The sequence below is a fragment of the Eulemur rufifrons genome, chromosome 8 (assembly GCF_041146395.1).
Source record: "Eulemur rufifrons isolate Redbay chromosome 8, OSU_ERuf_1, whole genome shotgun sequence".
NCBI classification, from domain to species: Eukaryota; Metazoa; Chordata; class Mammalia; order Primates; family Lemuridae; genus Eulemur; species Eulemur rufifrons.
The window spans coordinates 70,288,311-70,432,489 of NC_090990.1; the positions used below are offsets into that span (position 1 = coordinate 70,288,311).

The 144,179-nt window shown below is 38.8% G+C and overlaps 4 protein-coding genes across 7 annotated transcripts; 1 reads left to right on the forward strand and 3 right to left on the reverse strand.

Annotated features, from left to right (window-relative positions):
* Positions 1-16,170: 16,170 nt before the first annotated feature.
* LOC138390702 (guanylate-binding protein 2-like) lies at positions 16,171-36,109 on the reverse strand. Of its 2 annotated transcripts, XM_069480172.1 has the most exons (11): positions 35,895-36,109; positions 31,758-31,966; positions 31,120-31,247; positions 30,185-30,294; positions 25,973-26,172; positions 24,861-25,103; positions 22,564-22,844; positions 21,057-21,269; positions 18,846-18,948; positions 18,363-18,556; positions 16,171-17,215 (listed from the first exon to the last, which is right to left on the reverse strand). In XM_069480172.1, exons 2-11 carry the CDS (start codon positions 31,945-31,947, stop codon positions 17,099-17,101), a joined length of 1,779 nt encoding a protein of 592 aa, XP_069336273.1. In that variant the 5' UTR covers positions 31,948-31,966; positions 35,895-36,109; the 3' UTR covers positions 16,171-17,098. The 2 variants fall into 2 exon arrangements, with proteins under 2 accessions (XP_069336273.1, XP_069336274.1); XM_069480173.1 differs by lacking the exon at positions 35,895-36,109 and having other exon boundaries at positions 31,758-31,977.
* Positions 36,110-43,682: 7,573 nt separating this feature from the next.
* Positions 43,683-59,289, reverse strand: LOC138389670 (guanylate-binding protein 4-like). Of its 2 annotated transcripts, XM_069478183.1 has the most exons (11): positions 59,170-59,289; positions 55,599-55,794; positions 54,986-55,113; positions 53,631-53,740; positions 53,232-53,428; positions 51,596-51,841; positions 49,957-50,237; positions 48,531-48,743; positions 45,299-45,401; positions 44,756-44,949; positions 43,683-43,904 (listed from the first exon to the last, which is right to left on the reverse strand). In XM_069478183.1, exons 2-11 carry the CDS (start codon positions 55,786-55,788, stop codon positions 43,683-43,685), a joined length of 1,884 nt encoding a protein of 627 aa, XP_069334284.1. In that variant the 5' UTR covers positions 55,789-55,794; positions 59,170-59,289. The 2 variants fall into 2 exon arrangements, with proteins under 2 accessions (XP_069334284.1, XP_069334285.1); XM_069478184.1 differs by lacking the exon at positions 55,599-55,794.
* Positions 59,290-74,522: 15,233 nt separating this feature from the next.
* GBP5 (guanylate binding protein 5) lies at positions 74,523-93,747 on the reverse strand. Of its 2 annotated transcripts, XM_069478185.1 has the most exons (11): positions 93,703-93,747; positions 82,922-83,130; positions 82,292-82,419; positions 80,960-81,066; positions 80,502-80,698; positions 79,910-80,152; positions 78,572-78,852; positions 77,592-77,804; positions 76,605-76,707; positions 76,128-76,309; positions 74,523-74,717 (listed from the first exon to the last, which is right to left on the reverse strand). In XM_069478185.1, exons 2-11 carry the CDS (start codon positions 83,109-83,111, stop codon positions 74,601-74,603), a joined length of 1,761 nt encoding a protein of 586 aa, XP_069334286.1. In that variant the 5' UTR covers positions 83,112-83,130; positions 93,703-93,747; the 3' UTR covers positions 74,523-74,600. The 2 variants fall into 2 exon arrangements, with proteins under 2 accessions (XP_069334286.1, XP_069334287.1); XM_069478186.1 differs by lacking the exon at positions 93,703-93,747 and having other exon boundaries at positions 82,922-83,148.
* A 21,043-nt stretch (positions 93,748-114,790) lies between these two features.
* Positions 114,791-141,347, forward strand: LOC138390305 (guanylate-binding protein 7-like). The gene is given in 10 exon segments (XM_069479189.1): positions 114,791-114,929; positions 114,932-114,978; positions 117,228-117,361; positions 119,971-120,075; positions 120,294-120,490; positions 122,291-122,536; positions 123,285-123,565; positions 125,046-125,258; positions 130,772-130,782; positions 141,212-141,347. Coding segments are annotated over 10 exon segments (1,509 nt in total).
* Positions 141,348-144,179: the final 2,832 nt, after the last annotated feature.

Here is a 144,179-nt window from a genome sequence, read left to right on the forward strand (position 1 = left end):
TGCAGTGGCTCACGGCTGTAATCCTAGCACTCTGGGAGGCCGAGGTGGGCAGATCGTTTGAGCTCACGAGTTCGAGACCAGCCTGAGCAAGAGCGATACCCCATCTCTACTAAAAATAGAAAGAAATTATATGGACAGCTAAAAATATATATAGAAAAAAATAACCGGGCATGGTGGTGCATGCCTGTAGTCCCAGCTACTCGGGAGGCTGAGGCAGGAGGATCCCTTGAGCTCAGGAGTTTGAGGTTGCTGTGAGCTAGGCTGATGCCACGGCACTCACTCTAGCCTGGGCAACAGAGTGAGACTCTGTCAAAAAAAAAAAAACAAAAAACCCCAGAGCCACTTGTTTCTTCTCGTGTACAAACAGGTTAAAGTCTTTGGTGAGGTCCGGTAGCCCTGGTGCAGGAGCTTTTTTTAGTAAGTCTTTTATTTCCTGGAAAGCCCTTTCCTGACTCTCAGCCCATTCCAATTCTTTGCTTTCAGGCCCACGTAGGGCTTCGTACAGAGGCTTGGCCTTTAGGGAGAAACTTAGGATCCAGATGCAGCAGAATCTGGCCACTCCAAGGAATTTTCTGAGTTGTCTCCAACTGGTTGGACTGGGAATTGTACAGATGGTGTGCTTATGCTCATGTCCCAGTGTTCAGTGCCCCTGAGTGATGTGGAAACCGAGGTACTTTACCTGTTGCCTGCAGATCTGTGCCTTTTTCCAGGAGACTTTGTCTCCTTTGTCAGTGAGCAGTTGGGGCAGGCACCGGGTTCCCCGTTGACAGTCTTCCCTGGTTGGTCTTACTAGAAGGAAGTCATCCACATACTGTAGAAGTGTGTAGTGGGTTTCTTCTCACGGAAAGGAGAGGAGGTCAGTGGCTAGAGCCTCCCCGGATAGAGTTGGTAAATTTTTAAATCCCTGTGGTAGTCGTGTCCAGGTGAGCTGGGTTTTCCTTCTTGTCTGAGGATCCTCCCACTCGAAGGCAAACAGGGGCTGGCTCTTCAGAGCGAGCCGCATGCAGAAGAAGGCATCCTTTAAGTCCAGGCAGGAGAACCAGGCAACATCAGGAGGAATGAATCCCAGGAGGGTGTATGGATTTGGTACCACTGGGTGGAGAGTCACTGTAGCCTCATTAATCAGTCACAGATCTTGGACCGGCTGGTATCCACCTCCGTTGGGCTTTTGACTGGCAGGAGGGGAGTGTTCCATGGGGATTGGCAGTCCACCAAAATCCCCTCCCGCTTGAGCCTGTCGATGTGTTGCTGAATTCCCTCTCGAGCCTCCTTGTGGATGGGGTACTGTCATCTCCTGGTCGGTTGGGCTCCCAGTTTCATCCTGATCACCAGGTATGCATGTTGGTGTGCAAGACCAAGGGGGGGGGGTGTTGTCCTCCACCCATACCGATGGAAAATCCTGCCGGAAGTCAGGTGGATTCTGTTCCTCTTTGGCCTCATTGTATAGCTTCCATTCCAATTCCCAGGGCAGCAATCACCGTTATGAGAGTCCTTTCCAGGTGGAAGGTGATCTGGGCTTCCAGTTTGCTCAGGAGATCTCTACCTAGGAGGGGAACGGGACAGTCGGGTATGCATAGGAATTCATGTCTTATCTGATGGCCCCCCCATCTGGCATATTCAGAATTGGCAGAAGGGTTGAGCTACTCGAGTTTCAGTGGCTCTCACAGTGGTGGTTTCCTGCTTTGTAAGTGGAGCCACCAGGGTTATTACCACTGAGTGTTTTGCCCCAGTGTCCACCATGAACGTTATTGGTCACACCCCCCCCACACACTTACATTATGACCATAGGCTCTTGGGGGCCAAGAGTCAGGGAACCCAGTCGGTCCTATTCTGAGTTGACCCCAGTGAGACCGATGAGGTCCTGGGTCTCTGGCTTCTGCTGGAAGCCCCTGGGCAGGTTTCTGTTTGGTGGTGGGTGGTTTCTTTTGTTGGGGCATTCATGCTTCCAGTGACCAAACTTCCTACAATAGGTACATTGGTCAGGCTTCAGGGTCCCTCCTCTCCCGGGCCCTCCTTCAAGGGGCAGGCCAGGTCTCTTGGATGGATCATGTCTTCCAAAGGCAGCAGCCAGGACAGCGGCTTTGTGTTTCATTTTCTTGTCATTCTCCCTTTGGGCGGTCCGGTCTCAACTAACATAGACCTTCTGGGCCACTTCCATCAGCTGCATGATGTTCATTCCTGCAAACCTTTCAAGTTTCTGGAGTTTCCGTCGGATGTCAGTATAGGACTGCCCAACAAATGTGGCATCCACCATCTGCTGATTTTTGGCTGCCTCTAGGTTGAAGGGTGTGTGGACACAGTAGGCCTCACAAAGGCACTGGTAGAATTCGTTCAGTGATTCCACTGGCTTCTGCGTGATCAGAGCGACTTTGTTCATGTTGGTTGGTTTTCTGGTTCCCTCCTGGACCCCGTGGAGGAGAGCTTCCTAATATCTTCCGAGTGCCTCTTGTCTGCTCAGGGAGTTGAAATTCCAATCTGGGTTGGTCTCGGTTGCTGCTCTCTGTGCCCACTCCTCGACGTCCAAGTTCCCTGCTGGAGCCTGGTCCTGAAGCCACCTCTGGGTCCCAGCTACAATCTGGCGTCATTCTTCCATGTTAAAAAGGTCAGAAGGAGCTGGCAGTAGTCTTCCCAAGTGGGATGGTGGGTCTGAAAGATGGATTCCAGGAGGTTAACAGGGGCCTGAGGTTTTTCGGAGTATGGCGGGGTGTGGTGCTTCCAGTTCAGGTCAGTGGTGGAGAAGGCTTGTAGTACGGGACTGACTGCCCTGGCTGAATCATCCATAACCTGCATTGGACCTTGCACCTCAGGCAGGGGCATCTGGAAGGCTGAAGTTGGGGCCTGAGCTGACCATAGCCGACGGGTGATGGGACTGTCAGCACTTAGTTGGTCCAGAGCTGGCAGTGGGGAGACTGATGGTGGCAGGGTGTCTGGTGGACTTGGGGGTACTTCAGGAGGTGTCACGGCAGGGTTGTAAGGGGGCAGTGGTGGTGGATCCTCTTCAGGAGCTTCCTGATAGATGGGTTTGGAAAGTTTGGAGTCTCTAGTCCTTTGGGCCACAAAAATCCTGTTCTATCCCTTATTAGCACAGAACCGGACACAGGGGGGAATGGTCTGAGAAATCTCTAGCCATGGATCTATGTAAGGGAATTGGTCGGGGTGGCCAGGAGTCCTGGTCATGATTCTCCAAACTGCTTGCATGGTGGGGAGGTCTAAGGTTCCTGTTGTGGGCCAGTTGACCCCGAATTTGGGCCATTCGTGTTCACAGAGGGCCCTAAGTCTACTGGGACTCAGTGTGATGCCATAATTTCCTGTAAAACCCTTCTTAAAGTCCTTTAACATGCATTTAAGGACTGTAGGCTTAGATTGCATGCTACTCATCCTAGACCCTTGAACGGTGTCGCAGCTTGACAGACAAGGGCAGGGGGTGTTTCAGTTGTCCACCTGGCTGCGTCCCTCATGGGAACTTAGGCACATCTTGGCGAAGGTGTGCCCATATAAACCCCAGACCTGGTCACTCCCTTTAGGGGAGTGAATCACTGTTATGCCATACGGCGCTACTGCAGAATCGCAGGTGAGGACCCACTCAGGTTCCATAGCCATAACCGTGGAACCACAGTCACTCTTCACAAAAGGGGGTTTCTCTCAGGTGTCCACCTGGCTGTGTCCCTCTCGGGAACTTAGGCGCGTCTTGGCTAAGGTGTTCCCGTATAAACCCCAGGCCTGGTCGCTCCTTTTAGGGGAGTGAATCACCGTTATGCTGTACACCGCCGCCACAAAACCACAGGTGAAGACCCACTCAGAGTCCGTAGCCTTAGCCGTGGAACCACAAACAGTCACTCTTCACTCACTCACTCAGACAGGCAGGGGTTACACATTCCCACCCTGGGGATTCTCTGCACTCAGGAGGTGATCAAGCTCCTCTTCCGTCCTCTGACGGGCCTGACTTGGACGGGTCCGGGGACCTTACCTGGTCCATGTCTCCAGACTTGATTTGACTTGTCTGTCCCTCTTGTGTGTCCAGGTGAGTTCGGGACCCTGCGCTGGCGGGAGCTCCCGAGGATGGAAGATATTCCGCAAAATGGCCGTTGGCATCTGTTCTCTTCTGTCGCCAAGGTCCCTCTGGTCACTGTGGCTGTCCCCAAACCTGTGGCTTCAAGGGGCCAGTGCAGTCGGTTTTCCCAATCAGGGAACCAAAATATTATAGCAAGTGTTACAGTGAGTGGTTCCGAGGACAAACCAAGCGGCACATGGAGAGTTGGAGAATCAAGGTTTATTTGCCTGCGGACTCAGAGGGGTCTCGCCACCAAATTCTGAGTTGATTTTTCCCACTTTTATTAAGTTTGGGTGGTCCAAGGGGTGGGGTCTCAGGTGGCTAATGTGCCAGGTACTAAATGGGAGTTTTCCATATCATCAGGAGAAGGAGGACAGGATCTGAGGAGAGAGCTGTCAGGCAAGTGTTTGATGGGTGAAGGGAGTGCCAAGCCCCAGAATTCAGGAGATGAGTTACCAGAAGGCAGGATCACAGTGGCCTGAGGGCTCAGACAGGTCAAGGAAAGCGAAGATGTTACCTTTAGTGACGAGTTACAGTTAGAGCCTTGAAAGGCGCACTAAAAGTCCTGCATTATACAATTCAAACACTTCTACTCCCTTAATATATTGAAATAAAAATTAAAAAAAGAAAGAATGAGGAAGACTTTTGGTAAAGTAGCAGGTTGAAATTGTACTTTTGAGGGAATAAGGAGTGAGCCCTAAGAATTTGAATCTGGCGAATTTTGACTATTTCCAAAATAAGAAATTCACTTTGAAACAAAGTATAAGTGTATGAAAAAAATATGCCTTTTTTTTTAACCCTCCTCTTTCACTCTCCTTTCCTCCTTTGCTTTATCTTTAAACATTGTCAGTGGGCTTTTATGCTGCGTCTCACTTACTGTTTTTATCTTCTCATTAAAATAACATGTATAGTAGCCTTTTCAATTTCTTAGCTGTGATTGAAACAGTATTGAACAAGTTCCCTCAAAGACAATAGCATTTTTTTTCTAGACAGCCACAGAAGCTATGTGACAATAGCATTTTAACTGTGTCCCCAGTCAGCACAGTGGAGTACCAAGAAAAAGACAATCCTAATGCTTTCACACTCTCACTTTAGCCAGCAAACCCCTCCCCCCCCAATTTTATCTGAATTCCTGTTCTGCCTTAGGCTCAGCTGCAGTCTTTTGTCCTATTGTGATGTTGATCACTCTTTGTCTCTCTCTCTCTCTCTCTCTCTCTCTCTTTTTTTTTTTTTTAGAGATGTGGTTTTGCCATTGCTCAGGCTGGTCTCCAACTCTTGAGCTCAAGCAATCCTCCTGCCTTGGCCTCCCAGAGTGCTAGGATTACAGACAGTGCTGATCACTTTTAAGACAACTAACTGATCCTTATAAATCCTTTCCCACCCAGTCCCAATCTTATCCTACTTTCCCTGTCCCTAAGCAGAGAGGTCCTTCAGACACAGGGGTCCTCAACCTATGGTGAGTTGTAGAATTATTTAATTATATATTACAATGTTATAATAATAGAAATAAAATACACAATAAATGTAATGTGCTTGAATCATCCCAAAATCATCCCTTGCCTCCCTGGTCCATGGAAAAATTGTCTTTCATGAAAATGGGTCTCTGATGCCCAAAAGGTTGGGGATTGCTGCAGAGAGAAAACTACTTAGGGGAAAGTAGAATTCTTACTCGTTCTTCTCAGTTGAGGTGGAGTGATTTCTATTATTTCTCTATTTCCCACTGGATCACTGGACACTTATTTCTTTATGCCAATGTCCTGAAGCTTTCTAGACTTCCTTCAGAGATTGGAAAATCAGAAGGGAAAACAATAAACAACCTTTTTTATTGCATTAGATAAAATGAAACAGAAAGCACTGAGAGCAAGGCAGAAACTGACCACTATAAAAGGACTGCTAGGAATTGAACTAGTTAGTGGGAGAGTACATGACGTGATTTCTCAATCAGAATTTTCTAATTTTAATTTTGGAAGAAATCTTAGGAAACATTTGCTGTTAAAAAAAATATCAGCTGAGTCATTTGAAGTGTAATGATATTTATCTTAGATTTGGAGCCCAGTGTGAGATGCCCAGAAGGAGGAAGCACCATATTATTTTCAGTTCTAATTTCCTAAAATAAAGAACACACTCACAATTGACCTGGTTATTCTTTTAGAGTGAGGGAAAGAGCATGTGTTACACACTTGTGAATACCCAGCAACTAACTCAGCACCTGGCACTAAATGCTGAGTACACAGTCAGGAGGGGGCTCCATGTGTTGTGCACGTGTTCCAGCTTCAGTGCAGATGGCTTTATCCGGGTTACACAACTTATGTCTGCTAACCAAAATTTCCCCATCATTTTATAGAACGTGGGGCACAGAAAGACTTAATAACTTTCCAAAATCATTGCAGCATAAGAATCTGAACCCAAGCAGTCTTGATTCCACTTGTTGAACCATTTCACTATGCTGCCTCTCTATGTTTGTTGAATGTATAACAATACAAATAACAGCTTTTATTTATTGATAACTTTTTAAGAGCTAGATATGGTATATGCATAATTCAATCTTGACTACAATCATGCAAAATGAAAGGCATTGTCTCCATTTTACAGTGAAAGCAAGGAGGCAGAGGGAGAGTAAGTATATTCACTAAGCAAGTCACAGATGTGGGATGCAAATTCTAAACTCTGTTTAACTTTAAACTCTATGCTGTTTCTCCCCCTCCTCATTGCTTCTGTAAGAAAAGAAGGGAGAAGGAAGGGAGGAGAGATTTACAAAATTCTTTACTGATCCTACCAGCGTTTTGCTACACATGAGGCTTTGTGTGTGTCTCTCTCAGCTCCAGACCTAACAATCCATAGACTTTATTTCTATATGTAGTCTTTTGTAGTTTTATTAGTTTTTCAAAATATTTCAAAAATATTTATTTATTTATTTATAGAGATGAGGTGTCACTATATTGCCCAGCCTGGAGTGCAGTGGCAATTCACAGGTGTGATCATAGCTTACTGCACCCTCAAACTTCTGAGCTCAAGTGATCTTCCCACCTCAGCCTCCTGAGTAGCTGGGACGACAGGAGCATGCCATTGTGCCCAGATTACATGTAGTGTTTTAAAAAGATTTTCTATAAAACCGATTCATTAGGAATGGATTTCTTAAGTTCATCATCCAGCAAAATATCCCATGTCTGTGTGTCAAACTTGAGTTCTCCTCTGTGAGAAAATTTCCCTCACAATTGAAAACACACACCCCCACCCTACACATATAATTTTTAACATATGGCAACATTCCATGTTTCCAAATGTGCCCTCACACCCCCACTTAGTTGGAAGTTAATTTGTTGTGGAGGTAATGAAGTTTAAGTTTCAGAGCCTCTCTCTGCCTGGAAGGGACCCTAGTCACATGTTTTTATACAATTTGCAAGAATGTGTTATGTTGGTCCATCTTCCAGAGTGGTAGTTGTGAGGAGTTCTTGTGGAACTGCTTCCCAGAAAAATGAGCATAACTGGTAAAAATTGTTAAGAAAAGTGAAACTTCTAGAAATTGTTCTAAGAGCACACAGGTACTTCAAATAATGAAACATTTGTTATAGAAAGTCTTCTAAATCTTGCTAAGAACAGCAAGAGTCTGTGTCACTTGATTCATGACCTTCCCATCCCCCAGTTCAATTTGACAAAAGCTCCTCTCTGGGAGGTGTGGCCAAGACAGGGTTCCCTCTCTCCTCACCTCCCAAACAAAGGATATGATAATTTATTTACTGGAAGGGTGTAAAAGGAAAATCAAAATCTCAGGGCCACCCCCCAACTTCTCATGCAAAAGAGAAGGTAAGGACCTCCCGTACCTGTGAAGAACTGACCCCACAGATCATTCATAAAGGTAATTCCTTTCTAGTCTCCCATATACAAGGACATGCCAATTGTACCTATGTCCAGCACCTAAAACTAAAGCCTTTTTGGATTCACAAGAGTAATAAATTGCAAGTTTATCTTTACACATAACAGAACTGGAGACAAGACAGAATCAGACATTCTTTTACCTACCCAGTTATCTACATCATTGATGCTTCCTTCACTCCTTTTTTCCCTTCTAACATTCCACTTACTTTACATAAAATGTAGATTTTCTAGGCCTCACAGGAATATAACCACTTTGCCTCAGACCCCCCCCTTCCCTGCCCCTTCTGCCCCCAACCTTTTTCCTTCTCTCTGTATTCTTTTAAAATGCTGAAGGTTCCAACTTCCCCTTTGGAAAAACAGCCATTGCTTGTCTGCAGTTCCTGTTTTTTCTGGGGCTGTTTTCAAAAATCTTGGCTTACTAAACCTCATTTGAGTGTTGTCTCCTTTTCTGCCACTTATTATTTAACAAGGGACAGACCATCCATGTTTCTCATCCCCTCTGTTATGGGTTGAATTTTGTTTCCCTTTTCCCACTCCCAATAATTCATATGTTGAAATCCTAACCCTGAGACCTGAAAATGTAACCACATTTGGAGATAAGGTCTTTATTTTTTCCCAAGTGTTTTTATAATGTTATTTTAATAGATTTAGGGGGTACAAATGGTTTTTTGTTACATGAATGAATTGTATAGTGGTGAAGTCTAGGTTTTTGGTGTATCTGTCACCTGAATAGTGTGCATTGTACCTAGTGGGTAATTTTTCATTCCACACTCCCATCTCACCCTCCCTCTCTGAGTCTCCAGTGTCCATTATGCCACTTTGTATGGCCATGCACACCCATTGCTTAGCCCCCACTTATAAGTGAGAACATGCAGTATTTGATTTTTTGTTCCTGGGTTACTTCACTTAAGATAATGGCCTCCAGTTCCATTCAAGTTGCTGCAAAAGACATTATTTCATGCTTTTTCATGGCTGAGTAGTACTCCATGATATACATTCACCACATTTTCTTTATCCACTTACCAGATGATGGGCACTTAGGTTGGTTCTATATCTTTGCAATTGTGAATTATGCTGTGATAAACGTACAATTGCAGAGGCTTTTTTTAAATAAAATGACTTCTCTTCCTTTGGGTAGATCCCCAGTAGTGGGATTGCTGGATTCAATGGTAGATTTACTTTTTGTCCTTTGAGGAATCTCCATACTGTTTCCTATAGAGGTTGTACTAATTTACATTGCCACCAATAGTGCATAAGCGACCCAGCCCTGCATGGGGGGGGGGGCTTTTCCCCCCACCCATCTCAGTAGCAGAACATGTGAGAGGGACCCCCAGGAGTTCTGCATCCCTACCCATTGCCTGGGACATCTGAGTACTTTGCTTAGCCATATTTAGCATACTCTAGGATTGTAATAGTGGTGTGTAAAGCAATTTTAGCCCTAGTATGAGGCTTGAAAGACAAATTTATTAATAACAACTTTAACTAAAATAAATTATCAAGGGCTACATATTATAAAATTATGACATCAAAAACATCAAATGTGTGCATGTAGGGAGTAAAATTAGAGAGTTGTATGCAAAGTTAAGTTATTATCAGCTTGAAATTAACTGTTATAAGATGTTTTTTACTCATGGTAACCACAAAGCAAAAATCTATAGTAGATGCACACACAAAAAATAGAAAGGATTCAAAACATACCACCACATAAATTCATCAAAATGTAAATGAAGACAGCAAGAGAGGAAAAAACCAAAAACAACAACAACAACAGCAAATCCCCAAAAACAAAAAAACAAGGTATCTCCAGCAAGGATGAAGACCTTTATGATTATCACTTCCACTTAAGGAATAATGAATATATTTTTTCTTCCTTATGATTTTCTTAACAACATTTTCTTTTCTGTAGCTTAATTTTTAATAAGAATATAGTATATAATACATATGACATACAAAATACATATTAATCAACTGTGTAAATTATGGGTAAGACTTCTGGTCAACAGTAAACTATCAGTAGTAAAGTTTTGAGGAAGTCAAAAGTTATACATGGATTTTAACTGTGTCAGGGGGCTGGCATCTCTAACCCCTGCATTGTTCTAGGGTCAACTGTATATCCACCTAACATCAGAGCACCTAAATATATAAAACAAATATTGAAGGATCTAAAGGGATATAAAGCTTGCAATACAATAATAGCAGAAAACTTTGATGCTCCAGTTTCAACCATGAACAGATCATCCAGACAGAAAATTAGTAAGGAAACACTGGATTTGAACAATACTTTAGACCAAATTAACCTAATAGATATATAAGAACATTACATCCAATAGCAACATAATATACATTCTTCTCAAGTGCATATGGGCAATTCTCTAGAATAGATCATATATTAGGCCACAAAACATGTCTTAGCAAATTTAAGAAGTTTGAAATCATATCCAGTATCTTTTCTGACACAATGGTATAAAGCTAGAAATCAAAAACAGGAAGAATTTCAGAAAATTGTCAAATGCATGGAAGTGAAACAACATGTCTGTGAACAACCAATGGGTCAATAGAGAATTTAAAAGGGAAATTTACAACTATCTTGTGACAAACAAAAATGTAAACACAATATATAAAAACTTATGGGATACAGCAAAAGCAGTTCTAACAGAAAAGTTTATAGCAATAGACACCTATATTAAAAAAGGAAGATCTCAAATAAACAACTGAACTTTACTCCTCCAGAAAGTAGAAAATGCAGAAAAAACTAAGCCCAAAGTTAGCTGAAGGAAGGAAATAACAAAGATCAGGCAGAAATAAATGAAATGGAAAACAATACAAAAGATCAATGAAATGAAGAATTCATTCTTTGAAAAGATAAACAAAAATAAAAAAATCTTTATGTATACTAAGAAAAAAGAGAAGACTCAAATAAAATCAGAAATGAAAGAGGAGACATTGTAACTGATACAACAGAAATGCAAGGGATCATAAGAGATTATTATGAGTAATTATATGCCAAAAATTGGATAACCTAGGAGAAATGGAAAAATTTCTGGATACATATTACCTAATAAGACTCACTCATGAAGAAATAGAAAATATGAATTGCTGGGAAATAGGGCTAAGAGACATGAAAGGTTTCAGAAGTTTTGCATGGCTTCACCTTGAAGGACTCTGCAGGTGTGTTAGCTCACAGACCAGAAGCTGCTTAGCAACAAGGGGGACCTTTTCAGAAAACGTCTGCAAGGTGATGTGACTTTGAAGCTTGCAAGCCATCACCTGGAGCTTGTGCAAGGCAGAGCTCACCTTAGACCCAAAGCTAAGAAGCTGATCAAAATGACTGCCCAGCAGATAATCTGGAGCTGGAACTACCTTAAACTTCAAGGCTACTCCTGCTTCGCTCCTGACTGCATGTCTCTGTATTTAGAGAAATAGATTAGATTAGTATATGGACTCAGTGTTCTTGCTTTATACATTTTTATCTTTAATGGGTATGCTCAACTAGGTCTATTCTTAACTTAGGGCTTAAAATGTTTATTTTAGAAAAATTTTGTAACTGTCTCTTCTTGTAAATAGAATTAGGTAAGGGTCCCTTGAAACCTTTAGGGAGCCTTGAAACCTTAATGAATGAGCTGTACCCATAATTCTTTAACCAAGCATTTATTGCTGTAACAATAAATACTGATGTAAGATTTCACTCAGGGCCTCCTGGCTCACAGGAATGCTGGAGGACCCCTGACTCCCCCATCACTTTAAACTACACTTTGTCTCTGTCTCTATTATTTCCAAATCTCTTGTGACGATCCTGCCTGGGACCTGTTTTGCTGGCAGAGTAGCTAACTCCCGGCAATGAATAGACCAATAAACAAGTAAGGAAATTGAATCAGTAATAAAAGGTCTCCCATCAAAGAAAAGCTCAGGATGTAATGGCTTCATTGCTGAATTCTACCAAACATTTAAAGAATAACTAATACCAATCCTTTTCAAACTCCTCCAAAAAATTGAAGGAAGGGAACACTTTCAAACTCTTTTTACAAGGTCAGCATTACCCTAATACCAAATTTGGACAAGAACTATAGAAAATTATAGGCCAATGTCATTGATGGACATGCATGCAAAAGCTCTCAACAAAATATAAGCAAACCAATTCAACAACATGTTAAAAAAATCATTCAACATGATCAAGTGAGATTTATCCCTGGGCTGTAAAAATGGTTCAATATATGCAAGTCAATAAATGTGATGCATCACATTAACACAATGAAGGACAAATATCATACGATCATCTCATTAGATGCAAAAAAAATCATTTGACAAAATTCAAAATCCTTTCATGCTAAAACTCTCAACAACTTAGGTATAGAAAGGATACATCTCAATACAATAAAGACCATGTATCATAAACCCATAGCCACCATTGTATTCAATGGTGAAAAATTGAAAGTCTTTCATCTGAGATCTGGCACCAAACAAGGATGCCAATTCTCACCACTTGTATTCAACATAGTATTGGAAGTCTGTGCTAGAGCAACTAGGGCAGAGAAAGAAGTAAAAGACATCCAAATAGGAAAGGAAGAAGTGAAATTTTTGCTGTTTGCTAATGATTTCATTATACACACACCCCACATATATGTATACATATATATACACACACATATGTACTCTCTATATATGCATTTATAAAATCCCAAAAACTCCACCAAAAATCTATTAGAACTAATAAATGAATACAGTGAAGTTGCAGGATACAAAATCAACACCCCCAAAATCAGATAATATTTCTGTATGTTAGCGCTGAACTGTCTAAAACAGAAATCAAGAGAACAATCCCATTTACAATAGCTACAAAAATAAAATACAATAAAATAAAATAATAAAATAGGAATAAATTTAACCAAGGAGGTGAAAGACTTGTACACCGAAACTAAACAAAGGTTGATGCTCCTCAAAAAACTAAAAATAAAACTACCATATGATCCAGCAATCCCACTTTTGGGTATACATTTAAAGAAATTGACATCAGTATGTCAAAGAGATATCTACACTGTCATTCATTGCAGTACTTATTCACAGTAGCTAAAATATGGCATCAACCTAAGTGTCTATCAACAGATGAATGGATAAAGTAAATGTAGCATATATACACAACAGAATATTATTTCACCTTAAAAAAAGAGAAAATTCTGTCATTTGAGACAACACAGATGGAATTGGAAAACATTGTGCTAAGCAAAATAAGTCAGGCAAAGAAGGACAAATACCACATGTTTTCACCTACATGTGAAATCTAAAACAATTGAATTAACATAAGCAGAGAGTAGAATGGTGGTTACCACAGCCAGCAGGAATTGGAGCATAATGTTCAAAGCATTCAAAGTCTCATTTAGATTGGAGCAATAAGTTTATTTTTTTGAAACCTGTTGCACAGCATGGTGAATATAGTCGATAGCCTTGTATTGCACATTTCAAACTTGCTAAAAGAGTAAATTTCAAATGTTCTATACACAAAAAAAGACAAGTATTTGAAGTGATGATTATGTTAATTAGCTTAGTTCAAGTATTCCACAATGTATTCATAATCATAACATTGTTACAGGCTCCATAGCAAGAAAACATTTTTTTATAGTTTTTTTCCTTACAGCTCTCCTATGTTTCAAGTTCCCAGGCCAGTAAGATTTGCTGGCCAGAGCTTTGTAACTGTCTGTTGCACTGATGCATTCCCTTTCTGAGTTTCTTTCCCAGAAATGGTGGAACCTACTTGCAGTCACGCAATAACTACAAAGCCTCATACCTCCTGTTTGTCTGGAGAAGACAAGATAAGTGACACTCCACCATAGACTGTACCCAAGGACCCCCTGAGCCTGCTCACAGGGCTGAAAGAATGACCAGTATTAACCCCTAGCTCATTATAATACTAAAATCCCCACCCTGAGAGGGACTTATCCACCATTTTTTGATCATGAGACATATGTACTAGCATTATTTCTCACTGCTCTTGCGTGCCCTGCACTCCACCCCAAACATGTAATGATGCTCACTCCCCTCATGCATTATTCATTTCACCTCTAGGAAAACCTCTGACCCTGTTGATCGGGGAGGCAGATTTGAGGCAGTCCATACCTCCCCTTCCCAGTCGACGTGTCTCCTGCAATAAATCCTTTCTTCCTTGACAATCCTCCTTGTCTCAGTAATTGGCTTTCTGTCCAGCCAGCAACATTGAACCCCCTGTATGGGCTTGTTAACAACATCATTTTCTGCTTCATAAATGTATACAATTATACTTTGTCAATTTACAATACAATTTAAAATTTTAAAAAGGAACTAATTTTGATTGAATATTTTTTAATGGCTACACAGTTATTATTTATATTTAAATTTGTTTCTGGAAGATCCATTTAGTCCCATTGTCTGTTTATTCTTATTATACTCAATGCCACATTTTAAAATGATTATAATTTATATTTTGTTTTATTATCTCGTACTGAAATTTTTTCTAATACATTATTGTGGCTTCTCCTACCATTTGTGAATGAAAATTAGGATCACGTTGTGAAGTTCCTCCAAAATTTTTATTGGCATTGTATTAGATATAGAAAGCCAATATAAATTGATTTATGAATAATTAATATATTTATTTCTTAGCTTCCATTTTTGATCATGGTCTGTTGGTCTACTTATTCTAAACCCTTTTTAGTTTTATTATTTGGTAATTTTCTAGGTCTCTATTCAAATTCAAATTTTATGATCAGTTTATTGATGTATTTAAAAATTTTTAAATTTATATTATAATTGAATATTTCAAGTGCTTTTTTTGACCAGAGGCTGTTATTCTACAACAGAATTCCCCCAACTGTGATCCTAAGGCAGACTCTATCATAATGTTGAGTTTTATATGCACAGAGTGTTTTCAGTGGCTTAATTTGCATAATTTGTGACATCTCATGACCTTTCAATTCACTTTTCTATATTATTCTACAGCTAGCCCATTCTTCTAGTGTACTGGACTTTGTGGTCTGTAGGAATTTGTGATGGTGAGCTACTTCTATGTATGGAAAGCATATAATATTTATTTTTTAAAATAATCACTGTGCTGTGTAAATATTTTTATTGATTTCAAATAGCTTTTTAGTTAATTCTCTTGGTAGAATATTGTCCCCTACTGTTCAATATTTTCAGTAACTTAAGAAATTGCTCTCTCCATTTGTCTTTTTTACCTCCTCCCTAATCAGGGAAGTAGCAGAGCCATATGATTTAATTGTACCCTTACTAGAATATCCCATTTTTCAAGGGTAAATGAGGGAAATGATTAAAGGGAATTTTTGTCTGTGAAGCTGTAAATAAACTAGATACCATTCCCTATAAAAATGGCTTCCAGAGAAGTGGGGCACTTTGCTGATTTACAGCATATTTCCTTTCCATACATGAGTTAATGCTGTGTTGTTCTCCTGACACTTGTCTGTCCTAAAGAGAGGTCTTAGCCCTTGCTTTTACAAAGTTGGAGTTAAAGAAATATGTGGGAACACTGCTAAGAAAGTCTAACCCAGGCCACCAATACCCACATAGATCAGAAGTACTAGAACCTCTTGCTGTCTTTTCTAGAATGTTCTGGAGTCTTTGCCAATAGATGTCTTGACTATTCAGTTGAAAACATTCAAATAAACAGGCTCAAAGGAGCAGATGATTGTGTGAGGGCTCAAGAACCTCAGTAAGGAGGGCAAGATTAGGGACCAAGAAGGTCAAGGAAGGACCTTCATTTGAAAGGCATTTGCTGTTGGTCTTTGGTAGTCTAAAGAAAGATCACTTGTCAAGAACTTTATTTCTTCCTGTTCTACATGAAAAATGCTTTTTGAAATTATGCAGACCCTATACTAAAAAGATTTCTAATGGGTTTGTGTTTTTCAGACAGGGAAAAATGTTACAATAACAGAGTGAACTCTCCTAATCTGTCATTCCAGATGTTTTCTCTTGAGAGGCCTACACTGTATGGTGGCATTATTCTGGATGGAATAGCTGTAGAGTTTGACTCCTTTACCCTCCTAGAATATCTGTGTGCTACCTAATAGTCTTAAAAATTAAATTACTTTTTGCTTAAATTTCTGAGAAGATTCTGTTATTTGCCATAAAGAACCCTGAATAATACACCTCCTGAAACAATTGTGGTAGGTTAATGTTTTGTATTAATGAACTATTGTTGATTTTTCCTTTTGTCATCTATTCCTTCCTAGCAAAATATTTATCCTAAGTGGCTTTGAGGATATAATGTCATATCAGAGGGGCAGAGAGAAAGATGGAATCAAGTTTTAGGTTTTATAAAATTATAGCCATGGTCCTCAGAGAAATGGAAAGGGATTTAAGTTTGAGATACAGCATTCCTTTCTGTGATTGTGGACGTTATCCTCTAAACTCCAGAAAGGAGAAAAGACTAAGAAAGGGAGCTCAGATGAGAGTGAGATAGGTGGCCTGGGTTGGGGCAGTCATTACGTAGAGGGTTTACATAGACAGTGAAGGTGGGCCTCCACTCATACATGCCTTCTGCACAGAGGCGACCACTTCCTCTGCCAGTGTCCAGGAGTTTCATCAGTGCCCACAGACCATGCAGCCTCCACTCAAGTGAGAACTGTACACTATCTGCACCCTAAAGCCAAGTTAAGTATCCAGATTTCTCTCATTTGCAGCTGCGTGTGATCAAAAAACCACTTGACAGGAGTGATGCTCAACTGTGCCTCATGATTTTGTTCAGTCATATTAGATTTCGCCGTGTTCACAACATGCCAACCCTATGCTAGGACCAAAGTAAATCCTTGAGTGAAAGCATGGAACTGGTGAGGGGAAAAAAGTCTACCTTGAACAGAAAATGTATGATATCTCTCCATTATAAAATGCATCCCAATTTTACAATTTAATATCTCTCTTGAGTCCCTGTGAATGATTTCAAATATAGGATCCAGTTAAAGATCATATTAATAATTAGTACCATAAATAAGCATGAACTGAATTGCTCTGTGGGTGAAACATTGGCTTTATAATTAAACTTCACTTTGCAAATTTTATGGCTCAACAAAAATGCAAGCATAATGATTTCAAGTCAAGTTTAGTGGCTGTTGTTTGGCCTACTGAAGTTGCTCATTCATTTTGTTCCTTGGGGAGAGGAAGCTGGATAGGGAAATTGTGTTTCTTGAATTTTTAGAGTATGATACATGGTGGACCTGATGATGTGCTTGTTCTCTGGAGAGCCTGGATTTCCTTATGAAGTTTCTGGCTCTCATTCTGGAATCCCTCCTTGAGAAGTCGTTCCTGTTCCTGAAAGGGAAAGTGGAGACTAAATTCATATGGCTGGACACATTTCCAAATACATATTTGCCAAATTAGTTTCCATTTTGGTACTTATATCGATCCCTCAATAGCTTTTGACACTCTTTCTTAAAATCCTTTCTTCCCTTAACTTCCATTTTATCATTCTTTCCTGAGTCTCTTATACCTGCCATTAAATTTTCTGGTATTTCTTTAGCTTCAGAAATGTTGTTGTCTTATAGTTTATAAAATAGTGTTGACCCAGAATTTTATTCTTGGGTCTCTTCACCCACATGCAACACAGTCTTTCTGAAAAAAAAAAAACATTGCTTTCCTTTTTTTTTTGCTTCATCTCTGATCTATATATTAATAGTATGGACTCTCAAATATATATCTAGGAAGGTATGAAAGATGGGTGATTTTCAGCTGTAAGGTTACTGTATAATTCAGAATCAGGGCAGATGTTTAATCAGTGAATTTAGTACAAGTCTCTGTAATTTTGGTGGCAGGGATAACAAAAATAAGTTAAGGCGATCAGGGCCTGCAGTAACTCATAGGGAATTTCTGGGCCAACATCCAGATTCAACATAGATGCAGAGTAGAGCCTGGAGAGCAGGAAGGTACTAGAAACATGGGCACTTAACCAATGTGCTTAAGTTAGTAGATGATGAAGGAGTCTTTATGCTCATTTGGGTGCTTTCAGAGACAAGTCATATACCAGGTATGGCAGAAACAAAATCCCTATGAATCCCACTCAGAAAAGACAGGCTGGGTATGTCACCAGGCAGTCTGATGAACAAAAGTTACTTATTGCTCATGAAGTTATAATTTTCTCATTTGTCAAATGAGAAAATAATAGTTCCTATGCCGTTGGATAAAGGCTTGATCTTGGAATACCTATAAAACACTCCTGGAGTGCTTAGTAATGAATTGCTACTGTTTGTTGGTGATAGCATAATGAAAGACTCCATGGGATTTTATCCCGCAAGTAAACAGCCTTTAGTAACCAGATGGCCAGGGTAAAAGCAGTTAGGGAATGAAAAACATAGTAGAGTTTCTGGGTAAGAAAGTTTTTTGGGGAGGCATTAGGTTCTCACCCGTGTACTTTTTGATTTGGGACACTGGAAGAGAACATTGAGATGATGCACTTGAATACCTGAAGTTTAAGGCCTATTGTCTTCTCCTGCTCTGCCAGCAACTGGGCTCTGTCTCTCTCCATCTTCTCAGTCAATTGTCTCAGATGTTCCTGGTAGCTCTTCTCTTTCTGTTCCATCATCTGCTCATTCTTTTTTTGCATTTCCTGCAACATTTTGTTTGCAGCTTCTGCAGATTCTACCTTTATGCGTTCCACTGAGGAAGAAAAATAAGCAGAGAAATATGAATAATAAATCACATGTGTTCCTTTTGCCTTTCCCCCTTTTTTGTTTTATTCTCACGTCATTGAGAAAACTGGTTGTAATTTTTTCACTGAGTAACCAGAAGAGAGATGACCATATATACCAGTTAAGAAAAAACTACCACAGAACTAGGAATGATAGTTGCTATTCCGTCTCTACAATAATAATTCTAGGTGGACTGATATTGCTAACTAACATTTCTAGGACTTTCCAGCCATCGGAGTGCTTTCAGCTGTTCCTACCTTCAATCTCTTTTTCCTTTTCTGTGAGTGACTGATCAGTCTGTAGAAGTGCATCAGCAACATCCTCCTTGGACTCAAAGTATTTTTTCAGCATCTCTTCTGCCTAGTTACACAGGAAGTTAGAATGAGGAAATAAAGACTATTGGTTAAGGCAAAGCCCTGCAATATATATATTAATTCGACATATTAAATAATTTTACCACCCATATAACAATTCACTTTGTAATTCAAATAGCATTTCAAATTTAGTAGGTCTAAAACCCAACTCTGGATCCCCCTTCAAATCTGTTCTTTTCCAATCATCCCAATTTTAATAATTAGAAACTCTATTCATCTAACAAAATCCTTGATACTTTCTTTGTATCATACATCCCATATACAACCACCTGTTAATTGTGTTGGCTTTAGCTTCAAAATACAACCAGAACCCATCACATGTCACCTGCTCCACCCAAACACCCTAGTCCAAGCAGCACCACCTTTAGCCTGGACCGTTGCTACAGCATCAGAGTTGGTCTCTCTGCATCCATTCTTTCTTCCCTACAGTCTATTCTTCTCAGAGCAGCCAGAGTTTTGCTATATTATTTTAAGAAAAATCACACCACTCTCATACTCAAAACCCTCTATTAACTTTCCAACTCATCAAAATAAATTCCCATCTTCTTTCAGTGGACTTAAACACACTCCCTTATCTGGCCTCTGTGTTCTGACCACTCTTCTGACCCTATCACCTGCCAGCCTCTCCTTGGCTCACTGCCTGCTAGCATATTTGCTTTTTTGCTATTCCCAGGATATAAGTCAATTTATTCTTCTGAGCCATTTCTTAAATGCTTGAAATTTTCTTCCCCTAGAAGTCCACTGGCTCATTCCCTAACTGCTTTGAAGATTCTGTTAAAATTTTACTCATCTCAAGAGGCCTTTTCTAAGAACACATGCACAAAATTGTTCCACATTTCCTTCCTCTTCTATAACTGTATTCTGCTTTTTTATTCTTCAGAGCTTTTTTGTCACTTTGACAGGGACTGCTAGAGTCATCCTAAATATCTCTTCTCTTCTGTGTACTTATAACAGAACTCTGATTTTTTTCCTAGCTAGGCGCATGGCAGATCATGATAATATACTGTCTTTTCTACTCAACATTCCTTATAAGTGGGCTGCCCGTAAGATTAAATTCTGGCCAAAAACATGCAATCAGAAATGTTATATAGTACTTCTCAGAAATCTCTTGAAAGGAAGTTGACTCATAATCCTTTTACTCTTCTGTTTTTCCCTTTTCCTTTCCATCTATAATGTGGAACCAACAGCTGAAATTCTAAGTGCCATCTTAGAGCATAAATTGACCTAGAAGATGGAGGCCGTGTGCTAAGGGGCTGGAATGGAACAAAGGGAGGCGTCTGGGACCAAGATGAATATGGAGTCATCATAGCAGCACTGGGCTCCCTCTTCCTGACTTCTTGTGAACAAGAAAGAAACATTTGCATTTTTTAAGCCACTGGTTGTTTTTTTTTTTTTTTTCCATTTTAAATAATATATAGCCAAACCTAATTCTAACTGATATAACCTGAGTATATCAGCATTGAAGAACTGTTAAGAGCACAGATTCTGCTACCTGATCCTGCATTCAAGCTGTACTGCTCATTACCTGTGTGACAGAGGGTGAGTCTTTGTACTTCTCTGTGCCTCAATTATTTTTATAAAATTGGGATATTAAAAATACATACTTTGTAGGATTGTTGTGTATTAAATGAATTAAGCTCTTAGCCTAGCTCCTGGATCACAGTAAGTGCTATCTAGGTATTAACTGTTATTATTATTTGTCAGTAAGGTATAATTTGCTTATTGCCCGTAAGTACTTTGAGAGAACTTGGTCTTTGTTTTGTTTTTTGTTTTTTTTTTCTTAATTGCTCTATCCCCAGCAAGTCGACAAGTGCCTGGCATGCAATTAGGTCAAAATAAATAATGACTGAATGGATAAACAAATAAATGAGTAAAGTCCATAAACATTTTTTGAGGGTTCAATCTGGGCTTCCAATGAGGAACTTGGTATCTATCTCATGGTAGGCTCTCTTAGTGAATGAATCAATAAATGAATGAATCAAAGGCAGAGGTCCTACATACCAATCACAGTACCATTTTTTTTTTTTGTTCTTAGTGGAGTTGAAACAGTCTCCTTAGCAAGTCCCCAGAAATGGTACCCACTGTGTAGTTTACCTGTATTCCCTTTCTGGGTGCCTGATAGTACTTATTCTTCAGTTCCTGCTTCTTCTGAATAAAGAGATGGTAACCTCCTGGTTTAGAAAATGTCCCCTGCTTCACATCCTCTTCTAGAGGGCCAAAAATATCCTGAAGTAAAGCCATGCAACAATCTGATGATGCTTTCATATTCTGCTTACAAAAGTCATCTCGCTTTGCTTCCAACTGGGCCTGTGAAGTTACAAAATACACAGATGATACGGTAAAGCCACGAGGATGTTAACCACACATAGACTACTGGGAGGTACTTCTCCCACAGAGATTGTGGCATCTAAATAGGGCCACACTCCTCACCTTCCCTAAGACAAGTGCTAGTTGCAAAAATGTATCTGCTTCTTTGTGGTTTCCTGGAGCTGCTCTCCCTGTTTTCCTACTTCAGAGAATGATTCTCAAAGCACAGATACTGTTTCATGTGAAACTTTCATCTTTAAGTCTTTAATTTCTGGAATGGTTCAGAGCACCAACACTGAACTCAGGCAGGCCTGCGCTACCACATTGTGGCTTTGTGACATTCAACTTTTGTGAACTGAGGATTCTTTGTCTGTACAACAGGGGGATAAATAGCTATCCTAGATTTCCCGGCAGGATTATACAAAGTGATGTAAAATATTAAGCCCAGTGACTTTCCTAGAAGTGCTCGGTAAGGGGCAAATGATTATTTACTACATTCACTAATGTGAAAATATTTTTGTGTATTTTCTCAATATAGGGCTAATGAAAGTAATGAAGATTGTGCCACAAGTATTTTTCAGTATTTAGAAAGTCTAATAGAACAGCATATTTACCTACATTAACTCAGTCAAGATAATAAGTATCAAGCTTTTTTCTTCCCTAGGTCGAAAGGGTGCTGATCATCTGCTGACACTGACTACCTAGCTTCGCCAGAACCTCTGACTGCAGCAAGGTACCATTTGCACAGCCCTGCCTTGCTAGCCAGGGGAAGGATTTTCCCTTGTCAAGTGGCCATTCTTCAGGCAACAATATTTCCTTAACTTGGAATGAGGCAGACTTTAAAAACATTCTCTAATAAAATCCTTATGACTGGTTTTTCTTTCTTGGTCTTCTGAATGTTTTACCGTTGACTTACATTAAGAAAAAAATCCACAAATTTTTAGGGTTATTTAAAAAATAATTGAATCCCCATGAAAGCAATGCATTTTTGCAACTTTAAAAGAAAAAAGTAAAATAATCCTTTATAAATGCAGTTGTGTAATTTACTTATTTGCTTCAAACACAGCACTCAGAGGAGAGGAAATGAACAAAAAAAATGGATTTTTATTAAAAACTTGGCTGGTTATGGTGCCATTTTTTATAAGTCTAGACTAGGCATATCCTAATCTTTTAATAATGATTGCAAATATGCACACATAGCCAAGTGCTACTATTTCGGGGTCTAGAAAGAATTACTCTCCTCAAGAAGGGCCCAAATTTTTCTGCCTTTCATGACCAAGAACACCAAATATACCCATAATTCCTTCTGGAACTTTTGATCCACATCCTTGAAAGAGCTTTTCATGAAGACTTCAACGGCCTCTCTCTCACTGGCCCTGTGCAGGTCTAACAGCTCCTGGAGGGTCTCCGTGGGCAGCTGCACCTTCTGGCCCATCTGCTGGTCATAGTGGGCAATGGCCTTTTGCACTGCAGCCGAGTTCTCTATCTGGGCCAAGGCCAGGACTGCGTTCTCCATGCAGGGCAGATCCCCACTGCTGATGGCACCGACATAGGTCAGCACCAAGCTCTTTAGACCTACAGAAAGGAATTTAAAAAATTGTGAGTATCAGCTGGTGGACAAAGTATTTTGTATGTTGTGAGTGTCACAAATAATGGTTTCAAAGATTTTCTGAGAAAGAATAGTAATAAAATAATTTCTTAACATTTAGGTGCAGAGGAAATTAAAGATACTCTTTTCTCCTGCTTGTTTCACCCAAAAGGAAGACGTTGGAAGGCAAAGATTACATTAAGGGTATTTTGAGGCTTAGATATCAGGTCTAGATCTTTTCTAATCCTTCTTGTCTCTTATCTCTCCCTGCATTCCTTTTTTCTCTTCACTCCTAACTTATTAAAAAAGTCAAGGAGAAAACTTAGCCTTTTTCATTTTTATTTTCTTTGGTGGTGCAGGCCACTAGTCTTGTGTTTGGTTTAGGTAAATGGGTCATCAAGATATTCTCTTATCAGAGCTACAGATGGGGTGACCAACTCATCTGGATTTGCCCAGGGCTTTACTGGGTATAGCACTGAAAGTCACACATCCCACAAAAACCCAGTCTCAGGCAAATTGAAGTGGTCGGTTACTCAAAAGGAGATAGTTCTTTGTGACTCAATCCTGGACCTTCTCCTTATATAGTTTTAACTACCATCTGTGTGGATGACTGGTGAATTTTGTTTCCTGCCTTGATCTTGTTTTTAAGTTTTGGATTTGTATATTTAATGTCTGTACAATATCTCTTACTGTATGTATCAGAAGACATTCAGTATTAAATAATCCAAATATAAACAACTTCATCCACTCTGAAAAATGATTCCTCCTCCTAATATTACTATCTCAGTAAATAACACACCCATTCAAACAGTTTGTTAAGCTTGAAATTCTGGAGACAGGTTTGCCCCTTCCTTCTGTTTATTCCCTGCATACATCTGTTATCATGCCCTTTGGATTTGATATCCAAAATACGGTTCGATCTTGTCTATTTTGACCATCTTCACTGCCACAGTCTTAGCCTAACCCAATCCTCATTTATTGCTAATCCACTGCAAACATCATCCATTCTCTCATTCTCTCCCTTACAACTCTCCAACAAATTATCTGCAAAATACTTTAAGAATAAATACAAATATCAATTTTACCTCACTGCCCAAAATTCTTCAAGATCCTCCCATAGAGTTTAGAACAAACGCTAATCTCCTTCAAGTCCTCTGCCCGTCCTTTCAAGACCCAATCTTTGCTAACTTCTCCAATCGTGGCACCACTCTGATTCAGGCTACTCTTGATCCAATCACCTGTCTTTCTTCCATTTTCTTGAAGTTGCAAAGTTCTTTCCTGCCTCAGGCCTTCCCCCATGACATCATCTCTGTCTTTAAAGCTATTACTCCTTTCTCTTCTGATTAACTCCTACTCATTTTTAAGTTCTCATCTTACATGTGACTTTCACAGACAAACATTCTCTACCACACAGTGTAAATGATATCTATCTTCTCAGACTCTTTGCTCTTGCATAGCAGCCTATTATGTTGATTTATTGTGTTAATCACTCTATCTACCATTATAAATTTTCAAACTTTTAAAAAAAATATCTTTTGCTCCTATTATGCTGTAATGAGACAAGAAATTACATTTCTGTTAGTCATCATTACACCCATGTGTTATCAACATTCCCTAAATATTTTCAAACTGCTTAACAAGAGAATTACACTCTAGTTAGTGGCAAAGTCTCACTTATAGACAGTATTTGCTCTTTTTCTTTGTTGTTCTGTATGTATCTCCTGGAAGGCTATTTCACAAATGTGGAGCTGAGAAGTCAGTGGAGAAGGTTACTACAGCAGAATTAGATTCTAGTTATCTTCTTTTTTCTCCTTGCTGTTATGAGTATGAGATGCACTAGAAGGGGTTTTAGTTTTCATGTAAAATTAATGTGATCTTTGTGTTATATTTTCCTTGGCATCATTAGACTATGTATTTGTCAGAAGTGACTCTTTTGCTTTCTTATCTTCTACAATGGGCAGAAGGAAAGTCTAGGTAGGAAATAGGGAGAGAGAGCAACTCACGAGGCCCGCTGACTGTGATGCCACCTGAGAGGGTCTTGGCACGGGAATGGCTGAGGATGTAGGAACAGAATTCTGCAACTTGCTCTTTGAATTCAGGGTTCAGATCTTCCTCCTTTAGCTCTTCCAGGTGGACAAGGTACTTCCTCTGAGCAGGCCGGTCGAAAATGAAGCACTTCTTCTCAGGGAAAAACTTTCGGATACACAATCGAGGCTCATTAAAGTTTTTAATTTTTTTATCACTACCTGCAGGAATGAAAATTAGGGGTGGTAAAGCTTCAAACTTAATACTACAAATGTATGATCCTACAATTCTATCATTTTCACAAAGCCTATGTAAGGAGAAAATTAATGATAAGGGAGAAATTTTTAAAAATGAAATTGGTAGAGAAAGAAAAATGTTTTTCCAAGAAGAGGGAAATAATGCCACTACTAGGGATCTACTCAAAGGAAAAGAAGTCATTATATCAAAAAGGCATTTGCACCCAAATGTTTATCACAGTACAATTCACAATTACAAAGATATGGAATCAACCTAGGTGCCCATCAATCGATGAGTAGATAAAGAAAATGCAGTATATGTGTCATGGAGTACTACACAGCCATAAAAAGGAATGAAATAATGTCTTTTGCAGCAACTTGGGTAGAACTGGAGACCATTATCCTAATTGAAGTATTTTAGGAATAGAAAAACAAATACCACATGTTCTCATAAGTGAGAGCTAAATGATGGCTATATATGATCATAAAGTCGTGTAATGGACATTGGAAACAAAGGAAGGGGGAGAGTAGGAGGAATAAGAGGAATAAAAAATTACCTATTGGCTACAACATACACTATTCTGGTGATGGGTATACTAAAAGTCCTAATTTCAGCATTATACAATTCATCCATGTAACAAAAACACTTGTACCCCCTAAATCTATTGAAATAAAAAAATGCCATTTAAAATTGGATTCAATTGATTTAGTCAAGCAGTATTTTCATTTCCACTAACAGAAAAATCTAGAAAACACAGTTACAAAATTATAACCTTCAGCATCTACACAGGAATGGTCATTGTGATATTGTTTTCTCTGTATTTGTTACCCAACCAAACATCATGCCCAATAACCTGGTTTTAGCTTCAGTGAATGCTCCAGGTACTCATCAGCAGAGATGGGCTGTCCATTTACTTCCAGTGCCAGGGAGAAATCTCTGAGAGTCCACACAAATGCTGGAAAGAAGCTCACAAAGTCAGCTGAGTCCTCTACCTGACTGTAGTTATCAGGTGAGGATTTTGCCCTGATTCGATCTGTCAGCTCTGTCACATAGCTGAGATGCTAAATTAAGAAAACTATAGAAAAAAATGTCACTTTTTATACTACATTTTATCCCAGTACTTAGGTAAACTAATTTCTCTTCTCTTTATTAGCTAATTCATTCATTCACAAACATTTAATCACAGACTTCATTCATTCACAAACATTTATTGAGCACCTACTATGAAACAGGCACTGTCTTAGGGACTAAGATTATTGCAGTAAAGGAGACAATGCTATCATTATAAAACTTACATTTTGACGATGAAGACAGACAATAAACAAGTAAACAAATATAAAATCTCAGATATTGACAAAAATTATCTTGAAGAAGAATGAAGTCAGAAAAAGTTTAGAGAAAAACTATGTGTAACTGCATGTGGTACTGCTTTAAGTTGTCTAGTTGTCTCGGTAAATTCTTTCTGAGGTTGTAATTGAGAAGTGATCTGAATGAATTGAGGAAGCCAGCCATGCACAAATCCATTGGAGGAGCATTCCAGACAGAGGCCACAGAATCTGCAATCCTGTAGACAGGAAATCACTGAATGTGTCCAACATATATTGAATATCAAGAAATCCAGTGTGGTAGGACAGAAGTCTTAAAAGAAACAGGAGTCAGGGTCAGGCCCACTGGCTCATGCCCTTAATCCCAGCACTTTGGGAGGCCAAGGAGGGAGGATTGCTCCAACCCAGGAGTTCAGGGTTGCAGTGAGCTATGATTACTACGATCACTTCACTGCACTCCAGCCTGCTGGGTGACAGAGCAAATAAGACACTGTCTCAAAAAAAAAAAAAAAAAAGAAGGGAAATAAGGGTCAGGACATAAACCAAAGTACAAAGTTTAAAATTTAATCAAAACTTAATGAGAAGCCATTGGTAGGTTTTGAATGGAGAGAGGATATGATTTTTTTTAAAGATCATACTGGCTGGCAACACATCTGAGTCAAATGTGTAAGCAAACGAAATAGTTAAGTAGTTGAGAAGATAAACAAGATGAGAGACAATGGAAACTTAGACTAGAGGAAGGGTGGGGAAGGCTGCATTAATTTAGCCATAATCAAATGAGGCTGCATTCAAGAAACTTCAATTAGAAATACTTAAAAATGTACCTTATTTTGTAAAACTCTAACTACTATGTACTTGATAATTTCAAAAAATGAAAACTTTGGTAATTTTAAAGTTAACTAACCTTTTAATGACTTTTTTGTGTCTGCTTTTTGTTGAAAAGCATTTGAATATTTGGTTGCAGCATGGCGGTCCACAGTTTCAGTTGATCCTCTAGATGGGTATCAGTCATTTGTGACCTTAAGAGCATCTTGATTTGGGTTGGGTAGGAGAATGTAGATTCATAGCAATAAATGGTTGAAAAGCAAGAAAGCATTTTTCAGGAATATTGCCAAAGGCATGGGTATTCTACTGCATTTCTCCATATTTCAATTGTATCTTTCTTAGCACTTAAAGATGACTTTAAAATGTCATCTACTGAGAGCTCAATCAGTTCTATCTGTAGTTCTTTAGGTGCCATGGTGATATCAACTAGGCAAGCCTGAAATACTCATTTGAGTGGGATGTCATGACTCTCAAAGTCAGTGAAACTTTCATTGTATTCTCCAATTAATAGGTCTATACCAGCTATGTATTCTTCAGTCAATTTGCATATATCATCCTCCTTATCAGTGACCTTTGTTAACTGGGGAAAATGTTCATCAGAATTTCCTTTTGAAGAAATGCTTTGTAAAAAAGATAGCTTTTTTTTTGAAATGCTTGGATTTTTTTGCCACATATCATACATAGGCTTAGCTTTACCTTTCAAGAAATATTCAAGTCATTTCAACTTGACATATCACACAGAAATGCTGCATACCTATAGAAATCTTCTTTCAATAATTCACATTGCTGATTTTGTTCTTCACGAAATAACTATCTGTTCTCACAGAGATAAAATTTTGGCTAACACCTGTCCCTGTGATAGCCAATGCACTTTAGAGTGATGCAGCAAATCCACACTATGTACCTCTCATTCAACTTTTCCATGTTATGAAACTGACTATGCTGTGTTGCATTTGCACGAATATAGTTAACAATACTTATAACTTGTTGCAAAGTTTCATTTAAAATAGTAGCTTTAGCACAGAGATTTTGCTGATGCAAGATACAATGAAAAGAAATGAGAGCATCTGGATCTGTTAATACATTTTTAATCTGTGCAATAAACCCTTCATGTTTTCCTGTCATGAAAGGTGCACCATATGTCCACACACTCACTAAATTGACCAAATCCAGTCCAACTTCACAACAGTTATTTTGAAATTTGTTGAATACATCTATTCCCTGTGTTCTGTTCGCAAGAGTACCCAAGTAGGAACTCTTCATAGAAAAGAAAATCTTCTGTTATGGCCCAAATGAAGTATAAAACCTGCATCAAGTCAGTAGTATCAGTTGATTCATCTGAAGTGACTAAATAATATATATTTTCCCTTTGAAATACTGAATAAAATTGTTTTGTTAAGTTGAAGGCTAATTCATGCTGACAATCAGTTGTTCTCCTTGAAAGAGGCAGTCATTTGTACTTTGAAACATTACTGGGCTCTAAGCATCCGACAACTTCAGCAATGCATTCTCTCACAATTTCTACAGAACAGAACACAGGGAATAGATGTTTTCAACAACTTTCAACTGAATGGCTTCCCTTTCTCCCCTCGAGTATATAAGCTACTTTATAAGTTACATTAGTGGCATTATTTCCAGGTCTTATTGCTTTTGCTTTTCATCTTTTAATTTCTGCAATACAACCTTTCATGTCTCTCCTAATTTAAAATATTTGTGGTCCTTATGAGTGTTATAATGCTGATGAGCATTGACTTTCTAAAATGTTGATAATGCAGTATCACAAAGCAAGCAAATCATTTTATCTTTAACAGACACATGATAATATTGCAATTCCCAATCCTCATTGAAACAATGTTTTCTTCCTTCAGCATTCTCTGTTTAAGCATACAGAATTAAAAAATACAGTGGAGCTGTGCATCTATTCAACAATTCCACTTCAAACAGAAACACAGCACACCAATGTCAAAAACTGATAACAGACCGGTGTACTCGACCCCCATAAACTCTCGCCAACCAGCCTCGTGGGTGCGATAGTGGTGCCAGTCAGGCGGGAGAAGTTAGAACTAAATCATGAGCATAACAGCCATCAGCTTAGCCGTTTTGGCTTACTAATGTTCTAATTGTGCCAGTTAGTACAGGAGGATTATTTTGTTGAAACTTATTTTTTTTTTATTCTTATTTCAGCATACTATGGGGATACAGAAGTTTAGGTTATGTATATTGCCCTTGCCCCTCCACCCCCCAAAGTCAGAGCTTCAAACATGTGAAACTTATTTTATTCTTTGGTATTTTAAATATGTTCATTTTAAAAATAAAATAAAAATATAAAACATGAATAAAATGTATTAATAAAAATAAAAGGACTTGTTCTAAAAAAGGTGGATTCAGTCAAAAGGCCACACTTAAGGACCTACAAGGCCACATGTGGCTTAAGGCCACAGGTTCCCCACCCCTGGGACCTATGACATGCAAGGTTTGGGATCAAAAAATAATCACCACATAAGACCACTTGAGAGGTCTGCAGAGGAAATATCATCTATAGAGTACAGCTAGGTGTCAGTTAGAAGGCAACATTTAGAGAAGATGATAAGAATACAGAGATTTCTGGAAGTGAGAGCATAAATTCTAGAGAATGTTGAACGTTTAGACATGGACAGGAGATTAAGTCAGATAGAGGATGTACAGAACCTTGTGTTGCTGAGTTTCTAAGAATATGTGTGACCAGGAAGGTTTGAACTTCTGGTGGAGACTGCGGTAAAAGTGGAGATTGAGGTAAAACAAGATGTTGAGGATAACGGGATCCATTAAAGAGGAGACTTACATACTTCAGTACTTGCTTGGCCCTGTGCCTGGTGAAAAAGCGAAGCCGTTCATTTTTAGATTGAATGCTGTTCTAGACCACAATAAAAGGATACTGCAGTTGGTCCATGGCCTGCTGGTTGATGGTTCCCATGCTGTTGTACACGAAGGTGCTGCTCAGGAGAATGGCCAGTGCAAAGATCCAGGAGTCATTCTGGTTGTCTCCCTGGAAGTCAGGGTAGAAGCCACATGGAAGGGTGACTAAGAGAATGTGCTGCCATTTCAGAGAGGTGGAAACTGAACCCCAGCTCTGTCTCTCATTAGCTGTGGAAACTTACGTAACTCACTTCCCTATGCAATATTTGTTTCCATCTGTAGAACGAATGTACAATAGTCAATGCATGATGTTGTATAATTTAAATAAGGCATCATACATAACTTGTTTATGACAGTGGTAAGTACATAAGCACTTGATTAGCAGTAGCTATTTTGATCAGCTGCCAAAGTTCAGACTGGTATCCTGAACTTAGTTTGTGACCCTCTTCCATGTCCATGACACATCCCAGTAAGAAACACTTTAGACAGTAATTAAAATAAGCTCCTTTAATAAGAGTTTTCTATGTCCAAGTATTGTATAGTAGTAATACATTACCCTTAGTGAATAAAGACATTAGTAGATCTTAAGCTTTGCTTCTCTTTCTAGTAGTGCTGCTGTGGATGTGAATATTCTTACCATCTTTCAGGGTCCCCACTGTGAAAAGTCAGACGTGTGTAAAATGTCCAGTGAGGTTTAAAGGCGCCTTCAGTAGCCTCACCAAAACATATTACTAACATGAAAGAAACAACTAAAAATGTCATTAGCCATTATTTTATGGGTTGACCCATAATTAATCAATTGGATTTACTATCTACTCTCAATGCTTAAACCAAGTAAATTAAAAAATAATACATTAATATGATTAATTAGAGCCATAAATCAAGGAGTAGGAGTGATAGTGCAAAGAAGGCTATTGATCTGACATATGTAGAATTTAACAGATTTATTTTTTACCTTCTCTACATCTCCCAGGCCCTCAGTGTCCAGCAGAACTAAAGTGTGGTCTGTCGTCTTGGGATGAGGCACACACCACATCCAGATTCCCTTGGTGTGAGACTGCACCGTGGAGCCCAGAGAGAAGCCTGCAAAGGAGAGAGGGGGTAAGACAGGAAAGAGATTAAACAGCAGATACTTAGACACTGGGAAAATAGTTAACATAATCAAAGTTAAAAGACATAAAAGAAACTACAGCCAGTATTAATCTTAATTATAATCCTAGAAATAGGAAAACTACATATCCAACACAGATTGAAACATTTATTTTTCCTTAAATTTCAGTGGAAGCTTGCTGTTGCTACAGTAACATTTTAGTAAACGTTTTATGATCCATTATTATGTAGCTAATTTTTTCATTAACACCATACTTCTTCCAGAAAGGCACATTTATATTCTTAAATGGGAAAATAAAGGCCAAGTGGGAAGAGTCAGTTGACTCTAATCTTCCAAAGTGAATTAAAGAGCCATGATGGATTGAAAGTTAGTTTTCAATATTCAACCCCAACTCTAACTTCCTTTCCTCATACCCCTACAATGGATGCTGACAGTGTGACTGCACAGAGGTGACTCATCCAAATTCTGCTGGTGCCACTCACCCTTGTTCTTCCCAGCCAGCTTGTTCATCAGGTAGGATTTCCCCGTGCGGTAGAGGCCCACAATAGCCACCACCACCACAGGCTGGGTAATGGCAGACAGGGTCTTCAAAGCTTCCTCATTAGCCACCAGTTGCCCTTTAATGTTCTCAATGAGGCACACCGGGCCTGGCATGTGGATCTCTGAGGCCATGTTTATGGTGTTCCTTTATCTGCAAGGCAAAAGATGAAATGGAAAGCAATTTCTAGTTAGTTAGCCAAGCTGAACTTCGCAGTATGGACTAAATTTTTGTTTTCTATCCTTGAACTTTGTTTTTTGTACATTTAAAAAAGTCTTGTTTCCCTTTAAGACTGTCCTACAGACTTTTCCACTGGATCTCTTTAAGATAGCTTTATTTGGAAACAGTGAGACCTACAGAGAAGATTCACAACAGGTATGGAGAGTTCCCATATATCATTTCCCCAGCTTCCCCCAGTGGTCATATCTTACCTAACCAGAGGTGGGTAAGGGAACAATTACTGAAACCAGGATTTTAATATTGATACAATACTACTAACTAACCCACACACCTTATTTGCATTTCAGCAGCTTTCAACTATGGTCTTCCTGCTCCAGGACCAAATCCAGGATCCCTCATTGCATGTAGTCATTATGTTTCCTTAGTCTCCTTGCATCTTTGATAATTCCTTATTCTTGTCTTTCACGACCTTGACATTTTAGAAGAGTACCGGCCTGTGATTTTGTAGAATATCCCTCATTTGGAGTTTTTCTGATGTTTTCTCATTATTAGATTGAAGTTACATATTTTTGGAAAGTATGTCACAAACGTGATGTTCTGCCATTTTAGTGTCTTGGATCAAAGGATTCACGAGGTTGACATGACTTATTCTGATGCTATGATCTTAACTTTGATCACTTGATCACTTTGTTAAGGTACTGTCTGCCAGATTTCTCCACTATAAAATACTATTTACCACTTTCTCACTAAAAAGTACCACTTGAAGAGACACCTTTGATACTATGCAAATATAGTCTCATCATACTTTAATATTTTTTTCAGCTATTTTTACCATCCATTGATAATTCTTGCGTGCAAATTATTTACTGTGGTGTTTGACTGAAGGTAATTTTCTATTATTCCTTCTACATTTATTAATTAGAGTTCTACTGTGAGCGAGAGTTGTCCCTTCTCCTCCATTTATTTCATTTACTCATTCAATCATTTAGTTCTATCAGTGTAGACTTACAGATATGTGTTTTGCTCTGTGAGTAACACTTTTCCATTATTATTTATTTCGTTACTCAACTTGTCTGAGTTTGGTCATTGAGAGCTCACTCAAGCTGGGTCTCATGTTCTTTGGACATGCTTCCAATGTATTTTTGGTGCTTCTTTGCTTTCTGACACCAAAATATATTCCAGTCCATCTCATAGTTTTCCTGATTCAGCCTTAGAATCAGCCATTTCTCCCCAGAATTCTGGTTTCTATCATTGCATTATAGTACTTAGACACCAAGATATCACACCAGGTGTGTTCATTACCTCTAGGCCCTCTCAGGGGAAAAGTTAAAAAATATATGTTTATATACTAGCACATGAATACACACATCTAAATTTCTTTTTTACTTATCCATTTCTATATCCAAGCTTAAGTTTCTTCTGATATTTCCGATTCCAATCCAACACAACTGAATTCATCCAAACTTTTCCCCTTTGTTTTTAACCCTTTTCTATGACTATGTAATTGTACATAATATATTTACTTATTCAATTCTAGTATACATAAAGTAGTTTCAAAGTTATTAATTCATAACTCTGTGAAAAATAAATTTGTTAACTAGAGTACATAATAAGATGACAGTTTTTTGTCTTTAGTTTTATGCATACAGTTAAAACACTACATAATAAAATTGCTTGAAAAATAAATAAATAAAATTTCTTAGTTAGTTATTTCCTTCTCCATCCTCTTCTGTGTGGTTAAATTATTCATTTGTGATACAGTTAGATTCAGCCATTGGTTGATGTTAAGTATGTATTTATTTTTTGCGATTTTGAAATATCATGGTTCTAAAGTCAGAGCTTTACAAAAATCTGTGGCTGGAGAAGTGTCAGTTCTCCTTCACCTTACCACTGTTTTCCCATCCCAGCTGTTTTTCTATTCTTTCTATTTCATTCCTACTCATCCTCCATAGATACCCAATCTTGTTAGATTCTGTCTTATCTTTCTTGTATTTTCTTTTCACAAATGAACGTGTGTATTTTCTTGTTCACATTTTCTAACATGGAGATTACAACGTTTAGGTATATGGAAATCCCTCCATATCAGTTCATAAAAAGCTTTCCCAACCCTTTTGACAGGTGTCTACTCAATTATGTGGCTATACCACAGTTTGTTCAATCACTCTTTTATGTATGGACATTCAGATTGTTTCCAATATTTTGCAATTACAAACAATACTGCAATGAATAACTCTACTAATCTTATGTATGTGTATTTTTATATTGTTGCAGGAGTAACTTCAGGATAGATCCCTACAAGTGAGATTGCTGGGTCAAAAGGTATGAGTGTATCATTTTGTTAGGTGTTATGAAATTCCTACCCAGAAGAGTGTACCAGGTTGTATCACATCTTAAATCTCCTTTTCCAGAAAATGGAATTTTTTCTAGGTGTTTCACATCTTCTGACTTACTTCCAGTATTTCCTTTGGAAGCTTTTCATGTTTACATTTAGATCTTTGGATTGAACAAGGCTTAACTCTCTGAACTCATGTATAGAGTAATAGGGAGCCTTCACCTGGGAAATGTTATGTTGAACGTATATCTACACTTTGAAGCATGGATGCCGTCCTAACCAGCCTTAGTCCTGGTTTCTTCCAAATCTCTTCAGGGGCAGAGTCTCATCAGACTGTGGGACTGAGCTTATCCGATAACTTCCTCCTCTGACTGTTCCGGAAGCCCTCCCAGCTACCACAGTCCATCCCGCCCACCCACTCACTGGTTCTTAATATTTTCTGCATGCCAGCATTCACATGTTTTTCACTCAAGTCTGATATCTCAAACCTGACACTTAAGTCTGTTGATTTTTGACTCCATTATGTTACCAGATTTTGATCTCTCTGTTTTAAGATTGAGTCTTTATTCCCTCCATGTGTATCGGTTTGCATATTACTTGTTTCAAGTAATGAAGACATCATCAGGAAACATTCCATGATAACCCGGGGCTTGTTTGTTGTTTGAACTCTGCTGCCTATGGAGCATTAGATACACAATTGTAAGCATATCCTCTTTAACCAGGCCTTGATAATTTGATAATTTTTTAAAGTTAAAAGAAGTAAAAATCTTTCTTCTAGTAATGCCTTAACTTTGTGTTTTAAACTTGAATGTCTCATTCTCTATAACTTAAGTGATCATGATACAATATTTATAATATCTTTAGGATACAAACAGAGGCAATAGACACTGCAGTTTTCATTCTTATCCTAAAATGAAGAGCTGTTTTCCTCAACTATGGACCTGATCACATCTGACTTGCTCTGCTGACAGCTTGTATAAGTATCTGACTTCCCACCTCTTCAGGGGAAAACGGTAAAAAAGCCATTTATTTTTCCATTATCAGGACTTATTTCCTCTTATAACAATGGTCCACAGAGAAGCACACTGATAATTTCATTTTGTAGCATGAGGTATTCCACCATAAAATGGGAATAAATCAACAACTGATTCAGAAAAAGTGGCCACACAAGGATTTTATAAGCTCCTAATTACAATAACTTGTTTCCTCTTTTTGAAAATTCTCAAGTTGCCTACCTTCATTTACCTATAACTGTAAAGTTTGGCCAACAAGAAAGTGATGGAGTCTGAGTTTATTTAGGTAGATACTAATAAATAAAGGTAATTTAAGATGGTGTCAAGAAATAACCTTAAAATTTCCCATCTCTGTGTAGGCTCCACCTCTGCTGCAGCCTAATTCAACACAGCAGGAACAGAGGGCACTTAAGGGACACGCAGCCCCCTGATGAGACCAGGATTCAACTGGACTTGTGTCCCACAGCTGGCTCGGTGCAGCCTACCTGGGAGATGGCCATTTTAGACAAAACGCATGGACCTTTATAAATCTTTTCCTATCTCTGTCCAGTCTTACCTGGAAGCAGAGATCCTTTAGAGTTGTCAAGAATGCAGCTTCGATGAGAAGGGTGTAAGTCCTTATCCTCTTCCCTCTTCTTCTGAGTTTGGCTGCAGTCCTTTCACTCTCTTTCATCTGTCGCTGGAGTTTTGGACTTTAACCAGGCTTTGAAATGTGATAATTTTACCCTTCCAATCCCTTGGGGCTTGCCAGAGTCTCTTCAGAGACCTGAGGATTAGACAAGTTAAAAAGAAAAGTAACCTCTGCAAAGAAATACAGTAATATGAAACTGAAAGTAGGAATGTCAGGAAGTAACTCACTTACTATAAAAGGACTCTCTGAGAGCTGCCCTGGTGGGAGGGTTTGACATGATTTCTCAATCAGAACATTCCGATTTTATTATTGGGAGAAACCTTAGAGACTGCTTGCCTTATTACCTAAAAAATTTCATTGGATCATTTAAAATAATGGGTTTTCTTTAAAAAAATCTTATTTGTTTTTATTTCAGCATAGTATGGAGGTACCAGTTTGAGAAGGCTGGGGATGAGAAAGTCTCATGTAATAATTTGTAGGTCCAATGACCCTGAATATTACGCTTATTAGCAGTGGATCTTGTAACTCATGTTTAGTGATGAGGACTGGAAGTGCCCTGAGGGAATGTCCACTTTTGAATCCTTAGGATCTGAGCCATGTCTTGACACTTAACACGGAATAAATAAATGAATAATTATGAAGATAGTACCCATTTATTGCACACTTGATACAGACCCACTGTCAACTTCTTTACATAGATTATCCTATTGTATTCTTATCACAAATACTTTTACCACAACGTTACAGAGAGATTTAATGACTTGTTAAAAGTACAGAGCTACTAAGTAAGATCTGAACCCGAGAAGTCTTGCTCTAAAACCCAGGCTATCAACTACTTCACCAACATACCTCTGTGCTTGCTAAGTGAACAATAATAATAACAATGTTTCTTGTTTGTCAGTTGCTTTATAGGCCAGAAACATATAATCATTTAAACACTATCATAATGCTTCACGTATGGGGTGTGTATTATTCCCTTTGTCCAAGGAAGGAAAGGAGTCAGAAAGAGGTTAAGTAACATGTCAGCCTAAAGCCAGTGACTTACACTAAGCTGGCAAGTCATTGAGTGAGATTCAGACTCAAAAATCCATTTCATTAATATCACATTATTTCTCTACTCTAAACTGCCTTTAAAAGAAAGAAAGATAGTGGGGAAAAAAAACAGTGAGAATAAGATCCTGTGTGTGTGGGGGGGGGGGGTATGTGTGTGTGTGTATTAATGTTGGTGAAATTGAAAGTGCAAGTAGGGCAGGATTATTTCAAAATAGAACTAATGCTGGGAAATCAGCTGCTTTTTTTCTTCCTGAACAATAAAATTTATTGTTTATATCATGCATGCACAAAATAGTTTCAGGACAACTTAATCTTTGTGAATTAGATGTAATTTAAGGGCAAATAATGATGAAAACTTGTTTATAAGTTAAAAAGAGCCCATTTCTCCAACTTCTTTTTATAGTTTTTTTGTTTGTTTGTTTGTTTGTTTGTTTTTTAAAGACAACTGGGTCAGAGGCTTTTCTCTAACCTTTTGAATATGAATAAAACTCTCCAGGGCCTAAATAAAGACATTGTCATCTTTGCAACCCAGAGAGGTCTTCAAGATTCTGAGCTCCATGTCTTTTGAAATGTAAACACCCATGAAGACAGATCTCCAGTCTCCCTGACACCATGGGAGCATAACCCTCGTGTCTACCCTGGATGTAATCACTTCTCAGGGAGATAAGGAAAGGTTTATTATTCTTTCAGATGAGGACAATTAACTATGCAAATAGCCACCTCAATTCCCAAGTAAGCATAGGATGAACCACGTGAAGAAAGGTACAACAAAGTTCATGATGTAACAGCAACTTGAGGGTCAAATCTTTTTATAGGGACACAGAATGGCATCGATCTTAAGAAAACAGGTACACACTGGCAAAAATAGTGCAATATAAAGAATCTTTCCTGTTTTGGTGTATAACGAGCGTGAACTTTCATCCTGATTTTCTAATCACCTGCAGAATACCTATGAACATGTACTTGGTTCTGCCTACTCAAAAATAAAACAATATTCCTTCTTTTCTAAATTTTTATGGGGAGGACTTTTTTTGGCAAAATTTTAAATTCACTAACAATATGAAGAAAGTAATTTACTACCTACCTTCTAAATACCTTTCTAGAAGAATTAAAGTGATTATCTTTAGATAAATTTGTATGTATTGTTTGAGAATAATTCATGGTACAGTATAAAATAATTCTGCTTATCAAAAATTATAAATCAATAATAAAAGTAAAAGTCTAGGAGGATAGCTACTGTAAAATTTACTGGTTTCCTGGCTCATTGATGAGACTGGAAGTCTCTGTGTGGAGGTGGGGCTGTCTGAGGCCCCGCAGTCTTGCAGTCTGGAGCAGGCCTTGTTCCTTTCCGCCCTCCTGTTGTCCACGTTTTCTCCCAGGCCTCTGCCAGCAGGCAGGACCTCAAGCCATCAGAGCCCCCCTACAACTGTGATGTGGGCCGGAAGGTTCCCTGCCCAGGATCCCAGCCTGAGCTGGGAGCATGCCCGCCGCCCCCGCCCCCGTGGGAGGAGGGGTTCCCAGCGAGTGTGTCGCAGGTAGGACCCATTCTGATCTGCCCCTGCAGGCACCCACACCTCAGTAAACTAATGCACAAATATCCCCTTTGTGCCTTTGTGCAATGTGATCAAAATCTGGGTGTACAGGATCTGGCTTGCAGGCTGGTCCCCTAGGCCCCTGAGATCAATCCCTGTCCAAGCTAGCTCAATGTCCCTCTGGGTTTGCCGCACTCTGCTGGAGTCACTGGGAAAGCAGCACCAGGAAAGGTCAGTAGGTAGGGAGTTCACAGTCTGAGCACCCCTCTGTCCTCTGCAGGGTCCCAAAGGAAAGATCCGAGTCCCATTCCCTGTGGATGCCTAAATTGTGGTGGCTAAATTGTCTCTCAGCAGCAGTGGGTGGGGGAAGGGATGGGAGAATAAAGGACTAGGAAGGACTGTCCACTGGCAATGTCCAACCCTCTCTCCGAGAAGCAGTCTGCTCAGAATGACTGGATTCTGTGTTCACACAGCTCTCCCGGGCCCCACTGGACACCTATAGCTCCTGCAGTCTGGGCTGGAGTTGGGAAATGTCTGTGTGGGGATGACCAAGATGGGCCCTGAGGAGTTGCGGCCCCTCCAGGGAGGACAAAGGCCCCTGGCGGGTAGAGAAACCATATGGCGCCTACTGACTGGCTCGGGTCTGTGGGCCTGGAGGTGCCCCGAGGGAGCTGGGAGCCTGGTGCCCTGTCCACAAGAAGCTGTCTGCTCATTGGTGGCAGCAGTCTCTGGGCTGGTGTCAGCAGATCTCTCTAGCAGCTCTGGAGCCCACCAGCAGTCCGAAATGCAAAGGAGGAGATTTTTAACCACTCAACATATCCTTCTCACTGGTCTCCAAGCCTCTCAGGGCTTAATCCTTGCCGATGCCTTTCTCCTTCCAGTTCTGCAACCTCTTCCGCTGGAGTCTCCTGTAGGTTCGGGCACCCTTCCTTCCAACCCTCATCCAATCTATGTTTGTCTCTGTGTTTTTTTCTCTTTCATCTAAAATTTCTTCTTCTTTCAGAGATGCTCTGGCTTGTGGTGTTTCCCATCTGCCATCTTGCCTCCTCCAGCTTGTGCTTTTTATTTGTTTGTTTCTATCTTCTAAAATGAACAGTATTTCTAGCTCACTGATGTAATTAAAGGTTATTTTTATTTTAATGCTTTCCTGAGTAGTGTGATTTTTTTCAAATTCTGCAATATGTTATTATCTTGGAAAAAGACATACATGCCAAGAAAGTAATTTTTCACTTGAAAAACAAAAATCACTTATTTTAAGAATCATTTTCTGCTAGGCATTTAGTATTGCAATCCATTGCTCATTTATTTTTAGATATTTAATAAACAATGACTTTACACAATATCTATGATACATTAGTGTTCATTTCTGTACAGTTATTTATATTAAGGTATGTCAAACAGGAAACACTATGTGGAATTACCCCTTGGTTGGGACTGAAATGAGAAGCACTTAATGTAGATGCATGTGGTGTTCAACGAGTATGTGAATTGTCCTAATCTGAAATGATCAGTTTACATTTTAGCAATTTAGCACCGGAAGCATTCTTTTCCATATATAAACAAATGTTTTGCTGATTGACATAAAGGTGAGGTCATGGGATGTAAATTATGTGATTGTTTAGGAGAAATGAACAGGTTCCAGTTCTTTTTTATGAACATGACATAAGACATGGCATGCCCAGTAGCTCATCACAGACCTGGCATGTCCCACCCTGGGGGTTGTAGCTACTGCCCCACTTCCCTCACACCAAAGAGGAGCCTCCCCTTGATCTAACTTCAAGAACAGGAAACATTTCACAGAACTTCTCTGTGTTCATCTGGGGTGAGTCCTTGCTTCACAGACAGGGACCAACCCAAGATGCAGGCACATTGCTTAACTCTTCTTACTTCCTACCTATGTTCAATGTACACGTATGTATGTCTTGATTTAATCTAAGACTGAGGAGGCCAAAGGGCACCATGCAACACTGTCCCATCAGCCTTCCTGCTTCCTCCAGCTATTTCTGTTATTCTTGGAGAGAGATATACTCTATTTTTCTTTGTATTTTTTAACAAGTTGCCAACTCTAAGTTCTCCTCCAACACTAATGTTTCCTTAAGAAATAAATTCTGTGAGGGCTCTTCAAGCTCAGCCTCACAGTGGCAAAGGGGGCACTAGTGAGGCAGGCTACAGAGGAAGTCCTGGAGAATGGAGAAAGGATTTTAGAAATGGATAAGGAGGTGACTTCTTACTGTAACTAAATATCATGTGCAACCAAGGATGTGAACCTGCCTTGCTCCAAAATGTTTTAGAAGATGCTGGAAATAGATCTGTTACACTTTCAATAATACACCAGTTATTTATTGATTTTTCTAGAATGTGAGAGGTCTTTTGCCTGGAACCTTATTTTGGATGTATATAAACTTTATTTCAGCAGATGACAACTTATGCCTGAATATCAAAGTGGGTGGAGAATCATTATCTTTGCTTTTTTGTCCTTAAGCTCATTCCTGCTCCCTCCCTAATTTATAAACAGCTATAATTTGGTGCATCTTTTGTGGTTGAGTGTTTCCTACTCCAATTGGTGGTCATATGTTGGGAAGATTTGATGGAGAAGTCGAATTTTCTCTTGCTCCCTCATAAATTGTTCCCAGACCACCTAGATGTGCAGTATTCAGAGCATTCCTCTGCATGATACCAGTGGACCTTTGTGGACTCAGTTGCGGGACACTTCTCAGTCCGTGGTTTTGGTTTGGGAACCTGAGTGACAACTAAGCATTGCTTTGAAACCCTGATAAAAGCAGAGCTGTGCTTATAGGACTTTAGGGGGAAGGAAAAAGTAATGAAGTGTTGCTATCTGATGGCTACATGGACAATGTGCAGATTCTTCTACTCTGGCAGCCTGTGGGTAATCATTGTTCAGTGAGATTTTGATCCTCATATAAAGAGCATTGTTTTATTGCAGCAGAAGTAGGCTGAATAGAAGAACTATGGCAGAAATGAGAGTTTTGCATGACTCTGGCACTTTCTTTATCACTTTTGGCATAGTAATCGTGCAGAGAGAAGTGGTGGTGACTTCATTTATGCGTAGTTGTGGGTGAGAAGCTGGAGAAACACAGAGCCCATGGGTTGTCCTGTCCCTCTGAGGGAAAAGGGCAGCAGACTCAGACAATTGTTCATGTCCTTTCTGATTCAGTGAATCCCTTATGCACTTATTCCTAATTGTGTTCTTTATTTTGAAAGCCCTAGAGATTTGGGGAAATGGTGAGGATGTGGTAAATTTGGCCCCATTGGAGGGCAGCTCACGTATTTAATGAACCCATACTTGGTGTTTATGTGGTGGGTTTTGTGTTTGAAACTAAAGAAAAGCTGATGAAGAAGACCAAGCACTGAGATCAAGAGGAGCTAGATAAAAGTAAATGGGCAATTTAAATTTCATGATTATATAAAAAGTTCCATGGTAGCAGTGACAGTGTGGTGACATGGCAACACAGACAGGGTCACCTCATACAGTCTTGGGAAGTCAGAGAATGGGATACCTTAAGCAGCAGCAGTGGTTGGTTGGCAAATAAGGATACAGGGTGAGGAATCGTTGTTTTAAGAAGTCTGTGTCCCATGTGCAAAGGCCCACAGGCAAGAGAATATGCCCAGTTTGAGCAATTACAAGGAGTTCATTCTAGCTACCAGTCTTAAGTACTAGAGATAGCCGAAAACAATTCCTCAAATGTTGAGTTGAAGAAAATATTTCCTTCCAATTCATCATCTTTTAAATGTGGGGCAGAATTTAGAGACCATTTCCAGTAGACATCCCAGGGGAGTCTGTATCTGAAAATATATTTGGGAATAAACTGTGACATCCTTATTGAAAGGCCATGATAAAAACAAAATTAGGATGCATGCCTTGTGCTCTTTCTAGTTCCCTGTTCTGATGAGCAGATGTTTCCTGCTGAGCTGATTTACGGTATTTCTAGTAGCAATAGTCACTTTCATCCTGTCATGGGAACTCTCCCATTCATGTACTATTACTTCATTTTTAATTGTAATATTTATATTTATTGATATTTGAATATATAAATAAATTCATACAAAATATTAAAGGCACAGAAGAATATATTATTTAAAGTTATCATTCCTTTCTCACCTTAACTATTCAGGTCCATTACAGTTGTGACCCTGGATACTAGTTTATCTTGTATTTTTCTAGAGGGAGATAATAATGTATACACATATTTACTATTTTCTAAATTCAGTGGCAGTAATTATACACACTTCCTGTATCATTATATTTTTACTTATGATACCTCTTGGAGACTTTCTCATATTAGTACAAATAGAGCTTCTCTTTTCATTTTAGTGACTATGGGTTATCATTTAGAAAGTATTTCCTAAGATTTACCTTATCAGTAGCTTCCAGGGAGACTTAAATGCTATTTCCAGTCTTTTGGCATTACAACAATTCTGCAACATATATACTATTAATATTACGTTATGTTAAACTTATGTAAACAAATATATACACAAATACCTAAATGTGGAATTGCTAAATCAAAGGTATGTGCATTTACATTTTCGATACATAATTCCAACAGTTCGCACTCTCACTGGCCAATATGAGACACTGCCAATTCCTCCAAGCCCTTGCCAGCTCAGTGTCCTGTCAAACTGTCCTTCCCTGCCCACTGTAGTGGTGAAACAAGAACCTCGTAGTTTTACTTTGTACATCTTTTATTATTGGTAAAATGAAACATTTTTATTCTCATATTTTTGCCTATTTAAAAAATGTGGTGTTGCTCTCTTCTCATAGATTTGCAAGAGCTAATCATAACTTAAATTGTCTCTGTGACTATAATATAAATTGCAAATGTTTTCTTGATCTGACCATTAGCCTTTTTGCTTTACTTAAATCTTTCTATGAATAATTTCACTATCTTCCAACATGTTCCCTTTTCTATAAATTATTAATTCAATCAAAATTAACTTTGATTTTGTGGGTGTCAGGTCCTGATATTCCTCATTAATTGCTTTTTATTTTTAAACTTTGCTTGAATGAAACTACTATGACACATATATTTAAAAAATGAGCACCACCGTTATGCTATTAAAACAAAAGAAACTTTATTTTATAATTTCCTTACCAGGAATATTCAGCTTATCTAAAATGTGAGCTGAGATATTTCATCCCTACACCAAGTAGCTTAGCAGGTACAGGGGAGACTGCAATCAACACATCAGCAGCTGTGTCAAGGATCTGTGAAATCACTGAGGGTTTTGCATTGTTGGCACTTTCAATCTTTTCTTGTAGTCGAGTTATCTCATTACTTAACTCTTCAGATTTCTTTTTAAATCCTTCATTAAACAGTTCTTCTTGGACCTACAAAGGGAGAATAATCCACTTTTGCAAATCCCCAATTTGTAAGAGTCAGAGTTTTGTATTTGACAATTTTAGCAATTAAACATGTGTTTATTTCTCTAACATCTTAGAACACTTTTTGATGAGTTTGTTCAAAATTTCCAGATGATCAGGCCTGAGTAGTGGGAGCATACATGGTTTATACCTTGGTGAAATTCCCTCATTGGGGTGAGGGGAGGAGTTTTGTTTTAGCACAAAGAATGCACTTTGGGAGGGAATGTAGGTTTAATTCTAATTAATTCTCTGTTACACTGAGTAAGCAGGGCTATGCTCATCTAACAAATTATGGGAGCTGCTGACCCTGGATAGAACTCTGGTGGTCAAGCTCCAGGTTGGGCCAAAGAACGTATGTTACTCTAGTTGTATAGGATGAATCAGGAAGATATGGAAACAAATGAAGCAATTTCATACCTTTCAGCATCCTCTATTCCATATCAGGCCAAATCTGATACCTTCAGACCAGATGGATCTAATTCAGGTCTCTTTGATGGTTGTGCCAAGAATCCCAAGGACTAGTGGACTAAACCTATTTCACTGGGGCACAGTGAGACCACCCTATATTCACCACACACAGCAGCCAGCACCCCGGGGATGTCACGTGTACTCTCCAAAGGCTAACACTAGAGATGGTGCTCGAGTCTGTAAACTTACAAGCTTCATTGGGATTGAGTGGTTTGTATTTGAGGTTTTAGTGAAATCTATACTTTCGTGCTTCCTTCTTGAATTATGACTATTCTAAAAATTGTGGAATTCCCTTCTTGAGGAAGCAGAGCTTTTTCCCTCAAGCATTTTCAGGCTTCATCCAGACTCACCTTCAGCTTGTGCTCCAGCATCTTTTGGTGTTCTCTCAGAAAGTCTTCCCTTTCCTGCTCTATCTTTTCTGTAAGTTGGGCTATGTTTTCTTGGAAGCTTCTCTCTTGAGCTTCCATCATTTGCTGCTGCTCCTTCTGTTTCTGTCTATGCACCAACATTTCCTTCTCAGCTGCCTCCTTCATGGCCCTCTCCGCTGTTCCACAAACAATTTACAGAGGAAAGAAAATTACAGTCAGGCCTGAGTTCTACCCCCCTGAACTCAGAGACCAAACTGACTTTGAAAAAGGTAGGGAGGTGGATGACTGGGACGATCTGAATTCTCCCACTAGCCATGTCAGGAGAAGCATGTTTCAGAATGTGAAGGAAAGACACTGACTGGTTGAATGAAACCCCAACTCTCCATGTGGCTTTCAGATTTAGCAGAGCATGTGTTCTCTAGCAGGAGGAAGCTCCTTGTGTCAGGAAAATCTTTCTGTCTGATCAGGCAGAAGGCATTGCAGGAAGCTACTCACCCCTCAGAGAGCTGAGCCCTGCCCCTGTACCTGCTATGGCCTTCTCTCCAGCAGTGAGGGCTTTGTCTGACTGCAGGATAGATTCCTCTGTAACTGCCTGTAACTGCAGGAAGCTCTGGAGGACCTCGTCTGCCTGAGGAACCAACAAGCAGCAAAGATCTGTCAGGCAGCAAAGATCTAGTCTTCTGATGAGGAAATTATAGTTCAGTAAAGCCACATAACCCTGTAATTCTGCATCTGCTTAGGATCCCACAGTGCTTCTTTCCTTCCTTGGCCACAAGAAAAAGTCCAAGCTCTTTGATGAGATGTGAGAACCCTCCACAGCAGCCTCCTTCCCAGCTCTACAGCTTCTCTCCCAGGGCCACTGCCACCACCCACCCCAGTTGCAGACACCAGATTTACTGCTGTTCTGTAAACACTGATCTTCCATTGTTTGAAATATTTTCACATTTTTTTTCTTCATGGATGCTTCTGCCTGGTTGCTGTGCTACCCTTTCTTAACTAGCACAGCATCTATCAATACTTCAACTAAGAGCTCCTACCTCAATGTCAGAAAGCTTTCTAGGCTGCCTTCTGAGTTTCTTTCACAGGTTTACTGAGGTATGATTGACAATTAAGAATTGTATACATCTAAGGTATGTAGCATGATGTTTTGATACATGTTTTGGTACATGTATACACTGCGAAGTGATTGCTGTAATAAAGCCAAGTAACATATCCATCATCTCATACAGTTACTTTTTTTGTGTGGTGAAAACACTTGAGATCTACTATCTTAGCAAATTTTAAGTATATAATACATTGTTTTAACTAGAGTCACCATGCTATAAATTAGGTGTTCAGAATTTACTTATATTATAAATAAATGTTTGTGACTTTTGACCAATATCTCCCATTCTCCCCTACTTCCCTGGCCCTGGAAACCAACACTGTCCTCTCTATTAATATGACTTTGAGTTTCTTCTTTTAAATTTCACATAAAGGTGAGTCATGTAGTATTTGTCTGTGTCTCCAGGTTCATTCATGTTGTCACAGTGGCAGGATTTCCTTCTTTTTAAGGCTGAATAATATTTCATATTATATAACACATACATCTGTTTCACCTATTTATTGTGGATATATACTTAGGTTGTTTCCATAACATGGCTATTGTGAATAATGCTGCAATAAATATGAGAATACAGATATTTCTTCAAGATAGTGATTCAATTTCCTTTGGAAATATAGCCACAAGTCTACCAGTAGCTGCTAGGAATAATGAACAAATTCAGTAAAGTTGAAGGAATAATAAATAAATTCAGTAAAGTCAAAGGATAAAAAAATAACATAGAAAAATAGTTGTATCTCTATGTACTAACAAAAAACTATCTGAAAAAAATAAGAAAACAAATATTTACAATAGCATCAAAAAGAGCAAAATACTTAGAAATAAATTTGAGATGAAAGAACTGTAAAGTGAAATCTATAAAATACTGATGAAAGAAATTGAAGAAGACATAGAATAAATTGAGAGATATCTAATGTTCATGGGTTGGAAGAATTAATATTGTTTAAAATATCCATACTACCCAAAGCCATCTACAGATTTAATGCAATCCCTATGAAAATTCCAATGAGATTTTTCACAAGAAATAAGAAAAACAATTTTAGAATTTGTATAGAACTATAAAAGACCTGAGTAGCCATATCAGTCCTGAGCAACAAAAACTAAGCTGGCAGCATATTACCTGATTTCAAAGTCTGCTACAAAGCTATAGTAATAAGTAACATGATAGTGGCATAAAACACACAAATAGCCCAGGACCACAGAATAGAAATCTAGGAAATAAACTAACTCACATATGGTCAAATAATTTCTAACAAATGTGCCAAAAATATGCCATGTGGAAATGAGACAGTCTTCAATATATGGTACAGGGAAAACTGAATATCCAAAAGAGTGAATTGGACCCTTATCTTAGATCATATACAAAAATAAACTAAAAATGGAGGAAATATTTAAATATATGACCAGAAATCATATAACTCTTAAAAGAAAACACAGAGGAAAGCTCCTTGACAATAATCTTGGAAATGATTTTTTGAATTTGTCACTAAAAACACAGGCAACCAAATACAAAAATAAACAAGTGGGACTACATCAAAGTAAAAGTTTCTGCACAGCAAAGGAAATGATCAATTAAATAAAAAGGTAACATACAGAATGGAAGAAAATACTTGCAAAAATATATCTCATAAGGGGCTAATATCTACCGTATGTAGGGAACTCATACAATACAATAGAAAAAAAAAAAAAAAGCCCAAGTAATCCAATTAAAAAGGTGCAAGAACCTAAGTAGACATTTCTCAAAAGAAGATATTTAAATGGCCAACACCTAAGTGAAAACATGTTCAACCTCACTAAGCATCAGGGAAATGGAAATCAAAAGCACAATTAAGATATTATCTCACACCTGTTAGAATGACCATTATAAATGGTCATTATAAATACTCAAAACATAACAATGGTTAGCAAGGATATGGAGAAAAAGAAACCCTTGGGTAGTGTTGGTAGGAATGTAAATTTGTATAGTCACCATGGAGCACAGTACAATGTTTTCTCAAAAGGAAAAGTTCTGAGTGTCTAATGACTGCCAAGTACATAGATCAACCCTATTAGCTCTACCACTTGCTGGCTGTGTCATCTTAGGCATCTTATTAACTTCTCTATGCATTATGTTTCTCAACTGCATGATGTGGAAGACAGTAATATCTAATTTATGTTATTATAAGAATTAAATTGATAATCCAACAAATCACCAAACACTATACCTGGTACAGAAAGTGAATGCTCCATGTATGTGAGCCATTATGTTCATCACCACCACCATCATCATAATAATCAGTACATACCAGTAGGATAAGAGTAGCCAATCGACTATTAATTTGTCTATCTCGGGTGAGATCATAAGCTTCCAAGACAAAGTTGTTTCTTTCATAATGTATCCTCTGTACTTTGCACAAAAATATCTACCCCATTACTTGATAAATAAAACAAATGTTTCACTTGAATTCCTGATTCTAAATCCTCTTTGGGAAGAAATATTTCTGGTTTCTTTGAGAGTGTCTAACTAATTGTGAATGTAAAAGCTAAAAATGTAAAGATATTGCTATGTTCTGCTTTCTCTCCACAAATGGTGCTGTGGTCTTAGGTTTTTAGAAGGGGCAACAAAGACCCTCTGACTATACTCTGGTGGCCATCCCCTGTCCCCTTATTCCTCACCTTAACTCCTTTCCTGGGCACTAGCTCATAGTCCAGTTCAACCTTTTTCTTTGCTTCTAAATAGAGCTTGTGCCCTCCAGAAACAGAGAAAGTTCCTCTGGAAATGCTTTCCATCAGGGGCTCTGAAAGATGCTTAAGCTCAGCCTGGCAATATTTGAGAGATGCCTCTTCATTTCTCAGCAAGAATTCTTCCTTCTTTTTCTTTATGGTTACCTGCCAGGGAAATGTAGGAAAATCCAACAGAGAGAAGATGTTAGAAGGGAAGGTCCAACTGTGATCCTTTTAAAAGAAGAAGTCTCATGGCCTCAGAATGGACCGCGATGTGGTGTAGACCAAGACTCGGAAGACTGAGCATTTCTCTGTGTGACCTGTGAAAAGTCACTAATTCCCTTGAGGTTAGGCTCAATGTCTGTAAAATTATGAGGTGACAAGACATAAACTCGATTGTTCTTCTAGTTATAGTATGTTTATCAGGACTCAACAACCAAATATGAGCAATAGAAAGTTGAATTCTTGTTGGAAGTAAAATTTCCTCTGAGGACACAGATTGGTATGGATAAAAATATATACATGGCAAATTAATTTCCTAGTAATGAGTTAAATGTATTCTGAACAGAGTACAAACCCTCTGTGTATTCTTTCAATGAAGTTTTGAATATGTGAGGATTTAGGAAAAAGAATTTATTTTGTTTGTACTTGTAAATTACAATCCAGCTGGGTTTTATCATTAGGAATTAGTAGAATTTTGTCTCTTTAAGGTCAGTCCCAGACAGACTGAAAGACACTTTCAGTAAAGGTGCCTACGGTAAGCAGAATTAAGATATCACGTAAGATTTCTCACCCCTTGGTTTTCACACCCTGTGTAGTTTCTGAGCCTGTGAATATGACAGATATAATCCTGTGATTAGATCACGTTATGTAGCACAGGTTGAATTTAAGAACTGGAGAATATCTTATTGGGCATTACTCAATCACTTGAGCCCTTTTAAAGCAGTTTTCTCTAGCTGGTGTGAGAAGAGGGAATCAGAAAGATTAGAAATGGAAACTCTGATGCATCATCGCTGGCTGCAACATGGAGAGTGTTTCTCCAGAGCCTCCATATATAAAAACTAAGGCCATTTGACACCTTGTTTTCAGCTTGTGGTACCCCAAGTAAAGTGGCCAGGCGCCCTGATAAGGACTTTTGACATGCAGAACTATGAGCCAATAATGTTTGTTGTTTTCAGTTGCTAAACTCATGGTAATTTGTTTAGCAGCAATAGTAAAAAAAGTGACGTTTAGAAAAAGCGTGATCTGTAGCACATAAAGCCCTTTCATTCACAGGAATACCTCCACACGGTAAGGAGATGAAACATGGGGTCACAGAGATGGACTTTAGGCATCATTCAGAAAGGCTGAAATCAGGAAGGAAAAATACTAAAAGTACCACGAGCTGTTTCTGGAACTCCCGCTCATCATCCTTGAAGGAGCGCTCCATGAAGACCGCGATGGCGTCCCTCTCACAGGCCGCGTGCACGTCCAGCAGCTCCTGCAGCGTGTCCGTGGGGAGCCGCACTCGCTGCGCCATCTGCTGGCCGTAGTGGTCGGCCGCGCTCTGCACAGCTGCGGAGTTCTCCAGCTGGGCCAGAGTATTCACTGCGTTCTCCACACAAGGCACTGCTCCACTGTTGATGGCATCCACGTAGGTCACCGCCAGGGTCCCCAGCCCTGAATGGCATATATTTAGAGAATAAATAGAAAGTTCTACTGACTTTTTTTTTTTTTAAGATTTAAGAATCAGCATTCTAAAAATCACAAAAATTTTATTTCCATTTTCTCCTCCTCCTCTCTTCTTCCTTTTCCATCTTTCTTTATGAATCCAACTCTTTATAGCAACATTACTGATTTTCCTATTCATTCTTTCTTTTATGGCTCTTGAATTCACCCCTTATAAAATTAAATTACTCTTGCAATATACATGTTTTGGAGTTTCCTGGAAAAAATACTTTCCCAGTTAAATAAAATATATACGAGTTTATTATTGTTAGAGTCTGAGTTTTGCGCCAAAAAATCATTAATCTGCCATTCTGCTTCTGTAAAACCTCCTTGCTCTTGCTTGCTACCGCCAACACAGAAATTCCTAAGTGACTACAACACCCATGTTCTGGGTGAAGCGATTATAACACTCATGTTTTGCGTGAACAAGATATGGCCCAGAGCCCAAACTGCCCAGATCCTGTTACACCAAAGATAAGAAAATGATGTAATGCTTACTAAAGGCTTTTTGTACACGTGCTTGCTCAATCTTAATAATTTTCCACCCACAAACTTACAATATAAAAGCTTTCTGTTTCAAAGGCTCACTGCTGCTCTCTGTAATCGCCGCCTTTGGCGGTGCAGAGGGTAGTCGCTGGCCAGCTAATAAAGACTCCCGATTTGGCTCAATTCGGTGTTTAGGTGGCCATTTCTTGTGTCTCAGACCATAACAATTATACAGGTAAAATATGTTACATAATGTATGAGTCCTAGTTCCAAATGAGAATGCAAGTCCCCTTATAAAAAATATCATGAGGAATTTGAAGACAGTAACATAGACTATTGAAACAAGGTTGGGCCCATCTCAGCATGGGGGCTGGGTGAATGCACAGGTCACATGTCCATGAAACCACGCTGTACTTAAGACAATATTTAAATTTGTTTCTCAAACTATCAGTGAGCTTGTGTGAGACTCATGACCTGCTATTTACTTTCTGACTGATGTCAATGTATAAAATGTCTTGCTTATTTTCACTGAGAAACATTCATTCTGTATGACTTTTCTCCATCATGCAGATTTTTCTCCTAACAGCAGTTTGTGCTTATGTCATCCATGTATTAATTTCATGAGATATATTAGGCCTCAATAAATCCTCACATGATGAAAGTTTAATTAAGAAATAAGCATTTGTATGTGTGGTATGAACATCTGCTTCTCCACATTCTTATTCAGAAGTAAACAAAATTATTGATAAACCTGCGGAAGCATCACAGCTTCATCTCACACACTGGAGCACAGAAAGACATGCTTTGGGTATAAAGAGACTCACGGTTCCCGGTGACAATGATTCCCTCCCTCAGGGTCTTGGTCTTCCCATGGGTGAAGATGTAAGAACAGAAATTTTCTGATTGCACCCGGAAATTGCATTCCAGTTGGTCTTCTGGCACTTCTTCGATACGGCATAAATTTTTTGTGTTACTTGTAGGCCGCTCAAAGACAAAGCACTTCCGTTTTGGAAAGAAATGCCTGATACATTCTCTAGGCGTGTTGGAATTGTGGATTTGGGGATTCTTGCCTGTGGAATTGTAAAAAGAGTGTTCACTGAAGAGACAGCCTGTAGGGAAGGGCCAGTGCTGAGGACTTTTCCAAGGATGACTCCATCAGTGCAGCTCCCCTGCCTTGTAAATTTTCTTTATCCAATCATACCAAGCAACTTTATGCTAATCCACCCAAGGCATGGAAACCCATTTTTATACAGGATGAGAATCAAGAAAGTACTTCTGGAAAGCAAAGGCAGGCATACATGGCAAATGAAGAAATTTATGATTGGTTTTCTCAGCCCTTGTATGGAGGCCAGGAGATTGACTGTTTATCAAATATTTCTGAGTGGTTAACCACAAACGTTGCCATAAATACTTTTCTGGCATTACAGTCACACGTCAGAAATGAAATGTGGGCTCTAAAACAAACTAAGCTATAAATAAGGGTAAGATGGTGCTGGAAATAAGTTCATGAGGAGGACATATGATACCCACATCAGAAAAGAAAAATGGTTCAAAATTGGAGCCAAAATTTATAAACACCATAACTGTGTTTAGAGATTCCTTTAGCAGAAAATTCCAGAGTAAAGTTAATCTAAATGGAATTTGGAGACCTCACCACTTTTCTATGTCAGTATATATTAGATTTGACATTGTCCTCCAGAGGGATTCTGTGGCATAGATCATCTTTTCAAAATAAAGGTTTGTGGAAAAGATGAATAAGTGAATGAACAGAAGTTGACATTGATCCAGTTGTCATCAGTTCCCCACTCCACTAAATATAATCCATGTAATAAATTTATGATAGATTGACAACATATTGTATAAGGCTGTAGAATGAAGAAGGTGATGTTATGGAAAACGTAAAACGAAGGATCTGATGGTCTTACTGGAAACACATATCAGCGTTGTTTTCTTTATTCCTGAATCATTTAGTGTGTAGATCTTTTCTCTGAAGATGTAACTACCAAGGCTGGTAAAATACACACAGTGAAATATATTTTCAAAATTATGTCATTTGATTTCTTATGATTCTGGGTTTACTAACTTCCAATCAGAGGAGGTAATTTTCTCCACATTGAATAAGAGGAGACTTTAAACTTAATAAGTGACACAAATATATGAGTCTTAGGAAGTAATAGCAATGATTGTAATGCTGAAGTTTTTCTTTCATGGTACTGATTGGTCTAAAATCACTTGATAGAACATTAAGTCCTAAATTTCCTCAGTGAATTTAAATGCCAGCTTCTGGACATTTTCAAGTAATAACCACGAAAATCACAGCCACCTGTCCATCCCCAATCACCATTATCATGGGCCTCACTTCAGTCTCCTATAAACATTTATGTAAGGTGCTGAATGACTGGGTTTACTCGATCTCACCCCCCTACTGAACTTTCCCGCACCCAGGCCATGATCTGGTACCTGGAATCAGCTTCAAGGCATTCTCTAGGTACTCATCTTCTGTGATGGAATGTTCATTTAACTTCAGCTCCAAGGTGAAATCCCGTACAGTCCAAACAAAGTCTGGAAAAAAACTTACAAACTCGGTGGTATTCTCTACTTCGTCAGGTGCTGGGCAGGATTTTGCCCTGATTAGCTCTGTTAGTTCAGTCACGTAGCTGAAATCTTAGCTAAGGAATGAGAAGCACCCTACACAATAATTTCCAGATTGCACTTACAAACAAATTTTAAACATTGCCTTTTTCTCTGTGTCCATTCTTACTCAATGAGGATAATTGGGTCCCAGCAAAGAAGACACAGTGTCAGTTTCTATTCCGCTAAACTCAATAAGACATTGACATTCACTTTCTGGAAGGATACTGCAGCTGCTCCAGGGCCTGGTGGTTGATGGTGTTCATGCTGTTGTAGACAAAGGTGCTGCTCAGAAGCACAGCCAGGGCAAAGATCCAGCAGTCATTCTTGGAGTCACCCTAAAATGCACGTTTGAGCAAAGGACTTAGGAGTTTATTCTTCATTCATTCATTCATTTGGTTGTTCTTTCACTATTCAGTTGTACCATAGTTGAATAGTAGGGTAAATAATATAAATTTTGAAGGTATTGCTACATTCAAACCTCATTTTTGATATTTACATTGAGCCCTCTCAGGGCATCACTTCATTTACCTATTAACATTGTTAATGTCCATAAAATATTGAATAAAGTGTCTAGAACATAGTAGGCGTCCAGTAATAAATGGCCAATTATTTCATTGCAATTTTTTCTCAATCATTACTATATTAAAGACACAAATGCTATTTAGTTAAGTTCAACAACTCTTTATTAGGCATCTGACAAAATGACAGACCCTGCATTTGATTTTTTGATGCAAAGTTCCATACGACAATCCCTACCCTCAAGAAATTGACTTTCTGGAGCAGTAGATAAACATGAGAACATACAAATGCAGCCAAAATAGTAATGTCTTCCAAGAGTAAAATCCAAAGTTATAAATTAAAAATAAATGGGGGGGGGTGGGCAGGCCAGAAATGTGAATAATTACTCCCTGAATGCAGAATAAGAAGTGATTATATTAGACTCAGATATGATGGCAGTAGGTTGAAAATGCCTGAGCTTTAAAGAACTGATAGAATGTGGACTTGCAAAGCTGCAGGGATCAAGCAGGTAGAATGACCAACAGAAGCCAAGTCAGCGTGGTTAGAGCATGGTCACATAAACGTATTACAGAATTATTTTATTGACCGAAGCAGTAGCTATACATGCCAGAGCAGAAGAGGAGGCTGGAAGCAAGATTCATGGCAAGACAAGAAAGGCCTTTAAACAGACGTAGACACTATCCAAATCATACTCCCAGTTCTACAGTCAGCCAGTAGTTCTGTTGCCATCAGTTTATCTTTTGATATGTTTTGGTCTCTTGACAAATGCAATTAGATATTAAATAGAAAGCAGATGTTTTATGTAAACTTCAAGACAAGAAGAGAATTGAGAACGTTAAAACCGAAATTTTAAATTCAGAGTTTCTAATTCTGTGCTCCCTTCTCTCCTCCCACCATTTAAATCTATTAAATCTATTAAAATAAAATTAAATACACACATAAGTAAATAAGACCAGGATTTTGCAGCCAGTGAATTATCTTCGATATTTAAAAAGCAAGTTTAAAACTCCAAGAAAAAAGATAAGAGGACCACCATGAGCAGAGAAGATTCTCTGCCTCACCTTTTCCACATCCCCCAGGCCCTCGGTGTCTAGAAGGACCAGGGTGTGGTCCGGCTTGGTGGGGTGGGGCACACACCACATCCAGATACCTTTGGTTTCAGACTTCACTGTGGAGCCCAGAGGGAAGCCTAATGGAAAGAGGAGAAACAACAAACAATGACAGCAGACACACCAGGATGCCAAGGGTTACACTGTATATGAAATGTACAAGGATCCTTCTGTCTGCTCCTCCGCTCATCTGTTTTTCAAAACAGGATATATTAAACTACACTTGTGTGCTATTTGAAATGACCATGTACCTTGAGCTAAAGTGGTGTAGGATAAGAAAAGGAATAATTGCTGCAGCTGAGCTCCTGAGCAGGTGAGAGTGGATGGGATTGAGAAGATCAGTAGAGTGGATCTTTTGATAGGGCTGGGATAATTATTGACTATTGGACAAAAATGTCAGATTTTATGGACATATTGGGGTTGAAATTGTAAATTTGATGGAGAGAATTAGATGTTTTCTTCATTGGGAGAGTCATGCTGTTCTTTAAGATAACCCTAGAGGAGGTATGATCTGCCTGTGTTATCACTGGTTCCAAGCAAATGGCTCCTGCCCCAAGACACTCACCTTGTCTTCGTCCTGCAAGACGATTCATGAGGTAGGATTTTCCTGTACGATATAGCCCTACAATAGCCACCACTACCACAGGCTGAGAAATCTTGTTCAGAATCTGTAATGCTCTTGGATTCACCGTCATCTGCTCTTTCTGGTTTTCCACTAGACAAATGGGGGCAATCATGGTGGATTCAGATGCCATGGTAACCTGAAAACCCAGAAACACCACTCAGTAGAAAGCAAGAGCCCGAAGTCATCTGTAATGTTTACCCAAAGCACATGCATATCAGCTTTCTGCTTGCAGAAGGTATATATCAATTTCTTATGTTTCGTATGTTTCTTAAGGAAACAGCTCATGATTCTTACAAAAACCCTAAAAGAGCCTTGCCAAGAGGATGATAAAATGAATAGAATGAGAAAAGCAAAAAGGTGATGACAGAGCCCCAAGAATACTAAAATTTGGGGGCAAATAGAGGCAGAATGTCTCATACAAAGGAAATGAGGAGTTGTCAGAAAAGGTTTGGGCATTCCAGAAGAATTTGTTCTCTCATTAATTTAGTAAATATTATTGAATAGCTACCCTGTGCTGGACACAGGTCTAGGTGCTCAGTGTCAAGCCAGGAACAAAATTGTTACAAATTCCTGCCTATTGGAGCTCTATTCTAGTGGGGGGACAGATAATAAATAAAGCAAATAAGAAAAAAAAATTATATATTTATACTAGATGATGGTATTTCTCAGGAGACAATAGCATGGAATGGGGATGGAGAGTGTTGGAAATTGAATTTATATAAAGGGTAGTTAGTTAGAGAAGTCCTCCCTGAGAAAGAGACAAAGTGAAGATGATCATTGATTGACCTTGACCAGGACAGACTTAGTGAATTGGTGAAAGCAGGAGCATGATGGGTAGAGGAATGATCATGAAAAAAGGAAGAAAAGATAATATAACTTTCTCTCAAAACACAACAGGATAGATTTTTAGAGTAACTAGACAAACATATGGTCTAGAATTTATTTTTTTTAGCTCAAGGTAAAAGATACATCTATTTATAGGCTGACAGGGAAAAGATCCAGTAGCCAGGGTTCGTTAGGGTCTCCCCAGATGTGACAGGGTCCCACATCTTGTCAAGGCTTTTCTTCAAATGTTTTCTTCATAATGAGTGAGGCTCTGCAAGAACTCAAGGGACAGAAAACAGTGACAGAGCACTGACTATTGCTGTATTTTCTCAAAGACAATTCTCAGCAACACTCTCATATACCCTTCCTTTATTAGCTGTGTGACCCTTGGATAGATTATTAATTTCCTTCTGCCTCAGTTTCATCTTCCGTAAAATGGAAATACTAATGGTAAAAATCTATTGATCATTAGGAGTATTAAATATCTGATTATAATGCTCTTAAAATCACGCCTGGTACGTCGTATACCCTCTGTAGGCATTGTATAAAACTAGAGTGTCTGAGAAGCCAAGGAGAGTAATTTTTAAATGAAGCTGAGGGGTTGACTTTGGGCAGGAACAGTGATGCTGCTCTCTGGGTGCAAGCAAGTGCAGGGCGTAGCCCGGGAGGAGGATGAATAGGCAGGAGCTGACCCAGTGGAAAGTGCTGGCAGGAGGGCATGAACACAGGATGAATCAGGCAAGGAGAACCGAGAGCTGTCCTGGGATGTCACAGCACAGTTTTGGAGTCAGGCTGCTGGGGTTCAGATCACCTATTGCCTTGAAAAATGGAATTTACCTCTGTAAACTAGATTTTCTTATCAGTGTTATAGGTAAGCAATAATGAGTGCCTGATTCATTACTGTAATGCTGATAAAAAGTAAAGTCTCAAGAAATAATTATTTTAAATTTTCAAAATTAATATACCATTTCTAGAGTGAGTAGGCAGGCAGTGTGGTTTTTTTTTCTTGGAGAGACGGGGTCTCGCTCAGTTGCCTAGGGCCAGAGAGTACAATGGTGTCATAGCTTACTGAGCTTACTGCAACCTCCAACTCCGGGATTCAAGCTATCCGCCTGCCTCAGCCTGAGTAGCTGGGACTACAGGCAAATGCCACCATGCCCAGATAAATTTTGTATTTTTTTGTAGAGACAGGGTCTTGCTATGTTACTCAGCCTGGTCTTGAACTCCTGGCCTCAAGCAATCCTTCTGCCTTGGCCTCCCAAAATGCTAGAATTACAGGCATGAGCCAGGACATCCGGTGGCAGTGTGTTAATATGTATCAGTATGTTCTGTGAGATGCAAATTACCAAGAAATAAAAAATATCTAAAATCTCCTTGTCAGCAAAATCATCACACTGTTTCTTACCAGACTTCCTCTATAGAATTTTGCTTCTTTTTCTGTAGGTGCTGGGGAGCAAGACTGGAGGAGTGAAACATGAGCCTTTCACTGGTGTGTACTGAATAGGAAGAATTGTACGGTATATTCTTATATTGAATGTTTTCAAAGCTTTGTGTGAAAATAGATAAATTTACAGAATCATGTTTGTTTGTGTAATGCAAAGCATAGTGAGATATCCAAGCCAGGAAGCTTTCAAATCGAAAACACACTAGTAGGAAAAGACAGCTTAATTAGTTGTGGGTAGACAATCAACGGTTTTAAATAAAATGTTACTGTCCATGGAAACATCTGGAATAAGGGTTAGAAATGCCTCAGCCCGAGCTCAGGCCTGTCGTCCCAGCACTTTGGGAGGCTGAGGCTGGAGTATCCCTTGAAACTAGGAGTTGGAAACCAGCCTGGGCAACATAGCTAGACCTGTCTTCGCAAAAAGTATAAAACAAAATTACTAGGTAGGGTGGCAGGCGCGTGTAGTCCTAGCTAGTTGGTTGCACTCCAGTCTAGGCCACAGAGAAAGTCCCTGTCTCTCGAAAAACGAAAAAAAGCCTGGAACTCTGTTTATTCAACCAGTACAACACGTTTTTCTGATGCAGTTCTTGCATGGACTAGGCATTAAAAACAAAGCATGATAAACAAACAAGATTAGACCTTAAAGTTATTTTAAACAGCTGATTAGTGAGAGTGAGGCTGAAATTCCATATAATGACGGTTTGTAGCATCTTTGTAATGTTAACTGTAGCCAATAGAAAAGTAATCAACAGTCAAGCTTTCAAGGATTTAAAGTGCCTGTAGTAAGGATCTTTTCTCTGTTTCTCCAATGTCTGGCAGCAGGCAGCCAGGAAACGTCTGAGAAAGGAAGAAGGAGAAAGCAACCCCACAGCAGCGCCTCTGCGAGGGGGCTGGATCGTGGTCCCTCCTCGGGAGAAAGGACTTCAGCCCTCCTTTCGGTAGCATAGGGGCTCTTTGCTGCAGCCCTGGGTGGATGCTCCCAGGAGGAGCGGCTCATGCTGGGGACAGAGTGCGCGCGCCAGCTCGCAGCCACTTCTGAACCAAACTGAGATTCTGAGCCACCTGGAGCAAAGCGGGAGTCACACAGAATCTAGCCACAGGCGCGGTCCTCCAGCTGCCTCTGTCACCTGCCAGTGTGGAGTCCCCCCAGCCTCCCCGTGTGGGGTCTACGCTTGGGAATTCGATGTTGTTTGTTTGTTAACCCAAATGTGCACGAAAGGTAAAGCTTAGGAGCGACCTTACCTGGTGCTGGCGCGGGCGCTGCAACCGCAGGACAAGTTCTCAGGGGTCCTTGCTCACCCCTTCAGCTCTCCTGAGTCTGAGTCTGCCGCCTCAGGATACCAGCTGTTCCTAGAAACTGAAAGCCACGCAGGACATTGCAGACATCCAATAAGGGCTGGAATGCAGACAACCGAAACTGAAAGGAAAAGCGCTTTCTCGGAAATGAATTGTTGGGGTTTTTTTCTGTTTTCCTGAGGTAAGAGACCAGAAGAAGTGGGAGAAAATTGGTGGTTCCTCAACATCAGACTTCTGAAACCCAGGCTTGTCCCTCTTCCACCCTTGGCTTAGGTTTCTTTAGCCCCCAAAATGAATATAGAGCACAAGATGTGGATGTAAACAAAGTAAATGTAGATTCAGAGTGTTTCGAAAGCCTGTCCATCAGGGTAATTTTGTCAGGACAAAAGTTTGGGTTTTTGCTTGTGTTTAACTTGTTTACCTGCTCGTTTCTCATCTCTTTTTTAAAGTTCCTTTTTCATTAACTGTAAAAATACATATGTGTGTTTGTTTATGTATGTGCGTATAAATGTATGTATCCCCTAAAATTATAGTCCAGGGGTGCAATTATAGTCCAGAGGTGGCAAGTAAACACTTCTTCTCTTTCAAAAAACAGTCATCTCATTGAAACTGGACTTTTTGGAGGGCAGCAGGATTATTGGACTATTCAAAGCATAATTCATAATTAAGAGTCTTACCCAGGCTACCAAAAAAAACTGGCTCAGTTCCTAAGATCACTAGTCAGTTTGTCAACAGAAGTTGAGAAAACTTCTACCCAAAACAACGGGTAATGTGTCTCCAGTTTTACCTGTCTACCCCCTAAATCTTCCTGTTAGTTTAAATATGGCTAATTAAACATTTGCAAATTCTTAAGTCCAAAATTTTAGGCATTTTTCCTTTAAAAGATAAAATTACTGGTGCTGATTTTAAGACAAAACTTGAAATTTATTTCCTGTAAATGATGTTGAAAATGAAAATAAAGTTAATCTAATTTGAAATAAGACCAATAATAATGTTAGCTGCTTTTTCTTCTGACCATTTTAATGTACATTTTTATATCAGGAAGCCCCTTTCTCTCTCAAACAAAAAGTAAAAAAGGAAAGTGATGATTGAATCATGGTAAATATTGTGTATGAACCAACTGAATTCCACCAAATCCCATCCTGGCACCCCTTTTCAAATAATCTAATGATAATGACACTAGATAGTCATGAAAATGTTAATCAAGAAGAAATTTACTTCACAGTGCATGCTATATATACATATATATTTTGATGACACTTATGAGAAGACATATATAGCAACATGTCTATGTTACATAGGTAAAAGCCTAGAAGTATTCACCCTACCACCACCCAAAAAAATTAATACTTCTAGCTCAAGTGATTTTTCAAAATTTTTATCTGTATTATATGAATCTTTAATGAGTCTGTTGTTAATGATCACAGACATACACACACATACACATAACAATGAAATTTTATTTTGATAAACAGAATCCATTTAGTTCAACATTTAAAAAATATTTTCCATTCGAGACCAGCCTGAGCAAGAGCGAGACCCCGTCTCTACTCAAAATAGAAAGAAATTATATGGACAACTAAAAATATATATAGAAAAAATTAGCCAGGCATGGTGGTACATGCCTGTAGTCCCAGCTACTTGGGAGGCTGAGGCAGGAGGATCGCTTGAGCCCAGGGGTTTGAGGTTGCTGTGAGCTAGGCTGATGCCACGGCACTCTAGTCCAGGCCACAGAGTGAGACTTTGTCTCAAAAAAAAAAAAAAAAAAAAAAAAATTTCCATGTTTCAGGTTTTATAATTCTTATTTGTACATTTGTTGAATAAGTATTATATCTAATAATCAAGGTTTATATACTTTTATATCTGTGCTTTAACTTGTCATTTATTTATAAGATGAATCACAGAAAAAATGTTTGAAAATGAGGGTGTTTTACTGGTTCACTGGTTTTGGAAAGAAACTAGAGGAAATAATAGAGTTGCAAATGTCTTTATCCCATTGAGCCAGTCAAGAAGATGGGAAGTTAGGACATTATTAGGTCATACTGGGGCAAGTGATTACATTATCCCTGTGTAATTACTTTAAAATAGTCCATAATAATAATCAATGTTTTGTTTGGGTGTGAGAGTGTGTGTGTGTGTGTGTTCACATGCGCCCGCCTGTGTATACAAATTAATTTCAATCTCCATTCTAGAAGTGATGATAAGCATATGAATGGCCCACTCTGAAATGATCTTCTCCAGAAGGAGGTATTTTTTAAGCGTCAACACCAAATTCTTACCAACTGGCCTAAGAGATAGTAGATTTAATATTATCAGTGTTGTTTAACAGAGGTAATTAATTGAAAAAATAAGCAACACCCTTGCATGAAGAAGTGTCTGTTTGGGCTTCTATTAAAAAAATATAATAAACTGGGTACCTTAGAAACAACATAAATGTATATCTCATATTTCTGGAGGCTGGCATATACAAGATTAAGGCACTGGAAGATTTGATGTCTGGTGAGGGCCACTTTCTGGTTCAATAGATGGTGCCTTCTTGCTCTGTCCTCATGTGGTGAAGGGCAAGGCAGCTCTCTGGGCCTCTTTTCTAAGGGCATTAATCCCATTCATGAGAGCTCCCTTCTTGTGACCTAATCCCCTTCTAAAGGACCCCACTTCCTAATACTATCACATTGGTGATTAGGCTGCAACATATAGATTGAGGGGGAGCACAAACGTTCAGACCATGGCAAGAATGCATAAAATTAAGCAAGCCTCTTAGCCTATGCCATCTGTGCAGTGTTTTAGTTTAAGAACCTACTGCCTTGATTTTTACACTCCACAGAGGATTCTGCCACCTGGTTTAACTTCAGGGCCAGGCGTGGAAGCTCACCACATTCAAATTGGAATGAACCTTTCCTTCAAAAGAGCAGCATCCATAGGCTAAAAACAGATTATAAGACTATTTGTAGCTGCTTGCTGTTAAATGTTTGACAGAAGTTAATCCAGGCCTTTTTCATTGTCATATAAATAAAAACCTGGTATCAAGTTTTATGGGATGGAGATTCATGACTCCTTTAAGTTTAAACCACAAGGGACAATTGACTCTTTCTTTTATGATTCAGTAACTCCTTACATTACTATTTAGTTACTGATCTAAGCCAATATGCTCATGGCAGAGCCCAAGGAAAAATACCTTTCCATCAAAATAAATAAAAAGGAGTGGATTAAAGGGGTGAACTAAAGTACAATAATACCAGGTACATAATTTGGCTCAGTTCCTAATGAAAATATGGAGCTCATCATTAAAAAACATTAAGAAATTCAAGAAAAAAATTTCAAACCAAACACTGGACCTACTGAGGTCATGGCACTACATGACTGTAAAATTTGCATATCCATGACCAAGACCTGTACATAAGATTATATTTAATTTTTTTGAAACACACATTCTTTTCACTCTCTCTTTTTCTCTTTCTCTTTCTTTCTTTCTTTTGCCGTAATGGAAGCCAAAGACCTACTGCTACTACTTTAATTTAGACTTCCGGTAATATAAAATAAGCTGAAATCATTCATTTCACCTAATACTGTGATGACAAAATAACTAAAATTATCCCATTTACACTGTTTAGGTAGGTTAAATTAATGCCTTTAGAGGAGTCAGTGGAGTTAATCTTGTAAAGCCCTTAGAAATGGAGCAAAACCTTTATGAATATTCCTGATGTTGCTAAAGCTATTATGAAGATTTTTTAAATAGATAACTTTACTGAAACCCTATCTTCAAGGTTTCTATTTCTAACTGCATCACCCCCACATACTTTAACTGGTAGCTCTCAGTGATCCCATTGGTTATAGTCCAGATGTTATTTCCTCCAAGAAGCTTTGACTGGCATATACAACTGGGTTAGGTGCCTACTTCTGTGCATCTATGGCACCCTGTACTGATCACCCTGTATTTGTTGTCTCTCCTATTAAACTCTAGGCCTTGACCTTGATTATTGCTCTATCTGTAGTACTTAACACAGAGCCCTGGAATTCAGCTGTTCAATATTATTGAATTCTATTGTTCACCCCAGTGTTAAAATAAGATCTTGTCTTAATATTCCAAAATATTTTAGCTTACCAAGGAGAAAAGTTCCGGGAAACAGAACTTAATCTCATTCTTCACATTTTGTATTTGCATTTGCAGAAATATGTCAGAAAAGTTGAATTAAAGTGGTTAATTAAAAGTTGAGAATCAAAAGCAAAAAAGATTTCTCCACGACTCAGCCTTACCTTTTCTACATAACCCAGGCCCTCAGTGTCCAGGAGAACCAGGGTAAGGTTCAGCTTGGAGGGGTCCCACATTCAAGTCCCCTTAGTTTGAGACCTAATGGCAGACCCAAACAGAAGCCTGCAAAGGAAGAGGAGAAAGCAACATGCCATGACAGCAGATAGAACAGGTAGCCCACGGTGTAAATTTGGTGGCAAGAATTGGAAATTTTCTTCACTGGGAAGGGTTGGGCTCTTCCTTACAATGACCTTAAAGCAGGTGTGATCAGATACATTATCCGTGGTTCCAAACAAGTGGTACTCTATCTCAGGACCACACTCACCATGGCTTTGTCCCACAAGGTGATTCATCAAGTAGGATTTTCCTGTGCAATACAGCCCTACAATAGCCACCACCACCCAAGCTGAGATATCTTGTAAGGAATCTTTAATGCTTTTAGATTCACCATCAGCTACTCTTTCTGGTTTTCCACTAGGTGAACAGGGATCACCATGATCAGTTCAGATGCCAGAGTGAACTACAAAACCAGCAGAGCCTGTCAGTGGAATATAAGATTTCAAAATCATCTCTAATTATTTAAGCACATGAGCTTCCTATTTGTGGAACATGTATATTATCTTCCAAGGGAAAAATATGTAGGCTTTCACTGGCAGATCATAGGGCTCTTTCTCTATTGTGCCCATTACCCTTGGTAATATTGATGATGATAATAGGGTATAACTGGTCTCCAGTGATTCATTATTCTAAAGATAATATTCTAGCTAATGAATTCCTCTCTATATCAATATCTGGCACACATGATTTGTGTACATTATCTTATTTATTCTTTTTTTTTTTTTTTTGAGACAAGAGTCTCACTCTGTTGCCCAGGCTAGAGTGCCCTGTAGTGTCAGCCTAGCTCACAGCAACCTCAAACTCCTGGGCTCAGGCAATCCTCCTGCTGTAGCCTCCCAAGTAGCTGGGACTACAGACATGTGCCACCATGCCCAGCTAATATTTATATTTTGGGTTTTTTTTTTTTTTTTTTTTTTACTTTTTGACAATATCTATTCAGTTACCCAAATTAAAAATCTAGGAATCATTTTAGAAACCTCCCTCTAATTTTAATCTTTGTAACCATTGCATATGCTGTTTTTTTCTTACTTTTAACTCTCTCTCTTCGGCATCTTTACTAACTTGCTTCTTTTAGAGACTGTTTTTTACTTGTTCTTCCTTCAATCTATATTGGATCACTCCTTTTTTATTCTGACACCATCCTGTGCATATATCTATCATGGCATTTCTCTACTTATGCTGCAATCAATGATATATTGTCTAACTTCTCCAATATACCATCTAGTCTTGAGACATTCATGCTTGCTCTGACAGAGATTGTTTTTATCTTACAATTTTCATCCTTTCCTTCCCCTGCTATAATAAAACACCTCATTTTTATCCAGACAAATAACAACCCACTAGAGAGACTAAATGTCTCTACCTTCTTTGCAGATAGGCTGCCCATAAGATGCAATTCTAGCAAATGAAATGTGAGCAGAGTAATTATGCATGATCTGTCATCTAGGAGATGTTCTTAAACAAAGGCGACCTAGCCTCTTCCCTGCTGTAGAGAAGGTACGTGTGACTGTGAGCCATCTTGGACCAGAGGAGGCATGTGAAAAGATGGCTAAACAAATAGTAGAAGGAACAAGTGCCCGTGATGACTTTGTGCAACAGAACCATAGACTCTTTCGCTTTCAATTTTTGTGCCAGAGGGAAATAAAATTTTCATCTCCTTAAATAACAGTTTTCTGGGGATTTTCTATTACTCACTAATGAACTGAATCCTAATTGATATGAATTCTTTTTTTTTATTTCAGTATATTATGGGGGTACAAAAGTTTAGGTTATGTATATTGCCCTTGCCCCACCCCACCCCCGAATGAGAGCTTCAAGCCTGTTCATCCCCTAGACGGTGTGCATCGCACTCATTATGTATGTATACACCCATCCCCTCCCCCCTAACATCTGCCCGACACCCGATTGATGTTATTCCTAAATGTGCTCTTAGGTGATGATCAGTGAAACCAATTTGATGGTGAGTACATGTGGTGCTTACTTTTATATAAATATGTTATATGTTTTCGGTGTACATGAATTTTTGAACATATTTTATTTCTGGTATACTCATAGGTCATCCTAATAGAATTGTGTAAATTTGAATAGAAGTGTCTCAGACTAGTAGAGCATTTAACCCACAGTGGATCATGCTCATTTCTATCTCCTGAATTAGCTGGGAGTGTAGGCACATCCACTTTCTTACCAATGTGAACCCAATTCTCAGCAGATACTAGACACTAAGTAAATAAATATTTGCTGACTTGAATTGCTATGCAGCTCAGGAGGAAGGCCTGACTGAAAAGTTAGGCATAAAGACTACAGTAAATGCCTTGAAACAGTAGGGATGATTTTTACATCATCTCACGCAGATGATGAATAAAATAATAGAATGAGAAAAGCAAAGGACAGATATGGAGCTCTCAGAACACCAATATTTTGAGTGTAACTACAGGCATAATGAGATATGAGGAAGACTGAGAAGTAGTCAGAGAAGTTTCCACAATTTTTAAGAGAACATGTCTCATTAGCCTACAAGGGTGCATATCAAGAAAGAGGAAGTGATCAATACAAACTATTAATACAGGGAGAGAGTTCACATAATAGGACCAAACATATCTTTAGGCTTGTCAATATTAATTTATTTAAATTGTATGTATACAGAGTACTTGTCATGTGCTGCACTGTTCTAGGTTCTCAGTGTCCAGCAGTAAACAAAATGGACACAAACTCCTGCTTCATGGAGTTTTATTTTAATGGGAGACAGAAAATAAAAAAAATAAATAAGAAAAATGAGTATGTGTGTCTGCATACGTATACTGTATATGTATACATACACATATATAGAAAATGTTAAGTGCTGTGAGGCAAAACAGGTAGACAATGGAGACAGGGAGTATTGGGAGTTGAATTTATATATAAGGTAGTCAGGGAAAGGCCTCCCTGAGAAAGAGACACAGCAGAGGTGATCATCGACCTTGATGAGGACAGATTTAGTGAACTGATGGGGCAGGAGCAGGGTGGATGGTGGAGTAATGAAGAGAGAAGGAAGAATAGACAAAAAAATGAACCTCTCTTGAGATTATACAGGGCATATCTTTATAGTGCCTAGGCAAAAATGTGAGTCAAGGAAATAATTTGTTTAACTGGAAGAAAGGGGTATTTCCTGTTCATTGGATGACAGGGAAGAGAGATAGTAGTATAAGTGTCCGAGGACCTGCCCAAACTGGACAGAGTTCCTAAATCTGGGTGAGGCTCTACTTTAGATTTTTTCATCTTAATGAGTGGGGCATTTCATGACCCCAGGAGACAGAGGCCACAAAGAGCTCCAATTGCCCTTTTATCCTAAGACAATAAGAAGCAGCACACTGCTTCCAACCCTCTGCCCAAGGTGGGTTTACTTTGAACTGTCATTCAGGCAGTCCCGAAGCCCAAGTGACAGGAGCTCTCGCACGAGGGTCTGCCCACAAGGCAAAGCTGAGATCTCTGGGCACGGTGAGCACCTGCTTCACAGGAGGGAGGCACGCTCACCACTCCCGTGTGATTCCTGTGAGCTTGTGTAATAGTGAAGCACAATTCTGTATCATCTGGGGCAGGGTAAATGGGAATGTGCAATAGCAGCCCTCTTATCTCATTTGAGACATTAAATGAAACATTAAATGGCAAGCAAGTATAATTTCTGGATGAAGACTGCCTCCTTCATAACTTTTCAATATTATATTTTCTTTCTACCTTTTTTGAGATTAGATAACATTGTTCATGTGTTTCCTAAGAGAAAGGAAAATATACATTAATTACATTGCAAATATGCATAGATTTTTCAGCTCACAAAACTGGGTTGCTTAAAGCTATTAATAATAATCAAGAAGAGCTCCAATAGAGCTAAAAGTAGCACAGAAAAAAAGATGAGAAAAACAGAGAGAAAAAAGGAGAGGGAGAAGGAAAGAAAGAGGAAGAGAGAGAGAGAAAGAAGACTAAAGATCCTGGATGACCAATAAACCAAAGAGAGTCCACATGATATACATAGTGTATTTGAAGCCCAACTGCCTGGGTTCAGATACTGGATCCATTCTTTACTGGTTGAGAGGTACTTGCTTTCTGTGCATTGGTTTCTTCCTCTGAAAGATGAGAATACTAATAGTAACTACCTCATTGGTTCATGGGAGAATTAAATATCTCATAATATTTATGGCATGCTTAAAATCATACCTGATACATAGTAAGTATTGTGTATTTGTTCTAAAAAATATATATGTATATATGTGGATATATATGTGTATGTGTGTACATATATTATATGGAGGCAGGAAGGATGGAATGCAAAATGAAGGTGAAGGATTAACTTTAGACAGAAACAGTAGCTGGAGTCAATGAGGTTGTGAAGGAAACAAAGACCTGTGCAGGCAAGGAAGAGGGTATACAGAGAGGAGGAAGAGCGGGCAGGAGAGGAGCCCCTTGGAGGAGGAGTCAGGAAGAGACACCCAGAACAGCACAGGGATGCCACAGCAGAGATGCAGGAGTCAGGCTGCCAGGGTCCAAAGCCTACGGTTCTACTCACTTACTGCCTTTGAGGCCTTAAAAGAGGAACCGACCTCTGTAAGCCTCAATTTGCTTATCAATGTTATAAATAAATAAAAAAATTCTGACTGGTTCATTACTGTATAGGCTAATAACAAGATATTGATAAAGTATTTTTAATTTTCTAGGATTACTCTACCTTTTCTATAAGTAAGGCAATGAGTTAATATGTGTCAGTATGTCCTATAAATTGTATGTTACCAAATAAACTAGGTTAACTGAGAGTGCTTTTGTCAGAAAAAAATACCAATTGGTTTCTTAACAAACTTTCTGTTACAACTTCTGTTCTTTTTCTATAGCTGTTGGGGAACAGAATTCATGCAGTAAACCATGAGCCCTTAACTGCTGTGTTATTAATAGCTGTGAACTGGTCTTTTTACAGAGGTAGCACTGAAAAAGAATTAGTCATTTTTGTCCAGTGCTGACAGATCCTTCAAGCCTCTTGGATCTAGACAACTGTGTCAGCAGTGTTTACCGTTTCACAAACCTCTACTACTCTTCAGAATATTGGAGCCTACTAATCACATTGCAAATGGAGCAGTAGAGAGCAGCACTTGGGCAGCAGAACACCAGTGTATGCATCTCTGCGATAGGAAGTGACCCAGATGCCTGCCAGCTGAACCCCACCCATTTCTTTCTTTTTTTCCTGTAATTACTATGATGTGAAAGAAATAGAAACTGCAGTTGGGGCCTGCTGTGAACCCGGTCTGATTAGCCACCTCACGCTAAATCCTCAGGTTCTGAGTATTTTAGCTTTTTTCTAACTCTTTTCTCAGTTCTCAAACTCTTCAATATACCTACCTGATGCCAGACCCCTATTCCATTCCATCAGCCTGTGCCCTTGTCTATTACAATAAGAATTCTAGAGAAAGCTCTATTTTTCTAGTGCAGCCAATTCTTGAAGAAAAACCTGTAAATCTGGCAATAGAGCTAGTAAGTACCTAGATAGTTTTTTCCTGACATTCCATGATGTGACATCCACCTCTCCTGCCCAAAGTGAGCTTCATTTTAATTCTTGGGGAAGAGGCTGGAGGGTGTTTTTCTTCCCCAATCTTTTGCCCAATACAGAATGAGTTTAAACCAAAATAGATGGAATTTAACACATATTGGAAAGTTCTCTATAACCACAGGCAGTGGGGGCTCACAAACTTAACTTCATTGAAATTTCAAAGAAAGAGTTACATTTTTCTTTTTGTGACTTGGAGTTTCTGCTCAAAATACATTTAGTACAAGTTCTCTTCATTACAGGCACTTAGGCATTCAGTCACAGCTCTTGGGGTTAGGACTTTGCACTGATACTTTGAGTTTGGACTTGTATGAACACCTTGTTTTCCTTAGACTCTGCTATTTTCACTGAAGCTGCCCTAAGCCTGGTTTAAAAAGTCTCTTTCATGCTGAGAGTAGGGATTCCTAGAAATAGTTCCAATTTTTTAATACGAGAAAATAACTTTTTAATATGTTACCTATTGAGGAGGGCAACTTTCCAGGGAAATAGGGAAGGGTTTTTCGTCCGTGTAAGGCTTTGCCACCAAAGTTTTAGGCTAGCCACTGTTTATTCTCCCCCCTCCCCTCCCCAAGGAGTGAGTTTGCAGTTTTTTAAATGGCAGGGACCTACGCTCAGGTCAGTCCTCAATGCACCTTACTAAGATAATTAATGTGATACACCCACTGTTAAATGTCCTTAAAATCAGTACATTACTGGGACATCCAATGGTGAACTGAACGTGTTCCCAGTGGTTCTTTTATTTTCTCAACTTAATTGTAGCCAGTAGGTATTATCACAAAGCCAGCATAACTTTATCTTGAGCCCCTTTGGTTTTCATCTTGAATGATCCTAAAGAGACAACAGTTATATATTTGGCTTTAGTTTAGAGATATTATTACAATTCACATGATATAAGCAAGGCTACAACATACTAACCAGTTAATAGCATTCCTGATCAGCTGCAACATGTAATGGATTATCATTAAGTGTGTTGGTATGCCATTCTCCTTGTGGTGCTAGGTTCAATCCTCCATGTGGTAGATTTGCTTAATTAACATACATTCACTCTTCCTTCTTTACTGTCATGGAATTATTTCCCCACCACATTTATGAGTTTGACCATGTAGCTTGCTTTGCAAATGGGATATGGTTTGAAAGGACAGTGTGTCATTCCAGAGCAGAGTTTTCAAAAGACATTTTAGGTTCCCACCATTTCCATTTGCCCTCTGCAATGAAGACAGTAAACCCCAGGTGAGAATTGCTCCATCAAGTCAATCACAGTTGAAAAGTACACTCAAAATAGATTTGAATTTAACCCATAGTCTACAGCATAACTTTTGCAGCCAATTTGAGTTACATGAGCAAGAATTAAATATTTGTTTTTACAAACTGCTCACATATTGGAGATTATTTTGTGGAGTACTATTGCAATAAAAACTGATTAAGAAAACTTTCTGCCTCTCTTCCAAATACAGGTCTGGGTTCTTCCACTATCAAAACGTTGCTAGGTAACTAGATATTCAATGCTGTTTTCTTTGCCCTGGAAATTTTCTGAAACATTGTGGGGAATGTTCATATGTGATAAGTTAGATGAGAATGTAGCAACTTCTCCAGGGACAGGGAGATGCAGTGCTATCTGTTGACAAGGAGAAAATGCTGAGTATATACCAACCAAAAGGATATCTAGAAAATGTCTGGCAGCAGGGAATGGATATTACACCATTGAATGAAGACTGGCAATCACTTATGCAGTAACGTCACTCATGTTGATCCTTTCTTGTGCGTGCTTGGGTATAGGAATCATATTGTGGCTGCCATTATTTATCTTTAGACAAGCAACATGGGCCTCTCATCTCTTTTAAAACATAACCATCATGTTGAAACAGGACTTTTTTGGAGGACATCAGGATCACTTTATCATTCAAAGCATAATCCAGAATTTGGAGTGTTACATAAGCTACAAGGAAACCAGCTCAGATCCTAAAATGTCCAGTCACTTTGTCAACGGAATTTGGGGAAACTTCTGTATGAAACAGATGAGAAATGACTCTCGATATCTATCCTCTTGTCCTTTCTAATTTTTTTCAATTTGACTGATTAAACATTTGCAAATTACAAAGTCCAAATTGTTTGACACTTTTCATCATGGAGATTAAAGTTCTGGTGTCAATTTAAAGACAAAAATTAAAACTTTATTTCTTGTGAATAGTAAAGAAAATGAAAGTAAGGGTTAAGTCTACTTTGAAATAAGACCAGTGTTAAGACATCAACCACTTTTTCTGACCAAATAAAGTCTATTTTTCTAGAAAACCCATCCCTTCCCCTTCACCCCCCGAAATCTTGTTAAATATTTTGCATGAGACAACTAACTCCACCAACACTACCCCTCCACATAATTTAATGTTAATGACTTAAAATAACCATGAAGACATTAGTTAAGAAAATTAATTTAGCATTTGTATGCTATGTATGTATAATGACTACATTTATGAGAAAAATGTATATATCAATAGGATATGTTTACCTAGATAAAAACCAAGTAGTGTTTATCCCACTACCACCAAAAAAAAAATTATCAATACTTCAAGGTGTGGTAATTTAAAAATATAACTTTCCTTATTATGTTAATTTCTCAGTAATTATATTTTTTATAATTATAGAAAAACATAAACATATCAAATGAAGCAATTTTCATTTTGATAAGGAGAATCCATTAAGTTCAACAACCATTTTTTGAATATTTTCCATGTGTCAGGATTTGCAATTCTTATTACCAGTTGCTGCAGAGAGACTCTAATGTTTGCAAATTTTTGTTATGCAACAATGCTGCAACAAACATCCTATTGTCTGTGTCATTTTGCACATAGGTAAATAAGTCTATATGGCAAATTCCTAAATGTGGATTTACTGGATCAAAAGTGTGTATGTTTAATATTTTGGTGCATAATTATAAAATTTGCACTCTTGCTAGCAAATGTGAGAAATTTCTGGTTTCCCCAAACTCTTGTCAATCCCATATACCATCAAATGCGTTTTTCCTGGCAGATGGTAAAGGTGAAACAGATGCCTCATAGTTTCAATTTGCATACTCAATATTATCACTGCAATTGAATATCTTTATTTTCTTCTTATATATTTGCCCATTTTTAAATGAGACTTTTTTTTCTCTCACTTATTTAAAATGTATCCTTGTGGCTTAAGAAATTATATTCTTTTTGTGATATAAATTAAAATGTATTCATCTTCTTGTCATTTGTCTTTTTCCTTTGTCTATGTTTTCCTATGAAGAATGCCTTTTATTATGTAGTTGAATTTACTATTATTTTCCTTTGAGTATTCCCGTTATGATATACTTAGAAAATTCCTCCCTGTTTCAATATTTTTTAAACTCTCTGATATTATATAACTTATAGTTATATATACATGTTTCTATCTTGATTGATCTGAAATTTTTATTTTAAAAATTGTATTTAATTAATTAATTTTTTGAGACAGAGTCTTGCTCTGTTGCTCGGGCTAGAGTACCGTAGCATCAGCCTAGCTCACAGCAACCTCAAACTCCCAGGCTCAAGTTATCCTCCTGCCTCAGCCTCCCAAGTAGCTGGGACTACAGGCACTCAGCATAACACCTGGCTAATTTTTACTATTTTTAGTAGAGATGGATCTCGCTCTTGTTCATGTTGGTCTCAAACTCCTGACCTCAAGTGATCCTCCTGCCTTGGCCTCCCAGAGTGTTAGGATTACAGGCGTGAGCCACTGCACCTAGCCTGAAATTTATATTGGTATAAGTTATAAGGGAACCTTTTTTTTGCCCAGATCACCACCTATAGTCTAAATACAATTACCTAAATATTTCATGTCCTTTCACTAGTATGAAATATCAGATTTATCACATACTGAATGTATGTTTGACTTTGAACTGATTTTTAAACTTTAAAGGTTGTTTTATTACTGCTTGGATATCCATATCCTTCTCTACTTTGCTAATTACTAGGATGTTTTAAATTATGTTTTAAGCTAGTCCTCCCCCTTTGTTATTTTTATTAATTTTTGGAATTGCATTGGGTGTTTTTGCTTGTGCCTTTTTCATATAAATTTTAAAATAAATTTACTTCTCCCAAATACATTTTATTTATTTGATACATATTAAATATATATATTGACTTAAGAGTATTGACAATTTTATTTCTGACTATTTTTATAAGTTTTGTGTATTTCAGTTACATTTAAAAGTTTTTTCTTTTGAATTTCAATAATACTTCTTAATTATTTTATTCCATAAGGTTTTATTGGTTTTGATGCAATTAGAAATTTGGTGTTTTCTTCCATTAGGTCTTTCTTGTTTTCCGTTTAAAAAAATAAAAATGAATTTAATCAAAATTAAGTGCTTTCTGTGTGGCAATCCCTTACATAGTTAGTTAATACCTTTCTATTTTTAAATTTTTGACAAATGATACCAACGTGACATATATACTCCAAAAATGAGCCATGGTATAACAAAAATAGCCTCATTTTATAATTTTCTGTGAGGAATTCTGAGCCTATTTCATTTGTGAGCTCATAATTGTCATTCCTGGCTTACCAAGAAATGACATTTCTGCAATTAACACATGGCCTATCTCCTCAAAGACCTGTGAAACCAAGCAGCCTTCACCCTTTAGTTGTGTCGGTCCATTTCATTTAGTCAACTTGCCTCTGTATTCAGCCCCTCAGATTTCTTTTTTCTTTTAAAATTTGCATTATATATTGACAAATTATAATTGTATATATTTATGGGGTACACAGTGGTGTTATGATTTTTGAATACAAAGTGGAAAGATTAAATTAAGTTAACATATCTATCCCCACATTCCTTTCATTTTCTGACGGATCTCTATTTTATTATAACATTATTGGCTTTCAGCTTGGAATTGCTCTATGTAGGTGGTCTATTGACCATGCTGAGGAATCATACCACTGCTCACAGAATAGAGCCTCCACCTCGTTGAGAACTACACATTGTTTCCACTTTACAGTCTGTGCTTTCTTCTGACAGCATCCAGCACGTGACCATCAGCAGGAGTGATGCCCAGCTGAGCCCAAGACCTTGGCCAAGTTCCATGTGACCGAGCCTATGTGGATGACACCTCCTAGATAGTTTACAATACCCTGAGACAAATATGGAAATTTAGACAGGTGGCATTGGATAGAACCATCCCAATATAAACCCCAAATAAAAGCAGTGATAAAATGTCCCTTATTATACAATTCATAATCTCTTCAAGGAAGCAATCATCATTTAAACTATTGGACTGTTGAGATGTACATTTTACCAGATACCAGCATCATAACCTTATAACTGTATACAAAAGTTTGATGTAATAATTATAAACTTTATTTAAATGTTGATTGTTCCAAGTTCTATAATTTCTTGTTCCTTTGTGTCTTCAGTGCAAAAGAGTAAGAAAGGGAAGCTCCAGTGTTTAGATTTTAGAGTAAGATACACTGATCATTTGATGAGTTAGCAGTCGCCTGGAAATGCTGGACCTGATTTTGGAGACGTCTGGTTTCAGCTTCCAATGCTGCTTTGAGGTCTTCAGCCTCTTTCTAAAGAGTGATAAATACAAACTATTAAAGTTTAGCAAAAAGTAAGATCAAACTTTTTTCTGGTTGCATAAGTCATTCATTGTCCTTACTTATATTACTCCACAGTAGCAATAAACAGTCAGAATATCTCTTTTCCGTTCATGTGTGTCCAACTTACTTCTGTAATTATTCACTCTCCTTCTCTTTCTCTAGCTCCAGAAACATTGTCATCTCTCAATCCCTGAAATGTTGTTGTCCCTAGAATTCCATCCCAAGGCTCCCTCCCCCGTTATACTACATAATTTCTTTGGACAATTGTAGTCACATGTTGACTTCAATTCTCATTCACACACAGGAGAATGTTAGATATATTTTTAAGAGAGGAGGCTAACACAAAAACAGGGTGTCTAGGTGACATCAAAATCAGGTGAGATGTCTGCACCTTAGATGAGAGAATTTGTTCCAGGTCACCAAAGTTTTGGTGGCAGAAGTAGAAGAAAAGATTGAGATCAAAAACCACAGGTTGCTCATACTGCTCTTCAGGAAACAGCTGCAATCTCAGAAATTTCTTGGAATAGCTCTTGAAAAACTAGTACCTACAGGTAGACTGACAACCAAGGGGAAGAATTAGGATGGCATTTGTCTCATTAGGGTGCTGACATAGGAATTTCACACCAGATCTGAAGAAGCAAAAACACTGCAGAAACTGCTCACTAAGAGGCACACTTTTGATAACTTGCTAGGCTGTGTGATATATTGGCATTTAGTTCTCTTTGGAACTAAATCTGAAAAATGAGGACACAATAGTTCTGCTTTACTATGAATAATGCATGTAAAGTGCTTTGACAGTGCTTGGTAAATAACAACTACTGCTTATTGAATGAAAATAAAACTAAAGGACTGGATGAAACAAACTCTGCAAGTTAAAAGCATTCAGAACCACAGATGATCATCACGGCAAGGATAGGGGCATAGACACAATAATATGAAATTAATTTAACAAAGTATCTATGACCAAAGCAAAAGATTGTCCAGAGCAGTTAATGAGTTAAGAGGAAAGGCTAATTACTACAGGCTAGAAATGCCTTCATTTTTATTTAACAATATAGAGTGCTTACTCTGCGCCAAGCACCATTCTAAGCACAAATATTAACTCATTTAATTATCAGAGTAACCCTATAGAATAGGTATTATTACTGTCTTCATTTTACACAAGAGGAAAAAGAGGCACAGACAGGATAGATAACTTGCCTAAACCATATATATATATTAAGAGGTGGAGCTTGGATTTGCACCCCGGCAGTCTGGCGCCAGAGTCCCTGCCCTGAGCCACAGTATCATGCTGCTTTCCCCCGCCCTGCCCCTTGGTCTGTCTCTGCTCTATGCTCCCATGGTTACAGAGAGGGGAGAGATGAAACAATTGCTCAATACCTGCATCCGAAGTTTCTGCATCCTCTGTTGCTCTGCCCGCCGTTTTTCTTCGGCTAGCTGCATTTGTCTCACTTGTTCCTGATGGAGTCTCTCCCTCTCCTCCATCCTTTGCTGGTTCTGCCTTTGAAGCTCCTGCAACCTTTGTGCTTCAGCCTTTGCAGCCTCTGCTTTCACACGTGCCTCTGAGAAGAAAGAGTAAAAAGACAAATCTCTCCAGGATTAATGTGCCCCTTCCTTCTGCCTCCCACTCTTATTTACTATTGCTCCAGCTTCATAGAGAATATTCCCTGGGGTTGTTTTTCCCTCCCAGATAGCCATACTGCAGCTGATCATGCCACACTCGGACACTGCCTGAGTAGCCAGGAAGTGTTTGCCATTCTGGCTTTAGTTTAATGATCCCATGAGGGCCAGGAGAGAGTAATTTCAAATTTATAGGAATTCCTTTTCTCTCTTGCATCATTTCTGTTTTCTTCTCACCTTCCATCTGCTTTTCCTTTGCTGTGAGAGCCTGGTCTGTCTGTAGAATTGCATTACTCACAGACTCTTTGGATTTTAAATATTTCTGCAGAGCTTCTTCGGCCTAGCAACCCCAAAAACATACAGTTAGAAGTAGGAAATGGTGATTGGGAATGTTGTAAACATCTTTATTTCTTTTTCCTTCCAGTATCTTATTCCCATAGGAGGTGCTCAACCTGCACTTGGTGGAACTGTTAATCAAGGCTGTCCTGGATTAACACAAGTTTGGGCATGCCTCTAGGCTGGCCACTAGATGCAAAGGACTTGTTCACAGGTGGAAAAATACTGCAAGGAGGAAACTGATGATGCTTGGGTGTTTCAAAGACTGATATATGCTGGGGAAAAGATGCTTCCTTTCCCCTGAGACAAGGGCACTAAGGACTATCTCAGCTTGGTCTTGTTGATGTCATCTTCATTGTCATGTAGAGTTAGCCTGTCTGGAAATGAAGCCAGTAGGAAAAAGAAACAGAAAAATGAATTGAGGATTGGAAAGAAAGAAGGAAGGAGGACAATTGATGGCATTATTTAAACTCTTGAATGTATCTATACTTGAAACTAAATTAAAACCTTTTGCTTTTAGTTTGTGTAAACTAATGGGTTACCAATTTTTCTTAAATTAGTTTTAATTATTGAGATTCTGTCCTGTGTAACCAAAAAGATGCCTTTGTTGCAATGAATGCTGATGGTTGCAATAGAAGTCTGGTGATTATGGTGATGGTTCAATTTAATTCCATAGCTAATATTAAAATGTAAATTCTGTGTTAGGAAAACCAATACCAGGCACATAGTTTTTCCATGAATACTTATTCAATGAAGGAGTAACTACTACTAGGCAGAGACATAAACATCATCTGTGTGCCCGTATACATGCCTTTCTTCCTGTCCTCACTGGTTTTTAAAGAGGCCTCCCAGCAATTTTCCACAATTAATAGATAAAACTAGGGATACCTGTGTTCCTTTCCTAGGCTCTTTATAGTACTTTGCCTTCAGCTCTTCCATCTTGTGAATGAAGAGGGTATGTCCTCCTGGCTTAGAATAAATCCCCTGCTTCACTGCTTCTTCTAGAGGACCAAAAACATCCTGAAGTAAAGCCCAGCAACGATCCCAGGATGCTTCTAAGTTCTGTTTGCAGATGTCATTATGCTTTGTTTCTAGTAGGGTCTTCAAAGAGACAGCAATCCATGGCAAAGATGTTAGTGATACTTCAGTATTTCTGGAATTGATTCTCAAAAAGAATCTATATTTTTTCTAGAAATGTAGAGGAATGCAAGCAAGACTATATTCTTCCCACCAAATCTGGAAAAGTTTCAAGGATGACACTCTACATACAAATGACATTTACTTTTGGGTTTGAAATCTCCCAAAACTCCCCTTTCTTGTTATTTCTGCTTTAGGTGTGATACTCAGACCACAGACCTCTAGCCTCATGCTAATTTTAAATGCAGCCTACTGTTTTACAACATTCCTCACTTCAGTGTTTTACTAGGCCTTGGATTTCCAGTGAGAAGGTGGAATAGAATAATTGGCTGGAATGAGATCAGCCTATTTTATTAAACCTGGATACATCATATTTTAGTGGATCCAATTCGTAATTCTGTATGCTTGATTAATAAAATGGGAAAGTTAATTAATACTTTGTAAATATGATTATTTAAAACAATAAAATTAATTCAAATGTCATCTATGGGTATAACATGGTAAAGATATGTTGTATACATGTGTGAAAACTTCAGAATCTATAAGGCCCAGAGCAGTTACATTTGTTTGTTATTAGAATAAAAGTGATATCATGGCTTTATAAGTGATTCTTATTATTTTCAAGTCTAGTAGCAACTGCTTTTCTTAATTAACTACTATTTTACCATTCATAGCAATACTTTGCCTTCTATTGACCCTAATCCCCACAAACTAGAAAAAAAAGTCATTACCTCTAATTCCTTCTGGAACTTCTGATCCACATCCTTGAAAGAGTTTTTCATGAAGATTTCAATGGCCTCTCTCTCACTGGTCCTGTGCAAATCCAGCAGCTCCTGGAGGGTCTCTGTGGGTAGCTGCACCTTCTGGCCCATCTGCTGGTCATAGTGGGCAATGGCCTTTTGCACTGCAGCCGAGTTCTCTATCTGGGCCAAGGCCAGGACTGCGTTCTCCATGCTGGGAAGATCCCCACTGCTGATGGCATTGACATAGATCATCACTAGGTTCTTTAGACCTTCACAGAAAAAAGAAATGCTTATATTATTTGCATAGAAAGAAGGCATGATTTACATTAATAATTCTGGGAATGTACATTTAACAGTGAATAGCCTGAAATTTTCAGTATTCTGGATGGTGTTCAAGTGGCCCACATAAGTTCCTTTGAGAAATTGTATGATCAAGAAGCCAGGATTTTCCTTCTTTGGGAAAAGCCACTGTGTTCAAAGAAGAAAATAGAGGAAATCTTAAGATCTAAATGATTGTGCATGTTTCATCCTTTTCCCACAGAGAAATGAGGAGATGATAATATAAAAGTCATGCATATTTATTTAGAATGCTATGGGCCTTTGCCTTTTTAATCTTCCCCTCTTTTTCCCTCATCCTCAGTTTTCCATTCTCTTTGGAATTCCCTTTTCTCTTTCACTTTAGTATGGTTAAGCTAGTATGAGAGCTATCCTCTTCTGAAAAAGTGCAAAGTGAGTAATTCAGAATAGGTTTCCCTTACTCTTTGTTGGAACTTCCCTGTTTTACTTCCTTTGTTTGCACTCAACTTCCCTCTGTAATGTAGCAATTATCACAGAGTTCTGAGGAAAAACCAGATCAAGAAGTTTACTTAGATTTCTTTTAGGGTTCTAAAAGAAATTCTAGATAATTGGGCCTTTGTATAATGTTTGTTTCAATCAAGTTCCATTTATACAAGGAACATATATGTCTTGCTCCTCTTCTGCCAATCAAAGGCTGTGGCACATAATAAGGATCCAATATATTTGTTGAACAAATGCTGCCAGCCCACATGGGTTAGTCTAGTTCAACAGTGAGTCACGTATGGGTAAAACTTCTTTGACTTTATCTTATCTTTAGATTGTGTTCCTATTACATGTAGCTTTGAGGCATTACTAAAAAACACTAGAAATATGTTTGATACCCACTGGAACTTAATAAAAAAGATACATGTAATTTTCATGGTAGGAATTGCCTATGTATTTGTCAACATTGACACTGCAAGTACACTCTTATAAATGTCCCTTATTCTTTACATTGAATTGACAGAAAATCCTAAAAATGGTACTCACAAGATCCAGTGACCTTAATGCCTCCTGGAAGAGTCTTAATCATAGAATGACTGAAGATGTAGGAACAGAATTCTGCCACTTGCTGTACAAATTCAGAATCTATCTCATCATCATGCAGTGTCTCAAGCTGGCCGAGCTTCTTTCGGTGAGTGGGTGAGTCAAAGATAAAGCATTTCTTTATTGGAAAGAACTTCTGTATACATAGACGGGGCACATTGAAATTCTGAATTCCTTGATCGCTACCTAGAGAAGGAAAAATAGAATTTATTCAGTATAGAATTTTCATCCATTTACCTAAGATAAATGTCCTTCTTCCTGATGTTACATAGTTTAATATATCTTCATAAACTCTAAGCAAAAAGATAAAAGATAACTAATCAGATACAGAAAAAAAGAAATTTGTTCTAATAACAGAGGAGTAATGCAATGTAATATTGAATTTATTTGTTCATTCTAAATTAATAATCATTATTTATTTTGTAGGAGATCTAGGTAAGTAAATATTGAAAACTATAAATTTAACCACATACACAAAAGAAATCATTTCTTATGTTACTTTTCTCCATCTTTTCAAATCTGAAGTCCCTGTTACCTTCCTTTGGCCTCAGTGAATTCTCCAGGTATTCATCTGCTGTGATAAGTTTCCCATTTGTCTCCAGGCCTAGGTAAAAATCTCTCAGAGTCCACACTAAGTCTGGAAAGAAGCTCCCAGAGTCAGCAGCATCTTCAGCCCCATCGAGGCCAGGTGAGTTTCTTGCCCTGAGCAGATCTGTCAGTTCTGTCACATGGCTGAGATACAATTAAGCAAAACTGGCAGAGATAGGACTGCATCCGAGCCCATATTTAATTCCGTGTCTCCCCAGCCCTTTATTTTCCTTTGGGTCTTAACCAAATCACAATTTTATCGGAGTTTATAAGAGTTCTTTTCTTTGTACTTTCAATGTTTGTCATGTTTTCGTTTTTGTGATTCACAAGGACTCACAGACATACAGCTGGTGAATAGAGGAGTTCTCTCTGATTTTGGTGCCATCCTAGACCACAAAAGGATACTGCAGCAGGTCGATAGCCCCCTGGTCAATGTTGTGCATGGTATTGTACACGAGGGTGCTGCTCAGGAGGATTGCCAGTGCAAAGATCTGGGTATCATTCTTATCAACCTAGAAGTCAGAACAAATTTTAGTCATGTCTCTTGGGATTCCCAGATGAGCAATCTTTAAAAATAGGCTCCTGATCTACTAACGTTAAAGAAGACAAACAAACAAACAAACAAACAGACAAACAAAAACAATTGTCAAAAATGTGAACTCTGAGTACTTCTCTTGTTAACACTGATATAATAATTTTATACCAATCCATATATTGTTAATTCACCAGTCCCTTTTATAATCACTGTTAGATATTTGCAAAGTGTATAGTCAAAGTTAGTGGGGGTAATCCGAGTACTCAAAACCAAGGTTTTCCAGAGCACAAAATAAAATTGGCTTATATTTACCATAAATATATCTATGCTATTGAATATTTATTATCCATAATGCAGTTCACATGACTGATCTTATCTAATTTAAACAATCATTCTGACATGGTTTATAATTGCTATCTCCATTTTGTAGGTGAGGAAGCTGAAGCTCAAATTATGGCTTACCATCTTTGAATCTTGGCAAATCAAAACTAAACAAGCAAAAAAACCCATAAAAAACAATGGAGGTTCAAGAGAAAGACGCAGTTGTATGCTGGAGCCAGCTCATATCAGCTCGTGATAGCAGATTGTGTACATCCCTTCCAAAGTCTGAGGTTAGTGTCTCCACTTGGGTAGCTTGAAATCAGTTATGATGGGAGCCTTCAGGAAATAGTCAAGTGCTACAAATCAAGGTTGTTGTTTCTTTTTATCCAGTGAGCTGGTTGTTAAATACTTACAAGCATAAAATTAGAAAAGGTCCATGTATCTACTGTTCAAATAATGGGTTGAATAAGACCAAAGGGAAAATAAAAGATTTAGGGAGACTTACTTCTCTTGTCAAAGTCAGAGAGCTACAATTGCCATAGCCCTGATTTTAACACGAGTTCATCTGAGCCCAGAGCCCACTATTAACCAGTATAATGTGTGGGTCCAGGTAACAGTGATTTCATTTGCACTATCTTTATGCATTTGGGTTAACTGCCTAGCTCAACATCAGTGCAGTTCTCTCAGTACTGATTCTTGCTTATAAATGTATTTTCTCACTTCAGGCTTCTAAACTCTGACTATTAAAGACAGAAAGGGGAAAGAATGGAGGTATACTTTGGTTAAGTAGAAGTATGATTTAGAAAAATAAACCTAAAAACTCCCTGTATAAAGAGTGTCCAGAAATGAGGAAGTTAAAAAAAGGAATCCTCCTTCCTTACCTTCTCTACATCTCCCAGGCCTTCGGTGTCAAGCAGAACTAAGGTATGTTCTGGCTTCTTGGGATGAGGCACACACCACATCCAGATTCCCTTGGTGTGAGACTGCACCGTGCAGCCAACAGAGAAGCCTGCCAGGGGAGTGGAGAGGTTGCAATAGAGAAGGGACTCTGGAATAGGGGATTTTCTTGGTCATTGAGCTAGGGTTTAAGGAAAGCAAGATGAGGAAACAGCAGAGAGTACAACCAGTATTGATCTAAATGACAACAGAGGAATGGGGAAATAATATCAAATACAGTTTATAAATTTGATTTTTAAAATAATATTGTGCTACTAAAATTTTGCTAATTTATAATTCTATATGTGGAAATTATTTCACTGATGTCTTACCCTTTGTGAGAGAAACATATTATGCTTTTTCCAAGGAAATGTTAAGGCAAAAAAAAAGGTGTTATATCACGAACAATTAGCTGCCCTTCATCTCCCAGAAAATAGAAAGACTAGCTGTGGCCTAAACATTGGTTTTCAATAGCCATCCTCATCTCTAACTTTCTCTCCTCACATTGCCACCCTGGATGCTGACCATGTGGGTGGACAGAAGGGACTTTGCAGAGCTTTGCTGGTGCCACTCACCCTTGTTCTTCCCAGCCAGTTTGTTCATCAAATAGGATTTGCCCGTGCGGTAGAGGCCCACGATAGACACCACCACCATAGGTTGTGTAATAGCAGACAGGATCTCCAAAGCTTCTGGATTAACCGTCAGTTTCTCTGTAGTGTTCTCAATGAGACACACAGGGTCCGGCATGTGGATCTCTGGAGCCATGTCCCAGATGTTACTTTGCCTGCAAGGGAATAGATGAGATGGGCTAGAATTCATAGTGTTTAAGCAGAGAAAGTTATTTTGCTGGGAGTGTACTGTTTTCAAGTATGACCTAAGTTTCTGAAAAAAAATTTAAAAAAATAAAAACAGATACCAAAGAAGTCCACAGTAAAATAGGTCCTAGACCCTTTATAGATCTTTCGTAGGCTATCCTACTGTTTCTTAAACATTTGGTGGGCATAGGGAAACTCATTTCCAGAGTCCAACCTACTGCTAGTTTGAATCTAACTCTTACTCCACTGATTTTTGGTTGACTTATATTTCTTAGCTTTTACCTCCCCGAATCCCTAGATTAATTCTTTGTTACTATTATTTGTTACATTACGCTTTTTGCTTTTACCCCATATCAACTGGGATTTTTTCTTAGTAGGTCTCTGTCCAGTCAAACTGCATTACACTGAATATTGCCAGGTCATTATGCAGCATTATGTAACAAATCATAGCTGTTTGTTTCTTAGAAATATATCTCTTAAGGAATTTTTTCCATCATTATTAAAGTGCTTTATTAAACTAAAACTTCAAAGCATGATCATTTTGTGATTGACTAAATGAGTAAAACAACTTTTCTTTATTAATGCTTAACTACTTTTTTTCCTAACTTCTGGGCATGAATTCCTGTAACCTGAAGAGTCTCTGGTAAAACATTTTTGTGCTATGTGAGACAGAAGCAAATGTTTGCTTTTCTGCCTTGCCTTATTATAAAGAACAGTTTTCTTCTATGTTAGAGGTAATTATTTACTAAAGAAGCTAAAAATCTATCATCAGCTTGATTTCTTCTTTCACTGAAATCTTACAATGAAAAGGTCTAGGTTCTACATCTCTTTTCTAACAGACTGTGAAAACTGTCTTTTTACAATTATAAAGACCAATTCTCCCCCCTTCCTCATAGCTAATGCCCTGGAAATCATCTTGGTGATAGATAAATTAAAACAGAAACTGCTTGGGAGCAGATAATAGGAGATCCATTTGCAAATGGCATAGCACTAGGGCATAGGAGTCAGAAAATGTCTAGTGTAAGCCTTATCCAGAAAGAGGCAATTCCACAATATATTTAGAAACTTAAATACCAAGTCTGTTTCCATTCCAAGCTTTCAATGCAATTGGTACCTTATATTTGTAGAATTCTGGTGGCCTGATTTGTATATAGCAAGGGCCAGAATAATTTTTAAATTAGAAAGCTATGGAAACCTTGCAGTGATGATCTACAATAATTAGGTAGATAAACAGATATTGGGAACTTAAGAGCTCTTATGCTTTGGGATGATGTTGCTAATGGGGGAAGGAACTAGTAATAATTTGAGTGTTCAGACTTCCTTATGAATAACATTAGTGCTGTGCATATATTTTTAAAAAGAGTATTGTATATTGTCCCTAAATGTTATCTGAGTAGCATCTTTAATGCTTTTAGGAAAGTCCAATCTCTAAAACATCACTGTAGATTCAATGTGTTTGAGCTGCACACATACTGCTCTGTCATTCATAACTTAGCCTGTTTGGGGATACATTCTCCCTAACTCTCTTAGAGTTTCATAACCTTTTGTAAATAAAACCAACGCAAGAATGGATCAACATACACACACAAATTGCACATATTGCCTTTGCAGTAACTGAGGCTTGACTTCCAACCTCAGTACTGCAACTGGCTATCCATATCACACTGGCATTTCACTCAGCTCTCTAAGCCTGTTTCCTTAAAAAAGTGGGAATAAATAAACATTTATTTACGTCAGTATAACTGCTAGCTCAAAAAGGAGAGAGAGAGCTGAAAGAGAGAAAAAAAAAATGCAAAGAAGGAAAATGCCATGCAATATAGAGAAAATGCTCAGAAGTGCTGGTGATGGGATTTCTGAAAGAAAACATCTCTGTTTTCAGCCATACAATTCCAGTTCGGATTTTGTGCTATTTTTGTTGTTATTATTGTTGTTTGCTTTTGCTTTATTTTGTGTTGTTTTTTATTTGAGTTTGAAGGAAAAGGATCTTATCAAGGAGATAAATGGAAATCAAACAAGTACAAGATGCATGAAGCATGTGCCATGGTAAGAAATTCAAAAGAAGAGAATTCCAAAGAGTGCAAAAATTGCCAGACAGTATTGAGGAATCCAGTTAGGCAACTGTTAAATTAAGTGATTCATAATCTTAGAGGCAGCAGAGTAGTAGAGACAGAATCCAACATAAAAGGTGATAAAAAGTGAGGACAGGGGCCAAGAAACCAAACAAATTGAGTCAGAACTATTTTTAAAGGAAGAAATCCACCTTCAAACAAAATCGAACAATGACTAAAAGTATGTTGCTGTTTTCATGAAACTTCTCTGAGTTTCAACATTTAAGCTATTTATATTGCATCTCATGAATTGCTCTTTCTTATGAAAATAATAGAATCAGAGTGCAGGGCTGCTACATCAGAAGTGCAAGACAAAGCATTCACATTCAGCTTCTGGAATTTAAAAAAGGATTTGGGGAGGGGATTCGATGGCCAGATCATCCTAAAAAGAAGAAAAAGTTTCAGGTGAAAAATAGCATTGCCCAAGTGAAATGCTGAGGGAATGCTGCCAGAACTTATCCCTACTAGAGACCTCATAGGAAGAAGTTGTGGAAAAGAACAAGAAGGAGCAAGTTTTGGCAGAGGCTGACCCCCAAGGGATTTGGAGTCTATTGGAAAGGGTAAGTGGGAGTGTCTACTTTTCCTCCCCTCCAACCTGTGGCAGTCTGCCAGCTCCTGATCTGTCATAGAGCCCTTCTAGCCTCACAAATCCAGGGACTGCTGCCACCAAAACACTGATAGCATCTTGAGATCAAAGCATCAGGCTGCACCCCACCACGGATCCCAGCTGAGATGGAAGGCACCACCTTGCCTACGCACATTCTGGGTGCCTCTATCCTGCCGGTGAAGTCAAAGCCGCTTAGTCTCCCAGTCACTGGATCCCACACAAACATTTCCCAGCATTCTCTTGGACTGTGGCAATCAGAAAGAAACAGACAGACACAGGATAGCAGCAGTCTTCCTGGAGGGTGGGCTGCTGCAAGGAGACTAGAAAGTGCTGAAGGCTTTACAGGACAGAGGAAGGTGTAACATGCACCCTTCTGCACCTAAGGGGCCCTGGCTCAAGTTGTCTTCACCCCTCCCAGTGGAGATGCAGGTACAGAGTGGAGTCTATAGGGTAGGACAGTGTCCCCACCCCAGAGCAAAAGAACGGGAACCTAGAAAGGGCCAACATGGAGCTAGAGATTTCCCCTCCTCCAACAACCCAATGCTGCAGACATAGCCACTTCTGCTCACAAGCATGAGCTCATGGCACGGCTGTGCTGTGGGATGGGCAGTTCTAGGCTTGCAGGGAGGATATACCCCCAGTAGTACTCTGATCACTGCTCCTGGGCTCTGCACAGAGGGTGCAGCTCATTTCCCTCCCTCCACAAACAGGCAACACTTTTGCAGCTGTCTTGACCAGAGAATCTCAGCCCCTGAGTCTCTATACTGCTGGATTCACAGCCAATGTTCCTCAGCACCCACTTGGACAGCAGCAACCTTGGGGAACTGGTGAGCCCTGGGGTTACTGTGAGCCTCTAGAGCTTGGGCATTCAGGGCAGGCTGCTTCCAGCTGAGAGGAAAGTGCAGCATGTCAGAGGACCCCTTCCGAAGATGAGGACAAGGGTACCAGCCCCTGCCCATTCAGTGCCTTTTCCTCCTCCTCCCCTCTGTCCCCCACTACTGCTGAGGCCACCACAGCTCTTTCTGCTCAGGACTGGTGAGGGTTCTACAGGGGACGATTAAGCCAGGGCACTTGCGAGTGGCTGTCCTGGCTCTGACAGAGTGTCTATCATACCCAGGCTTCCACAGAGCTTGTGGTTTACTTCTTTCCCTCTCAAAAGCCACACCAAGCATTTTTGTGTGGCTCAAAGACAAAACTACAGCCTCAGCTGAGGGAGGGCAGGGCTAGCAGTCTCTCCCCTAGGTGCCTATCTCTCCTGGGAGAAGCCTACTTGCCCTGGAGGCAAGTCCCCGGCACAAGGACCCCTCCCCCACTGGAGCATTTCCACGGTCGCTCCCAGCCATTCTGGGAGCCCAGCATACATAGAGAAGTTGGAGCTTTCTCTACCACCTCTGCCGCAGCCAGACCAGGAAGGGAGAATAGAATCTGGGCTCATTTGTGTACCCCAAAGACAAAAACTACCACCTCCATGGAGGGAGGGTGGGGCTAGCAGCTCTTTCCCTTAGAGGCCTGTCTCCTCTGAGAGGAGCCTACTCTCCCCGCGGCAAGTCCAGGCAGAACTATATCTGCCCTACCAGAGCATTTCAGTCACAGCCCACAGCCAGTCTGGCAGCCCTGCACACACCGGGTTGAGCTGTCTTTACCCACTCTGCTGCAGCTGGGCCAGGTGGGAGCTGGGGATCTGGATACTTTTGTGACCCCAAAGGACAGAGACTGCTGTCATTGCTAAGAGTGGGAGGTGTGAGTGCCATGTGCATCCCACAGCTCCCTGCCTCTGCTAATCTTGCCAAGAGGGGCCCAGCCATCCTGTCACAGGCTCACAGGGCATACGCCCTTCTCCTGCCCGAGCATTGATATGGAGCAGGATATCCCACCACCCCTCTCTATCACAGCCAGCCCCTGAACCCAGGAAGGCTTGAGGGCGAGTTTGCCAGCCTAGTCTCCATCTGGTCCCTCCAGGACTCAAGCATGCCAGTCAGGCGCATGGGTACTTGGGATTACCTAACCTAGTCAACCAGCACTGGCACCTGAACACTGTTCCAGAGGTCTGAGGTCCAACCACCCCAAATTGCCAGCAACATCACAGTGAGACTTACCTGCATGAGGCAAAAGGCAGTGTACCTCTCCCTTTCTACACTGAACAGCAGAATCCCCAGCAGAGGAGAACAGGTGAACCACAAAGCTATCTGTGTCAAGCTGAGGGAAGAGGTTCCAGAAGAGAAGGAACCAGGATAAGAATTCTGGCAATATGGGAAAAAAAAAAAAAAAAAAAAAAAAAGACTGTTTCAATATCCCCAAAGGATTATATTAGTTCTCCAGCAGTTCTGGCAGTGAACTCCAACCAAAAGAAAACTTTTAGAATATCAGATATGAAATTCAAAATATGGATCACAGTAACCTCGATAGGATCAATGAGAAATATGAAAGCCAAGACAAAGAAACAAAAAGAATAATTCAGGACATGAATGCAAAATTCACTGAAGAGGTAGATATTAAAAAAAAAAATAACAACTTCTGGAAATGAAAGAATCATTTAGACAATTTCAAAATACAGTGGAAAGTTTTAACAACAGACTAGACCAAGCAGAAGAAAGAATTTCAGAGCTTGAAGACAAAGCTTTTGGATTAACCCAGTCAGTCAAAATAAAGAAAAAAGCATCAAAATAGATGAACAAAGTCTGCAAGAAATATGGGATTATGTAAAATGCCCAAACATAAGAATCATAGGTATCCCTGAAGAAGAAGAAGAAAAAGAAGAAGAAAAAGCAAAAAGCATGGAAAACCTATTTGAGGGAATAATAGAGGAAAGCTTCCCTGGTCTTGCCAGAGATTTAGACACGCAGATATAAAAAGCTCAATAGACTCCTGGAAGATTTTTTGATAAAAAAGGACAGCACCAAGGAACATAGTCATCAGACTGACCAAAGTCAACATGAAGAAGAAAATCACACAAGTTGTGAGATGAAAGCATCGAGTAACTCATAATGGAAAACTAACAGCAGACTTCTCAACAGTAACCTTATAAGCCAGAAAGAATTGGGGTCCTGTCTTTAATCTTATTAATCTGAATAACTTTCAGCCAAGAATTTTCTGTCCTGCAAAACTAAGATTGATAAATGAAGGAGAAATAAACTCTTTCCCAGACAAGCAAATACTGAAGGAATTTGTCACCAACAGATCAGCCCTTTGAGAAATACTCAAAGGAGTTTTAAACATCAAAATGAAAGGTTGGCCGGGCGCGGTGGCTCACGCCTGTAATCCTAGCACTCTGGGAGGCCGAGGTGGGCGGATCATTTGAGCTCAGGAGTTCGAGACCAGCCTGAGCAAGAGCGAGACCCCATCTCTACTAAAAATAGAAAGAAATTATATGGACAGCTAAAAAAATATATATATAGAAAAAATTAGCCGGGCATGGTGGTGCATGCCTGTAGTCCCAGCTACTCGGGAGGCTGAGACAGGAGGATCGCTTGAGTTCAGGAGTTTGAGGTTGCTGTGAGCTAGGCTGACGCTACGGCACTCACTCTAGCCTGGGCAACAGAGTGAGACTCTGTCTCAAAAAAAAAAAAAAAATGAAAGGTTGATATTCACCAGTATAAAAACACCCAAAATTAAAAAAAAAAAAAAAAAAACCCTGCAGCTTTTATAAAATAGTAACACAAGGGGATTATGAAGCAACTAAGTAACAATCAACTAATGTCTTGAACAGTATCTCATATATGAATGAAATGAAGAGTTGGTTCTTTGTGAAGGTAAACAAATTTGGTAGACCAAAAGCCAGATTAACCAAGAAAAGAAAAGAGAAGATTTAAATAAGCTCAATCAGAAATGAAAAAGGATCTGTATTACAACTAATACAGAAATACAAACATCACCTCTACACACAGAAACTAGAAAATTTAGAGGAAATGGACAAATTCCTGGAAAACAGACAACTTCCCAAGCTTGAATCAGGAAGAAATAGAAACCCTAAACAGACCATACTGAGTAGCAAGATTCAAGCAATTAAAAAAAAAAATCTCACTATTAAAAATGTCCAGGACCAGATGGATTCACAGCTGAATTCTACTGGAACAACAAAGAAGAACAGGTACCAGTCCTACTGAAATTGGTCCAAAAGATAGAGAAGAAGGAAATCAATCATCTCTGACTCATTCTACAGAGCCAATATCACCCTGATATGAAAGCCAAGAAAGGACACAACAAAAATAGAAAACTACAGCCCAATATCCATCATGAACATAGATGCGAAAATCCTCAACAAAATACTAGCAAACTGATTCCAACAGCACATTGAAAAGATAATTCACCTCAATCAAGTGGATTTCATGCCAGGGATGAAAGGATGGTTCAACATTTGCAAATCAATAAATATGATGCACTACATACAGAATTAAAAACAAAAACTATATGATTATATCAATAGATGCAGAATAAACATTTCACAAAATCCAGATTTGCTTCATGATATAAACCTTCAACAAATGAGGCAAAAAAGGAACATACCTTAAATGATAAAAACTGTATATAACAAACCCACAACCAACATCATATTGAATAGGGAAAAGTTGAAAGCACTCTCCCTAAAAACTGGAACAAGACAAGGATGCTGATGGGTGTATACCTACATGATGAGTGCGATGCACACTGTCTGGGGAATGGACATGCTTGAAGCTCTGACTCGGGGGTATGGGGGGGAGAATGGGCAATATATATAACCTGAACTTTCGTACCCCCATAATAAGCTGAAATTTTAAAAAAAGGAAAAAAAAAAAAGACAAGGATGCCCACTTTCACCACTTCTATTCAACCTAGTACTGGAAGTCCCAGCCAGAAGAATTAGGCAGAGAAAGAAATAAAGGGCTTCCAAAACAGAAAAGAGGAACTCAAACTACCACTGTTTGCCAATGATATGATATTATACATAGAAAACTCTAAAGCCTCCTGCAAAAGACTCCTAGAATTGATCAATGAATTCAGTAAAGTTTCAGGCTATAAAATCAATGTACACAAATCAGTAGCATTTCTATATACTAATAACAACAAAAAAACAACCAAGCTGAGAATTCAGTCAAGAATTCAATCCCATTTACAATAGCTGCAAAAATAAATAAATGAATGAATAAATAAATAAATAAAAGATCTTGAAATATACTTACTCAAAGAGGTGAAAGCTCTCTACAAGGAGAACTACAAAAAATTGATGAAAGAAATTTTAGATGACACAAACAAATGAAAAAGTATCTTATGCTCATGGACTGAAAGAATCAATATTGCTAAAATGCCCATGCTGCCCAAAATAATCTACAGATTCAATGCAATTCCTATCAAAATTCCAATGTCATTTTTCATAGAATTAGAAAAAACTATCCTAAAATTCATATGGAACCAAAAAAGAGCCTGAATAGCCAAAGCAATTCTAAGCAAAAAGAATAACTCTGGAAGCATCACATTACCTGACTTCAAATTCTATTACAAGACTATAGTAACCAAAACATCATGATATTTGTATGAAAGTAGACCCATAGAGCAATGAGGCAGAATAGAGAATCCAAAAAAAAAAAAAAGCCAAATATCTAAATCCAACTGATCTTTGACAAAGCAACAAAAACATACGCTGGGGAAAGGTCACCTTATTCAATAAATGGTGCTGGGAAAATTGATTAGCCACATGCAGAAGAATGAAACTGGATCCCTATTTCTCATTATACACAAAAATTAACTCTATGAATTAAAGACTTAAATGTAAAACATGAAACCATATAAATATTAGAAGGAAAACCTAAGAAAACTTATCCTTGATACTGGCCTAGGTAAAGAATTTATGACTAAGACCCCAAAAGCAAATACAACAAAAACAAAAATAAATAAATGGAATGCACTTAAAGTAAAAGGCTTCTGCTTAGCAAAAGAAATGATCAACAGAGTAAATAGACAACCTACAGAATGGGAAAAAATATTTGAAAGCTATACATCTGACAAGGGAGTAATATCCAGAATCTATATGGAACTCAAACAAATTAGCAAGAAAAAACCAAATAACCCCATTACAAACTGGATAAAAAACATGAACAGACATTTTTCACAAGAAGAGAAACAAATGGCCAACAAACATGGAAAAAAAAAAAAAAAACTCAACATCACTAATCATCAGGGAAATACACACTAAAACAACAATGAGATACCACTTTACCCCTGTCAGAATGGCCATTAATGTCAAGTAAAAAACAACAGATGCTAGAGCATATGCAGTGGAAAGGGAGCATTTATGCACTGTGGATGGGAATGTATATTATTACAACGGTTAGACTAGGAGACAGGGCTGAGACTGGATGCAGGGGCTGGCAGAGTAAGTGCAGGTGTTAAAGTAAACAATCCTCAACTGGAAGCTAACTAGAGGGGCTGATCACCACAGGCAAGAACAGGCTTCAGCCAGCTTGTCAGCTATCTCTGTCACCTTACATGAACTTTGGATAATTATAATGTCATTTACATTGTGTTTTTAAAACCTCTCCACCCTTGAAATCACCATGAAAATTCTGAGATAACCATATAAAGTATAAAAATGGGGAGAGAAAACAATTCTCGGAATTACTACCCAAATTCTTAGTAAAAGCCAACCCCTTAGCTTTGAATATTCCTTCTCTCAATTAGTAAGACTTCAAAAGACTGAAAACCATACCACTTCCTCCTGGTGCAGCTGCTCTGTTGACTCTCTCTTTCTCCTGAGATACTTCAGCTTTCAAAAAAAAAAAAAAAAAAAAAAAAAAAAAAGCAGTTGCTTGCTGCACTGACATGGTGTGTCCTGCCTGAAATTCTTTTCCTGAGGATCACCAATCTCCAAGAACTTGGATGAACCTCCACTCAGAGGCCACTAACTCAACCTCTATAGAAAGCAGTATGGAGATTTCTCAACAAACTAAAAGTAGATCTACCATTCAATCCATCCATCCCAGCACTGGGGATCTACCCAAAAGAAAAGAAGTCATTTTATGAAAAGGACACCTGCATTCACACGTTTATCACAGCCTAAGTGATGAGCAGATTAAAAAAATGTGATACACACACACACACCCCATGGAATACTGCCCAGGTCTGAAAAGGAATGAAATAATGTCATTTGCAACAACTTAGATGGAACTGGAGGCCATTATCCTAAGTGAAGTAACCCAGGAACAAAAAACCAAACACTGCATGTTCTCACTTATAAGTGAGAGCTAAGCAATGGGTATGCATGGTCATACTGAATTACATAGTAGACCTTAGAGACTCAGAAGGGAGAGGTTGAGAGAGGGGTGTGAGATGAAAAATTGCTTATCAGGTACAATGTACACCAATCAGGTGATAGGTACACTAAAAGCCCAGACTTCAGTATACAATTTATCCATGTAACAGAAACTTTGTGCCCCCTAAATCTATTAAAACAAAATTTAAAAAATAAAAAATAGGGTCTTGCACCCAAAAATAATAATACAATCATATTTCTTGAAACTTTCAGGGTGCAGTTGGAACCAGCTTAATTAGGTTTTACTAAAGACAAAGGTAACTTAAGTAACAATTATGATCCTGGTAGGTCATAAAATGGCAAAGGGAGAAAATCAGCTTGAAGGCATTTCAAACTCTCTGTTTAGTCCCCACACATAATTCAGTGGAAGCCAAATGTAACTGGCTCTTAACGAATTCTGCTGCCTGTCTGATAACACCACAATTTAGTCTTTACTGAGGTCTGATATACCACATCAGCCTAAGCTGCATCCTATCCTGCATAGAATGTTTTTTAAAACTAACTGAACCTTGAAAATCTCTTCCCTCTCTTGGCCGCTTCTTACCTTGACTAGAAAATCAGAAGAGATCTTATAGAGCTGGTAAGAAAGCTGCTTTGATGCAAACCCGGTACAAGTTCAAGTTCTTGTTTCTTAATTTATAGTAGCTGTGAGGATTTCTGATATACTTCTTCCTCATGCAATCCTGGGGATTTCTTTTCTCTCCACCCCCCTCTTCCTTCCTCCTAAAGTAGACAATTTGAACATGAAATACAAACCAAGTGAAAAGGGGAGGAATTTGGAAACTGAAACCATAAAGCTAATTCAGTGACTAGGCTAGATGATGAAGGGAATTTCCCAGCTGTTGGTTCCTTGGCGGACAGCCTGGATGTGCTCGGCCTGATTTCTCAGAAATTGCAAACGTACTAGAAGAGAACTTTGAGATAGTTTGCAATTGTTCGAAGTATATGATATTTTACCTAATTTGAAATATGATGATGTGTATCTCCAGTTTGGAAGCAAGGTCAAGGGAAACCCAATATGACTTTTGAGGCTAATTTTCTGAAATGTTAGATGCACTCACGTAAGTTTATTGCTTTTACAGTAGGTTCAGTATCTGAGAACTTTAACTCACAGGCAAGGACAAAGTTTTTGGCACCTATTTTTTTTTAACTTCTTTACTACTCTGTTTGAATTCTCCCAACAAATATCTCCCTCCAGTTTTCCAGGAGGTAGGACACAGAGATATTTACTAACTTGTCCAAAATCATAGAGCTACTAGTAATTGAATCTTAAGATTCAAACCCAATAACTTCATCATATAGTCCTTCTGTGTTTGCTGAATGAATCATCATCATAATCATCATCACAATCAGGGTTCCTTTTTAATAACTGAATTCTAAAATCTGGACAACTTAAATATCTCATGTTATCCTGATTACAATCCTATAAGATGGCTGGTTTTTATCTCTATTATACAATGAACAGAGGAGCTCTTAGGTCTGTTTTCTGAGGTTCAGTTCCTGAAACACGATTTGTGAGCAAGGGGTATTTATTTTGGATGGCGATCCCAAGAAGCAAGGTAGGAGAGTGGGAAAGTGAAAACTGGAAGAGAATGAAGCCAGTAAATAGGAACACATCTAGCAGGTCCCTTTGAGGGAACCAGGAGCTCAGATCTCCTGTGGTAACTCTTGGAAACATTGTAAAACCGGCCTCCAGGTTTCCTCTAGGATAGGTTAGCAACCTGGGTGCTTTTCCTCCAACTTCCTTCAATCTCTGGATGCGGACTGCTCCTGAAAGCATACTCTTCTAACACACCTGGCTTGGCCACAGGTGGGTTGAGAGCAAATCCTCACATGAAGGATCTTTGATATTTGCAGTAAGATGCCGCTGGAATGTGCAGAAAGTGTGAGTGACAAGGGGAGATGGCCCTCACAGAAGCTGTGGGTGTTGCACCCATATTCCCTCATAGCTCACATAAAGTTCTCCCCTTTCTATCCCAGCTTCTTCAATTTGGTAGCTAGTCATAATTTATTTATATTTTTAAATTATGCACATCAGGAAAGTCTAAGCTGTAGTTTTCATTGCTGCAACTGATTTCATAGTCATAACTGATTTCATAGTCATAACTAACATTCAAGATCTTCCCCCCACTACCCATTCTAGATTTTGCTCATCCTTGATCAGCAGTTGCTTTTCTGGTGGTGAGACATACATCATTCCTGAGGAACCAGAAAACCTGTTCTTGTGCTGCCAATCATGGAAGCACAAAGAGTATCCCAGTAAATGCTCTGAGTTCCAGACATACTCTTCTCTGCTTCTCTTATGTACTTTTTCCTCACTAAAATCATGGTCATTTAAGCCTGCCAGTACATCCAGCTCTTCTACTGCCTCCTGGATGGTCCACTAACGTGAAGTTGACAAAATGACCAGATGGCAGCTGTCGTTTCAGGTTTTGTGGAATCTTACTATGACCCCTAGTAGAAATACCACTTAACTCCACAGAGAACTGGTCTTCTAGTTTAGCAGAGACTCAAGTTGTGGGGCAGTGGATCACAAATTCCTAAATGAGTCAATGGGACACACTCCTATTTTTAACCCCTTGGTTCCCAGGCCTATAAATTCTAGCTGACATATAATGGCCTTTAGTTCAACAATTATATGTGGTACTTCAAATGACAATGCCCAACCCCACGATGTAATTTAGCTACATCTCTAAGTGGCTCCAATTTCTGTTAGGCTGGCAGCTTTTTGATGACGTATAAGGAAGGACTTGTGGATTCTGTAGTTACATTCACATTATGCCTCTTTATTGTAAAGTCAAAAATTTCTCTAAGCTGATGTTTAGCAGGATCTTATGACGGTAAACCAGACACTACGAGTCCTTCAATAGGTGCTGGCGAAATCACTGTAAGCAGAGAATTTAATTTTAGTAAAAAAGTACTGCTGCCGCTGCCAGGGTTCATTGGAATGGTATGATCACTCTGCCATCTAGTGGCTAGTTGGTCTTCTTGAAGGACGTTACTATATTGAAGGTTCAGTGTCAATTTCTATTGTTTTCAGGCCAACAATTAACATATAGTGAGTTTAGCTGCTGTGAGAGGGAGCCCAGGCTGATGGGTCCATGCAAAGATCCCATCCCTGCCATCCTGTCTACTTTGTACAAATACTGGGTAGCTGAGGACAAAAACTCGCTCAAATTTACTGGATGGGTCATTTTAGTCACCTTATTGTTCAGTGACTCTCAAAAATATACACTATCTGGTGGACATTGACATAGACACAAAAATCTGCCCATTTTATATACCCACTTCTATAGATTCACCCACAGACCTCTTTATCTCTGATCTTCTTCCAGTTGTGCTCCTTCTAAGCTGAGGCCAACCAGATAAACCGTTCACCATCGCTCAAGATTCTGCGTATAACCTGACTGCAGGCTACTTCTTCCTTTACACAAAATTGATAACCCATTGAACTTCTTAAAATCTGTCCACAGGAACACTTCTTTACACCATTATCTTTTGGGACCATCCTTAGCTGCAGCAGTAATATGTTTTCAATTTGGTGTTTTGCAAATAGAGAAATCCAAACACTGGAATTAGAATAGTCAGATAATTTCATACTCTGAGTTGAGGTTCTCAGGTGTATTGAAAACCTCTTGTACACAATTTAAAAATTTCCTTGGCCTTATGTCTTACTATGGCCCCTGCAGTTATTACCATTTCAGCAGGTTTGTACAGGTATCATTGGGTGGCTTCTCAGCAGGGCTGGTACTTTATATCTTCGATGCTTCTGCAGTGTGGCATTCCAGCAAGAATTTGCTCAACACTTTTCCACGTACAACATCCATAACGTTAACATCCATAACGATGGAAGCCAATGAGGAAATTCTTTTCCATTTTGTTTTTTATGTGTTTCATTCTGAGATGAATTTCATTAGGTGTTTCAGAGAGTTCTAGTGAGATGGAATAGCAGTTACCCACAGCAGTGACCAATAACTTATTTTTTTAATTAGCCTTCTCTCCCTCCTTGTTTTACTTCCCCGATCCTCTATCCTGATCCTTTATCTTTTCTCCTAGGATCATTTTTCTAAAAAAAACTGTTCACTCAGGCCTTTGTCTCAGGCTCTGAATTTGGGAGAACTCAGACTAAGACAGAGGGTAATGGAGGTCTGAGCATGAAGCCCCATATGGTGGTATTGATAAGTGGGGAGGTGGCAGCCCCTAATAAGTACGTGAACTGGAATGAGATACAGGTGGAAATGAAGCATTGAGTTATGTGATGGGGCTTTAAAAACTATGGGTCCATGGTAATTATAAGGGTGTTGGAGTTGGCTGACATTTTTTAATTTCTTGGAAAGCCATGGAAAAGAAAATAACAGGCTAAGAATGTTCCTTGGGGTCCCTAATCTGCATGTAAGAAGTCCAGCTACCCTAAGACTAGAATTCTGGAGATGTAAGAACTAATGTAGGCATTTCAGTTGACATTCACAAATGGGCTCAGGCCTCCAACCACCGCCAACAAGGCCACAAACATGTGAGTGAGGCCATCCTGAACCCTAGAGACCAGAGCATTTGTTAACTGAATACCACAGAGGGTCTTCATTTGGAACCACTTAGAGCTGAAGTGTCACCCAGCCAGGCCTGAGCCAAATTTCTGACTGATATTATAATTAAATCATTAGCTACAATAAGATATTTATTGTTTTAAGCCATTAAATTTTGAAGTATTTTTAAGCAGCAATACATAACCACAATGCTGGTGGTTATCATTTACTTTGACTATAACGAGGAACTAGGATTATTTCTACCTACTAGGGGTGTGGAGGAGTATATTTGGAACACAGGGGATCACTTGATTTTTCTGGTCTATGTTGAACTGACAATAAATAGCAGCAACAATAGTCAAAAAGAAACCAGGTAACTAAGGGTTCAGACTTCTTAGGGTGAAAGTTTGGTTCACTTCACAAGCAAATTGCAGCTTCCAAAGTGTTGACTAAGAATTAAGGAAATCTAGAATGAGTGATGCTATGGTTTGAATATATGTGTCCCTCCAAAATTCATATTTGGAACCTAATATCCAAAGTGATAACATTAAGAGGTGGTGTCTTTTGGGAAATGAGTATGTCATGAGTGTTCTACCCTCATGAATGGAATTAAGTGCTCTTATAAAAGAGGTTGAATGTCATGGTCCCTCTTGCCCTTCTGCCATGTCAGTTCATAGCAACAACCTTGGAAGCAGAGAACAAGCACTTGCCAGACACCAAATCAGCCATTGCCTTGAGCTTGGACTTCACAGCCTCCAGAACCGTGAGAAATAAATTTCTATTATTTATAAATTACCCAGTCTGTGGTATTTTGCCATAGCAGCAAGAACATGCTAAGACAAGTGGTACAAGAGGGAGATGAAGGCTATCAGTTATGATCTCAAAACGTGCTATTACAAGTGGGAGGTAGCTTTTCCCACCACCTCTCATTTATTAAATCCTTGTAGAGTTTCCAGCTGATAGCATCTTGAAAGAGACTCTATGATGGGCTGTTCCACTGGAGGGGGCAAGTGGATCAAATGGTGTTACCAGTTGTACTGCAGCAGTGCTGCTTGTGCACCACTTCAAACTTCTCATGGCCCCACTTCATACTCCAGGTTCTGTTATTGCAACCAGCTCCACATGGGCTGGGACAAGCTTCATGCTGATGAGCACTTTGTGTCAATCTAGTATCCTGTGCCATTTGTTTCCTGTCCTTAGACTTTTCTGATGCTGCTGCCTGGATCTCTCATTAGAATAGGCTTAGCATTCATTCTCTTACAAACTGAAAGCTGAGCCTGTAGGACCATCCTTCATCAATAAGGTCTTGGGAGCTAATGGATCATGCTTTCCATTTTCAACTTGTTGGGGAAACTTCTGAAATGCATTTTGTAACATTCATTAAAAGATTCCATTTGAATTGCACATCTCTACAACAGCAGTGCCCAACTTGATAACCCATTCCCTCTTTTGTGTCAAGCAACTGAGATTTGGGGGTTACCTATTACAGCTTTTAACCTACCCTGATTAATACATTGATATATAGAATGGTATTGATTATTGATTTTTTGCCAATATTTTTTCATTTTTATTTATTATGAATACAAAATACTTGTGCATATTTATGGGGTACATCTATTTATCTGGGTTAGAATTTTCTAATGAGAGAAATTTACAGGAGATTTGGAAGGTGAAATTAGAATGCACACCATTATTCTAATGCAGTTGTAGTTTCGTACACGGTGGTGGTCAGATGCAAGTCAGCAGAACTCTCACATCTTACTTCAGCAGCCAGATGGACACAGACTTTTGGATTTCCCCAAAGCATCAGCTTTTATATACTTGCCAATTTTTTAAAAAACATCCACTGTGGTTTTGTTTGAAATTGCATTGAATCTATATATAAATATGGGGAGAAATGACATTTTAAAAATAACGCATCTTCCAATATATGATCTAGATATGTCTTACCATTTATTATCCTTAATTAAATTCCTCAGTGATATTACATTGTTTTAAGTGTATAGTCCTTGTAGATTTTGTTAGATTTATTCCTAGGTAAGTTTGAAGTAAACTTTTTAAACCATAAATATTCATAGAGAAAAGTACACACTTCGTAAATGTACAACTCTATGAATGTTCACAAACTTAACACAACCACATTGCCAGCACTCAAATAAAAAATCAGAACATGGCAAGACCTCTAGAGCCTTCCTCATGTCCCAGTTCAGTCTCTACCACCTCTCCTCTGCCCCATCAAGGATAATAACTGTCTTGCCTTGGTACTTTATATAAATGGAATCATAAAGTATGTGCTATTTAATATCTGATATCTTTTACTTAATATTATGCTTGTGAGAAATTGCCTGCTTTTTATGTGGCAGATGTGTAATGGTAATATATTTTCGTTTTAGTGATCCATGCATTATAACTAAGCATCTTTCGTATGTTTTCAGACATTTTGTTTTTTTTACTATTATTATTGTTATTACAAAATGATGTCATTTACATACATCTGTTTTTAACATTCATTTTTCACATGATCATTTTCTTTTTGGAGGGTATATGTATGTATACTCTTGAACAGCTTATTAGTATGGATATGACATTTGCACTTGCCTTGGAAACACATTTAGGATGCTTTCAAGTTTTCAATATTTCATTTTTTAAAAATAACTAATAGCAATTTATTTCTCACAGTACTAGAGGTGGGAAAGTCCAAGACCAAGGTGCCAGCAGGTTTGGTGTCTGGTGAAGGCATGGTCTATGCTTCCAAGATGGTACCTTGAACATGGCTTCCTCTGAAGGGGAGAAACACTGTGACCTCACACTGCAGAAGGAACAGAAGGGCAAAACGTGCCTAGGGCACTCCCTTCAATTTCTTCTATAAATTCACTAATCCCATTCATGAGGGCTTAGCCTTCATGATTTAATCATCTCCTAAAGGCCTCATTTCTTAATACTATCACATTGGTAAGTTTCAACATATGAATTTTGGGGAACACATTCAGACCATAGCAGCAGCAAAGCACAAGGCATATTTGGGTGATGGCTAACAGGATGGTTTGGCACCATGTAGATTTATAGAGGAGGCCCATGAAGATGAGACTGGGATAGAGGAAAGGCTACATCATGGAGAAGTCTCAAAACCTGCCAAGGAATGTTAGAGCATTTTCAACAGGTAACAAGGTGACTTAAAAAGATTTTTGCACAGCAAGACAATGACATGATGAAAGTGTAGCAGGAACTGTTAACTGCCTTTCTGACAGCCATTCCTTCTTTGAGTCTGCCTAATTTAAATGAATGATGACCACCAACTCTAACAATGTAACACAAGTCTGAGCAATGAGCTGTAAAAGAAATCTACTGGGAGAGGAGAGGGAAGATGGCAGATGAGAAACATCTCCAGCCAGAGTGTCTCTGCGAGAAGGAAAGATTTTTTTTTCTTATTTCTTTTTTTATTGTGGCAACGTATACATAATATAAAATTTAACATTTTACCCATTTTTATTTATTTATTTATTTTTTTATTTCATCTTATTGTTAAACATGGGGGATACAGAATTGCAGGTTACATACGTTGCCCATGTACTGCCTTTCCCCCCAAGTCAGAGCTCCAGGCGTGTCTGTTCCCCAGATAGTTCGTGTTGCACCCATCATGTAGGTATATATCCCTCCCTTCCCCACACCCCCTTCCCGAGTCAGCACCTTCAAGCATTACCATTCCCCAAATGGTGCGCAATGCACTCATTGTGTAGGCATACACCCATCCCCTCCCCCAACCCCGCCTGAGTCTGATATCCGATTGGTGTCCTTCCCAGATGTGTATTTAGGTGATGAACAGGGAAACCAATTTTCTGGTGAGTACATGTGATGCTTGTTTTTCCATTCTTGGGATACTTCACTTAATATAATGGGTTCCAACTCTCTCCAGGAGAACCATAGAGATGTTGTATCTTCATTATTTCTTATAGCTGAGTAATATTCCATGGTATACATATACCACAGCTTCCTAATCCAATCATGTATTGATGGGCATTTGGGTTGTTTCCACATCTTTGCTATTGTGAATTGTGCTGCTATAAACATTCGGGTACATGTGTCTTTGTTACAGAATGACCTTTTTTCCTTTGGGTATATGCCCAATAATGGGATTGCTGGATCAAATGGCAGGTCTACTTGAATCTGTTTAAGATACCTCCATAATGCTTTCCACAGGGGTTGCACTAGTTTGTAGTCCCACCAGCAGTGTATGAGTGTTCCTGTCTCTCCACATCCACGCCAACATGCATTGTTTTGGGATTTTTTGGTAAAGGCCATTCTCACTGGGGTTAAGTGATATCTCATTGTGGTTTTGATTTGCATTTCTCTGATGATTAGGGATGTTGAGCATTTTTTCATATGTTTGTTAGCCATTCTTATATCTTCTTTTGAGAAGTTTCTATTCATGTAATTTGCCCACTTTTTGATAGGGTTGTTTGATTTTTTTCTTGCTGATTTTCCTGAGTTCTAAATAGATTCTTGTTATCAGTCCTTTATCTGATGTGTAGTATGCAAATATTTTTTCCCATTCTGTAGGTTGTCTGTTTACTCTCGTGAGTGTTTCTTTGGCTGTGCAGAAGCTTTTTAATTTAATCATGTCCCATTCATTAATTTTTGTTGCTGCTGTGATTGCCTTGGGGGTCTTCCTCATAAATTCTTTGCCTAGGCCAATGTCTGTAAGAGTCTTTCCTACATTTTCTTCTAGAATTCTGATTGTATCACGCCTAAGGTTTAAGTCTGTTATCCACCGTGATTTGATTTTTGTGAGAGGTGAAAGCTGTGGGTCCTGTTTCAGTCTTCTACAAGTGGCTAACCAATTCTCCCAGCACCATTTATTGAATAGGGATTCTTGTCCCCAGAGTATATTCTTTCCTGCTTTGTCAAAAATTAGGTGACTATATGAGGATGGTTCTATATTTGGATTTTCTGTTGTGTTCCACTGGTCTGTGTCCCTGTACTTGTGCCAGTACCAGGCTGTTTTAAGAACCACGGCCTTGTAGTATAGTTTGAGCTCTGGCAAATTAATACCTCCCATTTTGTTTTTGTTGCTTAAAATTGCTTTTGCTATACGGGGTCTTCTCTGATTTCATACAAAGTGTATAATTATTTTCTCTACGTCTGTGAAGAATGATGTTGGTAATTTAATAGGGATTTCATTGAATCTGTAGATCACTTTGGGTAGTATAGACATTTTAAGAATGTTGATTCTTCCGATCCACGAGCATGGTATATTTTTCCATCTATTTGCAAGTTCTGCTATTTCTTTTCTCAGTGTTTCATAGTTTTTCTTATAGAGGTCCTTTACCTCTTTAGTTAGGTATATACCTAGATATTTTATTTTCTTTGTTGCTATTTTGAAGGGTATTGAGTCTTTAATTTGGTTTTCCGACTGACTGTTATTGGCATATATAAATGCCTCTGATTTGTGTATATTAATTTTGTAGCCTGAGACTTTGCTATATTCGTTAATCAATTCCAGGAGTCTCATGGTTGAATCCTGGGGGTTTTCCAGATATAACATCATATCATCAGCAAAAAGTGAGAGTTTGATCTCTTCCTTCCCTATTTGGACTCCCTTGATTTTGCTCACTTGCCTGATAGCTCTCGCAAGGACTTACAATACTATGTTGAAAAGTAATGGAGACAGTGGGCAGCCCTGTCTGGTTCCAGTTCTAAGTGGGGGTGCTTTCAATTTTTCCCCATTCAGAATGATGTTGGCTGTGGGTTTGTCATATATGGCTTGTATCATTTTTAGGTAGGTTCCATCAATGCCTATTTTGTTAAGCGTTTTTATCATAAAAGGGTGTTGAATTTTGTCAAATGCTTTTTCTGCATCTAATGAGAGTATCATATGGTTTTTGTTTTTGCTTCTATTTATGTGGTGAATTACATTTATAGATTTACGTATGTTGAACCACCCCTGCGTCTCTGGGATGAAGCCCACTTGGTCGTGGTGGATTATTTTTTTGATAAGTACTTGGATTTGATTTGTTAGTATTTTATTGAAAATTTTTGCATGTATATTAATGAGAGAAATTGGTCTGTAGTTCTCTACTTTTGTTGCATCCTTTCCTGGTTTTGGTATCAATGTTATATTGGCTTGGTAGAACGTGTTGGAGAGAATTCCATCCTTCTCAATATTGGAGAATAGTTTATGTAGGATGGGCACCAGTTCTTCTTTGTATGTATGGTAAAATTCAGGTGTGAACCCATCTGGACCAGGGCTTTTCCTTTTGGGAAGGTTTTTTATTGCTGTTTCGATTTCAGTTCTTGATATTGGTCTGTTCAGGTACTCTATTTCTTCCTGGTTGAGTCTAGGAAGACTATGTGTTTCTAAAAATTTGTCCATTTCCTCCACATTCTCCAGTTTGTGTGCATAAAGATTTTTGTAGAATTTATAGATGATATCTTGTATCTCTGTAGCATCGGTTGTGATTTCTCCTTTCATGTTCCTAATGGAGGTTATTAGAGATTTTACTTTTGTGCTCTTGGTTAGTCTAGCCAGAGGTGTGTCTATTTTGTTTATCTTTTCAAAGAACCAACTTTTTGTTTTATTAATTTCCCTTATAGTTTCTTTGTTGTCCTTTTCATTTAATTCTGATTTGATCTTAATAATTTCTCGCCTTCTGCTGGGTTTGGGATCGTTCTGTTCTTCTTTCTCCAGTTCTTTGAGTCTATTCATTAGGTTGTCTATTTGCACGTTTTCTGTCTTTTTGATATAGGCATTTATGGATATGAATTTTCCTCTCAGGACTGCTTTAGCTGTGTCCCATAGATTTTGATAAGTTGTATCTCCATTGTCATTTAATTCAAAGAAACTTTTGATTTCCATCTTGATTTCTTCCTTTATAGAATAACTACTCAGGAGAAAGTTATTTAGCTTCCATGACTTTGAATAAGAGTGAGGGTTTCTGTTTGTGTTCATTGTTACTTTTATTCTACTGTGATCTGAGAAGATGTATGGTATAATTTCTATTTTTTTGAATTTTTTAAGACATGCTTTATGTCCTAGGACATGGTCAATCTTAGAGAATGTCCCCGTGAGCTGATGAGAAGAATGTATATTCTGTGGACTTTGGGTAGAATGTCCTGTAGATGTCAGCCATGCCCATTTGTTCTAGCATTCTATTTAGGTCCATTACGTCTTTGTTTATTTTCTGTTTAGAGGATCTGTCCTGTACTGTCAGTGGGATGTTAAAGTCTCCAGCTATTACAGTATTGTTATCTATCATTTGGTTCAGATCTAGTAGGGTTTGCTTTATGAATCTAGGTGCATCTAGGTTGGGTGCATATATATTGAGTATAGTCATGGCTTCTTGTTGAATTGTGCCTTTAACCAGTGTGTAGTAGCCATCTTTGTCTTTTATTATTTTTGTTGGTTTGAAAGCTAAGTTATTGGAAATTAAGATTGCCACACCAGCTTTCTTTTGGTTACCGTTTGCTTGAAATATCAATTTCCATCCTTTTATTTTCAGTCTAAATGCATCTTTGCAGGTTAGGTGAGTTTCTTGAAGACAGCAGATGCTTGGATTGTGTTTTCTTACCCATTGGGCCAGTCTATGTGTTGAGCGGGGAATTCGGACCATTCACATTTATTGAGAAAACTGATAAGTGAGACAGTTTTTTGTTCAGCTTGTTGGGTAGAACTTCATTGCGATGTTTTCTCTCCTGAGCCATTGTGGTATCTGGAATTTGATCTTTAGCTCTTAAGTAGTTATACATTCATGGATCTTTCTTGTGCTGATCCGTGTGTAACTCTCTTTTGAGTACTTCTTGGAGGGCTGGTCTTGTCTTGGTGAATTCCCTCAACCTTTGTTTATCTGAGAATGTCTTAATTTCTCCTTTGTATAGAAAACTTAGCTTAGCTGGGTACAAGATTCTAGGCTGGGCATTATTCTGTTTCAGAAGAGTGAAAATGGGGCCCCAACCTCTTCTTGCTTGTAAGGTTTCAGCTGAGAAATCTGGCATAATTCTGATGGGTTTTCCTTTGTATGTTACTTGTTTCTTTCTCCTTACAGCTTGGAGAAGGGACTCTTTAGTGGATATTTTGGTCAGCCTGATGACTACGTGGTGTGGTGTTTTCCTATTTGCTATGAATCTCCCAGGGGTCCTTTGAGCTTCTTAAATCTGTATGTCTAGAGTATTAGCAAGGCCTGGAAAATTTTCCTCGATTATGTCTTCAAATAGCTTGTCCAACCCTTGCTTATTATCTTCTTCACCCTCAGGAATGCCAATAACTCTCAAGTTAGGTTTCTTCACATAATCCCACATTTCTTGAAGACTCTGATCATTTCTCTTACTTCTTTGATCTATCTCTGTGACTGACTTATTTAGTTGGAAAGAGTTATCTTCCATTTCTGAGATTCTTTCCTCTGTTTGATCTACCCTGCTCTTGAGACTTTCCACAGTGTATTGTAGCTCTCTGAGTGAATTCTTCATTTCTAGGAGTTCAGTTTGGTATTTCTTCAATATTTCAATTTCTTTAGTGAATTTTTCCTCCAAATCCTGTATTTTTTTTTTTTGTGGTTTCTTTGTGTTGGTTATCCATTGATTCTTGTATATTATTCAGCTTGTTTATAATCCATAATTGGAATTCTTCCTGTGACATGTTGGTGTTTTGAGTCTGGTTTGTGTCAAATGGTTGAGAGCTGGTATTTCTCTTTGGGGGTGAGCTTTCCATTTTATTCTTTGTGCTCCCCGTGTTTTTTCGCTGGGCCCTTCCCATCTAGATTTATCGTTGGATCTTTTCTTATAGATTTAGTCTGGTTAACAGCACTCTTTGTACTCTGTTCTTAGGCTGTGAAGCAGTCTAGGTATGTTGCTTCCTTTGGCAAGAGGGGGAGACTGTTGTGTATTGTTTAGAAATTTTTCTATTTCAGTTGGGGGACTGCTTCTGGTGGGTCCAACCCTAGAGGTTTGGAGTGATCCAAGACTGCTTTGGTGAGTTAGGACACTGTGTTGTGGTCTTTCAGAAGGCAGGCAGGGTCCACACTAGTAGTAGACCGAAATTCTCTTTGTTTGTTTGTTTGTTTGTTTCCCTTTGGTTCTTCCTCTATAGGGGTGGTTTCTGTCTCTATCCACAGGAAAGATACTAGCTATGGGGAGTGGATGGTTCCCTCGCTCACTCAGCGCCCCAGTTGCTGTAGCTCCCACGGGCAAAAGTCTGCCTTGGCCCAATGTCCCCAGCGACCAGGCTCCACACTCTCACTTCTGGAGAAGTATTCAGTGTTTACATATGGGCGGGGCCCCTAGGTCCATGGTCCAAGGGAGGGGGCCATCCAGGGAGCCTCTTGGGACCCTATTGCTCCGCAGTGACTTGGCTGTGGGCCCCAAGATGGCGATTGCGCACCCACAGATCGCCGGCACTGGGGGTGACTGCTCAGGTTCTGGTATGTACCAGAGCCAGGGGCCTGGCCAGTTCCAAAGCTCACCGTGGGTCCCCAGCTAGAAGGCAAAAAGAGAGAAGAAAGAAAAAAAAAAGAAAAGAAAAGAAAGAAAAGAAAGAAAAGAAAGAGAAGAAAAAGAAAGAAAAAAGAAAAAAAGAAAAAAATATATATATATTAAAAAAAACAGAAAAATCCAAACCCAAAACACCAAAAACACAAACAAAAAATAACAAAAACAAAACTACACAACACCACACCACACCGCAAAATGGAAAGATACACAAAAATGAAGTACATAGTTGCGCGACTCTGTTTTTGTTTTTGTTTTTACACCTTAGAGCAGCTCTGCCTCTTCACGCTCGCTGGGCATCTGTTGGGTCCCAAGCGGTTTCGCTGTTGATTTCAAGATGGCACCTGCGTGCCCGCAGAGCTCCGGGGTTGGTGGGGATCTAGCTTCCGTGTTCAAAAAGCACCGCAGCCAGAGGCCTGGAGGGCAAAGGTGCCCGCTGAGGCTGTCCGGCTCGTGAGCTGCCGCAAAAAAAACCAGAAAAAATACACCCAAAATGAAATATATAGTTCGGTGACATTAATTTTTTTTTTTTTTTTACACCTTAGCGCAGCTCCGCCCCTTCACGCCGAGCAAGGCCCCAGCAGAGATTGCCCCAGAGTCCAAGCTGTTCACCTGTTATTGTCTCCTGCCCAGCGTGCTCATGTATATCTCGCGCTCCTGGCATGGGTTCAGAGACCAGCGGAGGGCGCCAGGCAGAGAGAGCCACTCTGCACCTTATGGCTCCCGAGCGGTTTCGCCTTCGCTTTCAAGATGGCGCCCGCACGCCCGCAGAGCTCCAGGGCTGGAGGGGACCGATGCCCGGCAGGCAGAGACCGCCACTGCTGGGGAGCTGGCGCGCAAAGACGCCCACCGGGGGTCACTGGCTGGAGAACCGCCAAAAAAGGCAGCAAGGAGGTACAACGCAATTCGCCATTCGGGGATCCCCCGTGCTTCTCCGCCCTGGCGCAGGTCCCTCCCTCCTTGCCAAGTGCAGCCTCAGCTGAGACCCCCCTGGTTCTAAGCTGTTTTCCCAAAAAAGCCTCCTGTCTGCAATGCCCCACGTCTCCCTCGGTGATTCTGCACTGGCTTGAGGCAGGTCTCTAAATAATTGGGAGTGGAGGTCAGTGAGGAGAGCAAGCCGCTTTCTTAGGAGGCTGCTCCCGCCCCACCTGGGGGCAGGTGTAGCCGACCCGCACTCCGCTGTCTGCTGTCTGTCCCGCGTTCTGCAGAATTTCGCGATCTTATTTTTCGTTCACCTCAGACCTCACTCGCTCTGTTTGTCCCATGTTGATTTTCCGTGGATTCACACCGCTGTTCTTATGTGGGAGTGGTCCTCTAGCATTGTGGCAGGTCCAGATCCATGGCTTCCTCACCGGGAGCGCAAATCCAGGCAGTCACCACCACTCTGCCATCTTCTCCTCTCCACATTTACCCATTTTTAAATGTAAAGTTTAGTGGCATAAGGTACATTCACATTGTTGCACAACTATCATCACCTTTCACCTCCTAAACGTTTTTATCTTCCTAAACTTAACTCTGTACTCATTAAAGAATAATTTTCCATTTCCTGTTCCTCTCAGTTTTTGGCACCCACCATTTTACTTTCTGTCTCTATGAATATGACTACTCCAGATAACTCATATATGTGGAATCATCCAGTATTTATTCCTTTGTGCCTAACTTATTTCCCTTTGTATAATATCTTCAAGGTTCAGCCATGTTTATAGCCTGCGCCAGAATTTCCTTCCTTTTTAAGGTTTAATAGTATTCCAATGTATATGTATATCACATTTTGTTCATTTATCCATCAGTGGGCATTAGGGTTGTTTTCCACCTTTTGGTTATTGCTAATAATGCTACTGCGAACATGGGTGTACAAATATCTCAAGATCTTGCTTTCAATTATTTTGGATATACATCCAGAAATGGAATTGATGGATCATATGGTGATTCTGTTTTTAATTTTTGTGAGGAACTGCCTTATTGTTTTCCATAGGAGCTACATCATTTTGCATTCATTCTCACCAGCACTGCACAGGGGTTCCAATTTCTTTACATCCTCACCAACACTTGCTATTGTGTGTCTTTTTGATAGCAGCCATCCTAACATGTGTGAAGTAGAAAAATGAACAATGTGAAAAAAAATCAAGGAAAGATTTTAGATGAAAGTGAAAAAAGCAAACATGCAGACAAACATATATCAGATTGAGGGTTGGAAGGAAGGGTGCCTGAACCTAGAGAAGGCTCCATGGGTGCAGAACTGGAAGGAGAAAGGCATTGGCAGGATCTAAACACTGAGAGGCTTGGAGACCAGCAACAAGAGTAGATGGAGTGGTTACATTTCCCCTCCCTTGCATCTCAGAATGCTGGTGGGCTCATGGGCTGCTGGAGAGATCCACCAACACCAGCCCAGAGAAAGCTGCTGCCAACAGGCAGTAAGCCTCTTGTGGACAAGGCACAGGCTCCCAGCTCCTTTGGGGCACCTTCCACCCCATAGACTGAAGTCTATCAGCAGGTGCCATATTGCTTCATTCTCCCCTTCCTCTCCCCTACCTGCTGCTGCCAACAGAGACAATTCAGCCACCACCCAGAGGCATCCACAGGGAAAGAGACCATTCGTTTTGGGGCCCTGTAGCAGACTGAGGGGTATTCAGACTGTGAGCTCCCTACCCACTGGACCTCCTTGGTGCTGCTTGCCTGGTGACTCCAGCAGAGTAGGGCAAACCCCGAGACAGAGAGACATTGATCCAGCTTGGGCACCCCATGGGTGACTTGAGACCAGCATTCTTGTCCCTGGCAGGGTTGGGGGTTGATCTCTGGGGCCTGGGGCACAGGTCTCCAGGCCATATCCCATACACCCAGGTCTTCATCGCATTGCCCCGGGGACACAGAAGGGATATTTGTGAACAAGCGTACTGAGGTATGTGTGCCTTCAGGGGAAGATCAGCGCAGGTCCTAGCCGCAGGGTGCTGGAAGGGCAACCCTCCTGCAACAGAAGAGCTGGGCTCCCAGCTCAGGTTGTAATCATCGGCGGGGAATCTCTTGGCTTCCATCACAGTCAGGGGACATCTGCTGGCTTGTGGTCCAGCCTGACAGCAGAGGTCTGGGAGAAACTGCAGAATAGGGGAGGGTGGAAAGAAGTGAGCCCTGCTCCAGGCTGTGGGTCTCACACAGCTCCACCTCCACACGCAGAATTTTTGGCTGAGTGGAGCCATTTCAGCCCCTCCCTGGCAGCTTTGCCCAGAAAAGAACAAAGATTTGACCCCACTAACATCATTTGTGGAGCTTGAGAGCAGGCTCACCCAATGCAACTCCGCCCAGCTTCACTCCCCGACCTGTCCCCACTGAGGTGGAGAATAAGGACACACCTGGAAGTCCCAGGGCCCCACCCACAGCCTGAGGCACTAGAGTGCCTCTCCAGAGGAACCAGAGCTGGTTACAGGACCCAAAAACAACATTGCAGCTTGCTCCTCTTGGCAATATTGGTAATATTTTGGGTTCAATCTTGGGTTCAAATATTACTTGGTAACTATGTAATTTTAATAAGTTATTAAACCTTTCTGTAACAGTGTGTTAAAAATATTTGTGATAAGAAAACAATGAGATAATCCATGTACAAAAGTTTTCACTGGGTCCGAGTCAAACATGCAATAAATGGAAACTATCATCATCATTATTATTTATTAGGTGTTAAGGGCCAGGACATGGCTTGGGTGCTGAGAATTCAAAAGTGTATAAGACATGGACATTCCCTCAAGGCATTTACAGTCTTCATTACTAAACAGGAGTATTGAGATCCATTGTGATTCTGTCTAATATTGAAGGTCTTTGTATCTAGATTATATCATATGAGGCTTTCTGATCACTATGCTTCCAAATTGGCCACAAACGTGAGATAAATGACATCATTTTAAATGATTCAATGAAGATTTTTTTTCATTGCAAACGATCTTCAATAATGAAAGTTTCTGGCTGAGAAACCATGTCAAACCCTCTCACCAGCTCAGCTGTCAGCAATTCCTTTCACGGTAGATTAGTCACTGCCATTTGGTACTTTGTATCATATTACTCTGCTTCTTTGCACAGGTTCCTTTTCCACTAAATGTATAAATACAACTCCCTAAAAATAATCTGGAAAGCCCCAGGGGATTGGAGGGGTAAGTAAAAGTCCAAAGCTCCAGCCACAGATAAAAGGGGGTGAAAGCAGTGCAGCCAAACTCAGAAAAAGAGGGAAGAGGATAAGGATTCATACCCTTCTCATCAAAGCCGCCTTCTTCCCAACTCTAAGGGATCTCTGCTCCAGGTAAGACTGGGAAAAGTCTTATAAAAGTCCATGTGTTTTGTCTAAAATGGCCATCCCCAAGATAGGCTGCACCAAGCCTGCTGTGGGACACAAGTCCAGATGAAATCCTGGTCTCTTCAGGGGGCTGCGTGTCCCTTAAGTGCCCTCTGCTCGTGGTGTATTGAATTAGGCTGCAGCAGAGGTGGAGCCTACACAGAGATGGGAGGTTCTGAGGTTCTTTCTTTCTTGACACCATCTTAAATTACCTTTATCTTTATTTGTATGTGCTTAACTAAACTCAGATTCCATCGCTTTATTTATTGGAACTTTTATAGCTCCAGATACAGGATGGTAAGCAACTTGGGGTCTTCAACAGGAGGCAACAAGTTATTGTAATTTGTGATTTATAAAATCTTTGTGCTGATGGTTTTTCTGAATCAGTCACTGATTGATTCCCACTTTACGGTGGTATATCTCATGTTATAAAATAAGGCAGACTATCAGCCTGCCAGCAGTTCCTATGGACTATTGTTATAGGAGGAAATGGATCTTGATCATAGAAAAATAAATGTTTTTTTGTCATCTTCCTCTGAAGAAATGGGAAAACAGATAATTATATATAAGCCCTCAGTGTAGCAAGTCAGAAGTAATCAACTCTATAATGGATACAAACTACTCTTTATTATAGGATAAGAATGAAAATCATGGTGACTATAGTCTATATTTGCTTGCGTATCAAAGGGATCGTAAAGGTTGTATCATGATCATGTTAAGTTACAGGGTTTGAAATATGAACGATAAAAGCACAAAGGGATGCATTAACAAAGGAAGACTTTTCACTCCTTATAATTTTATACAGTTATGAAAATTATCAAGTTATCAAGCCTTGGTTAAAGAAGATTTTCTTATAATATTCTGTATCATCCAGTATAAACAGCTGAGGTCAGAGGAAAAAATACTGCTACACCCTTCTGGATAGGAATTTGGCAACATCTAACAAAATAACACACTATTGCCTTTGGACACAGCACTTCCATTTGTTGTACTTTGTCCTGAAGTTACTCCTGCAACCATATTAAAAACACATACAAAGCTTAGCAGAGTATTTATTGAAGTATTATTGTAGGTACTAAATATTGGAAACAATCCAAATGGCCATTCATAAAAGACTGGTCAAATAAAGTGATATATCCACATAATCAAGTACACACTTGTCAAAAGGATTGAGAAAGCTTTCTATGACTGATACGGAAGGATTTCCATATACTACATGATGTGGTCTTCATATTATAAAATGTGAATAAGAAACTATATATGTATATGGCATTTGTGGGAAAAAACTTAAGGGAGACCAGTAGCTTACAAGATGGACTATGTAGGACGAGTGGGAAAGAGGTGGAAAGGATAGAAAGACAGTTGCAACAGGCATGGAGTGCTAAGGTTAAGGAGAAGTGACACTTCTCTGACTACAGCTTTTTATAAAGCTCTGACTTTTACTATCATGATATTTCACAAACTCTAAATATAAATACATACTTAAAATCAACTAAGACACCAAGGTATAAGGAAGGCCAAAGTGGAACTCAAATAGTAACAAGGAACATAACTGCATGAGAAATGAATAATTTAACATACTGAGGAGGGTGGAGAAGGAAAGAAGTACTCTAAAAATCTTTGGATGCAGTGTTTTGAGTGTATTCTTAAAGTTAAAGGCAAAAAGAACAGTATAGTAATAATTTTCTAGAGTAAGTAAAATTTATTTTTCACAGATTTATTGATGAACAATTTTGAAACTACTATATGTACATAGTAGGATCTAGTAAAGAATTAAATTTATTATGTATGATGAGAGCTTTGTCTCTCATAGTTAGAGAAAAAAATCAGGGAAGAAATTTGAAAAGCCTGGATAAACTCAAATGTATTGGATTCAAATTGGAAATATCAGTAGAAACTTAAGCTTATATATCAAAATGGATGATTAAAAAAATAGATCTGTGTATGCATAGGCTAGTATACACAAAGAGACATCTTAACATTGACCCAGAGAAGGTCTGATAATAATGAACACCACCTAATGTGATATCATGGTGTCTCAGTACCATTATCTCATGGAACAAACCAAGCTATTGGGAGAAATGGTGGATTCTAGGGCTGAAGCAGGAAAACTATGAGATGAGCCTGGAATGTGCTATGGTGCCAGAAAGGAGAGAAGCACTGAAAATGTGATGGAAACATGTCAAAGAACTTGGGATCCAGCTTGAAGAACTCTCAATGACCAAATCTAAGACAAGTTGACTCACAACACAATGATAGTAAAGTATTAAAAATCAAGAAAATTTACACTGATACAAGTAAATGATTGAATGAGTAAATATAAAATAAATGGAGGAGGAGAAAGTTCTTGCTTGCAGAACTCCAATTAACAAATATAGGAGGAATGATTATAAAAGAAAACCCCTTTATTCAAACACTACAGCAAGAATGAATTATCAATGGATGCTAAAAGTAGTGGCTGAAAAAGAATACCCAAGTATGGTGACATTATAATTGCATATTCTCCAAAGTTGCTCTCCAGATGGTACTTTCTAGTTACAAAATGATACGTAGCCCTTTTGGGTGGAGAAATCTGGCAGAGAGCAGGTTAACCAAGCGATCAATGTTAAGGTCATAGTGTCAGAATAAGTCATGTGAACATGGTAAATCCCTTAATCGGATATACTGAGATTAGCAGACCCCCACTTCTGTGACATTCTTGCCAAAAATGCATAGCCTCAGTCTAATATTGAAGAAACCTCAGAAAAACCCAAATTGAAGGACAATCTGCAAAATCACAGGCCAGTACTCTTCTAAAATGTCAAGGTCATCAAAAACAAGGAAAGAATAAGGAGCTATCAAAGAACCCAGGAGACTAAAGAAACATGGTATCTGAATGCAATGAAGGATCCTGGATTGGATTGCAGAGCAGAAAAATAACATTAGAGAGAAACTGATGAAATGGGAATAAGATATAAACACTAGTTAAAAGTATTGTATCAATCTTAAAATCCTGGTTTCAGTAATTGTTCTACGAGGAGGTATGATATTTATACTAGGGGAATGTGAGGAAATGGTATATTGGAAGTTTGCATAGCCATTCTGCATCTTTTCTGTAAGTCTATTTCAAAGTAAAGTTAATTTTATAGAGAGAGCCAGTGTACCAAGCTGTAGGATAGCGTAGAAGGGACAGAGGGCTTCTTCGAGTTTATAAGGAACAAAGTTCAAGGATAGGAAATAGAAATTTAGTCCATACTGTAAAATTCAGCTCAGCTAACTGACCAGAAAGACAGCTTCCATTTCATCTTTTTCCTTGCAGACAAGGGAACACTCTGGACATGGCCTCAAAGATCCATATGCCAGGCCCAGTGTGCCTCATCTAGAACAATAAAGAGAAACTGAGGGTTAATCCAGAAACCTTGAAGACTCAGTCTGCTGTTACACAGCCTATGGTGGTGGTGGCTACTGTGGGCCTCCACCATCGGGCAAGTCCTACCTGATGAACAAGCTGGCTGGGAAGAGCAAGGTTGAGTGGCACCAGCAGAGTTTGCATCAGTGCCTTCTGCCCATGTGCATGGTCAGTGCCCAGGATGGAGATGTGAGGAGTAAAGTCAGGGAGTTAGGAGTTAGGGGCGAATATTGAAAATCACTTTCAATGCACCGATGAGCTCCATACAGCCACTCTGGATGGTTAGAGTCAACTCACTATATCTTTCCACCTTGCCTTTATTTTCACATTTAAAGTGTAAATATACCTCACTGGACAGAATAAGGTAATAATACAGAATTAACTTACATAACAAATTAGAAAACATTTACTAAAATGTTCATGTGGTTACCAGTAAGCTTCCATGAACTTTAAGGTAGAATACATGTTTCAATCTCTATTCGATATTCTGATTTCTCTACTACTTTTGTTTAAGTTAAGATCAATAGTGTTTTTAATTTCCTTTATCTCTTTTACATGAGAATGTTGCCTAGTGCCAGGGGGTCGGTGTGGCTTACAGAGCACCAGGCTATGAGTCAGGAGGCCTGTGTTAAAGTGCAGTCTGACCGTCTGTCTAACTATGCCAACCACTTATCATTTCTGGGATTCAGCTTCCTCGTCCAAAAAAGGAGTGATTGGACTACGTATGATAGCTTGAGTTCTTCTGTCAATCTAGAATAACAATTGACAGTGGCTCTGCAAAGAAATGGGTTGTTCAGGAATGAGGAGGAGATTGACACATTCGAGATATGCATGCGTTGGCCGGTCAAAACTTATCTGGGCGAGTTCAGGGCATGAGAAAGTTTGAAAGCCAAAAGGGAGAAGTACATGCAGGTTGATTTGAAATAAAAGATCATTTGTTTACAGGAGCTAATTGCAGGTAGTGTCCTGTGTATCGGCTGTTGCTAGAGAAGAGTCTTCATAGAAGAGACGCTGAGTGCAGGGACCCTGATTGCAAGTTAGACCACTTGTAGGGTTGCAGTTAGGACTGGCTATTACTGGGAAGACGTCCTCACTAATTTGGCTGTGCTATAGATGCAAGGCTGTGGTTTGGCAATGTCCCTGGTCGCCGCTCTTCCTTCATGTTCTCCTGTCTCCATTTTATGAGGGTTTGGCGTCAGATCATTGACTTCATTTTTATACTGACAACTTTCACACATACCACCTTTAAAACTTGACAAATCTTTTTAACTAATCCAGGTATGACTTCCTACTTACTCCTTATTGTAATGCCCCACTGATTTTCTTAAATTTTTCCTGATTTTTGTTATCCACCTGAAACACTTAAGTAACTTCTCTTGTCTAATAAATCTGGTCTGGTTGGCCAGATATTCAGGGACTCATGTCACAGATTCCTCAACTACATTTTAAGGTTCAATTCTCATTTCTCCACTCCTGGAAACCTGTTTTAGCAGACTGGACTAGTGGGACTGCTTGACACTGTCCTTTCCATGTCAGATTCTCCTCCACTTAGACGTCCTTCTCTCAACGTGGCAGTCAGAAATGGAGAAGGAATCTTCATGGTGCATGAAGATGAACCAAACACATAGAACTCTAGGCTCAGCCCGCTTTCTAATTTTAGTATGAATGCATTCTTTTCTTTACTCTTGAGGCCACAGAACAATATATAGAACCCTTTTTCACTTCCTGCTGCTATTATAAAATACTATAGACAGGGTAATGTACAAATAATAAAATTTTTTCTCACAGATTTGGAGGTTGGAAAGTCCAATATCAAAGAACCAGAAGATTCAGTGTCTAGCAAGCATGTTCCTCATAGAGGGCTCTTTCTTGTTGTCCTCAAATGGCAGAGGGGAGACAAGGGACAATGAGGCTCCGTTTAGCCCTTTTTTAAGGGGACTAAATTCATTCTTGAGGCAAGCCCCTTCACAATCCTGTCACTTCCCATAGGCCGCAGCTCTTAAAACCATCACCCCGGGGTAAGCTTCCAACATAAGAGTTGGTCGGGGGACCAACGTTCAGTCCACAGCACCAGGTTCATAGAGTTTATAGTAATTCTGTAATGTAATCTATCTGAGCTTATAAAAATATGTGGTGAATAGGGACACAAGCACTGCTTCAGAAAGTCTTTTATATATTCATATACATATGTATGTGTGTGTGTATATACACACACACAAAAATATATAAAATTGATTTTTCTTGCTGAAATGGAAGCAACAGTTTCCCCTGCCAGGCACTTTGATTTTTACAGATTTAACTGATGTAACCCCTAGGCTGCATGGAATCTGCTGTCACTGTATGTTCTCTCTTCCCTTCCCATACAGGCTTCCGTCTGGGCTCCACTGGGGGGGTCTGAAACCAAGGGCATCTGGATGTGGTGTGTGCCCCACCCCTGCAAGCAGAACCACACCCTGGTCCTTCTGGACACCGAGGGTCTGGGTGATGTGGGAAAGATGAGGCACAGTCACTGAAAAATCTTCTGTACTCTTGATTCTCTACTCATGGTGTTATTTATAACGTCATCCTCTGTGGCCTTTCCCTGCTAATTGCAAATCTAGTTATTGGAAATGAATCTAAATTCTCTATTCTAGAACTTACTTCCTTGGTAAGGTCAAATAATATATATATCAGGGATAAATCTGTTTCTGATTTTTAATACTTGGATGAATGGTACAATTTAATTAATCCTTACAGAACAGCTGAATTCTGGGGCTCTATGCTAAATACAGAGCCCTGAATTTCAGGCCTATGCACTAAAATCTGAACAAGGTAAATAAATTCTCAGAGAAGAGTTGGGAAGATAGCAAAGTGATCGTGTGGAGTGCCAAAATGCACGCAGAGGGAGCCTAACCCAATTGTCCAAGTTAGAGAAAGCTTTCTAGAAGGAGCTGTAACCTGTGGGATTGAATGGGTGCTACTAGTCAAGTGTGTGAAGTTCATTGGGTTGGAGGTAGAAATCATGAAACTGGGGTTTCAGTGAAGTAATCTGTTTAAAAATCTATAGAAAAGCTCCAGGTACACCAGGAACATTCATAAATGTTTTAGTCCAAGTTATTGGGTTTGGAGACGAATTTATCGCTTTCTTAAAACCGTGAGCTAGACCTACCAAAAACATTGTAAATTGGATATTTCTGGGAAATTTTTCTGTATAGTACAAGGTGCCATAAATTTTCACCTTGTTTATATTAGTCTGAATATAAATTGAAAGTAGCGTCAGTAGGTTTTCGGCTTTCATATTGCAAAAAGTTGAGTGGGTGTGGGGTCTCATTTAGTAATGGTAAATTCAAAGATACCATTTTAAAGTTCTCAATGAACATTTCAGTGTAAATCCAAGATAATATAATGATTTGAGATACATTTTTACATAAACCTTCTTTTTTCAAAATTACATACGTTCAAGGGAGAGAAATACAAAATTTACGGGTGCCTGACAGAGGCAGAACTACTGGCTGCCGTGGAACATGTGGTGTGCTTGGGGTTAGTATTTAATTCTATTTCAGGGCCCTTCATGTCTTTCCCTGGATCTCATTTCCAGCCTTGTCTTCTTCTACACACACCTAATGCTCCCTCAGTCAAACAAAATAACTCTATAGTACCTTCCCAGGAGCACACCCTAATAGTTCTGACTTAGGTTCTGTTGGGCCTTCTGCCTTCTTGATCCCTTCATCCACACAATCCTCATTTTACCCACTCTTTAAAACCCCAGCCATCATTCCCTATTGCCATCATACCCTGTTAGACACTGTTGCTTCTCGCTTTGAACTCACAGGGCACAGGTTCCTATTTATTTGCCTTCTCTCCCCATCCTCCATTTTTGTTCTGATTATTGTTTGTTTTGTTTTTTTTACATTATACCTCTGGCTCCATTCCTGGCAAAGATTAGCCTCTTGGTTTTTTCCTGTGGTGACATGTTTTTCTGTCACTCCAGAAAGTCATCTTTTTGAGGTTAAGGACTGTTCTGTGGAAGTTTGCATGGAAAAACCGAATGCAGGGTCTGCATATTGTACATAGCTGAAGTGAATTCAGTTGAATAACATTTGCATCCCTAATATAGCCCATGACTGAGACAATTTGCAAAGGATTATTGCTCACTGATTACTGAACACCTACTATGTTCTAGGCATTGTATTAAACATTTTACACATTGAAGGTGTCCATTATCTCTTTTTATACCTAAAAGAAATAAAGTGATGAAAGTGGTCAATGTAAACGGCAAGAAAATGGTTTGAATTTAACATTATCTTCCAGATCTATATCACTTGACCTAGTGTTCAGCTATACATACTACAGCTAAAATAGTGCATGAACAATCAAATGAATGATTGAGGAGTAGACTCTTAAGTTCTCACTATAATGTGCTTTCTAGTGTCAAAAATAAAATCAGACCAGCGTGAGCAAGAGTGAAACCCCATCTCTACTAAAAATAGGAAGAAATTATATGGACAGCTAAAAATATGTAGAAAAAATTAGCCAGGCATGGTGACATATGTGCCTGTAGTCCCAGCCACTCAGGAGGCTGAGGCAGAAGGATTGTTTGAGCCCAGGAGTTTGAGGTTGCTGTGAGCTAGGCTGACGCCACGGCACTCTAGCCCTGGGCAACAGAGCGAGACTCTGTCTCAAAAAAATAAAATAAAATAAAATAAAATAAAATAAAATCAGATCAGCTTAGGAAAAATTTTAAAGCTTATTGTCATTCAAAAAAATACAGGCAATGTATGATCCAGGAGACTTCAATCCAAGCAGTAAGAAGCTCTCTTTATAGCAATTACAGCACAGTTTATAAAACATAGGGGAAGAAGTATTCAGACTTTTTGAGATTGGCTATTATACATGAAAACGTTTCTTCTTAGGGCGAGTAGAGCTGTTGAAGCTTCTGTTTTGTTTGTTTAGACCTGATTGGTTTCATTTCTCTGAATCAAGCTAACAAGCATGTAAAGGTTACATTTATTTCCTAATTTCAGGAAAACCAGTATGACTTAAGTTTTAGGTACATGGATATGAGCAGATGGCGTTAGGGTGTATTTAAACAGTGGCCTCCACTTCTATTTTTCTTTAACTCTAGGGTAGCCTTAAGATTGACTTGTGGATCTTTGCCCTGGCTGTGCTTCTGAGCAGCACCTTTGTCTACAACAGCATGAACACCATCAACCACCAGGCCCTGGAGCAGCTTCAGTGTCCTTCCAGGAACAAAACTGCCATGTTTTATTGAGACTAGATTAATGGCTATTGAGACTGTTTCTTTGTGTGTGTGTGTGGCTCAGTTGTCATGTATTATGATGCTAGATGGGGTAGAGGGCAATGGACAAAAGGAATTTTCATGAAACCTGTTTCTAGGTGAGATCTGGATATGGTGGTTTAGGGTGCTGCTCCTTCCTTAGCTAAGATACCAGCTACATGACCGAGCTAAGAGAGCTAATCAGAGCCAAATCCTGCCCAGGACCTGATGAAGTAGAGAACTCCACTGAGTTTGTAAGTTTCTGCCCAGACTTTGTTCAGATTGTACGGGATTTCACCCTGGAGCCGGAATTAGATGGACACCCAATCACAGAAGATGAGTACCTGGAGAATGCCTTGAAGCTGGTTCCAGGTATCAGAACATGGCCTTGGTAGGGGAAGGTTCAGGAGCAGAGTGGGATCAGTTTAACCCTGTCACTTAGCACTTGAACAGAAATGTTTGTGAGACTGGATTGAGGCTTAGGATAATGGTTATTGGTGACAGGTGGCCATGCTTTTTGTGGTTACTATCACTTGAACATCTCCAGTGGCAGGAGTTTAAGCTTACTGACGAAGTTTAGGGCCCAGTATTGTACCAAATGACTTTTGACCAATTGGTGCCATGAAAAAATATTTGTCACTACAGTCAATGCTATCACTTCCTAAGGCCCACATATGTCTGAGACTCAGTCATTGACCCTGCTGTTTTCAAGAAACATAACTCAATAGATAGGAAGGTGATATACAAATAATCACATAGAAAGTAATTGATCTAATTTCTAAAACATATTTCACATCCTATATTTTACTAATACCTGTATAGTTACATCCTTCCAAGACAGGATTTTATAGAGTAAGTGGACCAGAAATAACATTGACATTTCCTTCCAGTAATGCTACTAAAAACTGCTTCATTATTCTTTCCTTGTAACATCAACCTCTGAATTCTGCATCCATACACAATGTGTCATTGTTTCAATATTATAAATTTATTACCTAGATCATATATAGGAGAGTGATTACCTGAGGAAAGCTAGAAAAGTATTTATTTTTGTTCATTCAATCGTTTATTCAGTCTTTCACACACATCTTTTGAACAACTGGTGTATGTCGCAGAATCCCTCTGCAAGACACCGTCAAGTCCAGTATAACCTGGTAAGAGAAAGCTGAGGTCTCCTAGTTTCATTTAGGTAACCATAGTCTTCAGAGGACTTTGCTAAAAGAGTTCCTAAACACATTCACACTGTGTAATCTTTCTTTTTATTCTGACTGATAAAAGTTTTTTCTGTACTCACCTGGCTATTTTCTGTCATTTCTGACATCTTCCCCAATAGCATCACATCCAGGTTTCTAGCAGATTTTATTTTTTGAGTACACATTTCTTTTCTGACATGGAAGTAGTAACAATTAAAAAAATACATTATGCTATGTGAAACAAGCCAGACAACAAAAGAAAAATGACTTCACTTTTATATGGAATCTAAAAGAATACATAGAAACAGAGTAGAATGGTGGCTACCAGGGACAGGGTGAGAGAAGAAATTCGGAGATTTAGGTCAAAGTGTACAAACTTGCAGTTTTGTAGCATGAATAATTCTAGAGATCTAATATATTGTATAAGAAATGTAGTTGGTAATATTGTGTTGTATTATATATTAGAAATTTGCAAAGAAAATACATGGCAGGTACCCTTATCACAAATAAAGGGAAACAATGTAACTATGGAACGTTATGAATATATGTTTTATTTACTTGTAGTAATAATTTCTCTATGCATACATGTATCAAAATATTATATTATACACTGTAAATATACATAATTTAAAACATAAAAAGGACTTCTTACCATATTTTATTTAATTAATAATTCAACAAACACATAATATATAGTCAATCTCCTAGATATCATAGAAGGGCTGAGGAAATCACCTATAATTTCTTCACTTGGGGTGGATGCCTTCCCTTCCTTTCCAGAAGCCCCTCCTTGACTCTGTGCAGAAATGGATTTCCCTTGTCTCAGGCAGGTTAGCATTAGGTTGACTGCATGGTTGGATAAAAGGGATTCACAGAGAGACACAGAAGACTGTAGTGATGGAAGGAACACTGAAAATGAAAATCCGCAGCTTTGTCAGAAAGTTGTTCCTCAGTATTTTCTCTATTTCTACTTCTGCAGGTGAGAATCCCCAAATCCAAAATTCCAACATGCCTAGAGAGTGTATCAGGCATTTCTTCTCAAAACGGAAGTGCTTTATCTTTGATTGGCCAACAAGTGACAAAAAACTCTTACAACATGTAGAGGAAGTGCCAGAAGACCAGCAACATTGTAGTTTCCAGGAGCAATCAAAAAATTTCTGTTCATATATCTTCACCTACACAAAGACCAAGAGGTTAAGAGAGGGAATCATTGTCACTGGAAAGCGTGAGTCTCTTTCCCTGTGTGACTATTAATTGAGGCCTGCTCTATCTCAAGAAAACTTACAAGCACAAACAACTGTGAAGGAGATAAACAACTGTGTTGTGACTTGAATTCCCATGGGATATTGGATAGATATGTTTTTGAGTAAGAGTATTCAAGATATGTTATGAATTCATATATAACAGACAATAAATAAGCCATGAGTCCTTGTAAGTCCCTTGAGATTCTGAGATACAAAATTCCATATCATCTTATGTATAGAGCTGGCTTCATGTGACCTGTGCTGAGAAGAGCCATTCAGTTAGTTTCATGCTCTGTCACTGTCTTGAAATTCTCGATGATTTGTTTTTTACAAAGAGACCTGCATTTACATTCAGAACTAGGACCCCCAAATGACATAATTGACTTTGCCTGTCTAATACATACCTTTTAAATTTTATTGAAATGGGAAAGTGTTTTTTTAGGAAACTCATGTATATTGCTAGTGATTGGCAATTCATTTTGTAATGTGATGAGTTGGAAAACGATAAGAGAAAGGGAATAGAAACAACAGTGATGTTACTCTAAAAAGGTGGATTCATAAACAAGAGTAGTAGTTGTAGTAATAGTAGAAGCAAAAGAGGGAGGAGAAGGAGGGAAATTTCAAGTGAAATAGAAATCTTGTGATTTTTTTAGAATGCTGATGTACAATACTTGTAAAACAATGAGTGAAAACTTTCCATTTACTCCCCAAATTTCATAACTCATTCAGGGCTGGGGACCCTGGCGGTGACCTACGTGGATGCCATCAACAGTGGAGCAGTGCCTTGTGTGGAGAACGCGGTGACTGCTCTGGCCCAGCTGGAGAACTCAGCAGCTGTGCAGAGCGCGGCCGACCACTACGGCCAGCAGATGGCGCAGCGAGTGCGGCTCCCCACGGACACGCTGCAGGAGCTGCTGGACGTGCACGCGGCCTGTGAGAGGGACGCCATCGCGGTCTTCATGGAGCGCTCCTTCAAGGATGATGAGCGGGAGTTCCAGAAGAATCTTGCAGTAATGTCTTTGTATTTTTTCCTCTTGATTCCTGCTCTCTGACAATGATACTTAGAGTCCACCCTTTCAATGTCATGGCTCTTTGCCTTCTCACGGTTGAAGGAGCTTCGATTCCTGCAAGCAACAGGACCCTAATGGGCTATAGTTCTCTATTGTTCTAAAAGATAGGAAATTTATTAATTTTCTATTGTACACATTACAATGCTTTAGCAGATTAAAAAATACATTTATATGACATGGTAACTATAGTTAATGACAGAAGTATTTAAGCATTCTCACCACAAAATATTAGGTAATGCATGTTAATTAGCTTGATGTAGTTACTGCGTATTGCATAGTTCAAAACATCATAATGTATATGTTATATATATGTATATATAATTGTATCCATTTATAATTATATATGTATATAATTTTTAATTGTCACATTTAGAAAGATAAATAGAATAAAATAAAGAAGCATTTGCCTGACTTTGAGACTGAAGAAACATAAAAATATACACTTACATAAGCTCACTGTTCTGTAGGTCAGAAGTCCATTTCAGGGTGGCTGAGATCTCTGCTCAGTGTATGATAAGCTGAAAACAAGATGTCTACTGAGCTCAGTTCTCCCCTGGATGGTCTGGGTTACCCCTCTCGGTCTTTAAGTGAGCAATGATACCTCAAATGCGTCTCTTCTTTCTAGTGCCTCTGACTATCTCTTCTGTCTTCAGGAACAGAAACATTTCTGACATTAAAGAACTCGTGTAACTTGGTAATGCCCACTTGAAGAATCTCCCTTTCTAGACGTCAATTTGTGTCATATAATACTGGAATATGATCCAGGGACCACAGAGAGTGTAGAAACAAAGGGGAGAACTCTTGGGGAACATCTTACATCTGCTTGCTATAGTCACTTTCAGTAGATGTCCCTCTTTCAGTCTATCTTTTGCCAATCCACAAGTGACAAAAATCTATTAGTACATATTGAGGAAAACCAGCTACATCACAATTTATAAATGCAAGCAAAAAAAAAAATTAAATTCCTATATCTTCACATGTTCAAATCCTTTTTGGAAGCATTCCAAGAGTTACCACCTCTGTTCAGAGCACACACAAGCCATTACTGGGAAAATTACTTTTCTAGGTATACATAGACAACCCATGTGTTCTAAGAATACTATTATACCACTGCCACAATTCAATTTTCCACTGGGCATTCATGGTTAACCATAGCACTACCAAAGGAAAGATGGAGGTCATGTTGCACAGCTGCATCATTGTACAGATGATGAGCCTGGCCCTGAGGGTATTAAGGGACTTTTCAAGGGTCACAAAGAAAATTGGTTGGAAGTAGGACTAAAAATGTCTCCTGATTCTTGTCCTTCCCATGCCTTAGGCCACTCTGAGGCCATGAGACTGCTTCTACCAGGCATGTCACATTTGGACCTTCCCTTCTAACAACTTCATTCTATTATATTTCCCTACATTTCCCTGTTAGATAAAAATGGAGGAAAAGATGAAAGATTTCTTGCAGCAGAATGAAGAGGCATCTAAGAAATATTGCAAGGCTGAGCTTAAGCGTCTTTCACAGCCCCTGATGGAAAGTATTTTGAGAGGAACTTTCCGCATTCCTGGAGGGCACAAGCTCTACTTAGACGCAAGGAGAAAAGTTAAATGGGAGTATGAGCTAGTGCCTAGGAAAGGAGTCAAGGTGAGGAATAAGGGGAGAGGAGGATGACCCACAGAGTATAGTCAGAGGGTCTTTGTTGCTTCTTCTGAAAATCTAAGACCACAGCACCACTTGAGGAGAGAAAACAGAGCATGGAGATATGTTCATAATTTTAGTTTTTAAATCCACAATGACTTAGCTACTCATACACCAGAAATATTTCTTCTTAAGGAGCGTTTAGAATAGGGAATCCAAGTGAAGCAAACCATTTATTTATGAAACTATGGGATAGGTTTTGTGCTAAGCACAAAGGATACATCATGAAAGAAACAACTTTGTATTCAAGAAGCTTATAATATTAGCTGATATGGACAAATTAATAGCCGAGTAGATACGGAGTGATTACGGCTGTCATACTGGTATGTCCTGTCGTAATGATGATGTTGAGCAGAATGGTTCACACACACTGAGCATTCACTTGCTATACCCAATACAGTTTTAGGTTATTTTGTTGGATTACTAATTTAATTCTCAGAAGAATGTAAATTAGGTACTACTGTCCTCCACATTATGCAGTTTGAGAAATGTAATGCATGGAGAAGCTAATAAGTTGCCTAAGATGACATAGCCAGCAAGTGGTAGAACTGAAGGGCTGATCTATGTACTTGGCAGCCATTAGGCACTCAGAATTTTCCCCTTTGAGGAAACAATGTATTGTGTTTTATGATGACTATACCAAAGTTACATTCCTACCAACATTGTCCAAGGGTTTCCTTTTCTCCACAATCTTGCCCACACTTGGTATCTTTTGGCATTGTTTCTTTGCCTTTTTTTTTTTTTTTTTTTTTGTAGAGACAGCGTTATGCTCTGTCTCCCAGGCTGTGGTGCAGTGGCACAGTCATAGCTCAGTGTAACTTTGTACAAGCAATCCTCCTGGCTCAGCTTCCCCAATAGATGGGACTACAGGTGTGCACAATCATTCACAGATAATTTTTTTTATTATTATTTTTTGTAGAATGTGGTCTCCCTACATTGCCCAGGTTGGTCTCAAACGCCTGGCCTCAAGTGATTCTTCCACCTCAGCCACTGTGCTCAGCCTACTTTTGACTTCTTTATAATAGTCATTCCATAGAATGTGTGCAGTGATAGCTCAGTATGATTTTCATTTGCATTTCTTTGAAGATTCTTATCTTGAACATGTTTTCACATATCTGTTGGCCATTTATATGTATTGTTTTGAGAAATGTCTACCAAGGTTCCTTGTCCATTTTTTAAATTGGGTTATTTGGGATTTTTGCTATTGAGTTATGTGAGTTCTTCATATATTTTGAATAGTAACATCTTATTAGTATATAATTTGAAAATACTTTTTCCTTTTCTGTGTGTTACCTTCTTATTTTGATGATTACTTCCTGTCCTTTGCAGAAACTCTTTAGTTTGCTGTTATTTCACTTCTTTATTTTTGCACTTGTTGTCTGTGCTTTTGATGTCTACTCCAAAAAGTCATTGTAAAATCCACTGTTCATGAGCTTTTCCCCTGTGTTTTATTCTAGGATTTTTATGGTTTGTGGTCTTATGTTTAAATAGTTAATCCATTTTTATTTGATATTTGCGTATGGGATAAGGGTCCAATTCATTCTTCTGGAGATTCCATTTTCTCAGTATAACATCTAATCAAGATATTATCCTCTCCCCGTTTTTTATTCTTGGCACCATGGTGAAAACTATTTGACTGTATATAAGTTGATTTATTTCCTGACTCTTTATTTTGTTCCATTAGTCTATGTGTCTGTTTTTATGGCAGTATCAGGGTACTTGATTACCCTATCTTTGCAGTAGATTTTGAAACCATGTAGTGTGATGCCTCCAACTTGAAGTGCCTTGGCTATTTAAGGTCTTGTTGATTCTATACAAATTTTAGGATTGTTTTGTCATTTGTGCAAAGAAAAGCCATTGAATTTTGATAATGATTGCATTCAATGTATAGTTCATTTGGGGTAATATGGACATTTTATAATAACATTATTAATTCCTCCAACTATGTATGTGGGATATATCTCCATTTGTCTTATCTCTTTTCAATTTCTATCATCTTTTTATTGTTTTGAGTATACAAATCTTTCAACTCCTTGGTTAAATTTATCCCTGCAGACTTTATTTATTTATTTTTAATTCTATTGGAAAGGTGATTTTTTTTTTTTGTGATTTCTTTTTGGATAGTTTGTTGTCAGTGTATAGAAATGCAATTACTTTTTGCATGTTGATTTTGTATCCTGCAACATTACTGAATTTGTTTCTTATTTTTAACAGCTATTGGTCGATGTTCCCCTTACTGAGGCACTATAGGAGAATTAAAGAGGAAGCCCTTTAGCAAAGTGATGTGAGACCACATTCTACTTGGTAGGGATAGGGAGTGAGTGGGCACTAGGAAATCAGTGCACCTGGACTGTTGCTAAAGGAAGAATGCCACTCTGAAACAAAGTTCAAATGTATGATTAAAAAGTATGCTTCTTTCATGAATTTTCATCTTTCAATCTGGGTATATTTGTTCTATCTTTGTCTTTTACAGTGTCAGTGGGATGTTTACCCTGCATCTCATTTACCATACTTTCCTTCTCATGAAAGGAACCCACTGGTAGCCCTTTGCATCTCTTAGCTGCAATAGGAGCAGGACAGAGCAGCCTCCATCAAGGACAACAGTCATTTAATTTTGTCCCTAATCAACAAAGAGAACGTTAACAAAGAGAAAGGCAATCCTAGTGCATTTCAAATCCTCAGTTTAGCCCCATGTCTACTGGTGCCTAATTCAACACAAGCTCAGTAGTAGCATTTGGGGACATGCCTCCCCTGATAACACTGGGATTTCATCTGACCTGTATCCCACCTCAAGCTCAGCTGCAGCCTAACTTGGTTCTGGTTATTTTTAAGAAAACTAACTGAGCCATAAAAATCCCTTCCCATTCCTGCCCCACCCTGATAGTCTCCCTGTCCCTGAGCAGAGGCCCTTTAGAGCTGCAGAGAAAGCTGCTTTGATGAAAGGAATAGGTTTGTGTAAAAGTAATTACGGTTTTGGACCATGAATTTTTAAATCATTAAAACTAGCCTCAAACCCATCTTTATTAATCAAAACAGGAACTGAGTGGGGTGAAGATTATAAATATAGACATTGCAGGGATAGTTCTGTCTGCATTTGCTAGACGTGGTCTGTCCAAAGTACAGATTAAGAACAACACAGATCTCATGGATGCAGCACAAGGATTTACCTAAGAGATGAAAGCTTGCAACCACTGCCATCATGTGGTGACTCAAAATCATAATTGATTCAGTAATATATAAATGATTGCATTTTCCTAGGAAAAGTGATTTATTGATATCAATATGGAAGCTATAGAAATTTATTGATGGTAATGTAGAACTTACCTAAATTCATAACTTATGAATTATAATAAAATATGAAGTATATATATAAAATTATTATTATTGAAGTTATATTTGAATCATACTATTTAATATATAAATAAATCTATTATGATAAAACAGATATAAATTGTTATATATTTATTATTTATTAGCTCTTTGCTATTTCTGTATTATAAATATTACAAATAATATTTACATATTATTTATAAATATTGTACATTTATAAGTATTAACTAAATATAAATTATAAAATAAATATTTACTAACATATTAATAAATAAGTTATATATTTAAATTATAATGAAGATAACTTATACAATAAATTTAAATTATAATTAAGTAGAAATCCATATATATATAAGTAAATCAGATGATATGCAATAACGTTGCTTCTATATGTAGCTTAATGTAAGCATTGGCTACAATGTAAATTCTTTATTTTTTTTTAATAGGAGAAGAGGCATATAGATTTATTTAACATATTTAAGCAAGGGGGAATTGCATGAGAATGATTACTCAATAACCCAGTGGGGTACAGATGCTTATCATTTTTATATTTATTTTTTATTTTTTTATTTCAGCATATTACTGGTGTACAAATGTTTACATTATGCATATTGCCTTTGCCCCACCCGAGTCGGAGCTTTAAGCACGTCCACCCCCGACATGATGTGCGCACTGCACCCATTACATGTGTGTATACCCATCCCCTCAACCCCCCTCCCATCTATCCGACACCTGATGAATGTTATTACTATATGTGCACTTAAGTGTTGATCAGTTAATATCAATTGGATGGTGAGTACATGTGTTGCTTGTTTTTCCATTCTTGTGATACTTCACTTAGAAGAATGGGCTCCACCTCCATCCAGGATAAAACAAGAGGTGCTAGATCACTGTTGTTTTTTGTGGCTGAGTAGAACTCCATGGAATACATATACTACATTTTATTAATCCACTCATGTATTGATGAGTACATGGGTTGTTTCTACATCTTTGCAATTGTGAATTGTGCTGCTATGAACATTCTAGTGCAGATGTCTTTTTTATAGAATGTCTTTTGTTCCTTTGAGTACGTGCACAGTAATGGGATTGCTGGACCAAATTGTAGTTCTACTTGTAGCTCTTTGAGGTATCTCTATATTTCTTTTCATGGAGGTTGTACCGGTTTGCAGTCCCACCAGCAGTGTATAAGGGTTCCTATCTCTCCACATCCACGCCAACACTTATTGTTTTGGGACTTTTTTTTTATTTCAGCATATTATGGGGGTACAAAATTTTAGGTTATGTATATTGCCCTTGCTCCCCATCCCCTGGGGTCAGAGCTTCAAGCGTGTCCATCCCGTTTTGGGACTTTTTGATAAAGGCCATTCTCACTGGAGATAAGTGATATCTCATTGTAGTTTTGATTTGCATTTCTCTGATGATTAGAGATGTTGAGCATTTTTTCATAAGTTTGTTGGCCATTAGTCTATCTTCTTTTGAAAATTTTCTGTTCATATCTTTTGCCTACTTTTTGATAGGGTTGTTTGATTTTTTCCTGTTGATTTTCATGAGTTCTATATAGATTCTAGTTACCAGCCTTTTATTAGATGTGTAGCATGTGAATATTTTCTCCCATTCTGTAGGTTGTCTGTTTGCTCTCATGATAGTTTCCTTGGCTGTGCAGAAGCTTTTTAATTTGATCAGGTCCCATTTATTTATTTTTGCTGTTGCTGTGATTGCCTTTGGGCTCTTCTTCATAAATTCTTTCCCTAGGCCAATGTCCATAAGAGTTTTTCTAACATTTTCTTCTAGAATTCTTATAGTTTCATGCCTTAGGTTTAAGTCTGTTATCCATTGTGAGTTGATTTTTGTGAGAGGTGAAAGGTGTGAATCCTGTCTACATGTGGCTATCCAATTTTCCCAGCACCATTTATTGAATAAGGATCTTTCCCCCAGTGTATGTTTTTGTCTGCTTTGTCAAAGATTAGATGGCTATATGAGGACGGTTTTATATCTGGGTTCTCAGTTCTGTTCCATTAGTCTATGTCTCTGTTCTTGTGCCAGTACCATACTGTTTTGGTTACTATAGTCTGGTAGTATAGCTTGAAGTCTGGTAAATTGATGCCTCTCAATTTGTTCTTTTGTTTCAGGCTAGTGAGAGGTGTGTCAATTTTGTTTATCTTTTCAAAGAACCAACTTGGTTTTATTAATCTTCTGTATAGTTTTTTTTATTATCAATTTCATTTAGTTCTGCTCTGATCTTTGTCATTTCTTTTCTTCTGCTGGGTTTGAGATTTGTTTGCTCGTCCTTTTCCAGTTCTTTGAGACAATTCATTAGATTGTTTGTGATGTTTGTTTGTGATCTTTCTGTCTTTTGGATATAGAAATTTATGGCTACAAATTTTCCTCTCAGGACTGTTTTAGCTGTGTCCCACAGATTTTGATAACTTTTGTCCAGTTTATCATTTAGTTCAAAGAATCTTTTGATTTCCCTCTTAATTTCCTCCTTGACACAATAAACATTCAGGAGAAGGTTGTTTGGTTGCCATGGCTTTGTGTAGGGATGAGTGATTCTATTGGAGTTGATTTTTAATTTTATTTCACAGTGGTCTGAGAAAAAGCATGGTATAATTTCTATGTTTTTTAATTTGTTGAGACATATTTTGTAACCTAGGATATGGTCAATCTTAGAAAATGTCCCATGAGCTTATGAGAAAAATGTATATTCAGTGGTTTGGGGGTAGAATGTTCTGTAAATATCTGTCAGGCCCATTTATTCTAGAGTACTATTTAAATCCATTGTTTCATTATTTTGTGTTTGAAAGATCTGTCCTGGTCTCTCAGAGGGATGTTGACCTTTTACATCCCCAGCTATTATGGTGCTGCTCTTTATCATTTTGTTTACATATGAAGGAGAAACAAAGACTTTCTCAGACAAGCAAAGACTGAGGGAATTCATCAAGACAAGACCTTCTCTGTAGGAAGTACTCAGAACAGTGTTCCACACAAATCAGCACAATAAACACTCACCAGTGTAATATCATCCAAAAGCTAAAGGTCAAAGGCCAGATACCACAGTGGCTTAAGAGAGAAAACAAAGCAACAAGGTTCAACTCAACAGGATGAACAGAAATCCACCCCACTTATCAATTCTTTCAATAAATGTGAATGGCTTGAACTGCCCACTAAAGAGACTTAGGCTGGTGAATGGATAAATATACACAAGTCGAGTATCTGCTGTCTTCAGGAAACACATGGAACCCACAAGGATTCAAGGTGAAGGGAAGGAAAGCAATATTCCATGCAAATGGAAACCAAAAGAAAGCTGGTGTAGCAGTTCTCATTTCACATAACTTAGTCTTCAAATCAACAAAAGTAATGAAAGACAAAGATGGTCATTATATAATGGTAAAAGAAAAAATTCAATAAGAAGACATAACAATTCTGAATATTTATGCACCTAACTCAGGTGCAGCCAGATTCATAAAGCTCCTTCGTGTTTATTTTGGGCTGTCTGATGACTGTGTGTCGTGGTGTTTTCCTCTTTGCGATGAATCTCCCAGGAGTCCTTTGAGCTTCTTATACCTGGGTATCTAGCTTTCTGGCAAGACCAGGGAAATTTTCCTTCATTATTCTCTAAAATAGATTATTCAACCCTTGTGTATTTTCTTCTTCACCCTCAGGGATGTCTATGATTCCTATGTTACGCCTCTTCACATAATCCCATATTTCTTATAGTCTTTGCACTTTTATTTCTCTGTTCTATCTCTGCAACTGACTTGTTTAATTGAAAGCTGTTGCCTTCAAACTGTGAGATTCTTTTTTCTGCTTGACCTAACCCATTCTTAAGACTTTCCACTGTGTTTTGTAATTCTTGAATAAATTTTCATTTCCGGAAATTCTGTTTGATTTTTCTTTAATATTTCAATTTCTTCAGTGAATTTTACATTCATTCCCTGCATTCTTTTGATCATTGTCCTCTTGATCCATGATTGAGAAATGCATTCTTGTCACAGTCAAAACGTTTCTAAAATGGCTGATTACTTCCCCATTACACATACATATATACAGTTTTGTTCATCATTGTGCCTCATTTACTCTGTGGGCAGCCTGGGCAGCAGTTTTGAAATCATGCCCCAAATCTGGAGCTGAACTCAGCCTGACCTCACTTCATTTTTCCCATTGGCTCTTTCCAATTCCAACATGGCTTTGGAACGTCCAGCCTGTGCTTGGCAGAAACTAGGTGCTGAGTAATTGATGACCTAAGCTTTTTTCCAAAGCTTAAGTTGCATCATTTTTAGTAAAATTCAACTATAAAAACTATCATATTCCTTACAGTTGAACTGCTATACTAGCCAAGTGATGCTTCTTCTGAATTTACCAATTTAGCTGGAATGAGCCTCTTCTGCAACTGATTACTTTTCAGAAGGATCGAATAAGACCATAGGAAAGTATCTTTATTATCTTGAGGTGGGAGAGATATTTCTAATAAGACTTCAAAAAATCACAAACAATAGGGAGAAAATTGTTGAATTTCTTTTCATCAAGGGACCCCCAAACCATGAAATACAGATGATTTGGCAAAGCTAGTTACAGCATCTATAATTGACTTGATATCTATATCTAGGTATATCTGGACTATATAACATAGATAAAGTTAACAGAAGGGTGACAGATTTGGACAAGAAATTTTAAATGTCTTAACCCAACAAAGAATTAATATCTAGATTGTTAACAAACAATAACAAAAAAAAGCTAGTTAAGCTGATAAAGAAATGAGCAAAAGATTTACATCCATATAAACTATATAGATTATTTGTATCTATAGAATGGGGAAACCTGAAGACTAATAAATATATAAAATCAGAGTCAGAAAACACTGTCAGCAAAAAGATAGTGAACAAGAACATTTGTTCTTCTGATGGAAGAAGAAATGGTATAGTCTTTCTAGAGAGCAGTCTGGCAATACTCATCCCATAACCCTGCTTCTAGCTGTTGGATGTATGTTCCAGAGACATTCTTGCAAAGTTCTATACAGGGACATATAAATGGACATGTGTCTGTGGTGGGGGGATTGGAGCAGCCTAGATGCCCAACACTACAGTGTGGATAGCTAACATGCTGTGATGGACAAATCTTGAACAACACAACGAGTGAAAACGGTAAGAAACATACATGTTCTGTAGTAAAATATACCCCATTTAATTAAAAACACATACATGTATAAAATAATACTGTATATTTAAAAATAATATGTATATATCTAAAGACACATAGCAAGTACCTTAGAGAAGATTTATTGAGAAGGCAGGGGAAGAAATGGGAATGAGAATTGGAGGGAAAGACATAAAAAATATTAAAGTTAAAACTGATACCTTGCACAGACTAATACTGAGGGATACAATGAACTTAACTCTCTGTACTCAAGGCTCAATTTCTTAAAAGCAAAAAAAAGCATGGAGGGGAATTGCCTGAAGTTACATATTGAAATGGAAGGAAGGCCTGGGAGTTAGTAGTGTTGATACCCTCATTTATGGAGACCTTGATCTGTACTAATCATCATGCAAATAGCTTAATGCATGTTATCTCATTTAATCCTCACACACAAACATACACACACACACATAAAACCCATATCATTATTCCCATTTTACAGATGAGAGAGCAGAGGCTAGAGAGGTCATGGTATTTGCCTAAGGTCAACCAGTTAGTAAGTGGTATAGCTTGGATTTGAGTCCAGGTCTATACGACTCTGAATCTCATATACTATATTCCCTGCTATCTACTCATAATTTGAAGAAATAAGGAAAGATACTAAAACTAAGTTCATTCTTTGCAACCCAGTTCCCTAGTCCTCTATCATTGCCCACTTTGGTTACTGTGGTTGGCTGAACAATGGCCCCCAGACGTGTCCACGTCCTCATCTCTAAAACTTCTGAGTGTTTCCTTCTATGGTAAAAGAAACTTTGCAGCCATGACCTAGTCAAGGATCTTGATACAGGGAGAATCGCCTGGATTATCCTGGTGGGCCCAATGTAATCACAAGGGCATTTATAAGAAGGATGTAAGAGGGGTCAGAGAGAGGAGTAGGTGGTGTGATGCTGAAAGCAAGAGGTGGGAGTGATGCCAGGAAGGGGCCGTGAGCCGAGGCGTGCAGGCAGCCTCGAGAAGCTACAAAGGGCAAAGAAATGGATATACTTCTCTCGAGTCTCCAGAAGGAACCAACACCTTGATTTTAGCCCCATAAGACCCACTTTGGATTTCTGACATACCTGCAGAACTGAAAGAGATTTGTGTTGTTTTAAGCCACTGAATTTGTGGTAATTTGTGATAGCAGCAATAGGAAACTAATATAGTTAGAAATAAGTCAGACTCACTTCAAAATCTTTAACTGTCATAGAAGTAATAGATGTTTCCAACAAGGTACAGCAACTAGTTAATATCAAATGTGGAACTAGAGTGTGGATCTCTTGGCCTCAGTGCTAGGCCCTTTCCACTACATCTGGTAGTCAACACAGGTAAGTCTCTGAAGTGAGAGCTACAGGGAATTTGAAATCTAGCAGACTGTACACATTGAAAGAGGGTAACTTGTTTCCAAGAAAGCACAGGTTTGAACACCAGGCATAGAGAACAAATAATTCCCGTGGTTCTGTTACAGAGAATACAGAGAATAGCCCTAGATACACAAAGAAACCTTTCTGTGCTTAAACTCCTTTACCTAGCTGTTTGTGATGTAGAACAATTCAGGTTTGATTCAACTGCTAGCAATGCTAGCTACATATACTAATGGGCTTTTAATAAAAATTATTTTATAAGGCAAGTCCAGGTAAAAATAATGCTGTTATTGAGATTATTGTAATATTGAGGGGGAAAAAAACTACTGGACGTTAGCTCTGTGGCCTGAGAAATGCAGTTCGCCTCTCTGGGTCAGATCCGTCATCCCTGGAATGACCTGCGCAGTCCATCTGGCCCTCCCGTTCCAGACTACACCAGTCAGTGCTCCGCTAAGGGGACGGTGCTGTCCTGACACAGACCCTGGGCGGAAGCCAGGAAGAGGGACCCTGATGTGTGCCAGGTGTCCCCTGTGAGGCTGGTGCTGTGCTCCACACTTCACTTCTGTCACATCGGTTAATATTCACAACACACAAGGTCAGATTATCATACCTATCTTACAATTGAAGAGACAGAACCCAGACAGCCCAAAGGACACACTCAAATTCACGCAGCTCACGCTAGTTAGAACCAGTTCTGTCTGACGTGGAATGTGGTCTACAACGCTGTGTCTTCTACTCAAAGGTTAAATAATAGTGAATGACACTCAGACAACACTTTTCAGGTTACAGACCTTCCACAGTCATAAGTTAATTTAAGCCCAACAAGAACCCTGTGACGCAGCCAAAGCACATGTGGAAACAGGCTCAGGTATATTTGAGAAACCTGTCCAAAGTTACACAGTTAGGAAATGGAAGAGATGATGGAACTTGAATTCAAGTCCCTCTGACACCATGTCCTTTCCGCTGTGTCCAGTGGCCTACTCTCCCACCACTAAAGGGACCTTGGGCAAATCACTTAATATCTCTAAACTTCAATTCTCTCTACTGTAAGATCTCAATTATAATATCTGTCCCTGAAGTCATTGAGGATTTAGATAAGTCTTAGAAAGTGTTTTGCAAGTGTTTAAGAATATACAAATGACAGAGGTGTTTCAGCGTCCCTTGAGCAATGACCATTTGTGTCATATCAATTTAGCTCCTTCCTTAAAGGTTTAGACAGAACTGTCATAAAGATTTGGGAACTAAATACCACTGTGGAGTACACTTCTATCATGCCTGGCACAGGCTAAGGGCTCAATAAACGTGTTTTCTATGGTTGGTAGGAAAAGAGCCTTAAATCAATAGCTGCTCAGAAAGACAATCCCAGCAAATGCTCAGATCATCAATAACAGCATCTAGGACAAAATAGCCAGTCCATTGACTGGTGGTGAAATCACAGTACCATGTCTCTGCGTTTCATTGCTAGGGAAGAATCCATTTGCCATGAATGAAGGTCAGTATAATATTGAAACTGCTGTGGGAAGAAAAATCCCAGACCAAATTAACAGGAAAATTGTTGTGTTAGTTCAGGTCATACAAACCAGTTTTCCCCGTGGTACTGGCAAATGAAGAGACTATGTGCTGAGCAGACACATCATCAACCACAAGGAAAGGACTGTGTGTCCTGGCAAACCAGCCATGGTTCCTACGGCCTGAATGGACCCTTATGGGGAGCCATAGACACTATCAGCTGGGGGTTCCCCCTGTGAAATTGACCTGGTTTGGGTAAATTGTTGCATTTCCTTCCAGAGAAGTTGGATTAATTTTTTAAGGAAAAAGGCAATTTCTTTTACTTTGTCTAGAGCAATGTTTGTATAGTATGTGGAAGGAGAAGGAGGAGGAGAGGGGAGGAAAGGAGAAGCAGGAGGAGAACAAGACAGCGCAGGAGAAGAGAAAAGAGATAAAGAGGATCATTTCACAATGATGAATGTTTTAATTCAAGAGAAAGATAAAACATTTCTAAATTCTTATGTGTATGAGAGCAGAGCCTCAAAATAAATTCTCAACAAATTGTGAAGGGGGGGAGATCATGTAGAGTGTATCTTTGGCCACAGTAAGTTAAGCTAGAAATCAACAAGGAAAACAAACTAGAAAAATATCCATGTATTTTAAATAACCCATGGGTCAAAAAGAAGTCACAATGAGAATTAGAAAATAGTTTGAACTCTCCTTTGCAATGACAAATGGGTATATTCTTCTTTAAGTGCTAGTTTCTGGGTTTATTTTTCTAAAATGCAGGGCATGTGGCAGGACACTCATCTTAAATGACTGAGAAAAACAAAAAGAAAATGCAGGGCTTCTGCTTATTTGGAAAAACTCAGCATGACACTTTCACACCAAAAGCAATTTTCTGCTTTATAGAAACATATTTTGAGGGTCAAGATTGAATCTCCATTAAAATGGTCATACATACCCTATGATCCTATGTAGCAGAGCCAACTGCAGAATTTGTGTGTCTAATGCAAAACAAAAATACAGGGTTGTTCAAAAAGCAGGGAGAAAATGCTGTTAAACGTATTAAAATATAAAGAAACTGACCCCCACAATCTCTAGTAACTTCTCATGATGTTGTTTATTTAGTAATTCATGTCATTCTAAGTAAAGAAATTTTTGTTATTTCAGAATATTATGAGGGTACAAATGCTTTGGTCACATAAATAGGCTTTGCGCCACCCAAGCCAAAGCTACAAGTGTGCCCATCCCCCAGACAGCACGCACCACACCCATTAATGTGAATTTAAGTAAAGAAATTTAAAATTAATACTATGAATTTTACTATTGATCCTTGTATTGTGCAAAGCCTGTTTTAAGTGCAGATATAAATGAATTTAACTTATATATAGAATCACCAAAATTACACAATTTGTATTTTATAGTCCGTACATGCACATGTATTTTTATTCTGCCAAAACAGCAGAAACAGTGAACAAAATGAACTCTCCTATTCTTATTTCACTTCTTGATGTGGGCACATTTTATCAGCATTCTCTGCCTTTGGCTTACTGATGAGTAAGGAGGAACTAAAGGGAAAAGAAATTAGGGTTTGCTTCATCCATCCCTTTCCTTTTATGTCATCATGCGCAGCATTAAGTGTTTGGCTAAAAAAGGGAAGTCATGTTTCTTAGAATGCATCGCCTTCATTCTGCACTTGGTGCAGGTTCTGTTTCCCATCAAAGCATGATCTCTCAAGGCTGTCAGTGCCCCACTTCTTCAGTCTGTAGCTGTAACATGCTTACCTCAAACTTGCTCAGAGTTCTTGTTGCACTTTCACGAACAGTAGATCTTCAGGGATTCTGTGCTTGTGGGGCATTTGCTATATATTAATACAAATGAAGCCACCAGGAACTGCGAACACGCATATTGTGCCTTTCTTCTCTGCTTATGCATTTACTCATTATGCCATCAGATTTTAGTTACAAAACTTAAGTTTAAGATAAGGATTTTCAAGACAGCAATAGCCAGGAGAGCCTTAAGTCAAGTGAAGAGCCCTTCTGAGCAGAAGGACCTGTGCACCTGCACAGGTTGCATGCCCATGAAGCCACCTCTGCACAGCAGATCCACGCCTGGATTTATAGCAACGTAAATGCATGCATATGTGCACCGAAAGACGTGTTCACAAATATTCATAATGTCACTGTATCTAGTAGCCCGAAACTGGAAATAATTCAAATGTCTACCAACATTAAGTGAATAATTAGTGTATATTCATAAAATGGAATACTATATAGCAATTAAAATTAAGCAACTGTAGCTGACCACAACATAGATAAATGTCTCAATCATGTTTGGCAAAAGGAGCCAAAAGCCAAAGAACAAATACTGTGTGGTTCCTTTCATATAAAGACTTAAAACTGCCCAAAATGGTGCAAGAAGTCAGGATAACGTGTATTTCTGGGAAAGAAGAGAGGGCATATTGATTGAGAGAAGAATGAACCTAGTATTCTGTTTCTTGATCTGGGTAGTGATTACACAAATGAGTTTCCTTTTGGTAGTTTATTGAGCTGAACACTTGTAATTTGTTCATTTTTCTGAATTGTCTTTCTAATTAATTCTAATTTTTTAATTAAAAAATAGAATATGTTCAAAAGCATTCATTTAGTTTTGTTTATTATAGTGCTACAGTGGAAAGTATGAGGTGGTAAAGATTATTTTTAGTTGACAAAAGTATAATGATGGTGTTCAGCACCTGCTGTGATAGTCTTAGAAACCTATTAGCAAATGAGCACATTCCAGACTTTTAAGTTTGATGCTTAGGAAGTGCCTCTTTCATCATCACATATCAAATCACGATCAGGTATCTTCGTTCTTCTAATGACATTCTTGACTTCTGATATATGTAAGTTGCTACATCTCGTTATGATAATTGAATGATGCATGTAAATTATTGAGATTTTATTAATGTTATCTCCTACATGGTTATAATGCTGTCAACATACATACCTAGGGATTTCCTAAATTTCTGCTTGTAATGATCATGCAAAAAGAAAAGAGAATAAGCCTTGAATTCTTGTATGGACTCAGGTAAAAGAGAGCAACAGTAATAATCTCCAATCAGACGGTGCTGACAATAATGTCTTGATTTCTACTAGTGTGAACACATGAAGCAGAGTAGTTCATAATACGTAAGGTTCCCACTTCTAATGAGTTGGTTGTAGTAGCAAGTAAGCAGTGAGAAAGAATCCCTTATTTTTGATATAACTGGAAGAGAGCTCTGTGAGAAATGGGAGGAATTCTATTACTGTGAAGAGATTGAGCTCTGGCCACAAGAGGGCGCTGCGAGGCGCAGAGCATGCTTATTCCAAGGCTGCGCGATCTATGGCCACCCGGTGCCTGAAGAGAAATCGCTAACTTCTTCATCACTAGCGGCATCCACTCCAAATCTTGTGCATTTTTCTGCCCTCAGCGAGGGATAATAAATTAGGAAACAGGGATAATCAGTGGCAGTACCTTTCTTGTTTGTTGATTTTTCTATAAAAAGGTCTCTTTTCCTGTGTTACTCAATTCAAACAGCTCATATTAAGAAAGACTGAAATAAACTTCTTTCTCCTATCCTCAATTCCCTTAGTGAATTCCAGTTCCTATGAGAACAAGATATGACAACAGAACGATTTTAGAATCATTTCAGAACTTACAATCATTGAATGTTATGTAATGTATGTTTACAAGCCTGACACTACCCTGCCACGCATCCACATAGAAATAAAAATGTGAATAAAAATTACAATTTGCAAGGTTCTGTGACAATTATGTACCTCTCTAGAAGGTACAACTATACCATGTCTATATCATATCTGTAATAACATTTAATTGTAACATTTATTTTATCTTTTTCAAATTCATAAATTTTCTCTATAAAAGGCTTATCTAGATTGGAATGGATTGACTGCTCAAAGGTAAGCAGAAGTCACCAAAAAGGAAGTATTTATGACAATGCAGGTGATGAAACACTTTGACCACAAATTTAACCACAAATCTGAAGAAGCCACAAGATAAAGCCATCAGTTGGAGTTGTCCCTTTCCACTGCTAATATAAAAATATGCTCATTATTGTCAATGCTTTATAACTTAGCCACAGATGCAAGATTTCTTTTTCCTTTTAGCCTGACCTATATTGGGAAATTTAATGACTACTTCTTTTGCTGCCTTCATATAGTTAGTTCTACTTAAGTCTTTATTTTTTTGTGGGAGGATTGGGGTTACTATAAGGTATTTTATATCTTAAAGTCAGACAACTGAAAAACAAAGCAGTTAAAACTATCTAAAACTATCTTCTTCAGTCAGCATGTTGCCCATGGGAGTCTGGAAAGCATGTCCACGAATTCTTTGACTCTCCTCCCTGCAAAAGTAAAGCTTAATTCCCTCCCCTTGAGTGTAGATTAGTTTTAATGACTAATTTCTAATGATTTGAATACACTAGGAGTAACAGTATTCACTTCTGAGTTTAGAGTATTAAAAATCTGCAGCTGTTACCTTCGAAGTGTGTTTCCTTTGTCCCAGGATCACTCACTGTGGGGAAAGTCACGTGATGAACAGCCTTGTGCAGAGGCCCCACGTGAGGAGGAACCGGGGCCTCCTGCCAGCAGCCATAGCTGTCAGCCCGGCAGATCCTCCAGACCCGGTCCAGGATAGATGACTCCAGCCCTGGCAGACATCTTAACTGAAGCCACATGAGAAACCCTGAACGTCAACCACCCACCTAAGTCTCTCACAGATTCCTGACCCACAGAAACTGTGAGACGATGAATGTTTGTTGTTTTCAGTGTTAGGTAATTTTTTACACAGCAGTAGGTGAGGAATGCATTGAGATGTGCTGCATTGGATGGGCATATTTCATAAAAGCGTAAGTGAACAACAGACTGGGCCCTTCTTGGTTTTTCAGGTGCTTAGCAAAAAGATGTTACAAAAATAGAATACATGCTTTTCTACCACAGCTGCTGTCACTCCATGACCTTTCTTCCAAAAAAAAAAGGATAACTCAAGTCAAAAGTTCTCTTACTTTAATTTTACTTTTTATACATATAATAAATTAAGACTTGTCAAGAACTATGAGGGCAATAAATCCTGTGGAGGAACACAGAGTTCACCTCCCTGTCCAATAGGCTGGGAAAAATTTATGATTCTAGGACATATTGATGGCACATCTTGGGAGATGGTACTGCCATAAATGGGATATAATAGGATTAATGGCTGGAGTTTATAAATTGCTTTAAGAATGATTTTTTAGTCACTTTTAGTAGTTTTCATCTTTATTAATATATTGAAATTTTTCCCATTTTACTGATAAAGAGCCTGGGAAACAGGAATACTATATTCCGAAGCCACTCGACCAACTATCATCAAAGTCCAGGTAGAAATTCATATCTATTTAGTTTAATAAACATTTCTTTAGTTTTCTCAATATTCCAGACACTATGCTAGGCACAGGAAATTTAAAAAAAAAAAAAAAAAAAAAAAAAAAAAAAAAACAGGTGCAGCTCCTTATTCTCCAGAATCTTAAAATCCAGTAAATTTAAAAGTAAAGTGATAAGAACTATGATAGTAGCAAGATCAAGTAGAATGGCAGCAAAGAGGAGGGGCACTTACCCTGTTCTCTTATGATCAGGGGATGATACCTGGGCTGGAGTTTCCAACCATAAATAAGGATTCTTATTTTTCCTATTGATTTTGTATCCCAATGAACTCTAAATTGTCTGTATCCTAATTCTCATTTACCTATGAGAACCTTTTTGACTGATGCATTTCATTATATGATAGGATATCAAATAGGAATTTTTGCCTCGTGCATCAAGATATAATAGGTATTTAATTCCAAAGTGAATGTCAGACTATATGCAAAATTCCAAATAAAATTATCAGTAACAGTTTTGGTACCTTTAAAACCTCTTGCCCACTTTGATGACCTAAACAATTGAGAGCAGACTTAGAGGGTGGAATTATAACAGAATTTTACCTATTGAAAAGAGCTTCATCCCTTTTTAAATGAGGCAAGACAGTCTTTTAGGAGACCGTTGGGACCTCAATAAGTGTTCCCTGTAGTTAGGAAGCACACTGGACGAGTGTGGGACACAAACCTGAGGATGCTGTGGCTGTAGGCCTAGGAGCTCAGGACAGAGACATCTAAGAGATTTGCTGCTGTTGGCTCTTCAAAATAAAATGACACTGGGAGAATCTCACCACCTGTTCAACCAGGGCTTTGGCCAGAGGGCCAGAGATCCCAACAGTCTGGAAATTCAGAAGTCAGAGGTAGTGGCAGCAGTCAGCAGAATGAGGGCACTGCCCACCTGGTGACAGGTGTGGTCAGAGGGGCCCAGCAGGGGATCTGTCAGAGAATCCAGGGTGTCACCAGAGAGAAAAAGTCACCTTTGAACATCAGCCAGGCCCAGAGAGTAAAAAGGCTGGATTAAAGTGCCAGTCAAGTAAGAACGTTCTCGTCCTTTCCCCTGGTCCCTCCCTGAGCTCCATACTTGGAGGGGCCTGATGCTGCCTAGTTGGGAGACACCCCCATCCCCTCCCTGCCAAAGCAGGCTGGGAAGCAGCTGGGGCAGAAGAGGGCAGGAGAGGGGAAGGAAGTCTTACCTTTAAGTGAACATGAAAATGTAGACCAGACATTCTAATTTCTGCATCAACCTCTGTTTTACAATTTAAAGCAACTGTGGGACTCTCTGTGCTATTCCCTTGAGCTTTTATCCAGCAGCAGGAAAAACATTTATCACTTTAAAGTGGCAGTGGGAGGAAAAAATAAAATTGTTTTTCTTACTCCATCCCTCAAACCACGCTTATTCAATATATCAGGTATACTTACATTAATGGAAATATTATGAAGGTTAGCATATGAATAAAAACAAGAATTCAAATGGGACATTTCATTGCTATTGTCCAAATTATGATATGAATACCAGCCACAATGCCTTACATCTAAAAACCTTTTTAAAAAAAAAACTTGAAAATCATATTCACACCTATTTTTCATGATCTATGATACTTCACAATAGTAGCAGAATAGATTAAGCACCACATCAAGAGACCTGTATACACATAGCTAACTAAACTCTCATAGCTTATAAATCTAATATAGACTAATAAAAGATTTATGAAGGGCCTTGAGTTCAGCTCAGCCTGGTTCCCACCCTCTGTATTTTTGTCCTGCTCAGAATCACTGGATCTGAATCCAGGTCTCCGCTGGCTGGCTCGTTCCCTAGGCCTGGCCTGAGACTGCCCTGGCCACACATCCTAGAGCCCCACGTTGCTACTTTCACTTTTAAGCTGACCCTGGTTCAAGGATCCACTTCTGCTATCCTGGCCTTCACTGTATTACCAAGTTGGCTTCTGCCTAGCCCCAGGCTTGTAATTATTTACCTATATGTCAGTTTCTTCCTAACACTCTTTATAGGTCACTTCTGAAAGAAGTGGAGGCTTGTCCTGAACGTCAGTCTAGAAACTGAGCCTTCATATCCCTTGACGAATC

Excerpts from the sequence above, each read along its gene's own strand:
- GBP5 (XM_069478185.1), bottom strand. The coding sequence starts at position 83,111 with ATGGCTCCAGAGATCCACATGCCGGACCCTGTGTGTCTCATTGAGAAC. Across the intron at positions 81,067-82,291 it reads GCCTGGGAGATGTAGAGAAG|GTTGATAAGAATGATACCCA; the intron begins GTAAGGAAGGAG and ends TCTGACTTCTAG. Across the intron at positions 76,708-77,591 it reads AGCCTAGGAAAGGAACACAG|GCCGAAGAAGCTCTGCAGAA; the intron begins GTATCCCTAGTT and ends TGGGGTTGCTAG.
- LOC138390702 (XM_069480172.1), bottom strand. The coding sequence starts at position 31,947 with ATGGCCTCAGAGATCCACATGCCAGGCCCGGTGTGCCTCATTGAGAAC. Across the intron at positions 31,248-31,757 it reads GCTGGCTGGGAAGAACAAGG|GCTTCTCTCTGGGCTCCACG; the intron begins GTGAGTGGCACC and ends TCTCCTTTGCAG. Across the intron at positions 25,104-25,972 it reads TTCACTGAAGCTAAAACCAG|GTAGTGATAAAAAAATTAAA; the intron begins GTTATTGGGCAT and ends TCATTCCTGCAG.
- LOC138389670 (XM_069478183.1), bottom strand. The coding sequence starts at position 55,788 with ATGGCATCTGAATCCACCATGATTGCCCCCATTTGTCTAGTGGAAAAC. Across the intron at positions 51,842-53,231 it reads TGCCTTGAAGCTGATTCCAG|GCAAGAATCCCCAAATCCAC; the intron begins GTACCAGATCAT and ends ACAATTCCACAG. Across the intron at positions 45,402-48,530 it reads TGCCCAGGAAAGGAGTTAAG|GCAGACGAGGTCCTCCAGAG; the intron begins GTGAGGAATAAG and ends TTGGTTCCTCAG.